The sequence below is a fragment of the Xenia sp. Carnegie-2017 genome, unplaced genomic scaffold, assembly GCF_021976095.1.
Source record: "Xenia sp. Carnegie-2017 unplaced genomic scaffold, XeniaSp_v1 HiC_scaffold_24, whole genome shotgun sequence".
Lineage (NCBI taxonomy): Eukaryota > Metazoa > Cnidaria > Anthozoa > Malacalcyonacea > Xeniidae > Xenia > Xenia sp. Carnegie-2017.
In genome coordinates this window covers 15,539,544-15,668,362 of record NW_025813487.1, presented here as the reverse complement: position 1 = coordinate 15,668,362, position 128,819 = coordinate 15,539,544, and the positions used below count along the sequence as shown (strand labels likewise).

The window sequence follows — 128,819 nt, the reverse complement described above, 5'->3', positions numbered from 1 at the left end:
CCGTATACCAAACAAGTTTGCAGCATGTTTTAAAGATAAAATTTCTAAAAGTTTTTGTGTTTGGCATTGATATTTTATATAATCGCAATTGTGGTTGTCAAATCCGGGTGGGCGAAAAAAATGTCATTTCATGAGCCCGCGTCTTTCCGCTGACTTTGACAACCAAAATCCGCCATGTTTTTGACCACGCGGCCGCGCGATAATAATTTATAGTAATTTGGTTGACGTTTCCCCTCCAGGTCTTATAGAACTCAATGGTTCCGCCATATTTATAAAGTATAGAGCCCACTTCATGTAATATGGAAATATAGGGTTTATGAGGTAAGAATTACAGGGAATTGTGGGCTATGGCACTCATAGCATATGATTGATTCAGTTTATTTTTGGAAAACTGAACTGATTTGGAGAAAAAGCCAAACTTAAACAAAACAAAACTGAAACAAAACTATAATTGAACTGTTAAAAAAATAATTAAACAAAACAAGACTGAAACAAAACTATAATTGAACTGTTAAAAAAATAATTAAACAAAACAAAACTGAAACAAAACTATAATTGAACTGTTAAAAAAAATAATTAAACAAAACAAAACTGAAACAAAACTATAATTGTAAAATAATAGAAATGAAATAAGACCAATAATGGAGTGGAAACACTAGAAATTACTATGGCACTCATAGGCCACCATAGATATCCTATCAAACAAGAGTTACATATAGGGATTGTTGTAAAAACTATGAAATAAAACTGTTGAATGTGCCACTAAAAGAAAATACAGTCTGTTGTAAGCGCTTAAAGTGTCCAAATTAAAATTCTCCAATATCGTTTTTCTGACCTTTTGCATAGTTCAATATTTTGACAATGAATTTGCCAGGCGGAAAGCAAATTCATAGTATAAATATAATTGCCCATCATAAAACTTTTAAAATGGCCATGGGTATATAATTTTATTAACAATAACGTTTCGTCTTTAGCTTAAGACATCTTCAGATTACAATACATACATGTAGAAAGTTAGAAAACATATATACTAATTATACATTATTTACAGGGTGTTAATTTACAAGGTATAGTGATGACAGTGTTGTGTGATTTTTATGTTAAAGGACAGAGTGGTGTTGAATGGAATTAGATAAGATTTAGTGGGATGGAACTGCCTTGGACAATAAGAGATAGTTTAAGCTTGAAGTCTATTGCTATTTTAAATATTTTAGGTTGGGCAATTATATTTATACTAATTGACTTTGCCACTGCGTACCAGCTATGTCTTTTTTATGACAAATTTACATTAGGATTAAATGACTATCGAATTGTTATTAATGTGAAAAAACGTAAACATCAAGCATGAAAAAAAGTTGGAAAACACTAATTAACTGAATGGATTTCTTAATTCGACAACGCCACCTTGTTCACATACGTGGTCTGGAATGGAGGAGGTTGAGCGCCATAACCATACCCAGGGACCTGGGACGGCATTGGCTGCACTACATAACCTGGTTGGATTGAAGATTGATTGGACGTCACGACTACAGCGCCCGCGTCCTGAACAGGTACACCAGGGGTCACGACCACTACAGGATCCTATAGCAAACATATCAAAGTGATTGAGGAGAGGAGTTGGCAAATAAATTTTGGGAATAACTAAAAATAAAAGTGCTTAATTTTATCGTCGTGACATATCCTAATCGAGAAGTAGTAATTATATAGCGAGTTTATATTTTTATATGCATGTGCTAATTTTTCAATTTTGTTGAAAACGATTATTATTACAAATTTCAAAATACATGAATATGGATCCAACAATAACCGAGGCTAGCTATGTACGCCATTAATACATAATCTTCTGCTGATTTGAATACTGTAGCGTTGTTAAACGCACAAAGTTTATATAGAACTTGCCAGTTGATGTTTGTCATTAAAAAACGGTCTTTGGACACTGTTACAAGACGCGTTTGACTGTAGACAAGACCCTAGTCAAAGTATCATATAAACCTCGAGGACTTCATATTACACAGCACAACTTGCACTTCACGCACTGCACTTCCTCGACGAGAGCGCATTCTCTAGTAGTGCTCACGTGACTGATTAAGTGGCTAAGCCATGACGTCAAAGTTAAAAACACTTACACGTGGTGCGCAACAAGTTCCCATACATCCAATTATGGACGCGATGAAAGTAATTATAGTGAGAATGATGTAGATGACAAGAATATCGTCGCACTTCATGTTCCCTGAAAGAGAAAATATAAAAACTAACAAACGTACAACAGACTAGAACATTAATTAGAACATTAATTAGAACTTAGGCTTAACTAGAACATTAATTGGGTGGGTGTATATTCATATATTCAGTTGTGCTCTACTGATTTTTCTTTTGAAAGTGAATTGAATTTTTCAGCAAGAAGTTTAATACAGGTTAAACGATGCGCAATAAAAAATGTGTAAAAGCGACAAAAAGCCTGGGAATGTGACAACACTTACCATTAAACTATTTCACTCAGCTAGAAACGGCTCCGAAGTCTGAACCTGTTTTAATAAAAATCCTTTATAGTTTTATCGTTCTGAATACAGTGAGGTCTTCGCGCGCAAAGCAAGAAATACATTTTAGAGATAATGAAGTCTTAATTTGTAAATTTTACGGAGATAGTTTTCCAGTTTTCACCGGCGCCATAAGTTGAAATGGCAAAGCCTTAAACTGAGGCCAAGCTAAGTCTGATCTTCTTCTATAGTGAAGAACGCTCAATGTTAAAATAACAAAACACGCCTTACATCTTACTATTGTATAAAGAAAACTTGTACCATAACAATAACACTGATCACCCACATCTGTGCAACGATAATGGGATGACCTCACTTTGTTCACAGCGATTGTTACGACCATTAGAATAACACTACATTGCTATCCATTCCACTTTTCTTCATTAATACAAGGTACTACGTCAAATTTCACTGATCAGGACAAAATTTTTTTGGTTTTGTAGAAGCTGCACTAAATATTAAAGTTCTTGCTCACTTACTTCTAACCGAAGATCTTGTCTCTATTACATACCAATGTCCCAAAACCATCTTTAGTTGCTGTTTCCATGCATTGATTATATAAAGAATGACTTCAAAATAATTCAAATATTCTTTATTTTAAATTAACATTATAAACTTTTATCAAAGGACACAGAGTAAATTAGTAAATTAGTATGTATAGATCAAAATCATAACTACATTTCTTGTTGAGAAATATATATACAGGATCACTTTTTCAATCAATGTGCCAGAACTTTTCACTCTCCTTTTCATGGTATGACAAAGACAACTTTTATCTATGAAAGTCCTTGCTAATCAATTTACAATAAAACAAAGTTTGAACCCAAGCAAAAACCCCAGCGTTCTGGCTTCTGAAATGGCTCACTGAAAAATATTCTTTCTTGAACTGTAAAACAAGATCTTGAGCATAAAGCCTTAACTGAAGATTAACAATCATCACAACCTATGAAAGAGATTGTTGAAAAATACAAAAGTTTACCACTTCTGACATATTGTAAACAAATGTTGTATATAATGTTGAGTTCTAGCTTGGTGTTTTGAGATTTTATAACTTCTTTTTGCAAAATATCTCTCAGTTGTATACAGAATGCAATAAGAATGACTTTAGCAATATTTACACTAACTCTTAGCAATGGAAGTTTATGGAACTTACAGCCTTCTTCATTTCTGTAACACCAATGATTTCACTAGTTTTCTTTTGTTACAATGATAATAAGTGAAAGAATTGTATACTGTAATCAATACTTTTAAAATTATCCTTAAGGATGTGACAGCATAGTTCTTTTTATGGAAAGGGGAAAAAACAGCATGGAACATTCTTCTACATAACCACAAATATTTAAACTCATTTAGTTTCTTAGGAAGTGCATTTCCCTCGCGAGAAGAAATTGTATTTCACCTAAATTGATTCGTTTGTTACGGTGAAAAGAATTTTGAGGCTTCAACAAAAGTTAGTTCTCATTGTTCAAGACAGGAAAGTGTTCAGATGAGCAACTACTACCAACGTGTGACAGTTTGCTTTAACATATTCGTTGGTCAAACTACCAAGCTGCACTTTGGCCTTTCTTTTTACAACCACAAATGGATATTACTCCTCCAGATGAAAATGGGTGGCAAACGAGTGACGGGAAACTGAAAGTCTGAAGTCGTATGGATGACCATTCCCCTAGCGCCGGATTCCCTACTTGATAACGTTCATTGTGGTTGTAAGACTGGCTGCAACGTGGCTGTAACTCCCAACGTTGTTTATGTAACAAAGCTGGAGTGAAGTACACAGATGTATGGTCGTTTACTGCATGCAGGAATGTAGATATTGATAACGACAATGATGTTGAATAACAAAGTGTTGTTAATTCAGTAAATTTGTAGCAATCTTCCATAAACGTCATTGCAGTTGAAATTTTGGTAGCAGTAGTAGGATTCTGTAATATTTCTACATTATTTAAGAACCAGCAGCATCATATAATCTCCAGTTTGTTTTAAAACAATGCAGGTCGACCTTGTACCATCTCAATTTTCTGCCATTATAAAGCCAAGAAGACGAACTTGTTAGGATTAAATATCTTTGCCGGTTGTTCTGTCCCTTTCACAAAAATTTTGCTCTAATCAAAAGTTTGTAGAACGAATAAAAACGCAAAAACTGTGATTTTATAATACAAAAGTATACTTCAATTATCTTAGTATATTTTATACATGATGCGTTATCCAGTGAAATATTCATATCAGTGATTGTAAGTGATACTTTCCAACTTCCTTGAAAACAGCTTCCTACACTCCGGAAAGTAAAATAAGAAAAGAAAAACAAACAGAAAGAGCAAGTTATTCCAGTTCAAAGAGAACTTACAAGAAGTGTTATTGCGAAATTAAAACAAGCTTTTTCGTGCTACATTATGACACTATTTCTACGTATTTTACGTAAACGTATTTAAGTTTGAACGACGTGTTTTGTAGTTAAATTGATAGACTATTCACAAATCACCTGTCAGCTCTCTTGTAGTAGACTATTTTAACTAACAAATAGTTCAGACATAGCCATCTGGGGTAAATTGACTATTTTGAACTTCAAAATGATTATTAATCACTAATTAAACGTAAACATCAAGCATGAAAAGGAGTAGCAAAGTACTGATTAACTGAATGAATTTCTTAATTCGCCAAGAGCACCTTGTTCTCATACGTAGTATAGAATGGAGGAGTTTGATCGCCATAACCATACACTGGGGCCTGGGACGGCATTGGCTGCGCGACATTGCCATGGGCATAACCTTGTTGGATTGAAGATTGGTTGGACGTCACGACTACGGCGCCTGCGTTATGAACGGGTACACCAGTGGTCATGACCACGACAGGATCCTACAGTAAAAATATCAAGTGTGATTGGCGAGAGAAGGACAATAAATTTTGGCGAATCACAGTAAATTTAAAATACATGAATATGGATACAACAATAACCGAGGCTAGCTATGTTAGCCATTAATACATTATCTCCCGCTGTTTTCATTACTTTAGCGTTGTTAAACGGACAAAGTTTATATAGAACTTGCCAGTTGATGTTTTTCATTAAAAAACGGTCTTTGAAAAGTGGAAACGGTTACACGATGTGTTTAACTTTAAACGTAATCAAACTATCATGGCGGTAAACGGCAAGGACTTCATGTTACACAACACGACTTGCACTTCACGCTCAAATATGCACTGGAAGCTGGAAGACCTGAGAACTAGCGGAGCACCACATTTTCCAATCCGTGAATCAAAATACAGATACAGTGAATCTACTTTTTTACTGAGAGCACATTCTCCAGGAGTCCTCACGTGACTCAGGTGGTGGTTAAGCTATGACGTCACAGATTAAAATACTCACACGTGGTGCGCAGCATGTTCCCATACATCCAAATATGGACGCAGTGAATGTAACAATAGTGAGAATGATGTAGACGACAAGAACAGCAACAAAAACAGAGTAAACCGTGTCAATATCTTCGCACTTCATGTTCCCTGAAACAAAATATGTAATGTCAACGACTGTCAGAATCATTAAAAGGCGAAGTTTGTACATCTTTTGATTATGTTATCCTTCGATGACCCAAATTGTCCTTTACCAGGCAATAATTTCAGAAAATGTAACATTCATGTAAAATGGGGTGATTATCAATGGCAACATATAAATTAAAAATTTTTGAGCTTCCATTACACGTAATTTTATAAGCAAATGTCAGCAAAGTTTTGAAAACGCAAAAACAAAATAGAAAATCACGTAAAGCAAAGTTTTGGAAACGCAAAAACGAAACAGAAAATCACGAACAAATGCGAGATGATGGAAAAATACTCGGAAAGTGGGTTTTGTTATCTGGAGGAACATAGTATCAAATGATTTATTTCTTACTGAAAAAAATAGAGAATTGAAACTCTTTGCCAAACACCGAGAATGAATGAATCAATGAATGAAAATCTTTACTTAAAAAGGGTCGCTCTGTCATGTGCTAAATTCACTTGTTATCAATAGGGAAAAAGAAAGAAATATTTGAGTTCAGGTTAATTACAGCGTATAATAAACCTTTCATTAACCAAGCTTGCTCGGCCTTTAAAAATAAATATCGCACCTCTGTCTCTAAGTACTAACCTCGCCCTATGGCCTCGATATGTACAAAAACACCTCGGTACCATATTTTACCGTGAAGACCTCAAGCTTGGTTAATAGAAGGGCTAAGCAACACTCGCCTTTGCTCTACATAGCATTAAGTTTTCTTCCATACCGAAGAACGTTCAATGTTAAATATGAAAGCAACAAAACACGCCTTACATCTTACTGAATTATAATCAGAGTAGATAGATGTTGATGTACAATAACACTGATCACCCTGGTCGCTGCAACTATAATGTCCGGATGACCTCACTTCGTTCATAAGGACTACTATTATTATCAGAATAACACTTGCTACACTGGAAACAATAACGGCGATGATGTTGAAGAAAAGGGCAAACGCCATCTGAAAACACAAAAATGAGCTTTTGAATAAAAAAATGAACCCAAGTTACATGCAGCTTTCTGAATTATCTGCTTTTGCAAGTTATGTCTCGTGAAATTGTTTTCTCCATTCTTTGGGTTGCATTCCTCAAGCGTCGATAAACTGACCTATATATCAATCAACTGGATGTAGCATGTCACACGTCACGTCCAAATCACTAGAGTTAAAAATTACTGCGTAATACAAAACCCTAATAATTTTTTGAAGCCGTGATTTTACCCCAGACACGCGTGTGTAGTAAATCAATTATTACTCCGCGAGAGAATCACGAAACACTACACGCGTGTCTTGGGTAAATCTCGCGTGTCTGATATAAGATTTGGCTTCAATTATTTGCTTTAGGTAGCGTTCCATTTTTGAGGAATCAATTAAGACTTTTCAAACACCCTCATACGAAATATGTTTGAAATGTTGAGATTGTTAAGCATTTAGGATTCAAAACAATTATTGTGGTTATAAGAAAAAGGTTTTCCATCGAAATTCTCTATACTTTTGTTTGAGAAACGCTTACAAAGATGTACCCCACATATCCCACATGACAAACATACCCCACATATCCCACATGACAAACATACCCCACACGTCTTGCATACCAAACATATTCCACATACCCTTTACTACATTCAATCGTAAAAAATCCACGACTAAAGACGCAAATCAAATTGAAATGTTGTGCAATGTCATGTATTGTTTTCGAAAGCATTTTTAAAGAATGGAGAAATCAATCATCTTTGAAAGCAACTATTTTATTAATTTTTTTTCGTCATTTTGAAAAGTGCTGTGCATGCGATAGTCTTCTACTACCTGACAAAGTATCTCCGACAGTCGACTAAATCTATCCGATGTTTACACCGAACTCCGGTTAGCCAAACTTACCACAAGGCTATTTTTCTTAACTCCCGCCAAAATACTCAAGACTCCAGGCACGACAAACTAACAAAACGAAAATGAGCATTGTAAGATATTTGTTGATATGGATCGTCCACGTTAGAGCAGCACTGATAAGGACGGTTGGTGTTGATTTTGGTGTTGATGTGAAGATGACTACCTGTAAGGATGTCGAAACATCAGTCAACACCCACACCAACTGTCCCTCTCAAAATGGAAAAAGAAGTACTAAGCAATTTTCTGATGGTGTAAAAAGACAAAATAAAAAACAATTAAGATGATCATAAAAATCAAAAAAGTAATGTTTGTCATAAAATGTAAACATGTATTCTTCGTTAGCAAGCTACGTCATAGCAGCCATGTTGGATGATTTAACAAAGTATTTTCCTTATTTAAAATGCAAATTTCATCGAACATGGCGAGCATTCCATTCTTCTCTTACTCCCAGGGGGATGGTTGCAACCCACCAATCGGCAAACGTGTAATCGGTGTCGGTAACACAATGGTGTCATACCGGACTGGACGTAAAATCTCCGTCGATACTCTGAAATTAACTCATTATTCAAACATGCACAAACACTCATTGTACTTATTTTCCGCATTTTTAATAATAATATCCTTGTTACACAGCAGCTCCTTTTTCTACCTGAAATACATCTACAGGTAAAGTATTTCTTCATTCATGCAGTTAAGAATTGTCGTTTATCTGAAAAAGTGTTACTTTACAACTTTACAACATCAGTTAACTAAACTTTCAATATACGCAGAAACTATACCAAAACGTTTCGTCATTAATTCAATTGAAGTATTTTATACAAACGTTTGCATTAATTAAAACTTTGACAATACGCTGGAGGCCTTATGCAGAATTTCCACATACTTGACTTTTAATATCCCATGGATTATTACTGATTTTGATATCAAGCACGCTGTAATTTACAAAAGAACACTCTTTGGCTCTCATTTCGCGAGCAAGAATTATTGAAAAATTATAGTTATTCATTTCCGACACTTTTTAGAAGAGTAAATCAAATTGTGATGACACAGCAAGCACACCGTGTCCCTTGGTTTCAATCAATAATTGATTTGAGGATAATGAAACAAAAAGTCCAAAATTTCATGATAACTTCGTCGCTCTAAAGTGATTTTCATTCCCTAAGTCTTTCTATTTTCATAAGTTTTAAGGTTTTCCGCGTGGAGAGGCCTAGTCTTTCATGCTTAGCTCTACGTTGAAAAGTTTCAAACTGTAGCTACGAGGAAATAACACAAACTTGACACGTAGGGCGTCACTGTACAAAGAAAGCCTATCTTATTGTGTGTAGATAGAAACAAAGCAACCTAGCCACATTTCAACGAACGAAAGCAAATTTTGCGATGGTAAGAGACAATTGAATGCATTTAAGTGCAAGAATAACCATAAAAGTGCTCACTTATCTTACTTTTAAAATACACTTACGCGACCATAGGCCAGGCGCTCTTCCGGACAGTTTACTGGCCGAAGGCCACCACAAATAATAGCAATGATAGCAAAACCAAGCATAATCGATCCTGTCACAATGGATCCAATCGCAGTACTTCTTGTCATCACCATTTTCGCCAATGATTTAGGTTTTGGTAGAAACGATGAAGCAACAAAACCTTTAGATTTTCTTCGAACTTCCTCAATGCAAGTGGTCTTGACTCTGTAGCGAAGAAAGCGCAGCTCAAAATATTTTAAGACGTGTGATTTTAATTTTTAAATACCTTTACTGCATTGCCATTGGTTGTGAAAATTACCCCAAATTGAATTTTACCAATCACATTGTCCATGGGGAACTTTTTCTATGTAAATGTTTTCAAGAACGTGCTCTGAAATTCTCAAATCCGTTGAATGACGCAAATCCGTTTTAAAAAGTGCGTGTTTGTTTTGGCCATAGACCAGTATTCGCTGCAGCTCTTCCAGACAGTTTACTGGCTGAAATCGCACCACAAATAATAGCAATGATAGCAAAACCAAGTATAATCGACCCTGTCACAATGGACTCAATCGCAGTGCTTCTTGTCAACACCATTTTCGCAAATGATTTAGGTTTTGGTAGAGACGGTGAACAAGCAACAAAAACCTTTGATTTCTTTGAACTTCCTCAATGTAAGTGGTCTTAACTCTGAAGCGGAGAAAGCGCAACTCGAAATATTTTAAGACGTGTAATTTTAATATTTAAATACCTTTACTGCATTGCTATTGGTTGTGAAAATTACCGAAAATTGAATTTTACCAATCACATTGTCCATGGGGAATTTTTTCTACGTAAATGTCTTCAAGAACGTGATGTGAAATCCTCAAATCCGTTTTAAAATTGCGGGGGTGGGGTGGGGTGGGGTGTGTGTGGGAGAGTGATTTATCCTGATTTTAGCATTTTTTATGAGGAGATAAATTTAGCAAATTCAGCGAGAAAGTATATCAATGTTTAAAGAAGATTCTTCACAATTTCAAAAAATATCCTATCAAATAAGAGTTACATATGGGGATTGTTGTAAAAACTATGAAATAAAACTGTTCAATGTGCCAACAAAATAAAATACAGTCTGTTGTAAGCGCTTAAAGTGTCCAAATTAAAATTCTCCAATATCTTTTTTCTGACCTTTTGCATAGTTCAATATTTTGACTATGAATTTTCCAGGCGGAAAGCGAATTCATAGTATAAATATAATTGCCCAACATAAAACTTTTAAAATGGCCATGGGTATATAATTTTATTAACAATAACGTTTCGTCTTTAGCTTAAGACATTTTCAGATTACAATACATACATTAGTTAGAAAACATATATACTAGTTATACATTATTTACATGGTGTTAATTTACAAGGTATAGTGATGACATTGTTGTGTGATTTTTGTGTTAAAGGACAGAGTGCTGTTAGATAGAGAATGGAATTAGATAAGATTTAGTGGGATGGAACTGCCTTGGACGTTAAGAGATGGTTAAGCTTAAATATTTTAGGTTTGGGCAATTATATTTATACTAATTGACTTTGCCACTGCGTACCAGCTATGTCTTTTTTATGACAAATTTACATTAGGATTTAATGAATATCGAATTGTTATTAATATCAAAAAATGTAAACATCAAGCATGAAAAAAAGTTGGAAAACACTGATTAACTGAATGGATTTCCTAATTCGACAACGCCACCTTGTTCACATACGTGGTCTGGAATGGAGGAGGTTGAGCGCCATAACCATACCCAGGGACCTGGTACGGCATTGGCTGCACAACATAACCTGGTTGGATTGAAGATTGATTGGACGTCACGACTACAGCGCCTGCGTCCTGAACAGGTACACCAAGGGTCACGACCACTACAGGATCCTACAGCAAACATATCAAAGTGATTAAGGAGAGGAGTTGGCAAATAAATTTTGGGAATAACTAAAAATAAAAGTGCTTAATTTTATCTTCGTGACATATCCTAAACGAGAAGTAGTAATTATATAGCGAGTTTATATTTTTATATGCATGTGTTAATTTTTAAATTTTGTTTAAAACGATTATTAGTACAAATTTCAAAATACATGAATATGGATCCAATAATAACCGAGGCTACCTATGTACGCCATTAATACATAATCTTCTGCTGATTTGAATTTTGTAGCGTTGTTAAACGCACAAAGTTTTATATAGAACTTGCCAGTTGATGTTTTCATTAAAAACGGTCTTTGGACACTGTTACAAGACGCGTTTGACTGTAGACAAGACCCTAGTCAAAGTATCATATAAACCTCGAGGACTTCATATTACACAGCACAACTTGCACTTCACGCACTGCACTTCCTCGACGAGAGCGCATTCTCTAGTAGTGCTCACGTGACTGATTAAGTGGCTAAGCCATGACGTCAAAGATAAAAACACTTACACGTGGTGCGCAACAAGTTCCCATACATCCAATTATGGACGCGATGAAAGTAATTATAGTTAGAATGATGTAGATAACAAGAACAGAGACAAAAACAGAGTAAACTGTGTCTATATCGTCGCACTTCATGTTCCCTGAAAGAGAAAATTAAAGACTAACAAATGTATAACAGACTAGAACATTAATTAGAACATTAATTAGAACATTAATTAGAACTTAGGCTTAACTAGAACATTAATTGGGTGGGTGTATATTCATATATTCAGTTGTGCTCTACTGATTTCTTTTGAAAGTGAATTGAATTTTTTAGCAAGAAGTTTAATACAGGCTAAACGATAGGCAATAAAAAAATGTGTAAAAGCGACAAAAAGCCTGGGAATGTGACAACACTTAACATTAAACTATGTCACACAACTAGAAACGGCTCCGAAATCTGAACCAGTTCTAATAAAAATCCTTTATAGTTTTATCCTTCTGAATACAGTGAAGTCTTCGCGCGCATAGCAAGAAATACATTTTAGAGATAATGAAGTCTTAATTTGTAAATTTTACGGAAATAGTTTTCCAGTTTTCAGAGGCGCCATAAGTTGAAATGGCAAAGCCTTAAACTGAGGCCAAGCGGAGTCTGATCTTCTTCTATAGTGAAGAACGCTCAATGTTAAAATAACAAAACACGCCTTACATCTTACTGTTGTATAACGAAAACTTGTACCATAACAATAACACTGATCACCCACATCTGTGCAACGATAATGGGTTGACCTCACTTTGTTCACAGCGATTGTTACGACCATTAGAATAACACTAATACATTGCTATCCATTCCACTTTTCTTCATTAATACAAGGTACTACGTCAAATTTCACTGATCAGGACAACATTTTTTTGGTTTTGTAGAAGCTGCACTAAACATTAAAGTGCTTGCTCACTTACTTCTAACAGAGGATCTTGTCTCTATTACATACCAATGTCCCCAAACCATCTTTAGTTGCTGTTTCCATGCATTGATTATATGAAGAATGACTTCAAAAATAATTCAGATTTTAAATTAACATTATAAACTTTTATCAAAGGACACAGAGTAAATTAGTAAATTAGTATGTATAGAGCAGAATCATAACTACATTTCTTGTTGAGAAATATATATACAGGATCACTTTTTAAATCAATGTGCCAGAACTCTTTCACTCTCCTTTTCATGGTATGACAAGGACAACTTTTATCTATGAAAGTCCTTGCTAATCAAATTTACAATAAAACAAAGTTTCAACCAAAGCAAAAAACCCCAGCTTTCTGGCTTCTGAAATGGCTCACTGAAAAATATTCTTTCTTGAACTGTAAAACATGATCTTGAGCATAAAGCTTTAACTGAAGATTAACAATCATCACAACCTATGAAAGAGATTGTTGAAAAATACAAAAGTTTACCACTTCTGACATATTGTAAACAAATAGTAGCTAAGTTTGTTCTAAGAATCATATAATGTTGAATTCTAGCTTGGTGTTTTGAGATTTTATAACTTCTTTTTGCAAAATACCTCTCAGTTGTATACAGAATGCAATAAGAATGACTTTAGCAATATTTACACTAACTCTTGATTAGCAATGGACGTTTATGGAACTTACAGCCTTCTTCATTTCTGTAACACCAATGATTTCACTAGTTTTCTTTTGTTACAATGATAATAAGTGAAAGAATAGTATACTATAATCAATACTTTTAAAATTATCCTTAAGGATGTGACAGCATCAGTTCTTTTTATGGAAAGGGGAAAAAAACAGCATGGAACATTCTTCTACATAACCACAAATATTTAAACTCATTTTGTTTCTTAGGAAGTGCATTTCCCCCGTCAGAAGAAACTATGTTTCATCTAAATTGATTCGTTTGTTTACGGTGAAAAGAATTTTGAGGCTTCAACAAATGTTAGTTCTCATTGTTCATGCCAGGAGAGTGTTCAGATGAGCAACTACCACCAACGTGTGACAGTTTGCTTTAACATATTCGTTGGTCAAACTACCAAGCTGCGCTTTGGCCTTTCTGTTTACAACCACAAATGGATATTCCTCCTCCAGACGAAAATGGGTGGCAAACGAGTGACGGGAAACTGAAAGTCTGAAGTCCTATGGATGACCATTCCCCCAGCGCCGGATTCCCTACTTGATAACGTTCATTGTGGTTGTAAGACTGGCTGCAACGTGGCTGTAACTCCCAACGTTGTTTATGTAACAAAGCTGGAGTGAAGTACACAGATGTATGGTCGTGTACTGCATGCACGAATGTAGATATTGATGACGACAATGATGTTGAGGAAGAGGAGTTTCTAGATGATGACATTGACGACGAATTCGAGGCAGACCTTTAAAAACAGCGCGCCTTGTCTTGCACAATATGATTATAACTTTCAAAATATTATCTTCGCAACAATTGCTAAAATCCAACCTAATGCACGAGTGAAATATGTATTTCTTTTAGGCATTTTATTTATGTTGCCAGTATTATCCATTGAGCTCTATAAAACCTGGAGGGGCAAAGGGGCCTGGACCCCGTGGTCAAAAACATGGCGGTAATGGCGGATTTTGGTGGTCAAAACTTCCACTTTAAAAATTTTTTTCAATATTCACTCCCTGATTTCTAATACTGTTTGTATGAACGAAAACAAGTGAGAAAAAACAATTACGATACCGACAGCATATCATGTGAAAATAATGCTTCAGCATTGCGTGAAAAACACAGTACAGACACACATCAAAATAAAGAAGATCGACGGTAGAGAAACGCATATATTTTGATGTAACATTTAAGTTATTTTATGACATTTTAGCCTTTTAAAAGTGAAAATCAAACGGCATTCTTTACTAGACCTGTCAATCTCGTCAAACTTATACATTATTTCATGCTTTTGTGTGTTTGACTGTTTGTAGACAGTTTGGTGCACCTATTTTTCTTGCTTCAAATGGATAAATCTGTGTAAAAATGCTCCTAAGGAAGCGAGAAAATGTTTGCTTCAGTCCTACGACATAAGTCAACAGAAAGTTTACCATGGATAAGTATCATAAGTGTATTGTCATTACCTGATAAATCTACTGAAAACTCATAAAGAAAGTATGTTGAACTAGAAGAGCTACAAAAAAGAAAAAAATTCAAAACACCATGACACTGTTGCTTGGTAATTTGTATTTTGTAAACAGCTTGGCAGAATCTTGGATCTATTACTGAACAGAACTACATTAATTTTCCATTGAAATTACAAACTTGGAAACTAAAGTGCATTGGTTTCTCTGACAAAACACTGTCTATTGCTGCATGAAGGCAAAATAGTTATTTGACAGTGTAGGTGAAGAAATTTATCAAGTTCTATAGATATTATTGTGCATTACTTACAGTTTTTGGAATTGTGTAATATATGTCATGAACAAGATATAATTTTTCAAAATGCTAACCCTTCGAGCACTACTACTCTTCTGTTTTGCTTAAACAACTTACAGCTACCAATACTAATTATTTATATGTACAAACTAACATTTGGGAATTAAATGATAAACAACTTGTTAAATCTTTGTATTTTACATCAAGCCTTTGAATTAGTTCCTTTTATCTCTTGGTAAAAAAATATTAATGAAAGACTTACAAATCAAGTTTCTCGAAAGTAGTATTTTGTACAAAGAAACTAAATAATTGGAAAGGTCACATGTTGACGACAGACTTTGCTTCTTTGACTAGGTTGCTTGACCATGAGCAAATTTAAATTTGTTTGCAATTTGTTTAGAGAATTCTTTTTATTGATTTCTACTAATTCTTCATAAGACACAAAGAATTTCTTCGCCATCTATTTTTGCTTCTTCTACATTCAACTTCATTGTAACCAATGCATCCGATGTGAATTTGTGGATCACCTGGAATCATACCAAGTATGGATTTGATGAGATGAGACAATAATATGTTTAATTTTTCATGCATATTAATGATATAATCATAAGCTACTGTTGAACAAAAATTTCAAGGTAGAAACAAATCTTAGCACATTATTCAACACACTACTTTTATCTTGGTTTTGAAGTAGTAACCTGTTTACTATAACAATAAATACTTCATTTACAGAAACGCTAAGTAGTACTTTAATACTGTTTGCATAAATCCAACTTTCCAATCACATTATAATTGTCTACACTATACAGTCAGTCAAATTGAGCAGGCAAACAGTTTAATAGTTATTTTTATTATACAACATATACCATAGTTCTCATTAATTTTGCATGGCATTGCATTCAATTTCAACACAACTCTGTTGTAAACCTTTCCTTCATCTTTTCAAAAAAAAACATGAACAAATTATGCCCCATTTTTGGGAGGTAAACTCAATTCAAATCAGGAGAGTTTAGCTTGATGCCTTGATCATGATACAAGATGGATGCAAAACTCGATAAAAATTGACAGCTTCGCCACGTCTGGCGAGCGATTAAGTGAAGAACAAACAAGACTGGACCAAAATAACTTTAAATTAAAACTTAGTAGTAGAAACACTCTTCAAGTATCGTGTTAAAACAAAATAGTAAAACTAATACTGTGCTACTTACCGGAGTCAAGAAATGTTCCTTTTCTTTCGCTATTTCAGCATCCGCAAACCAAAAGTTGGCAGTTTAATAAATAAAGTTTTAAAAAAGTGTTTATGTTAGGAAAATAAATAGTTTTGATATTTTCTATACTCGCTATCGTGGTGGTCAAATCAGGGTGGGCGACAAAAACTTTATTTCATGAGCCCGCGTCTCTCCGCTGACTTTGACCACCAAAATCCGCCATGTTTTTGACCACGCGGCCGCGCGCTAATAATTTATACTAATTTTGTTGACGTTTCCCCTCCAGTTATTATAGAACTCAATGGTATTATCGTGCGGAATAGCTCTCTATTAGGTCTGGCACTAACACACAAAATATAAATAACATGACGTGTTGAGGGAAAAATGGCGGATTCCGAAATTGCAATGAGCCACAAATTTTAAAATTTCAATGTAATATAGCAATAAAACTGCAGCTTTTTGGAGATGACAAGAAGTAAAACTGCGTTAAGCATGTAAAAGTCTTTTTGTCTTGAATTTTTCACGACCTCTCTGGAGGTGTCCAACGGGAATGAAAGAAAATCGGTCACAGATCACGGACTATATGTAGAGGAAAACCGGTAGAGAGTTTTAACCCTGAAGCTCTGATTTTTTGGCTTTGTAACGACTGAAAAATAAGATGGCAAGTTGCATTGAAATTTGAAAGTTGAAGGTGACGAGGACAATTTCAGTTTTGTGAGGCATTTTTAGAAGGTGAATACTGAAATTACAAATTTACAACAACATAAGAACAAAGATATTCATATCTTCAACATATTCATCGATATTGAAGTTGTTCACATAGGAACTGGTTGAAAACTTTGCTTCGCTTAATGACAACAGAGGTACTTTACTTCGCATATTTTGATGCAACTTACTATTGTTCATCAAAATGTCTTTCTGATTATTTTTCTATGTCGATTTGTTTTGTTTCTTCACTGATATAATAAAGACGTAATTTGAAATTATTATGATATTAGCGATGTGAATAACAAAGTGTTATTAATTCAGTAAATTTGTAGCAATCTTCCATAAACGTCATTGCAGTTGAAATTTTGGTGGCAGTAGTAGGATTCTGTAATATTTCTACATTATTTAAGAAGCAGCAGCATCATATAATCTCCAGTTTGTTTTAAAACAATGCAGGTCGACCTTGTACCATCTCAATTTTCTGCCATTATAAAGCTAAGAAGACGAACTTTTTAGGATTAAATATCTTTGCCGGTTGTTCTGTCCCTTTCACAAAAATTTTGCTCGAATCAAAAGTTTGTAGAACGAATAAAAACGCAAAAACTGTAATTTTGTAATACAAAAGTATTCTTCAATTATCTTACTATATTTTATACATGGGATGCGTTATCCAGTGAAATATACATATCAGTGATTGTAAGTGATACTTTCCAACTTCCTTGAATACAGCTTCCTACACTCCGGAAAGTAAAATCAGAAAAGAAAAACAAAGAGAAAAGAGCAAGTTATTCCAGTTCAAAGAGAACTTACAAAAAGTGTTATTGTGCACTTTAAAACAAGCTTTTTCGTGCTAAATTATGACACTATTTCTACGTATTTTACGTAAACGTATTTAAGTTTGAGCGACGTGTTTTGTAGTTAAATAGATAGACTATTCACAAATCACCTGTGACCTCTCTTGTAGTAGACTATTTTAACTAACAAGTAGTTCAGACAAAGCCATCTGGGGTAAATTGATTAGTTTGAACTTTAAAATGATTATTAATTACTAATTAAACGTAAACATCAAGCATGAAAAGGAGTAGCAAAATAATGATTAACTGAATGGATTTCTTAATTCGCCAAGGCCACCTTGTTCTCATGCGTAGCATAGACTGGAGGTGGTTGAGCGCCATAACCATACCCTGGGGCCTGGGACGGCATTGGCTGCGCGACATAGCCATGGGCATAACCTTGTTGGATTGAAGATTGGTTGGACGTCACGACTACGGCGCCTGCGTTATGAACGGGTACACCAGTGGTCATGACCACGACAGGATCCTACAGTAAAAATATCAAGTGTGATTGGCGAGAGAAGGACAATAAATTTTTGCGAATCAGAGTAAATTTAAAATACATTAAAATGGATCCAACAATAACCGAAGCTAGCTATGTATGCCACTAATAAATCTAATCTCCCGCTGTTTTGAATACTTTAGCGTTGTTAAACGCACAAAGTTTATATAGAACTTGCCAGTTGATGTTTTTCATTAAAAAACGGTCTTTGGGAAGTGGAAACGACTACACGATGTGTTTAACTTTAAACGTAATCAAACTATCATGGCGGAAAACTGCAAGGACTTCATGTTACACAACACGATTTGCACTTTACGCTCAAATATGAACTGGAAGCTGGAAGATCTGAGAACAAGCGGAGCACCACATTCTCCTAGAGTCCTCACGTGACTCATGTGGTGGCTAAGCTATGAAGTCACAGAGTAAAATACTTACACGTGGTGCGCAACATGTTCCCATACATCCAAATATGGACGCAGTGAATGTAACAATAGTGAGAATGATGTAGACGACAAGAACAGCGACAAAAACAGAGTAAACCGTGTCAATATCGTCGCACTTCATGTTCCCTGAAACAAAATATGTAAATAATAACAAATGTCAACGACTGTCAGAATCATTAAAAGGCGAAGTTTATACATCTTTTGATTATGTTATCCTTCGATGACCAAATTGTCCTTTACCAGGCAATAATTTCAGAAAATATAACATTCATGTAAAATGCAGTGATTATCAATGGCAACATATGAATTAAAAATTTTTGAGCTTCCATTACACGTAATTTTATAAGCAAATGTCAGCAAAGTTTTGAAAACGCAAAAACAAAACAGAAAATCACGTAAAGCAAAGTTTTGAAAACGCAAAAACGAAACAGAAAATCACGTAAGCAAAGTTTTGAAAACGCAAAAACAAAACAGAAAATCACGTACAAACGCGAGATGATGGAAGAACACTCGGAAAGCGGGTTTTGTTATCTGTAGGGACATAGTATCAAATGATTTATTTTATACTGAAAAAAATAGAGAAATGAAACTCTTTGCCAAACACCGAGAATGAATGAATCAATGAATGGAAATCTTTATTTAAAAAGGGTCGCTCTGTCATGTGCTAAATGCACTTGTTATCAATAGGGAAAAAAGAAAGAAATATTTGAGTTCAGGTTAATTAAAGCCGTATAATAAACCTTTCATTAACCTCGCTTGCTCTGCCTTTAAAAATAAATATCGCACCTCTGTCTCTAAGTACTAACCTCGCCCTATGGCCTCGATATGTACAAAAACACCTCGGTGCCATATTTCTCCGTTAAGACCTCAAGTTTGGTTAATAGAAGGGCTTAGCAACGCACGCCTTAGCTCTACATAGCATTAAGTTTTCTTCCATACCGAAGAACGTTCAATGTTAAATATGAAAGCAACAAAACACGCCTTACATCTTACTGAATTATAATCAGAGTAGATAGATGTTGATGTACAATAACACTGATCACCCACGTCGCTGCAACTATAATCTCCGGATGACCTCACTTCGTTCATAAGGATTACTATTATTATCAGAATAACACTGGCTACGCTGGAAACAATAACGGCGATGATGTTGAAGAAAAGGGCAAACGCCATCTGAAAACACAAAAATGAGTTTTGAATAAAAACAAATGAACCCAAGTTACATGCAGCTCTGAATTATCTGCTTTTGCAAGTTATGTCTCGTGAAATTGTTTTCTCCATTCTTTGGGTTGCATTCCCCAAGCGTCGATAAACTGACCTATATATCAATCAATGGATGTAGCATGTCACACGTCACGTCCAAATCACTAGAGTTCAAAATACTGCGTAATACAAACCCTAATAATTTTTGAAGCCGTGATTTTACCCCAGACACGCATGTAGTAAATCAATTATTACCCGCGAGAGAATCACAAACACTACACACACGTGTCTTGGGTAAATCTCGCGTGTCTGATATAAGATTTGGCTTCAATTATTTGCTTGTGGTAAGCGTTCAATTTTTTGAAAAATTATTAAGACTTTTCAAAATATATGAAATATGTTTGAAATGTTGATTGTTAAGCATTTAGGATTCAAAACAATCATTGTGGTTATAAGAAAAGGTTTTCCATCGAAATTTCTATAGTTTGTTTGCATTAAAAAGGAGAACATGACAGACATATCCCACATATCCCACATCATAAACATATCCTTCATATCCCACAGCACAACTTGCACTTCACATATCCCACATGACAAACATTCCTACATATCCTACATATCTAACATGACAAAGATACCCCACACGTCTTGCATACCAAACATATTATGGACGCCTTTACTACATTCAATCGTAAAAACACGACAAAACGACAAATCAAATTGAAATGTGTCAATGTCATGTCATGTTCCCGAAGAGCATTTTAAAAATGGAGAAATCAAACATAATTAGAAATTAACTAGAACATTAATTTTCTTAGTCATTTTGAAAGTGTGCATGCATAGTCTTCTACTGCTCTACAATTTATTTTGAAAGTGAATTAAATTTATCAAGAAGTTTAATACACTAAACTGCGGTTAAAACTTAACAAGAGCTATTTTTCAACTGTGCCACAATACTATTCCACTCACTAGAAACTAACAAAACGAAAACTGAGCTAATAAAATCCTTTATAGTTTTATCCTTCTGAATACAGTGAAGTCTTCGCGCGCAGCAAGAAATACATTTTAGAGATAATGAAGTCTTAATTTGTAAATTTTACGGAGATAGTTTTCCAGTTTTCACCGGCGCCATAAGTTGAAATGGCAAAGCCTTAAACTGAGGCCAAGCTAAGTCTGATCTTCTTCTATAGTGAAGAACGCTCAATGTTAAAATAACAAAACACGCCTTACATCTTACTATTGTATAAAGAAAACTTGTACCATAACAATAACACTGATCACCCACATCTGTGCAACGATAATGGGATGACCTCACTTTGTTCACAGCGATTGTTACGACCATTAGAATAACACTACATTGCTATCCATTCCACTTTTCTTCATTAATACAAGGTACTACGTCAAATTTCACTGATCAGGACAAAATTTTTTTGGTTTTGTAGAAGCTGCACTAAATATTAAAGTTCTTGCTCACTTACTTCTAACCGAAGATCTTGTCTCTATTACATACCAATGTCCCAAAACCATCTTTAGTTGCTGTTTCCATGCATTGATTATATAAAGAATGACTTCAAAAATAATTCAAATATTCTTTATTTTAAATTAACATTATAAACTTTTATCAAAGGACACAGAGTAAATTAGTAAATTAGTATGTATAGATCAGAATCATAACTACATTTCTTGTTGAGAAATATATATACAGGATCACTTTTTCAATCAATGTGCCAGAACTTTTCACTCTCCTTTTCATGGTATGACAAAGACAACTTTTATCTATGAAAGTCCTTGCTAATCCAATTTACAATAAAACAAAGTTTGAACCCAAGCAAAAAACCCCAGCGTTCTGGCTTCTGAAATGGCTCACTGAAAAATATTCTTTCTTGAACTGTAAAACAAGATCTTGAGCATAAAGCCTTAACTGAAGATTAACAATCATCACAACCTATGAAAGAGATTGTTGAAAAATACAAAAGTTTACCACTTCTGACATATTGTAAACAAATGTTGTATATAATGTTGAGTTCTAGCTTGGTGTTTTGAGATTTTATAACTTCTTTTTGCAAAATATCTCTCAGTTGTATACAGAATGCAATAAGAATGACTTTAGCAATATTTACACTAACTCTTAGCAATGGAAGTTTATGGAACTTACAGCCTTCTTCATTTCTGTAACACCAATGATTTCACTAGTTTTCTTTTGTTACAATGATAATAAGTGAAAGAATTGTATACTGTAATCAATACTTTTAAAATTATCCTTAAGGATGTGACAGCATAAGTTCTTTTTATGGAAAGGGGAAAAAACAGCATGGAACATTCTTCTACATAACCACAAATATTTAAACTCATTTAGTTTCTTAGGAAGTGCATTTCCCTCGCGAGAAGAAATTGTATTTCACCTAAATTGATTCGTTTGTTATGGTGAAAAGAATTTTGAGGCTTCAACAAAAGTTAGTTCTCATTGTTCAAGACAGGAAAGTGTTCAGATGAGCAACTACTACCAACGTGTGACAGTTTGCTTCAACATATTCGTTGGTCAAACTACCAAGCTGCACTTTGGCCTTTCTTTTTACAACCACAAATGGATATTACTCCTCCAGATGAAAATGGGTGGCAAACGAGTGACGGGAAACTGAAAGTCTGAAGTCGTATGGATGACCATTCCCTAGCGCCGGATTCCTACTTGATAACGTTCATTGTGGTTGTAAGACTGGCTGCAACGTGGCTGTAACTCCCAACGTTGTTTATGTAACAAAGCCGGAGTGAAGTACACAGATGTATGGTCGTTTACTGCATGCAGGAATGTAGATATTGATAACGACAATGATGTTGAATAACAAAGTGTTGTTAATTCAGTAAATTTGTAGCAATCTTCCATAAACGTCATTGCAGTTGAAATTTTGGTAGCAGTAGTAGGATTCTGTAATATTTCTACATTATTTAAGAACCAGCAGCATCATATAATCTCCAGTTTGTTTTAAAACAATGCAGGTCGACCTTGTACCATCTCAATTTTCTGCCATTATAAAGCCAAGAAGACAAACTTTTTAGGATTAAATATCTTTGCCGGTTGTTCTGTCCCTTTCACAAAAATTTTGCTCGAATCAAAAGTTTGTAGAACGAATAAAAACGCATAAACTGTGATTTTGTAATACAAAAGTATACTTCAATTATCTTACTATATTTTATACATGATGCGTTATCCAGTGAAATATACATATCAGTGATTGTAAGTGATACTTTCCAACTTCCTTGAAAACAGCTTCCTACACTCGGGAAAGTAAAATAAGAAAAGAAAAACAAAGAGAAAGAGCAAGTTATTCCAGTTCAAAGAGAACTTACAAGAAGTGTTATTGCGACTTTAAAACAAGCTTTTCGTGCTACATTATGACACTATTTCTACGTATTTTACGTAAACGTATTTAAGTTTGAGCGACGTGTTTTGTAGTTAAATTGATAGACTATTCACAAATCACCTGTCAGCTCTCTTGTAGTAGACTATTTTAACTAACAAGTAGTTCAGACAAAGCCATCTGGGGTAAATTGATTAGTTTGAACTTTAAAATGATTATTAATTACTAATTAAACGTAAACATCAAGCATGAAAAAGGAGTAGCAAAATACTGATTAACTGAATGGATTTCTTAATTCGCCAAGAGCACCTTGTTCTCATACGTAGTATAGAATGGAGGAGTTTGATCGCCATAACCATACACTGGGGCCTGGGACGGCATTGGCTGCGCGACATAGCCATGGGCATAACCTTGTTGGATTGAAGATTGGTTGGACGTCACGACTACGGCGCCTGCGTTATGAACGGGTACACCAGTGGTCATGACCACGACAGGATCCTACAGTAAAAATATCAAGTGTGATTGGCGAGAGAAGGACAATAAATTTTGGCGAATCACAGTAAATTTAAAATACATGAATATGGATCCAACAATAACCGAGGCTAGCTATGTACGCCATTAATAAACAATCTCCCGCTGTTTTCATTACTTTAGCGTTGTTAAACGGACAAAGTTTATATAGAACTTGCCAGTTGATGTTTTTCATTAAAAAACGGTCTTTGAAAAGTGGAAACGGTTACACGATGTGTTTAACTTTAAACGTAATCAAACTATCATGGCGGTAAACGGCAAAGACTTCATGTTACACAACACGACTTGCACTTCACGCTCAAATATGCACTGGAAGCTGGAAGACCTGAGAACTAGCGGAGCACCACATTTTCCAATCCGTGCATCAAAATACAGATACAGTGAATCTACTTTTTTACTAAGAGCACATTCTCCAGGAGTCCTCACGTGACTCAGGTGGTGGTTAAGCTATGACGTCACAGATTAAAATACTCACACGTGGTGCGCAGCATGTTCCCATACATCCAAATATGGACGCAGTGAATGTAACAATAGTGAGAATGATGTAGACGACAAGAACAGCAACAAAAACAGAGTAAACCGTGTCAATATCTTCGCACTTCATGTTCCCTGAAACAAAATATGTAATGTCAACGACTGTCAGAATCATTAAAAGGCGAAGTTTGTACATCTTTTGATTATGTTATCCTTCGATGACCCAAATTGTCCTTTACCAGGCAATAATTTCAGAAAATATAACATTGATGTAAAATGCAGTGATTATCAATGGCAACATATAAATTAAAAATTTTTGAGCTTCCATTACACGTAATTTTATAAGCAAATGTCAGCAAAGTTTTGAAAACGCAAAAACAAAATAGAAAATCACGTAAAGCAAAGTTTTGGAAACGCAAAAACGAAACAGAAAATCACGAACAAATGCGAGATGATGGAAAAATACTCGGAAAGTGGGTTTTGTTATCTGGAGGAACATAGTATCAAATGATTTATTTCCTACTGAAAAAATAGAGAAATGAAACTCTTTGCCAAACACTGAGAATGAATGAATCAATCAATGAAAATCTTTACTTAAAAAGGGTCGCTCTGTCATGTGCTAAATTCACTTGTTATCAATAGGGAAAAAGAAAGAAATATTTGAGTTCAGGTTAATTACAGCGTATAATAAACCTTTCATTAACCAAGCTTGCTCGGCCTTTAAAAATAAATATCGCACCTCTGTCTCTAAGTACTAACCTCGCCCTATGGCCTCGATATGTACAAAACACCTCGGTGCCATATTTTACCGTGAAGACCTCAAGCTTGGTTAATAGAAGGGCTAAGCAACACTCGCCTTTGCTCTACATAGCATTAAGTTTTCTTCCATACCGAAGAACGTTCAATGTTAAATATGAAAGCAACAAAACACGCCTTACATCTTACTGAATTATAATCAGAGTAGATAGATGTTGATGTACAATAACACTGATCACCCTGGTCGCTGCAACTATAATGTCCGGATGACCTCACTTCGTTCATAAGGACTACTATTATTATCAGAATAACACTTGCTACACTGGAAACAATAACGGCGATGATGTTGAAGAAAAGGGCAAACGCCATCTGAAAAACACAAAAAATGAGCTTTTGAATAAAAAAAAATGAACCCAAGTTACATGCAGCTTTCTGAATTATCTGCTTTTGCAAGTTATGTCTCGTGAAATTGTTTTCTCCATTCTTTGGGTTGCATTCCTCAAGCGTCGATAAACTGACCTATATATCAATCAACTGGATGTAGCATGTCACACGTCACGTCCAAATCACTAGAGTTAAAAATTACTGCGTAATACAAAACCCTAATAATTTTTTGAAGCCGTGATTTTACCCCAGACACGCGTGTGTAGTAAATCAATTATTACTCCGCGAGAGAATCACGAAACACTACACACGCGTGTCTTGGGTAAATCTCGCGTGTCTGATATAAGATTTGGCTTCAATTATTTGCTTTAGGTAGCGTTCCATTTTTGAGGAATCAATTAAGACTTTTCAAACACCCTCATACGAAATATGTTTGAAATGTTGAGATTGTTAAGCATTTAGGATTCAAAACAATTATTGTGGTTATAAGAAAAAGGTTTTCCATCGAAATTCTCTATACTTTTGTTTGAGAAACGCTTACAAAGATGTACCCCACATATCCCACATGACAAACATACCCCACATATCCCACATGACAAACATACCCCACACGTCTTGCATACCAAACATATTCCACATACCCTTTACTACATTCAATCGTAAAAAATCCACGACTAAAGACGCAAATCAAATTGAAATGTTGTGCAATGTCATGTATTGTTTTCGAAAGCATTTTTAAAGAATGGAGAAATCAATCATCTTTGAAAGCAACTATTTTATTAATTTTTTTTCGTCATTTTGAAAAGTGCTGTGCATGCGATAGTCTTCTACTACCTGACAAAGTATCTCCGACAGTCGACTAAATCTATCCGATGTTTACACCGAACTCCGGTTAGCCAAACTTACCACAAGGCTATTTTTCTTAACTCCCGCCAAAATACTCAAGACTCCAGGCACGACAAACTAACAAAACGAAAATGAGCATTGTAAGATATTTGTTGATATGGATCGTCCACGTTAGAGCAGCACTGATAAGGACGGTTGGTGTTAGTGTTGGTGTTGATGTGAAGATAACTACCTGTAAGGATGTCGAAACATCAGTCAACACCCACACCAACTGTCCCTCTCAAAATGGAAAAAGAAGTACTAAGCAATTTTCTGATGGTGTAAAAAGACAAAATAAAAACAATTACGATGATCATAAAATCAAAAAGTAATGTTTGTCATAAAATGTAAACATGTATTCTTCGTTAGCAAGCTACTTCATAGCAGCCATGTTGGATGATTTAACAAAGTATTTTCCTTATTTAAAATGCAAATTTCATCGAACATGGCGAACATTCCATTCTTCTCTTACTTCCAGGGGGATGGTTGCAACCCACCAATCGGCAAACGTGTAATCGGTGTCGGTAACACAATGGTGTCATACCGGACTGGACGTAAAATCTCCGTCGATACTCTGAAATTAACTCATTATTCAAACATGCACAAACACTCATTGTACTTATTTTCCGCATTTTTAATAATAATATCCTTGTTACACAGCAGCTCCTTTTTCTACGTGAAATACATCTACAGGTAAAGTATTTCTTCATTCATGCAGTTAAGAATTGTCATTTATTTGGAAAAGTGTTACTTTACAACTTTACAACATCAGTTAACTAAACTTTCAATATACGCAGAAACTATACCAAAACGTTTCGTCGTTAATTCAATTGAAGTATTTTATACAAACGTTTGCATTAATTAAAACTTTGACAATACGCTGGAGGCCTTATGCAGAATTTCCACATACTTGACTTTTAATATCCCATGGATTATTACTGATTTTGATATCAAGCACGCTGTAATTTACAAAAGAACACTCTTTGGCTCTCATTTCGCGAGCAAGAATTATTGAAAAATTATAGTTATTCATTTCCGACACTTTTTAGAAGAGTAAATCAAATTGTGATGACAGCAATTAGCAAGCACACCGTGTCCCTTGGTTTCAATCAATAATTGATTTGAGGATAATGAAACAAAAAAGTCCAAAATTTCATGATAACTTCGTCGCTCTAAAGTAATTTTCATTCCCTAAGTCTTTCTATTTTCATAAGTTTTTAAGGTTTTTCCGCGTGGAGAGGCCTAGTCTTTCATGCTTAGCTCTACGTTGAAAAAGTTTCAAACTGTAGCTACGAGGAAATAACACAAACTTGACACGTAGGGCGTCACTGTACAAAGAAAGCCTATCTTATTGTGTGTAGATAGAAACAAAGCAACCTAGCCACATTTCAACGAACGAAAGCAAATTTTGCGATGGTAAGAGACAATTGAATGCATTTAAGTGCAAGAATAACCATAAAAGTGCTCACTTATCTTACTTTTAAAATACACTTACGCAAAGCGACCATAGGCCAGCGTTCGCTGCGGCTCTTCCGGACAGTTTACTGGCCGAAATCGCACCACAAATAATAGCAATGATAGCAAAACCAAGCATAATCGATCCTGTCACAATGGATCCAATCGCAGTACTTCTTGTCATCACCATTTTCGCCAATGATTTAGGTTTTGGTAGAAACGATGAATAAGCAACAAAAACCTTTAGATTTTCTTCGAACTTCCTCAATGCAAGTGGTCTTAACTCTGTAGCGGAGAAAGCGCAGCTCAAAATATTTTAAGACGTGTGATTTTAATATTTAAATACCTTTACTGCATTGCCATTGGTTGTGAAAATTACCCCAAATTGAATTTTACCAATCACATTGTCCATGGGGAACTTTTTCTATGTAAATGTTTTCAAGAACGTGCTGTGAAATTCTCAAATCCGTTGAATGACGCAAATCCGTTTTAAAAAGTGCGTGTTTGTTTCGGCCATAGACCAGTATTCGCTGCGGCTCTTCCAGACAGTTTACTGGCCGAAATTGCACCACAAATAATAGCAATGATAGCAAAACCAAGTATAATCGATCCTGTCACAATGGACTCAATCGCAGTGCTTCTTGTCATCACCATTTTCGCAAATGATTTAGGTTTTGGTAGAGACGATGAACAAGCAACAAAAACCTTTGATTTCTTTGAACTTCCTCAATGTAAGTGGTCTTAACTCTGAAGCGGAGAAAGCGCAGCTCAAAATATTTTAAGACGTGTAATTTTAATATTTAAATACCTTTACTGCATTGCTATTGGTTGTGAAAATTACCGAAAATTGAATTTTACCAATCACATTGTCCATGGGGAATTTTTTCTACGTAAATGTCTTCAAGAACGTGCTGTGAAATCCTCAAATCCGTTTTAAAAGTGGGGTGGGGTGGTGTGGGAGAGTGATTTATCCTGATTTTAGCATTTTTATGAGGAGATAAATTCAGCAAATTCAGCAAGAAAGTATATCAATGTTTAAAGAAGATTTTTCACAATTTCAAAAAATATCCTATCAAATAAGAGTTACATATGGGGATTGTTGTAAAAACTATGAAATAAAACTGTTCAATGTGCCAACAAAATAAAATACAGTCTGTTGTAAGCGCTTAAAGTGTCCAAATTAAAATTCTCCAATATCTTTTTTCTGACCTTTTGCATAGTTCAATATTTTGACTATGAATTTTCCAGGCGGAAAGCGAATTCATAGTATAAATATAATTGCCCAACATAAAACTTTTAAAATGGCCATGGGTATATAATTTTATTAACAATAACGTTTCGTCTTTAGCTTAAGACATTTTCAGATTACAATACATACATTAGTTAGAAAACATATATACTAGTTATACATTATTTACATGGTGTTAATTTACAAGGTATAGTGATGACATTGTTGTGTGATTTTTGAGTTAAAGGACAGAGTGCTGTTGAATGGAATTAGATAAGATTTAGTGGGATGGAACTGCCTTGGACGTTAAGAGATGGTTAAGCTTAAATATTTTAGGTTGGGCAATTATATTTATACTAATTGACTTTGCCACTGCGTACCAGCTATGTCTTTTATGACAAATTTACATTAGGATTTAATGAATATCGAATTGTTATTAATGTAAAAATGTAAACATCAAGCATGAAAAAAAGTTGGAAAACACTGATTAACTGAATGGATTTCCTAATTCGACAACGCCACCTTGTTCCCATACGTGGTCTGGAATGGAGGAGGTTGAGCGCCATAACCATACCCAGGGACCTGGTACGGCATTGGCTGCACAACATAACCTGGTTGGATTGAAGATTGATTGGACGTCACGACTACAGCGCCTGCGTCCTGAACAGGTACACCAGGGGTCACGACCACTACAGGATCCTACAGCAAACATATCAAAGTGATTGAGGAGAGGAGTTGGCAAATAAATTTTGGGAATAACTAAAAATAAAAGTGCTTAATTTTATCTTCGTGACATATCCTAAACGAGAAGTAGTAATTATATAGCGAGTTTATATTTTTATATGCATGTGTTAATTTTTAAATTTTGTTTAAAACGATTATTAGTACAAATTTCAAAATACATGAATATGGATCCAACAATAACCGAGGCTACCTATGTACGCCATTAATACATAATCTTCTGCTGATTTGAATTTTGTAGCGTTGTTAAACGCACAAAGTTTTATATAGAACTTGCCAGTTGATGTTTTTCATTAAAAAACGGTCTTTGGACACTGTTACAAGATGCGTTTGACTGTAGACAAGACCCTAGTCAAAGTATCATATAAGCCTCGAGGACTTCATATTACACAGCACAACTTGCACTTCACGCACTGCACTTCCTCGACGAGAGCGCATTCTCTAGTAGTGCTCACGTGACTGATTAAGTGGCTAAGCCATGACGTCAAAGATAAAAACACTTACACGTGGTGCGCAACAAGTTCCCATACATCCAATTATGGACGCGATGAAAGTAATTATAGTTAGAATGATGTAGATAACAAGAACAGAGACAAAAACAGAGTAAACTGTGTCTATATCGTCGCACTTCATGTTCCCTGAAAGAGAAAATATAAAGACTAACAAATGTATAACAGACTAGAACATTAATTAGAACATTAATTAGAACATTAATTAGAACTTAGGCTTAACTAGAACATTAATTGGGTGGGTGTATATTCATATATTCAGTTGTGCTCTACTGATTTCTTTTGAAAGTGAATTGAATTTTTTAGCAAGAAGTTTAATACAGGCTAAACGATGCGCAATAAAAAATGTGTAAAAGCGACAAAAAGCCTGGGAATGTGACAACACTTACCATTAAACTATTTCACTCAACTAGAAACGGCTCCGAAATCTGAACCTGTTCTAATAGAAATCCTTTATAGTTTTATCCTTCTGAATACAGTGAAGTCTTCGCGCGCAAAGCAAGAAATACATTTTAGAGATAATGAAGTCATAATTTGTAATTTTTACGGAGATAGTTTTCCAGTTTCAGAGGCGCCATAAGTTGAAATGGCAAAGCCTTAAACTGAGGCCAAGCGGAGTCTGATCTTCTTCCACAATGAAGAACGCTCAATGTTAAAACAACAAAACACGCCTTACATCTTACTGTTGTATAACGAAAACTTGTACCATAATAATAACACTGATCACCCACATCTGTGCAACGATAATGGGATGACCTCACTTTGTTCACAGCGATTGTCACGATCATTAGAATAACACTAATACATTGCTATCCATTCCACTTTTCTTCATTAATACAAGGTACTACGTCAAATTTCACTGATCAGGACAACATTTTTTTGGTTTTGTAGAAGCTGCACTAAACATTAAAGTGCTTGCTCACTTACTTCTAACAGAGGATCTTGTCTCTATTACATACCAATGTCCCCAAACCATCTTTAGTTGCTGTTTCCATGCATTGATTATATGAAGAATGACTTCAAAAATAATTCAGATTTTAAATTAACATTATAAACTTTTATCAAAGGACGCAGAGTAAATTAGTAAATTAGTATGTATAGATCAGAATCATAACTACATTTCTTGTTGAGAAATATATATACAGGATCACTTTTTCAATCAATGTGCCAGAACTCTTTCACTCTCCTTTTCATGGTATGACAAGGACAACTTTTATCTATGAAAGTCCTTGCTAATCAAATTTACAATAAAACAAAGTTTCAACCCAAGCAAAAAACCCCAGCTTTCTGGCTTCTGAAATGGCTCACTGAAAAATATTCTTTCTTGAACTGTAAAACATGATCTTGAGCATAAAGCCTTAACTGAATATTAACAATCATCACAACCTATGAAAGAGATTGTTGAAAAATACAAAAGTTTACCACTTCTGACATATTGTAAACAAATAGCAGCTAAGTTTGTTCTAAGAATCATATAATGTTGAGTTCTAGCTTGGTGTTTTGAGATTTTATAACTTCTTTTTGCAAAATACCTCTCAGTTGTATACAGAATGCAATAAGAATGACTTTAGCAATATTTACACTAACTCTTGATTAGCAATGGACGTTTATGGAACTTACAGCCTTCTTCATTTCTGTAACACCAATATTTTCACTAGTTTTCTTTTGTTACAATAATAATAAGTGAAAGAATAGTATACTATAATCAATACTTTTAAAATTATCCTTAAGGATGTGACAGCATCAGTTCTTTTTATGGAAAGGGGAAAAAAACAGCATGGAGCATTCTTCTACATAACCACAAATATTTAAACTCATTTAGTTTCTTAGGAAGTGCATTTCCCCGTCAGAAGAAATTGTGTTTCACCTAAATTGATTCGTTTGTTTACAGTGAAAAGAATTTTGAGGCTTCAACAAATGTTAGTTCTCATTGTTCATGCCAGGAGAGTGTTCAAATGAGCAACTACCACCAACGTGTGACAGTTTGCTTTAACATATTCGTTGGTCAAACTACCAAGCTGCGCTTTGGCCTTTCTGTTTACAACCACAAATGGATATTCCTCCTCCAGATGAAAATGGGTGGCAAACGAGTGACGGGAAACTGCAAGTCTGAAGTCCTATGGATGACCATTCCCCCAGCGCCGGATTCCCTACTTGATAACGTTCATTGTGGTTGTAAGACTGGCTGCAACGTGGCTGTAACTCCCAACGTTGTTCATGTAACAAAGCCGGAGTGAAGTACACAGATGTATGGTCGTGTACTGCATGCACGAATGTAGATATTGATGACGACAGTGATGTTGAGGAAGAGGAGTTTCTAGATGATGACATTGACGACGAATTCGAGGCAGACCTTTAAAAACAGCGCGCCTTGTCTTGCACAATATGATTATGACTTTCAAAATATTATCTTCGCAAGAAACACCTCTCTGGAGGTGTCCAACGGGAATGAAAGAAAATCGGTCACAGATCACGGACTATATGTAGAGGAAAACTGGTAGAGAGTTTTAACCCTGAAGCTCTGATTTTTTGGCTTTGTAACGACTGAAAAATAAGATGGCAAGTTGCATTGAAATTTGAAAGTTGAAGGTGACGAGGACAATTTCAGTTTTGTGAGGCATTTTTAGAAGGTGAATACTGAAATTACAAATTTACAACAACATAAGAACAAAGATATTCATATCTTCAACATATTCATCGATATTGAAGTTGTTCACATAGGAACTGGTTGAAAACTTTGCTTCGCTTAATGACGACAGAGGTACTTTACTTTGCATATTTTGATGCAACTTACTATTGTTCATCAAAATGTCTTTCTATTATTTTTCTATGTCGATTTGTTTTGTTTCTTTACTGATATAATAAAGACGTAATTTGAAATTATTATGATATTAGCGATGTGAATAACAAAGTGTTATTAATTCAGTAAATTTGTAGCAATCTTCCATAAACGTCATTGCAGTTGAAATTTTGGTAGCAGTAGTAGGATTCTGTAATATTTCTACATTATTTAAGAAGCAGCAGCATCATATAATCTCCAGTTTGTTTTAAAACAATGCAGGTCGACCTTGTACCATCTCAATTTTCTGCCATTATAAAGCTAAGAAGACGAACTTTTTAGGATTAAATATCTTTGCCGGTTGTTCTGTCCCTTTCACAAAAATTTTGCTCGAATCAAAAGTTTGTAGAACGAATAAAAACGCAAAAACTGTGATTTTGTAATACAAAAGTATACTTCAATTATCTTACTATATTTTATACATGGGATGCGTTATCCAGTGAAATATACATATCAGTGATTGTAAGTGATACTTTCCAACTTCCTTGAAAACAGCTTCCTACACTCCGGAAAGAAAAACAAAGAGAAAGAGCAAGTTATTCCAGTTCAAAGAGAACTTACAAGAAGTGTTATTGTGCACTTTAAAACAAGCTTTTTCGTGCTAAATTATGACACTATTTCTACGTATTTTACGTAAACGTATTTAAGTTTGAGCGACATGTTTTGTAGTTAAATAGATAGACTATTCACAAATCACCTGTCAGCTCTCTTGTAGTAGACTATTTTAACTAACAAGTAGTTCAGACATAGCCATCTGGGGTAAATTGATTAGTTTGAACTTTAAAATGATTATTAATTACTAATTAAACGTAAACATCAAGCATGAAAAAGGAGTAGCAAAATACTGATTAACTGAATGCATTTCTTAATTCGCCAAGAGCACCTTGTTCTCATACGTAGTATAGACTGGAGGTGGTTGATTGCCATAACCATACCCTGGGGCCTGGGACGGCATTGGCTGCGCGACATAGCCATGGGCATAACCTTGTTGGATTTAAGATTGGTTGGACGTCACGACTACGGCGCCTGCGTTATGAACGGGTACACCAGTGGTCATGACCACGACAGGATCCTACAGTAAAAATATCAAGTGTGATTGGCGAGAGAAGGACAATAAATTTTGGCGAATCACAGTAAATTTAAAATACATGAATATGGATCCAACAGTAACCCAGGCTAGCTATGTACGCCATTAATAAATAATCTCCCGCTGTTTTGAATACTTTAGCGTTGTTAAACGCACAAAGTTTATATAGAACTTGCCAGTTGATGTTTTTCATTAAAAAACGGTCTTTCGAAAGTGGAAACGGTTACACGACGTGTTTAACTTTAAACGTAATCAAACTATCATGGCGGTAAACTGCAAGGACTTCATGTTACACAACACGATTTGCACTTCACGCTCAAATATGCACTGGAAGCAGGAAGCTCTGAGAACTAGCGGAGCGTCACATTTTCCAATCCGTGCATCAAAATACAGATATAGTAAATCTACTTTTTCACTGAGAGCACATTCTCCAGGGATCCTCACGTGACTCATGTGGTAGCTAAGCTATGACGTCACAGATTAAAATACTCACATGTGGTGCGCAACATGTTCCCATACATCCAAATATGGACGCAGTGAATGTAACAATAGTGAGAATGATGTAGACGACAAGAACAGCGACAAAAACAGAGTAAACCGTGTCAATATCGTCGCACTTCATGTACCCTGAAACAAAATATGTAAATAATAACAAATGTCAACGACTGTCAGATTCATTAAAAGGCGAAGTTTATACATCTTTTGATTATGTTATCCTTCGATAACCCATATTGTCTTTTACCAGCCAACAATTTCGGAAAATATAGCATTCATGTAAAGTGCAGTGATTATCAATGCCGACGTATGAATTAAAAATTTTTGAGCTCTTTTACACGTAATTTTATAAACAAATGTCAGCAAAGTTTTGAAAGCGCAAAAACAAAGCAGAAAATCACGTAAAGCAAAGTTTTGAAAACGCAAAAAAACGAAACAGAAAATCACGTAAGCAAAGTTTTGAAAACGCAAAAACGAAACAGAAAATCACGTAAGCAAAGTTTTGAAAACGCAAAAACGAAACAGAAAATCACGTACAAATGCGAGATGATGGAAAAACACTCGGAAAGTGGGTTTTGTTATCTGTAGGGACATAGTATCAAATGATTTATTTTCTACTGAAAAAAAATAGAGAAATGAAACTCTTTGCCAAACACCGAGAATGAATGAATCAATGAATGGAAATCTTTATTTAAAAAGGGTCGCTCTGTCAGGTGCTAAATGTACTTGTTATCAATAGGGAAAAATGAAAGAAATATTTGAGTTGATATGTTAAATATGAAAGCAACAAAACACGCCTTACATCTTACTGAATTATATTCAGAGGAGATAGATGTTGATGTACATATACACTGATCACCCACGTCGAGGCAACTATAATGTCCGGATGACCTAACTTCGTTCATAAGGATTACTATTATTATCAGAACAACACTGGCTACGCTGGAAACAATAACGGCGATGATGTTGAAGAAAAGGGCAAACGCCATCTGAAAAACACAAAAAATGAGCTTTTGAATAAAAAACAAATGAACCCAGGTTAAATGCAGCTTTGTGAATTATCTGCTTTTGCAAGTTATTTCTTGTGAAATTGTTTTCTCCATTCTTTGAGTTGCATTCCCCAAGCGTCGATAAACTGACCTATATATCAATCACCTGGATGTAGCATGACACACGTCACGTCCAAATCACTAGAGTTCAAAATTACTGCGTAATACAAAACCCTAATAATTTTTGAAGCCGTGATTTTACCCCAGACACGCGTGTGTAGTAAATCAATTATTACTCCGCGAGAGAATCACAAAACACTACACACGCGTGTCTTGGGTAAATCTCGCGTGTCTGATATAAGATTGAGATTTTTAATCATTTAGGATTCAAAACAATCATTATGGTAATAAGAAAAAGGTTTTCCATTCGAAATTTTCTGTACTTTTGTTTGGGAAACGCTTACAAAGGCATATCACACATGACAAACATATCCCACACGTCTTGCATACCAAACATATTCCACATACCCTTTACTACATTCAGTTAATCGTAAAAAATCCACGACTAAATACACAAAACAAATTGAAATGTTGTGCAATGTCATGTATTGTTTTCGAAAGCATTTTTAAAGAATGGAGAAATCAATCATCTTTGAAAGCAACTATTTCATTAATATTTCTTCGTCATTTTGAAAAGTGCTGTGCATGCGCTCCCTGACAAAGTATCTCCGACAGTCGACTAAATCTATCCGATGTTTTACACCCAACTTCGATTAGATCAAACTTACCACAGAGCTATTTTTCTTAACTCCTGCCACAATACTCAAGATTCCAGGCACGGCAAGCTAACAAAACGAAAATGAGCATTGTAAGATATTTGTTGAAATGGATCGTCCAAGTTAGAGCAGCACTGATAAGGACGGTTGGTGTTAATGATGGTGTTCATGTGAAGATAACTCTCTGTAAGGATGTCGAAACATCAGTCAACACCCACACCAACTGTCCCTCTCAAAATGGAAAAAGAAGTACTAAGCGATTTTCTAATGGTGTAACAAGACAAAATGAAAAACAATTACGATGATCATAAAAATCAAAAAAGTAATATTCGTCATAAAATGTAAACATGTATTCTTGGTTAGCAAGCTACGTCATAGCCGCCATGTTGGATGATTTAACAAAGTATTTTCCTTATTTAAAATGCAAATTTCATCGAACATGGCGAACATTCCATTCTTCTCTTACTTCCAGGGGGATGGTTGCAACCCACCAATCGGCAAACGTGTATGTTAGCTACGATATGAAAGTGATCTACTGATTATTTACACGTGATCTACTGTAGTATAGTAATTAATTTATAGAGAATTAGTATAAGAAATGTAGTAAAATAGTTAGAGCATGATAAAAAGTTTAATGAGTATTATTAAGTAAATAATTGTTTCAGAATAATATGTTTCACGTAGGAAAATTGTATAATTAGATATGGACATGAGCATAAAAAGACACAGAACTTAGAAAAGACGAGTTTACATCTGCAGCTTCGATTATGGAAATAGATAACAAAATTTAGAAATAAATTCTGTTATCTATTATCATAATATCATAATGGTGTCATACCGGACTGGACCTATAATCCCCGTCGATACTCTGAAAATAACTCATTATTCAAACATGCACAAACACTCGTTGTAATTATTTTCCGCTTTTTTAATAATAATATCCTTGTTGCACAGCAGGTCCTTTTTCTACGTGAAATACATCTACAGGTAAAGTATTTCTTCATTCACACAGTTAAGAATTGTCATTTATCTGGAAAAAGTTTTCAACTTTACAACATCAGTTAACTAAACTTTCAATATTCGCAGAAACTATACCAAAACGTTTCGTCGTTAATTTAATTGAAGTATTTTATACAAACGTTTGCATTAATTAAAACGTTGACAATACGCAGGAGGCCCTATGCAGATTTTCCACATACTTGACTTTTAATATCCCCATGGAAACACAACCACAAATGCCATAAATAAAATTAATCTCTTTAGAATATAAGATCACTTTCACAATAACTATTGTCGTTTTTTTAAAACTATTTCAAAATTAACAATTAAACTCGACGGGATCAATCGCCGCCATTCCTTTAGAAAATATGCAGAGAATCTTCTTTAGTCGAGATTATTACTGATTTTGACATCAAGCACGCTGTAATTTACAAAAGAACACTCTTTGGCGCTCATTTCGCGAGCAAGAATTATTGAAAAATTATAGTTATTCATTTCCGACACTTTTTAGAAGAGTAAATCAAATTGTGATGACAGCAATTAGCAAGCACACTGTGTCCCTTGGTTTCAATCAATAATTGATTTGAGGATAATGAAACAAAAAAGTCTTACTTTTAAAATACACTTACGTAAAGCGACCATAGGCCAGTATTCGCTGCAGCTCTTCCGGACAGTTTACTGGCCGAAATCGCACCACAAATAACAGCGATGATAGCAAAACCAAGCAAAATCGATCCTGTCACAATGGACCCAATCGCAGTACTTCTTGTCATCACCATTTTCGCTAATGATTTAGGTTTTGGTAGAGACGATGAACAAGCAACAAAAACCTTTGATTTCTTTGAACTTCCTCAATGCAAGTGGTCTTAACTCTATAGCGGGGAAAGCGCAACTCAAAATATTTTAAGACGTGTGATTTTAATATTTAAATACTTTTACTGCACTGCTATTGGTTGTGAAAAATACCGAAAATTGAATTTTACCAATCACATTGTCCATGAGGAATTTTTTCCTTATAAATGTCTTCAAGAACGTGCTGTGAAATCCTCAAATCCGTTTTAAAAGTGCGGGGGTGGGTGGGAGAGTGATTTATCCTGACTTTTGCATTTTTTATGAGGAGATAAATTCAGCAAATTCAGCAAGAAAGTATATCAATGTTTAAAGAAGATTCCTCACAATTTCAACAGATATCCCGATTAAACAAGAGTTACATATGGGGATTGTTGTAAAAACTATGAAATAAAACTGTTCAATGTGTCACTAAAAGAAAATACAGTCTGTTGTAAACGCTTAAAGTGTCCAAATTAAAATTCTCCAATATCGTTTTTCTGACCTTTTGCATAGTTCAATATTTTGACAATGAATTTGCCAGGCGGAAAGCGAATTCATAGTATAAATATAATTGCCCAAAAATAAAACTTTTAAAATGGCCCTGGGTATATAATTTTATTAACAATAACGTTTCGTCTATAGCTTAAAACATTTTCAGATTACATTACATACATGTAGGAAGTTAGAAAACATATATACTAGTTATACATTATATTCAGGGTGATAATTTACAAGGTATAGTGATGACAGTGTTGTGTGATTTTTGTGTTAAGGGATAGAGTGGTGTTGAATGGAATTAGATAAGATTTAGTGGGATGGAACTGCCTTGGACAATAAGAGATGGTTTCAGCTTGATGTCTATGGCCATTTTAAATATTTTAGGTTGGGCAATTATATTTATGCTAATTGACTTTGCCACTGCGTACCAGCTATGTCTTTTTTATGACAAATTTACATTAGGATTAAATGACTATCGAATTGTTATTAATGTGAAAAAATGTAAACATCAAGCATGAAAAAAAGTTGGAAAACACTGATTAACTGAATGGATTTCCTAATTCGACAACGCCACCTTGTTCACATACGTGGTCTGTAATGGAGGAGGTTGAACGCCATAACCATACCCAGGGACCTGGGACGGCATTGGCTGCACTACATAACCTGGTTGGATTGAAGATTGATTGGACGTCACGACCACAGCGCCTGCGTCCTGAACAGGTACACCAGGGGTCACGACCACTACAGGATCCTACAGCAAACATATCAAAGTGATTGAAGAGAGGAGTTGGCAAATAAATTTTGGGAATAACTAAAAATAAAAGTGCTTAATTTTATCTTCGTGACATATCCTAAACGAGAAGTAGTAATTATATATAGCGAGTTTGTATTTTTATATGCATGTGCTAATTTTTCAATTTTGTTGAAAACGATTATTATTACAAATTTCAAAATACATGAATATGGATCCAACAATAACTGAGGCTAGCTACGCCATTAATAAATAATCTCCCGCTGATTTGAATACTGTAGCGTTGTTAAACGCACAAAGAACGGTCTTTGGACACTGTTACAAGACGCGTTTGACTGTAAACCCTAGTCAAAGTATCATAAAAACCTCGAGGACTTCATATTACACAGCACAACTTGCACTTCACGCACTGCACTTCCTCGACGAGAGCGCATTCTCTAGTAATGCTCACGTGACTGATTAAGTGGCTAAGCCATGACGTCAAAGATAAAAACACTTACACGTGGTGCGCAACAAGTTCCCATACATCCAATTATGGACGCGATGAAAGTAATTATAGTTAGAATGATGTAGATAACAAGAACAGCGACAAAAACAGAATAAACTGTGTCAATATCGTCGCACTTCATGTTCCCTGAAAGAGAAAATATAAAAACTAACAAATGTAAAACAGACTAGAACATTAATTAGAACATTAATTAGAACATTAATTAGAACTTAGGCTTAACTAGAACATTAATTGGGTGGGTGTATATTCATGCATTCCGTTGTGCTCTACTGATTTCTTTGGAAAGTGAATTGAATTTTTTGGCAAGAAGTTTAATACAAGCTAAAAGATGCGAAATAAAAAATGCGTAAAAGCAACAAAAAGCCTGGTAATGTGACAACACTTAACATTAAACTATTTCACTCAGCTAGAAACGGCTCCGATATCTGAACCTGTTCTAGTAAAAATCCTTTATAGTTTTATCCTTCTGAATACAGTGAAGTCTTCGCGCGCAAAGCAAGAAATACATTTTAGAGATAATGAAGTCTTAATTTGTAAATTTTACAGGGATAGTTTTCCAGTTTTCACCGGCACAATAAGTTGAAATGGCAAAGCCTTAAACTGAGGCCAAGCGGAGTCTGATCTTCTTCCATAGTGAAGAACGCTCAATGTTAAAAAAGCAAAACACGCCTTACATCTTACTGTTGTATAACGAAAACTTGTACCATAACAATAACACTGATCACCCACATCTGTGCAATGATAATGGGATGACCTCACTTTTTTCATAGCGATTGTTACGACCATTAGAATAACACTTGCTACGCTGGAAACAATAACGGCAACGACATCGAAGAACAGGGCAAACGCCATCTAAAAAACACACAAAAAAAGGGCTTTGGAATAAAAAACAAACGAACTAGAGTCACATCAGTTTTCTGAATTATCTGCTTTCGCAAATAGTATCTCGTGAAATTGTCTTCTTTCTTCTGTAGGATGCGATAAACTGACCTATATATCAATCACCTGGATGTAGCATGTTGCGTCTTGTCCTGACCATCATTTAAATCTATTCAATAATTCACCCCTCACTACGAGTTATAAGCTCAAACTTACCACAATGGTTTTTTTATTAACTCCTGCCACAATACTCAAGATTCCAGGCACGGCAAACTAACAAAAAGAAAACGAGTGTCGTTATATGTTTGTTGATATGGATCGTTCACGTTAGAACAGAGCTGAGAAAGACTGAAGAATGAACATGGCGTTTATTTAATGCGCTTTAAACTTTACAACGTTGAGTTAATCAACTTTCATTACTTGCAGAAACTCTATGGAAATATTTCGTCGTTATAAACTGTTGCTTTGAGGATGTTAAGTTAATCTAACACATAAGGCGTCAATATGAAGAAAGCCTAGTATAGAAACAAACCAGCCTTGCTATCTGAAGTTCAAAAGAGGAAAACTAAGTTTGCAATGTTAACATAAAACTGCTCACTGATCTTACTTTAAAAATACACTTACGTAAAGCGACCATAGACCAGTATTGGCTGCAGTTCTTCCAGACAGTTTGCTGGACGAAATCGCGCCACAAATAACAGCGATGATAGCAAAACCAAGCATAATCAATCCTGTCACAATGGACCCAATCGCAGTACTTTTTGTCATCACCATTTTTGCCAATGATTTAGGTTTTGGTCGAAACAATGAACAGGCAACAAAAACCTTTGATTTCTTTCAAACTTCCTCAATGCAAGCGGTCTTATTTCTGCAGCAGAGAACTGCAGCTCAAAATTATTTAAAGCATGTCAATTTGATATTTAAATACCTTTAGTTAGTGCATCGCTATTGGTTGGGGATACTACCAAGAATTTTTTATGGTAAATGTCTTCAAGAACGTACATAATGCAAATTCAAAGAATCATAAGCGTGCATAAATATCCACCCCACCGAATTATCGTTCTGGCTCAAATCATTTCTTTGTATTTTAGTTCAATATTCGCGCTATACGTGTAGAAGAAACTTCAACTTGCTTATGAATTTTCTCAACTATTTGAGAAACGAATTTGATCAGACGGTAATGATTAGCGATTATCAAATTTATTAAAAAATATATTTGTTTTGTTACGTCAGCCATAGGTTTGCTTGTTTGTGTATGTATTCACACGACTGAAATGAGCATAAGCACAAGCTAAGATAATAGATTAATCAAAAACAATGAACGAAGCATGCGACATAAGCAGGGGCATAAACGACAAAGAAAAGAGTTAAGCTTATGTCTTTTCTTTGTAAAAATCTAGAGCAAGACACAAAAGCCTTGTCCTTCACGCTCATTTTACTCCTTTGAACCAGGCAGTACTGTTTGAATTTTTTTTCCGACGGCTAAGGTGAGTGACTGATTAAAATTTTCAAAAAGTCAACTCTAGCTTTTTCCGATTAAGCAAACTCACTGAACAAATAATAATCTGTTTAATTACCATGAAATCGGTATGTTGAATGTTGCCTTGACACGTAGGAGTTTCTTCTCGCCAATACGCTACTGTCTTTTAGCTTTGCCACACTTGGAAAAAAAGGCCGTAAAATATCAATCGTCTATTGCTAACACCATGTTTTCACGAATATAATTTAAATAAAACGGTTATATTTTTGAATAAAATAACTGCACACCATCCAATCAAATTCGGTAACGTTTTGGATATCAAAAGACGCACAGGAACGCTTTTTCCTTACGTTCATATCGTCAAAAGTATTCATATTTAAATGCAAGTTAAAAAAAACATTTCATCAAACTCATCAATCTCATCAAACATTTCATTGACCAAAGAAGCACATTTTAGTTGTACATGCAGCCAGTTTTGCCACCTTTCAAGATGGCGACTTGCCTCACTCAAAGGATTTCGGCAGAGTCGGATAACTAGTAGACTGGGTTCTACGTTAAAACAGTACTGTCAAAAACAGAGTCAAGAGAAAACACTACATTTATACAACATCACGTTACAAACGACAACAATACAGATGTATTAATGTGGTACATCAGTGCTAAGCAAACTTCTCCCTAAGTCCTAAAGTACAATGTTGTTTATCAAAGCTTTTTCGTCATCTGTAACACAGGGAGTTTGAAACCCGAATGCTTGCACCGGCACACCTGTGTAAGCCTGCGTTATCGAACCATTGACATTCTGTGGAGTCATAGGATGATAACTTTGCGAGTGTTGACTGCAAGTTTGTGAAGTGACAATTATGGTGGATGTTTGAGCTGGCACGGAGGTAATAATCACGGGAGTCTGAAAGAAAAACATGTTGAAAAAACCATAGGAATATTGGACATGCGCACTTCATACTAAAATAACATTAAAATTGTTTACATAATAAAGATAACATATTCAAGACATGTGAATAATTTGATTTGACCAACCGACCATGCTGCAAAGTTCATAAAAATGATTACACGAAAGTGGGCGACTGATTAGCAGCTTATTACATTAAAGCCCATTGACTCATTTATTTATTTATGAATTAAACTTTGCTATGCAGCAGGAAAATCACAACAGCTCGCTCCTATTGCAGCGATTCCAAGTTTCTCAAGGATGAGATGAAAAATATTCGTGGCAGTTGAAAAATCTGAATGAAACAAGTGTAATTTGATGATATGGACAAGATATCGCGTGTTTTAGTATTTGCCAAAGCAGATAGTGTAGCAAGAAATATCTTTTAAAGTAAAGTCATTTAACACTTGAAAAGAACTCGAATATTCATCAAAAACTAGATGAAAAGAACAAGACTCAAGCCTGATTTTGGGGTCCGACGTGCCCGTTTGGAAGGCCAACAATAAGCGCAATGCAGGCTGGTCATACCCATTATTAAACTTCCTCTCATTCTATAACCACTACTGATATATATAAGGACTGGGTAACGCAACATAATTCTGGTGCCTAGAAAATTTTGAAGCCAACTTTTGACTTCTATACGAAATTTAGCAAACAGGAGTTTTTGCCCAAAACCGTTCTATTGCAGTCTTGTCATTATAATAATTCTTTCTTGTCCCAAGAGTAAAACATATGATCCAAAATAAATGCGAGAGTAGCAGTTTGTTGCATAAAACCCATATAAAAATTGAAAAAGTGGATAGTCCAATATGGCCACCACCCGACTTCAAGTAAAGCACTAAGTTGTGTTATCCAGTTTTATACATATACGTGTTTACCACAAGATTCACACATGTTGCTCTGCATCATCCGTGAGTCAAAAAACCAATAAAAATTGTTTATATCAGACATCTTCAGGTGCAGCAATCACAGTCAATAAAAGAAACATACAACAAATTATTATATCATATAATCTCACTGTGTTAATGCAACATGTGGCAAAGCAGCCAATAATACAACCGATGAAGCTGGTGCTAGCCAAGATGATCATCATAACTGCCAGGATAACAACGATTGCGTATACTTTATGGTGCACAGCGCAGTCGAAACCGTCTGAAAAAAATTGTGGTCATAACATTCAAACTGGCATATACACAACTGACATTTACCGATCAAGGGTTAAGTTAAGTACGTTAAAACGAGTGCTCTGATTGGTCTATGAGTTTTCTTAAGCCTGTGTAAACTGATCCGAGGTGGATCAATTAAATCAATCAAAGAAAATTTGGAAATCAATCGCGAATGCCTGCTAGAATAAAAACTAAAATATTTGTTCTAGACAATGGTTCTAAATTTATTTGTTTTGTATTTTTGTTATCCTTAAAAAAAACATAAAAAGTCTTTGTCGTGTTTGCAAATGTCAGAGGACTTTATCGGATTTCAAAACATCCTTGAAATTACTAACCAATTACTTATGCCATTTCTCTAAAAAATTCTCTTTTCATACACATGATTCCACAATAAAACATTTTTCTATTTATCACTTAAGACCAAAAAGAAATTTTAGTGAAAGCCAGTGTGCATGCACGACATTGTATGAGTGAACTCTACATTTAAAATTTTCAGTTACATAATACGGTAATTGAACGGCTTAAGCCAACTTACATTGGACATGATTACACCCAGAACCAACAAGTATTGTCCAAAACGAGAAAAGAAGCAATGCAGCCACGGACGATACAACTGTGCCGACAATATTGAAGAACAAGGCGAAGGAGAACTGTTTTGAAAAATAGAAATCTTCACGAGTAAGTGTCGAAGTGGTGCACCAATACATGGCAGTATTGAGAACGTAAATTCAGGGGGAGGGGAGGGTGTTCATGCATGTATTCAGTTGTGCACAACTGATTTCAATTGAACGTAAATTGCTTAGTTCCTTCAGTGAATTGCTTTAAAAAGAAATCATTAGGGCACAACTGAATATATGAATACCCCCCCTCCCCCAGTTAACGTTCAAGCGACGGCCTTATTATTGTTCTAAACTTTACAAGTAAACACCTGACGTTTACATGAGCTGATAAGAAGGATTTTGAAATGAACGAAAAGCTGTTTCAACAACAATTTTTAAATAGAGAAAAAAATGACACTTACGACAGCAATATTCTTTGTTCTACCGGCGATAATGGACAGCGTACCCGGGATTAGACACTAAAAGAAAAGTTTGTATCGATTTGCTGTGTGATCGCTTCACAATTCGGTCAAGTAACATTGCACTAAGCAAATCTTCTTTTCTCGTGTCTATGCCATGCAAGGGAAACTCATAAGTACATAAGAAGTGTTATTCAAAACATTTCATGAGTTAAAGTTCAATGAAAACGCAACACATATATTATAACTAGAAGATTCGTCGTACACATACTTCCAATACCCAAATGCCAGCGGATGAAGATGAGTGCCCGGAGTATGTAGACATAGCAAAAATACCGACTACAACACTAACACTCGCCGCAACCAGTTCGATAACACCAACAACGACAGATCCGTTGGCAATGCTACGTGAAATGCTCGTTGTCATGTTTCCCGTTTTTGTTCTCGTTAAAGTCACTTGTTTTCCAAAGCAACAAACCCGTTTCAATCTGCTCACAAAATAAGCGTCTCAAAGTAATTATAGAAAACGATTTCAATCGTCGACTATTTGCATATCAGATGTTGACGGCAAAGAGCTGGCAAATAAACGTCACAGCCTCGTGGCATGTCAGCTGTTCCTCAACAACAAATGAATGTTTTCGTAATGAGACAGTAGAAAATTGACCTTATAATCTCGTTCAAGAATACAGATAGTACTCAAACGATGACGGCAAATTTTTACCCAACACGCACTCAGCTAGAACGACCTTTCGTTTGAAATCTACTAAAATGAAAGTTACAAAAATGAAATACTAAAGAAAGCTATTGTTCTTAATTTACGTTAAATCGGTATCCAACAAACTCTAGCCAAGTGCTTTTATCGAGTTCAGATTGCAGACTGTGATAAAATGTGACATGTGCGTAGTTCTTTTGCATATTTCCTCTTCGTCGTACGTGTACAAAAAAAATCAGACCAAAGCATTAGTATATAGTAGTGGTACATCCTATAGTACAAGAAAAAATTGACATAATGAACGCAACAAAACGAACAAAACGAATGCAACAAAATCAACAATAATAATTTGTTTTTTTCCACGCCAAACTTGTTTGGCAGAAAGACTTGTCAGTCAAACGACTTGTCACTATATAGTAGTACATCATATAGTACAAGAAAAAATTGACATAATGAACGCAACAAAACGAACAAAACGAATGCAACAACATCAACAATAATAATTTGTTTTTTTCCACGCCAAACTTGTTTGGCAGAAAGACTTGTCAGTCAAACGACTTGTCACTATATAGTAGTACATCATATAGTACAAGAAAAAATTGACATAATGAACGCAACAAAACGAACAAAACGAATGCAACAACATCAACAATAATAATTTGTTTTTTTCCACGCCAAACTTGTTTGGCAGAAAGACTTGTCAGTCAAACGACTTGTCACTATATAGTAGTACATCATATAGTACAAGAAAAAATTGACATAATGAACGCAACAAAACGAACAAAACGAATGCAACAACATCAACAATAATAATTTGTTTTTTTCCACGCCAAACTTGTTTGGCAGAAAGACTTGTCAGTCAAACGACTTGTCACTATATAGTAGTACATCATATAGTACAAGAAAAAATTGACATAATGAACGCAACAAAACGAACAAAACGAATGCAACAACATCAACAATATTAATTTGTTTCTTTCATGTTGACGTAACTTTCCATGCCAAACTTGTTTCGCAGAAAGACTTGTTGACGTAGTTAATGCAATAAAGTATTTCAATAGCGCAACTCGTTTACTACGAAATGAAATACAGTCAACTTTCGGCATTATTCGGTCAGATTTGTTTAAGAAATCAAATTGTGATTGGTCAACTACCTGCAGATAATTCTCTATATCTGCAATTATGACGTCATACCTACAGATAATAGTTTCTACAAATATGGACGCCGTTCAAAGGTTTTGGAAAAATCAAAAACAACGATGTTCACAACAGTTTCTAAGAAAGATAAGCCAAAGCTTTTGAGCAGAAAAGAAGTGGAGAACACTAAAAAAGCGACGAAGCTGGTTTTGAACATATTTACAGCTGTTTATTATCATATTCATTAATATAGTATAAAATAACATTTTCTAGATTCTAAACGAAAGCCCATTAAAAAACTGAATTTAGCGAAATAGAACAAAACACATATTATTCATAGGGAAATAATCATCCCCAACGTTTTTTTAAAAAGGCATGGAGCAGTTTCTTAGAATGTACACCACAGAAGTTTCCTGTGAATGGCGAACTTGAAAAACAGTAATAAGTGCCTGAGTGAAGTAACACACAATGATAACAAGGATAAATGAATTAGCCAGAACGTGTCTGCGCCAACATTGTGCCCAAACCTGCGCAATGGGAACGTTGAACCAATATAGAAAAATAGATACAGATATTGTATTGAAAACAAACTCTATGGATAGTCCAATGGCGAGTCTTTTAATCGATTCTTCCAAAATATTCCACTCAGATACTTGGAAACTTGTCATCGTGTATAGAATCAAGTATGCTTGACTGATGATTAAGGTGTTGTTCTCAAAAAGAATATTTTGTATTTCAATATCGGCTTTCAGTCGTCTTGAGTTCGGTGTATCTTGAGGCAGGCGACGTAATCTTGGCCAGCAAGTTTTCTGTAATTTTTTAATAATAAATGCCCAAAACTTGTTGCGCAACCGCTGCGTTGATACTCTCAATACGTTAACACAAGATGAGAACAACGACAAGCCGATAAACAGCGGAAGGCTGCCAAAATCAGCTTGCATGATACGAAATAAAATTATACTACCACCTCGCATAAAATAAACCAAAACAAAGCCTCGCCCAGGCTCTATAATTTCTGAGCTTTGACGCAACACCAAGTAGCGACAAATTGCTACAGGTAACACAGCAAGAATGGGAGTAAGAATGGCTATAATGAACTTGGTCGTCTCGTTGTGGAGAGAGTTAAACCATGGTACTGCTACGTATCTGTAATACATAGAAAGCGTAAAACTACTCAGGAATTCAAGGGACACAACGGCAAAAACTTGACGATTAGTGTATGAAAGGTGTTGGAGTCTCTGTCGTGTTTTACGCACAACGATTATGCAGCAAACAATAAGATTACCAACAAACAACAGGTTGCAGGGTACACGACTATAGGGATGCTGGTCATATTCATTGTACAACAACAGAAATGCTAAGAACAATGTCGCCGTCACGCCAGTGAGAAGTGAAAGAACTATCGTAGACGAGTAATACCGTCTAAAAATATTCCAACCAAACAATAATATCAAACTCCCAGGCAACCACATTTCCAAAATAATCGTCTGTATGCCATCTCCGATAAGCTTCGCACGCATTACGGAGAATGGTATTGTATTATTGCCATGATTTTTCCACTCAAAACATAGATCGTAAGATCGAAGATCGAACCATACAAACAGTATTCCAATCGAGGCTGACAAGAATATTGCTCCGAGTATGTAGAAATTTGTTTTCAAACTTTTAACAAGAGATTCACGTAAGGTATATGTATCTTCATCGTTTCTCGTGGCGGAGTCGACGTCACGGCGTTGTGAACCCAAAAGATTGGCTTTATCGTTCAAACCATCGTACTTCACCAAACGTGAATTTTCATAGTTACCGTTGTTCTCGCGCCCATTGCTTCGCGTGCCTGTTTCGCTTCCTGAAACGCTAGGAAAGTCAGTGGTAAACGCTGAACATAGCGACAAAAGAAATGCGATAATCTCGTCTATCATGTTTTCAAGAGTGAAATGTTTTGCGATAGAGCTCACTAAAAATTACAGAAGCTTAAATTCCGAATACATCCACACGTAACAAAATTAAACACGCCCGTGTTACAGCAAGTACTCCTTCCGCACTGGATATTTACAAATGAAATTTGAATGTAACAATTAACAATAATTGAGCATTGTTCAAGACTTGAGTGAGCTGTGAGAAAATGAAAGTGAAAGGAAATTTGATCTTGGGTCAGTGAACTGTACAAAATTTGATCATACTTGTACAAGATCTGATTGTTGGTCAGAAGATCAGAAGATTGTCAGAAGATTGTTGGTCACAAGATCAGATCATTGGTGAATCCTGAACAAGATCTGATCGTTGTTGTTGTTCAAATCAACGTCCTCCTGGGGGCAGAACTATAAGAGTACGAATGACACCCTCTATTTCTGTATCCATCAAACGTTGTGCTAGATTAAGACATCGTTTTGTCGTAAAAATCAAATGCGACAAAATTTTAGCAACAATTTGATGCCTTCGATAATTAAAGTGAAACAATGAAAGATGTATTTCATTAAAAGACTGGTCTATAGCCACGTGTTTCTCAGTAAAACTCAGGTTACGTCCCTGACGATCTCGTATTTCCCATGGCGCAATTTGGGAGGGTGGGGCGGGTTTTATTTGTGAAGTATGCAACAAAGTCGGCCCATGAGCTGAAAGAAGACGATAAAAGTTGGTCCAGCTGAAATTTTGAGTTTTTCCTTCAAATATACATTACAAAATAGGTCCCAGACCACACAATGTAAGACCTGTTTTTTTTGGGGTGCTCTCCCAATTCCCGCATATTTCTTGTTGATATACTCTTGCACATGATACTCATTTTCAGTACGTGCCCTAACAGGTTTACTTTCTTTGCATAGAAGAAATCCGGAGCTTTGGTAAATACAAACATAAAATGAATGCGATTATCTCATGTAATGTTGCAATAAAGAATTACATTACATCGTCTCCCAAAGCATTCACTTTGAAATGTAAACAAAGTCCTCTTATATGAACAATTTTCATGAACAGGATTGTCAAATGGTTGCAAGTTAAGTTCGTCCTAAGATTTCGTATATACGTAAACTTATACTGAGATCATATTCTGATATTCAATGTTGACAAAAGAAACAATTACTTTGCTTGACCCTTGGGTTAATTTACCAAAGTGAAACAAGTTCATGATCTTTATTTAGCTCTTACATAACTTAGTCACGAGTGCGAAAATGAAGTGACAATCGCATATAAAGAAAAGCGGAAACGGAAAGGAACGCGTGTGTAAATGAGTGAAATATAAAATGTTATCAGATTTTAAGTGTCTGTAAGTTAAAGAAGTTCCATAGCGAGGCATTTCCCTTTTGGATATATGTTCGAGGAAATTATTGCATTTCTTTTGTCGTTGTTTTCAGCCTTTACTGCAGACCTTCCTAATGTTTCAAGAGGCAAAGCAGGTACACGAAGCAATGGGTATTACGAGGGCAACGATAACAATAAAAACTTACGTTGCATAAAGTATGGTAGTACAGACAATGTTTTTGGTTCGCAACGCGGCGACGTTCCAACCGTTGCAAGAAACGATCAAAATACATCTACCTTAGGAAGATCTCTGTTTCAAAGTTTGAAGACAAATTTCTACATAATCAGTGCAATATTCTTGTCAGCCTCGATTGCTATACTGTTTGTATGGTTTGATCTTCGAACCAACGATTTATGTTTTGAATGGAAAAATCATGGCAATAACACAATACCATTTTCCGTTTTGCGAGTGAAACTTATCGGAAATGGCATACAGACGATTATTTTGGCGATGTGGTTTCCTGGAAGTATGATATTATTGTTTGGTTGGCACAATTTCAGACGGTATTACTCGTCTACGATAGTTGTTTCACTTTTAACGGGCTTGACCAAAACATTGTATTTAGCATTTATGTTGTTGTACAATAAATATGACAAGCATCCTGTTTATGTTGTACCCTGCAACCTGTTATCTGCCAGTAATCTAGCGGTTTGTTGCATAATTGTTGTACGTAAAACACGAAAGAGGTTCCCACATCTTTCGTACTCTGATCGCCATGTTTTTTCTGTTGTGTCATTTGAGTTCCTCAGTAGTTTGGTCATGGCGTTTTATTACAGATACGCAGCAGTACCATGGTTTAACTCCCTCCACAACGAGACGACGAAGTTCATTATAGCCATTCTTACTCCCATTCTTGCTGTGTTACCTGTAGCAATTTGTCGCTACTTGGTGTTGCGTCAAAGCTCAGAAATTATAGAGCCTGGGCGAGGCTTTATTTTGGTTTACATCATACGAGGTGGTAGTATTCTTTTGTATCGCCTCATGCAAGCTGATTTCAGCAGCCTTTCGTTGTTTATCATCTTGTCGTTGCTTTCATCTTTAGCTAATGTATTCAGAGTATCAACGCAACGTTTGCGCAACAAGTTTTGGGCATTTGTTATTGATAAATTACAAAAAATATGTTGCGCAAACTTACGTCGCTTACCCCAAGATACACAGAACTCAAGACGTTTGAAAGCAGATGTTGAAATACAAAATATTCTTTTTGAGAACAACACCTTAATCATCAGTCAAGCATACTTGATTTTATACACGATGACAAGTTTCCAAGTATCTGAGTGGAATATTTTGGAAGAATCGATTAAACGACTCGCCATTGGATTATCCATAGAGTTTGTTTTCAATACAATATCCGTATTTATTTTTCTACATTGGTTCAACGTTCCCATTGCGCAGGTTTGGGCACAATGTTGGCGCAGACACGTTCTGGCTAATTCATTTATCCTTGTTATCATTGTGTGCAATTTTACTGAATTACTCGTTGCAGTTTTTCAAGTTCGTTTTCACCATTCCCACGAGACTTTTGTGGTGTACAATCTAAGAAACTGTTCTCTGCCTTTGTAAAGGCTCTTTTCCACTCGTCGCAAAATGCTCTCGCTGCGAGCTTGCGAGTCTGTTCGCGCGATCAAAAAATTTTGTTCAATTAATTTAACTATGCTGCAAGTCATGGTAAGCTCGCTGCGAGTAACTCGCAGGCACTCGCAGCGAGCTTGCGAGTACGTTTTGCGATGAGTGAAAAAGAGCCTTAAGAAACTGTTCTCCGCCTTTGTAACACATTGGTGATATACCCATATGATCTTAGAAGCCCGATGAAATATTTAAAAAAAGGACAATATTTTTCAGTTTTATGTTTTTAATCACAAACATGTTTCGACTTCACTAGAAGCCATCTTTAGGGCGAATAAATACGTGATTTACAATATTTTACATTGTATTATAGTTAACCGCAAACCACGATAAACTTTTTATGCTGTTAAGTATGATTGCCAGTTTTAAATTAGCACGTTTATAGATAGAAGTATATGCTTAATTTTCAACTCCATATCTCTTTGTTTTTGGCATGATAAATTTTATAGACTACATAGAGTTTGACAACTTTCCAGAAAAAGCACTTATGAAAAATTAGTCAGGTAAACTTCCGATTTGATATGCAAACAATTTACGGTGACGTTAGAAACATTTTGCTGCCTTGGTAAGGGAGGCGGGGAGAGGGGCATAAACTTAACTTGAAAAATTTCCGGGTAGAACACAAAGATGTCCTCCACTTTATGAAGGAAAACAAAGTAAGAGTGAACAGGTGACCCAATTTCAATTGCTGTGTTCAAAGACACATTTTTGTGGTGCTGGAGCTCCCTCTATTACTTTACGACGACACTGTTGATATAAGTATTGCCTTTTTATATCAAAAGACAAAATTACAGACAATTGCGTATTAACAGAATTCTGCAATATAACAAAAAATCATTTTAAGCCATTTAGTCAACTATTTGCATATCAGATATTGAATAGAAAGAGCTCGTAAAAAACGTTATAGCCCTAAACATGTTAGCTCTGCTGTGCTTTACATTGAACTAAGATACATGGAACGCTACCTAAAGCAAATAATTGAAGCCAAATCTTACACCCAGACACGCGAGATTACACCCAGACACGCGTGTTTGGGGTTTTAACATTCTGAAAATTGATTGACTACATACGCTTGTCTGTACGGTGGCTCACAAGGGACACCACACAAAATAATAAGAATTATACAAAATAAAGATATTAATAAATACACAAAATACATCACACACACACAAAATAAAAATACACACACAAAATAAAAATACACACACAAAATATGATCGCGGGCGCTTGCAGTGTCGGATAGCTGACTACTATCAGTTTATTATAAGGTTGTAATCAGATATGTGTAACTGTGATTTTAACATGTGGCCGACTAGTACTTGTCGTCGTATTTAACAGTTTTAACTGTGAAATATTTTAAATGACATTTTGAAAGGAATCGAAAGCAAGGTCTTGCGATACTGAAGTGAAGAATCAATAAGAGAAATAATAAGCAATTATTGGATGAGGTTGACCATGATATCAAGAATTATTCAGACCGAGGTCAATGTAACAATGTTATCGGCCGAAGCGAAGCTTAATTGAGATTAATTAAGAATTAATATAAGCACGCGTACTCAACTCCACCAACTCTCCAAGTTCATGCTCATGGCAACGACCAACTGTATGTATCAGTACTGATTATAGAGTAATCAGCTCACTCGGTCACAAATTTTCAGATAAATCCTCCACACATGCGCAGTCTGCTTCAGCATGCACAGTCGAATTGACCAGATGCCAAAGTTCATGGTCATCGCAATGACCAACTGCATCTACTAGCACCAATTTCGAAGTAAATAGCATGTTTAGTAACAATTTAATAGAAAAATCATCTGCGCATGCACTCGAGCATGCGCATTTCACTCGACTAATTGTTCATAGTCATGGCAACGACTAACTATATGTACTTGCTTTACATTTGTGGCAATTAGCTCACTTAGTCGCAAATTATCAAAGAAATCATCTGGGCATGCGCAGTATGACTTTAATAATACCACAACTTTCGTAAGCCTTTGTCTTTATGTATATACATATATATAAAGCTAAAACTTCATATAGTAGATGTCAACTAGCAGGGGAAGCTGGGTGCGATATAGTATGCAGTGGCTTAGGGGCCCAGACTTCGGTCGTGACCGCACTCTCCCTGCGTACCCCGAGCAAAGCCTATCGCAGGTGATCTCGGGGTCTGATGGGCGGAAGCTTGCTATTGGCATCTCCCAAGTAGGATAGCGTGGAGGGGCCGAAATCTCCTACCGAAACGTTAACATGCGGCGTTCTAGTGCCTTGCGCTTAAGAAGTTATCGGGAACTTCTTCTGACAGTGTGCCTTTTTCTCACACTTATTATTTAAGGTGATTGAACTCTCTCATTTACTGTTTCTCGTGTATCACGAGCAAACCATCCATGGGCTTCATGGCAAACAAGGATTATCTTGTTCACTTGATTAACATGCGACGCTCTAGTGCTAAACTATCTCGGGGGTATCGGGATGCATGGACCGAAAACGCGATATTTTGTTTTCAAAATTTATCGTTTTTCTTTACAAGAATTGTTCTCATAAAAGAAACTACAATATCCAAGGATACTGCAAAGGTTCGAACAACTTCTGCCTTTTTGACTTATAATTCAAACCAACTCTAAGCATGTTTATAAGTTTTTTACTTGTTACGTTTTACAATGTAATTTTCTCATGACTCTCTCGTGATGAACGAGAGCCTCCTTATACAATATAACTCTCTCATCATGAACGAAAGCATCCGAGGGCTTCATAGAAAAAAGGGATTATCTACTTTTTTTATAATAGTTTCTGCAAAGATAACATTTAATAAGCCAAGCAATTTTCATCGTCTAAATTGAACCTCGCTTTCAACCCTTATGTTATAAAATTTTGATTCATTTTGGATAGTAAATTTCTTTTTACCTTACAATAGTTTCATGATTCAGTCTGGAAAGTAACTTCCCTTCTCGAGTAATTTTGCGATTAAGCAGCATACTTTTCGGATTAAAAGGAATTCTTTTGATCGCATAGAGACAGCCGTCCAATTTATTACGTACCTAAGCGTGTATAAGCATTTCCAAATAACGTACAAAATTTCCTTCACGTGATCAATTTACCGTCTATTTAAACAATGTATGTAATAAAAAGTTACCTCGACAACTGAAGAAAACCCTCCTTTTTCCAAGCGTTTGCAACACCTCAAATTCATTGTGAAACTCTTGAATTTCTCGCAGCGCAGCCGAAAAGATTATGCATACAGTTTCCAAATACAACAATCGAAAGTTTCTACCAGCAAATGAACGGGAACTAATCCTTCTACAATCTCACGGAGAAGCGGCCACATTCTCTGCTAGTCCTTGTACTATCCCTCGTTAACAACATTCCTTGCAGTACTCTTCTCACAATATTCCATTTATATACACAAAGTTTGCAGATTACACTTTGAATCTTCTTGAATCTCTTGTGGTGATTGCTTCCTCTTTACTTTCGAAATCAACATAATCGTCCTAAAGGAAAGACGCTATACTCAAACGATGACCGCAATTTTTACCCAACACGCACTCAGCTAGAACGACCTTTTGTTTGAAATCTACTAAAATAAAAGATACAAAAATGAAATACTAAAGAAAGCAATTTCTCTTAATTTGAGTTAAATTGGTATCCAACAAACTCTAGCCAAGTGCTTTTATCGAGTTCAGATTGCAGAATGTGATAAAATGACATGTGCGTAGTTTTTTTGCATATTTCCTCTTCGTCGTACATGTACAAAAAAAGTCAGACCAAAGCACTAGTATATAGTAGTGGTACATCCTATAGTACAAGAAAAAATTGACATAATGAACGCAACAAAACGAACAAAACGAATGCAACAACATCAACAATATTAATTTGTTTCTTTCATGCTGACGTAGCTTTCCATGCCAAACTTGTTTCGCAGAAAGGGTTGTGACGTAGTAAATGCAATAATGTATTTCAATAGTGCAACTTGTTTACTACGAAATGAAATACAGTCAACTTTCTGCATTATTCGATCAGATTTGTTTAAGAAATCAAATTGTGATTGGTCAACTACCTGCAGATAATTCTCTATATCTGCAATTATGACGTCATACCTACAGATAATAGTTTCTACAAATATGTACGCAGTTCAATGCAGGTTTTGAAAAAATCAAAACAACGATTTTTACCACAGTTTCTAAGGACGATAAGGAAAAGCTTTGAGCAAAAAAGAAGTGGAAAACACTAAAAAAGCGACGAAGCTGGTTTTGAACATATTTACAGCTGCTTATTATCATATTCATTAATATAGTAAAAAATAACATTTTCTACATTCTAAACGAAAGCCCATTAAAAAACTGAATTTAGCGAAATAGAACAAAACATATCTTATTCATAGGGCAATAATCATCACCAACGTTTTTTTAAAAAGGCATGGAGCAGTTTCTTAGAATGTACACCACAGAAGTTTCCTGTAAATGGCGAACTTGAAAAACAGTAACAAGTGCCTGAGTGAAGTAACACACAATGATAACAAGGATAAATGAATTAGCCAGAACGTGTCTGCGCCAACATTGTGCCCAAACCTGCGCAATGGGAACGTTGAACCAATATAGAAAAATAGATACAGATATTGTATTGAAAACAAACTCTATGGATAGTCCAATGGCGAGTCTTTTAATCGATTCTTCCAAAATATTCCACTCAGATACTTGGAAACTTGTCATCGTGTATAGAATCAAGTATGCTTGACTGATGATTAAGGTGTTGTTCTCAAAAAGAATATTTTGTATTTCAATATCGGCTTTCAGTCGTCTTGAGTTCGGTGTATCTTGAGGCAGGCGACGTAATCTTGGCCAGCAAGTTTTCTGTAATTTATTAATAATAAATGCCCAAAACTTGTTGCGCAACCGCTGCGTTGATACTCTCAATACGTTAACACAAGATGAGAACAACGACAAGCTGATAAACAGCGGAAGGCTGCCAAAATCAGCTTGCATGATACGAAATAAAATTATACTACCACCTCGCATAAAATAAACCAAAACAAAGCCTCGCCCAGGCTCTATAATTTCTGAGCTTTGACGCAACACCAAGTAGCGACAAATTGCTACAGGTAACACAGCAAGAATGGGAGTAAGAATGGCTATAATGAACTTGGTCGTCTCGTTGTGGAGAGAGTTAAACCATGGTACTGCTACGTATCTGTAATACATAGAAAGCGTAAAACTACTCAGGAATTCAAGGGACACAACAGCAAAAACTTGACGATTAGTGTATAAAAGGTGTTGGAGTCTCTGTCGTGTTTTACACACAACGATTATGCAGCAAACAATAAGATTACCAACAAACAACAGGTTGCAGGGTACACGACTATAGGGATGCTGGTCATATTCATTGTACAACAACAGAAATGCTAAGAACAATGTCGCCGTCACGCCAGTGAGAAGTGAAAGAACTATCGTAGACGAGTAATACCGTCTAAAAATGTTCCAACCAAACAATAATATCAAACTCCCAGGCAACCACATTTCCAAAATAATCGTCTGTATGCCATCTCCGATAAGCTTCGCACGCATTACGGAGAATGGTATTGTATTATTGCTATGATTTTTCCACTCAAAACATAGATCGTAAGATTGGAGATCAAACCATACAAACAGTATTCCAGTCGAGGCTGACAAGAATATTGCTCCGATTATGTAGAAATTTGTTTTCAAACTTTTAACCAGAGATCCACGTAAGGTAGATGTATTTTCTTCGTTTCCCGTGGCGGAGTAGACGTCACTGTGTTGTGAACCCAAAAGATTGGCATTATCGTTCAAACCATTGTACTTCACCAAACGTGAATTTTCATTGTCACCGTTGTTCTCGCGCCCATTGCTTCGCGTGCCTGTTTCGCTTCCTGAAACGCTAGGAAAGTCTATAGTAAACGCTGAACATAGCGACAAAAGAAATGCGATAATCTCCTCAAACATGTTTCCAAACGTGAAATTGTCTTGTGATAGTACTTCTTATTAGCTACAGAAACTTGACTTCCGACAATGCTCGACAAGTAACGCAATTGTAAACGACCGTATGGCACTAAATCTAGTTCCTCCGCACTTGATTCTAATTTATAATAACTATCTATAGGCGTGTGAATTAATTTCGGACTTATGACCTCATGATCAAAATATCATCCACATGTTTACGTTTTCATAGTATGACGCAAGAGTCATGTAAACAAAATAATTGTTGCTATTTTGTCGACAAGATGCAAGTTGATTTCAATGGCTGCTGTGCTACAGAAAATATGCTTTGCAAACTTGCGTCGCTTTCCCAAAGATAGGCAGAACCCCGGACGGCTGAAAGCGGTTATTGAAATACAAAAGATTCTTTTTGAGAACAACACTTTGATCATCAGTCAAGTATACTTGATTCTACACAAGATGACAAGTTTCCAAGTATCTGAGTGGAATATTATTGAAAAAATCAATAAAAGACTTTCCATTGGACTATCCATAGAGTTCGTTTTCAATACAATATCCGTATTTAATTTTTTACGTTAGTTCAACGTTTTGGGCAGTAGGCACAATGTTGGCGAAGCTCTGAGCAAAATTTTGACACAGGCACGTTCAATTTATCCTTGTCATCATTGTGTGTAATAGTACTTAATTACTCGTTACAGTTTGATTAGTGAAACGCTTCATTTATTGCCTCGCCACGTTTCTTTCGAGTTAACCGCAAACCGAAATAAATCTTTGCATCCTGTCAAGTATGATCGTCAATTTTAAATTATTATGTTTTTATGCAGAAGTGTTTGCTTCGTTCTTCGACTTTAAAGACTTTGACAATATTCCACAACTGGTCAAATTAACTACTGATTTATTATGCAGCTAATTACACAGTTACAAATTAGGGTGTGACATCACCAGGACTTTCCTGCATGAAGGGAAAGGGGGGAGAGGTAGGAGCACAAGCTTAAACTTGAAAAATTTTTGAGTAGGACACTATAAATGAAGGAATACAAAATAAAAGTAAAAGATGACTCAATTTCAAAGACACATTTTTGTGGTGCTAGAACTCCCCCCCCCCGTCGACTTTGAGACGGCATTGATCATATCCGTATTGCTTTGAATAAAAATACCTAAATTGGAGACATGTTTATTAACAGAATTAGGCAATTTAAAAAAATTTTTCTCTTATCCAGTCTTAAAACAAAGAACAATTTCTGAGAACGTACTTGATCGAACTGTCTCCAGATGTTTTAAAATGGGTTCGAAAAACAGTGATCAAGTCTGCACTAAAATAAGCGATTACCATTAACCCGACCATTACATTAGCGAGCAAATGTCTTTTCCAGTATTTTCTCCAAACGCAACTTATAGGAACATTATAGCAATACATTTGCACTTGATTTGAGAGACAGTTGAAGATGAAGTCGATTCCAAAGCTAATTGCGACCCTTTTCAGGAATTCTAGCAGCAGAGGTTCCATGGAAATTTCAAAACTTTGAAGGTAAAAAATGAAGTAGGCTTGACTAAAAACTAGTGTGCTGTATTCAAATATAATATCTTGTATATCTAAGTCAGCTCTCAACCGCCTTGCATGAGCAGTGTTCCATGGTAAAACACGCAGTCTATGAAAACAGTGCATATTATTCAATGTTGCAATTATTCGTTTCCATATATTGAAGCGAATTTGTTGGGTTGCCTTTTTTACAAAGTTTAAAACTGCTGAAAACAACGACAGGCCAATAAAAAGCCAAATGCTTTTAAAGTTTGCCTGCAATGTTCTGTATAGGAATATAGCACCACCTCGGATAATGTATACAAGGATAAAAGAGCGACTAGGGTCAATAATATCGGAACTTTTTCTTTGTGCAAAATACTTACAAATTACGTTGAGAACAAGCCCAATCACCGGAGACGTTGCAGCAAGAAAAAATTTGAGGATTCCTTCTTGAACGCCAATGAAAGCGGGAATAACCGTGAATCGGATGACATAGCAAGAAATGGCGGAGACGACAAACTCAAATAGAACGATAGTAATTATATGGCAATTGGAATAGGCCACCTCTTGTTCACCAGAACGAATGTTATCAAGGATTAGGAAGCTTGAACATAGCAACGAGACACAGAATAAAATACTTGGTGGTACTCTGTAATAGCTATGTGCATCGTAAACATTGAACTGAAATGAAATCAAGTGATACATGACGGCCAACTCTCCGAATATGACACCAACATAAACCGTTGACAAAAACTTTGCTTTGAACTCTCTCCATCCAAATAATATCATCATTGTAAATGGAAACCATAAATATAATAATGAAGTTTCAAAGCAACTACCAAAAACGTGAGCACGTTTCACAGATAACGGTAATGTGTTGTTGTTGTGATTCTGCCATTCCAGACAACTGTTAAAGATATTTACGCTCACGTAGAGAAATACTGTGACAACAAGAGTTGGAAAAATGGTGGCTAAAGTCAAACTTGAAGTTGCCCAAAAACTTTTACACATGGAATTGGAAAAGGATCTCGATTGTTGAGAGTGAGAAAACCATTTTGTTTGCGGACTTTGATCTTTGTTGTCATTCAAATCATCCTCTTCGTATTCTTTGTTGATATACCACTCGCTCTGCACATCAATCCCAATATCTCTCACTTCAACACATGTGTGTTCGGAATTATTTTCCTCCAGAAAAGACACACGCGCCGTTTCGGTGAAAAGCGACAAAACAGATAAAATAAAAGCGATTAACTCCTCCAGCATTGTAAATTAGAGATTACTTCACTTCCACGACGAAAACATCTTATCATTAACTGAAAGTATAACGACAACATACCAATGGTATTTCCATGCTTTCATCAAACAAAAAAACTCCAAAGATATTTTCCGGCACTAATGCTTTCATCAATGCAGTGAAATAATGAAACACTTGCGGTGAAGGCGATTTTGTAAACCAATTTAAAAAAGAAAACGTCGCCATGTGACACTTGACTATGGAAAAACAGAACACTTGAGCTTGTAAAGAGCATTGTTCGCAGTTACACGATCGTATTTCATCATTTTCATAATTTCAAACGATTGCAGGTCAAGTTATTTACATATAAGTTGTTTGCACATAAACATGCGTAAAAATGATCATAAAGCAATGATAGCATGTTGACTGGACAAATCAATATGTACAACGTAAGAAATATATATGTGTCATTTGTACTAAACATTCCAAAGCAACTCGGCAACATACAAAGAGACATTCCTCACGAGCCGCTGATCTTCAGTTAGAAAAAGGAACAATTCTTGACGACGTACATAGAACTCTCTCCAGATTTTTGAAAATGTGAACGAAACACGGCCATGAAATCATCGTTAAAATATGCAATATTAGTCAACAAGAGAATTGTATTGGCCAACACGTGTCGTTTCCAGTTTTTTCTCCAGACGCGGCCAATGGGAAAGTTGTAGTAATACATTTCTATACAATTGGATAAGCAATGAAAGATAAAGTCAATACCAAAGGCAATTGCGATCCTTTTGAGAAATTCCAATGAAAGGGTCTCCGTGGCGATTTCAAAATTTTGAAACTGATAAAAAATGAAGAAGGCTTGACTCAAAACAAGAGAGCTGTATTCGGACATCATATGCTGGATGGCTAAATCAGCTCTTAACCGCCTTCCATGAGCAGTGTTCCATGGAAAAACATGCAATCTTCTACAACAATGGAAACAAGAAAAAGCCCGAAATACTCGACTCCAAAAGCTGTAGCGAATCTGTAGGGTTACCCGTCTTAAAAAGTTGAAAATCGCTGAAATCAACGAAAGGCTGACGAAAACCCAAGTACTTTTAAAGTCGGACTGCATTGTTCTGAATAAAAATATAACGCTACCGGGAATAATGTACACCAGGACAAAACTACGACCGGGATGAATGACCTCGGAACTTCTCAATAACGCAATATACCAACATACTAAATTGAGGAAAACACCAATAACTGGAGACGTGATAGCAATTAAAGATTTATACTCGTCTTCACGCACTTTGTCAAAAGCTGGGATGATCAAATACTTGTAGATGTATGAATAGAAACCACCAAAGAGAAAGTTTACGAGAAACAAAAACATGATATGTGCATTGGAATAGGAAATAACACGCCTGCCGGTACGCAAGGTTTTAAGCAACATTGAACACGCATAAAACAACGAAGCAAAGAACAAGATGTATGTGGGGATTCTGTAGTAATGTTTTGGACCATCGTTAACACTGAATTGAAAACAAATCAGTTGATAAATAACAAGTAATTCTCCAGATATAAGATATATATAAACAATCGAGAAAAACTTAGTCGTGAACTCCTTCCAACCAAGTAGCATCATCAAAGTAAGTGGGACCCATATATAAATTTCAAATGATTCCACGCAATCTCCCAAAACGCGGACGCGCTTTACAGATGATGGTAGCGTGTTGTTGTTGTTGCCGCGTTTCTGCCATTCCCAACAACTGTAGGTTGTATTCATGTTGACGTAGAGAAATACCATGGCAACAGATGTCTGTACGATGCTCGCCAAAGTGATCTTTAAGGTTGTCAAAATACTATTCATAAAAGAATCACAGAATTTTCTGCGAGTCATTTGCATGTTATCGATGACGGTTGCATTTTGAGATCTTAAACTGGACAATAGAACACTTGTTTCACTATAGTTGTCTTCAACACCGAGGTACTCATATTCTTTGTTCATGTACCAATTTTGAGCATTATTAGACTCAAAGTCCACATCAGTGATTTTTAGATTTTCGGTTTCCTCATCAAAAGACACTTGAGGTGTTTTGAAGAGTGAAAACACAGATAAAATAAATGTAACTATCTCCTCTAGCATTGAAATGACGATCGAATGAAGCTTTTTCACATATTCCACGTATAAAAAGCTGAATTATTGAACAGCAGGTAGAAAGATAACCAGAAGAAAGACTCAAACGAAATTTAATGTTTCGCAAAGCTTTTCCGTAGTTCTTAGCATCAAAACAAAAAAAGCCCGTCGGCATATGCAAATCTCATGATAATAAAATCACGAACTTTTTAACATATCACGACAGCATTCTAACGCTATTTCATTGGTCTTCATTACACACGTGACTCAACTTAATGTAAACATGAACCTTGGATAACACGTGCTTACCTTAAGACATATCACAACAAAGATTTCAATCTTTACAGTTTACTGAACACTTTGATAGAACTATGTCCACATGAAGTACCAACCATGTTTATCCAACAAGGAATATTACTCTAAAAAGGAAAGAGAACAAAAATAAACAAATATCTAACAACCGAAATTTGCAGCTTAATATACGTCACGGGAATATGATGTTGTGGTGGCGAGAGCTGAAAAAAAAGGGGGGAGGGGGTAAACATATTGAAGCTCATTCAAAGTCATTTTCACGTAACACTTATTTGATTGATGTTGCTAGCTCCAAGCGTGGATAAGTATTAAAAGTATTTACAATTAATTAACATATGTTTAAAATATTATTTCGAGTATTGATAAGAAACTAAAAGGAGTAAGACTATCTGATAAAGATATGTGAAATTAAATCAATTATAATTGCGTGGGTAAATGCTGATGGACGTCATGTTGCGTCGAGTACAATGAATTAAGAACACAACTATAGGAATTAACAATGAGAAGAAACTTTCAACACTTTCGATACATAAATAACATGCAAATATGTTCATATTTACAGAGATGCAATCGTACAAATGCCAAAGGTTTATTTCTTGATAGTATTTGATGTCGACTATTCGCTGAGTTGTTAGAAAAATGAACAATTTCTGATTGGGTATTTTACAGAATCTTCTCTCATCTCGTGAAAACGTGCTTCAAATACGGAATTAAAATCTCGGCTGAAGTATGCGATAATAGTCAAATTAACAACTACATTAGCAAACAAATGTCGTTTCCAGTATTTCTTACACACGCGGCCAATAGGAATGTTATAATAATGCATTTGCACAAAGTTAGACAGACAGTTAAAGATGAAGTCTATCCCAAGGCCAATCGAAATTCTTTTAACAAACTCCAATAACAAAGGTCTAACATCGATTTCGAAACTTTCAAGCTGGTAAAAGATCAGATAGGCTTGGCTTAAAACAATAGTATTGTATTCAAAAGTATATCTTGAATTTCAAGGTCAGCTTTAACCGTCTTGTAGGTGCAGTGTTCCATGGTAAAACTTGTAGTCGTTGAAAACAGCCTAAACCCTGCAATTTTGAATTATTTGTTTCCAAACGTTGTAGCAGATTTGCTGAGTGGCTTTTTCAAAAATTCAAAACCGCTGAAAACAATGAAAGACCAATAAAAGCGAAATACTTTTGAAGTCGGACTGCATTGTTCTGAAGATAAATATGGCAGCTCCTCGTATAACATATACCAAAATGAAACTACGACCTGGATGAACGATTTCATCACTTCTTCTCAAAGCCATATGCTTACATAAAATCGCAGGAATAATAGTGAGTGCTGGAGAGGTTATCGCCACGAGAAATTTATATAGCTCTTTGCGAAAGCCATTAAACGCAGGAATAAGTTCGTACCGGTTAGCGTAAGAGATGAAAGCGCAAAATATAAATTCCATCAGAAGAAGCGCTATGATATGACAATTAGAGTAAGTGACCTGCTGATCACAAGCACGAATATTGTAAAGGATCACAAAGCCGGAACAAAATAAAGAGACAAAAAAAAATACTTGGAGGGATTCTGTAGTAACTATGTATATCGTAAAATTGAACTGAAATGAAATCAAGTGATAAATAACGACCAACTCTCCGAATATGACACAAACATAAAGCGCAGATGTGAACTTTTCTTTAAATTCTTTCCATCCGAATAACATCATCATTGATAATGGAAACCATAAATATAACACAAACGACTGCACGCAATCACCAAAGACGTGAACACGTTTCACAGATAATGGTAATGTCTTGTTTTTATGATTTCGCCATGCCAAGCAGCTGTAGGTGGTATTCGTGTCAACATACACCAATGTCAAAGCAAAAAGAGTTGGCAAGATGGTAGCAAACGTGAGATTGATACTTGTTGATAAACTTTTCCACAAAGATGATGTAAAGTTTCTGGAATGTTGCATGTTACTGCAGCATGTTTCAAGTTGACTTCCATCATCCATGAAGATTTCACTTTCGTCGTTCAAATCAGACTGGTCATATTCTTTGTTTATATATCTACTTCTGGAATCATCTTCCATTAGTCTATAATGTATATTTCCATCAGTACTCGAGTTCTCTTGCTCATGTTGGGCAGATAAAGACACTCTCGGCGTTTCGGTTACGAAAAGTGAAAAAATCGATAAACTAAACCCAATTATTTCCTCTAGCATGGCGATAAAGATCGAACGTGAATAAGAAAAATCATAAAATCAGAAAACTTTACTGTTTAAATATAAACGTCTTTGAAATATGAACTCTTTCGCTAAAAGGAAATCCTTTTAAGATGTAAATTTTTTCGAGAAACCTGTTCTGTTGATTTAGCGTCTTTTGAAAGCCATTGTCAATTCATAACAAAATACAATTTATTCTTACCGCAATAATCAATAACTGACGTGTTTAAAAAGGTAGTGAACAGATTCTTAGAACGTACACCATGAAAGTTTTCTGTAAATATCGAACTAGAAAAACAGTAATAAGTGCCTGAGTGAAGTAACACACAACGAAAGCAAGGTAAACGAATTGCCAAGAAAGTGTCTGCTCCAACATTGTGCCCAAATCTGCGCAATGGGAACGGTGAACCAATATAGAAAAATAAATACGGATATTATATTGAAAACAAACTCTATTGATAGTCCAATGGCGAGTCTTTTAATCAATTCTTCCAAAATATTCCACTCAGATACTTGGAAACTTGTCATCGTGTATAAAATCAAGGATATTTGACTGATTGATTAAGGTGTGTCCTCAAAAAGAATATTTTGTATTTCAACATTCGCTTGCAGCCGTCTTGAGTTCTGTTATGATGCTCAAGTCTTATCACCCAAATACGAATTTTTTTATTAATATTGTTATTCTCGTTCGCATTGCTTGGTCTAACTGATTTGTCTCGTAAAATATTAGGAATGTCTGCAGTAAACGCTGAAAACCGTGACGAAAGAAATGCAATAATTACCTTAAACAGTTTTCAAAAGTGAAATATACTTGTGTGATAGTACTTCCTATTAACTTCACAAACTTGCCTTCCGAGAATCCTTTACATGCAACGCAATTATACACGTCCGGAGCACTTTGAGACAGCGGTGATCAATAATAATGACGTAGAATTGGGTGTATTGTATAATCCGTATTTATTTGATCTAAATCTCATACAATTACCAATTTAGATCACATAATACAACAAAACAATAAACTTTAACATTAACAAACTTACGTCTATGGCACCTTTATTCTACGACTGGTTAGCTAATTCAAGTTCATAAATGTTATTCTTTTGACTTCACCTTGAGACTGACCTGTAACTTTAGTTAAGCACTTGACGCATTTACATTACTTATTTACATAAATAATCACCGAAACAACGTCTCTAAAAAACCAAATCTACTTCCTCCGTCATGGTTCTCTTCTACATGTAATTGAGTGGCCGTATATCTCTTTCACTTCGCACACTGTGACTTAGTTATGTGAACTAAATATGGATAATCACGTGGTTTCGCTTTCGTAATATAACCTAAGGGTCGAAGAAAGTAATTGCTTCTTTTGTTAACAAGATGCAAGTTGATTTTTATCAATTTGTGGTTACTTTTCATCTTCAGCTATCATATTCAGAGTATCAACGCAGTCTTTGCACGACAAGTTTTGAGCATTCGTTACTAATATATTGCAGAAAAGATGCAGTGCAAACTTACGTCAACTGACTTCCCTTAATGTCAAGCATACACGAGCATTTATTCTATATACGATAAAGAGTTTCCAAATAACTCAGTGGAATATTCAGAAGCAACTGACCAAATGACTCACAATTGAACTATCCGTAGAGCTTGTTTTCAATACAATATCCGTATTCATTTACTTCAACGTTCCCATTGCTCAGGTTTGGGAAAAATGTTGGCAGAGATGGTTTGGCTAATTTATTTATCCTTGTTATAATTGTGTGTAACTTTTAGTCATAGTGGAGTTTTTCTTTGGAACAGCTTGCCAGAATTTTTAAGGGATTGTTCCAGGCAGCAAAAGGCAAGCTCAATTAAAAGAACGATTTAAAGACAAACGTCATTTGAATAAAATATCACATTCAATTTAACATGAGTTCATGAAATTCAAAATTGGAGCATATTGGTAAAATGCAAGTGTGATGGATGTTGACATGCTGCCTAAATTTGGCCAAATTCTTCTGGGTAGAAAAACGCAAGCGAGTTTCGACTGACAAAGCAGTGGGTGTTACCACGAAGTGCTTCAGTCAAAAAGTGTCTGGCGTTTCTTTTCATGATGCTTGTCCAGAGAAAATATTCAGTGTGAATAACGAATGTGTTTATTTAGACCATCCAAACAAACGTGCATGCAACTGGTTCTAAAGTTCTAAGCAACACTGAACACGAATAAAACAACGAAGCAAAGTACAAGATGTATATGGGGATTCTCTAGTAATGTTTTGGACCATCTTTAACATTGAATTGAAAACAAATCAGTATATATAACAAGTAATTCTCCAGATATAAGATATATATAAACAATGGAGAAAAACTTTGTCGTGAACTCCTTTAAACCAAGTAGTATCATCAAAGTGAGTGGGACCCACATATAAATTTCAAATGATTCCACGTCATCTCCCAAAACGCGGACGCGCTTTACAGATGATGGTAGCGTGTTGTTGTTGTTGCCGCGTTTCTGCCATTCCCAACAAATGTAGGTTGTATTCATGTTGACGTAAAGAAATACCATGGCTTTGTTGTTGTTGTGATTCTGCCATTCTTGACAAACTTCGGTTGAATTCATGTTAACCTAGCGAAATACAATGGCAACAGATGCCTGTACGATGCTCGCCAAAGTGATATTTAATGTTGTCAATATACTATTCCGAAACGAATCACAGAATTTTCTGCGAGTCATTTGCATGTTATCGACGACGGTTGCATTTTGAGATCTTAAACTGGACAATAGAACACTTGTTTCACTATAGTTGTCTTCAACACCGAGGTACTCATATTCTTTGTTTATGTACCAATTTTGAGCATTATCAGACTCAAAGTCAACATCAGTGATTTCTAGATTTTCGGTTTCCTCATCAGAAGACACTTGAGGTGTTTTGAAGAGTGAAAACACAGATAAAATAAATGTAACTATCTCCTCTAGCATTGAAACGACGATCGAATAAAGTTTTTTCTTATATTCCACGTATAAAAAAGGACGATTAATAAACAGCACCTAGATAGATAAACCAGGTAAAGTCCAGTGCTTTAGAAGGGGCGCTTGGGGAGGAGCCCCTTCTACCTTTAAAATGGGTAATTTTTCATAATTTCATGGCTTCAGCTTCGTCAAGAGAGCCCCATCCTGAAAAATTTAGTTATACAGCACTGAGGTAGACATACGGAATTTAATGTTTTGAAAAGCTTTCCCGTAGTTCTTAGCACGAAAACAACAAAAGTCCGTCAGCACATGCTAATCTCATGATAATAAAATCATGAACTCTTTAACATTTCACGACAACATTTTAACGCTATTTCATAGGTCTTCATTACACACGTGACTCAACTTAATGTTTACACAAACCTTGGACAGCACGTGCTTACCTTAAGACATATCACGACAAAGATTCCAAACTTTACAGTTTACTGAACACTTTTATAGAACTATGTCCACATGAAGTACCAACCATGTTTATCCAACAAGGAATATTACTCTAAAAAGGAAAGAGAACAAAAATAAACAAAAATCTGACAACCGAAATTTGCAGTTTAATATACGTCACGGGAATATGATGTTGTGGCGGCGAGAGCTGGAAAAAAAGGGGGGGTTAACATATTAAAGCTCATTCAAAGTCATTTACACGTAACACTTATTTGATTGATGTTGCTAGAAATTTATAAAGCTTTTTTCGAAAGCCATTAAACGCAGGAATAAGTTCGTACTGGTTAGCGTAAGAAATAAAAGCACAAAATACATTTTCCATTAGAAGAAGCGCTGAAATATGACAATTAGAGTAAGTGACGTGGCGATCACAAGCACGAACATTGTAAAGGATCACAAAGCCGGAACAAAATAAACAGACACAAAATAAAATACTTGGAGGGATTCTGTAGTAGCTATGTGCATCGTAAACATTAAACTGAAATGAAATCAAGTGGTAAATAACGACCAACTCTCCGAATATGACACAAACATAAAGCGCAGATGTGAACTTTTCTTTAAATTCTTTCCATCCAAATAACATCATCATTGACAATGGAAACCATAAATATAACACAAAAGACTGCACGCAATCACCAAAGACGTGAATACGTTTCACAGATAATGATAATGTCTTGTTTTTGTGATTTCGCCTTGCCAAACAGCTGTAGGTGGTATTCGTGTCAACATACACCAATGTCAAAGCAAAAAGAGTTGGCAACATGGTAGCAAACGTGAGATTGATACTTGTTGATAAACTTTTCCACAAAGATGATTTAAAGTTTCTCGAATGTTGCATGTTACTGCAGTATGTTTCAAGTTGACTTCCATCAGCCATGAAGATTTCACTTTCGTCGTTCAAATCTGACAGGTCATATTCTTTGTTTATATATCTACTTCTGGAATCATTTTCCATTAGTCTAAAATGTATATTTCCATCAGTACTCGCGTCCTCTTGCTCATGTTGGGCAGGTAAAGACACTCTCGGCGTTTCGGTTACGAAAAGTGAAAAAATCGATAAACTAAACCCAATTATTTCCTTCAGCATAGCGATAACGATCGAACGTGAATAAGAAGAATTATGAAATGAGAAAACTTTACTATTTAAAGCGAGTCGAATTAATGCAGGAATGCAGCAACGCTTTACTTTGTGCTCTAATGTCCCTATAGTACTGTACTCTTGTGCAAATGTTCTCACGGAAATCGTCTTTGAAATGTTAATCATGCAAGGAATCCATTTTGATGTAAATTTTTTTGAAAGACTTTCTTTGTTGATTTAGCGTCTTTCGAAGCCTTATCAATTTAATTTTGTACGAGCAATTTAGAACGGGAAGTATTGAATAAATAGGTATACTTATTCAACCTGCAAAGTTTGTTGTCATTCGCAATCTGTTGCGAAATGAGATGTTTGTTCGTGATATGTGTTTGTGTGATGTCAATAATAATATAGGGGATGTAAAAATTGTCAGTATAAAATAGTGTATGAGAAAATAAATAATAAAAACAAGGTAAGCATCTTTCTCTTGCTGTAAGCAAAAGCATTACTAAAGACGTAACAGGATGGTAAAACGGGAACTATTTACGTTAAACTATACGCACATGCATGCATTTGGCATGGGAAGTTCGAAACACTCAGTTGCCGAGGAAGACCTTGTTTCCAATCGTGGGAAAGAGGAAACTTTGTAATTTTATTACGCATTTCGGATTTTGTTGAACGTATTAACGCATTGTGGCGCTTTGAGAGACCCTTCAAGTGATGTATTTGATATTAATATTCGTGGTAACGAACCAACGTTTGTCGTCAAAAGTCGCGACAGTGTAAATATCCTATATCGTTGTCAATATATATTCGAATTAAATACAGTTCCATTGAATCGTGATCCAGCATCCCGCACAACAGAATGTTTAGGCTGTGCGACCCAATGAATGTACAATATTCAGGGACTCGCGCAGCAGCGCAGGGCACTTAGATAAATGTGTGTTTCTATTAGGGGGTGGGGGAGGGGGTGGAACACACAGTTTTCTGCATCTTCCAGAATTGATAAATATCAGATCACGATTTTTTCGACAAGAAACGTGGACTTGAAGGCTTCAATCTTTAATGATTGGTCATCTGACAACAACTTAAAAAGTTAAAAATACAGACACAATAAACAGGTATGTTCAACTTTGACTAAAAGAACGAACAGTTCCTGATAACAAACTTTACAGAACTCTCCTCAGACTGTTTAATATGTGATCGAAACACGGACTCCAGGTCTCTACTAAATTCAGCAATAATGATGAACACAACAAATATATTAGCCAATAAATGTCGTTTCCAGTACTTCTTCCACACGCGGCTAATTGGAATGTTGTAATAATACATTTGCACGAAATTCGACAAACAGTTGAAAATGAAATCTATTAAAACACCAATTCCAATTCTTTTCAGAAACTCATACAACAATGGTTCAAAGGCGACGTCAAAACTTTGAATCTGATATGAAATGAAGTAGCCTTGACTCAAAACAAGGGTGTTGTATTCGAAAAGCATATCTTGAATTTCTAAGTCAGCTCTTAACCGTCTCGCATGTGCAGTATTCCATGGTAAAACCTGGAGTCTTTGAAAACAACGTATATTGTTTAAAGCTGAAATTATTCGTTTCCATATTTTATAACGAAGTTGTTGGGTTGCCTTTTTTAAGAAATTAAGAACCGCTGAAAACAATGACAGACCAATGAAAAGCCAAATACTTTTAAAGTTTGTCTGCATCGTTCTATAAAGGAATATAACACCACCTCGGATCATGTACACCAGGACAAAGCTACGACCAGGATGAACGACTTCTGAACTTCTTCTCAACGCCATATGCCCACACAACACTGTAGGAATGAGCGCTAAGAATGGTGACGAGGTGGCAATCAAGAATTTATACAAGTTTAGACGAACTTTATTGAATCCAGGGATGATTATAAAAATGTTAAGATAAGAAAGTATTGTACTAAAGATAAATTCAATCAGAACAAGCGCTATAACGTGACCTTTAGAATACGAAATGGAAGGTGCTCTAACTCGGATGTTGTAAATGACTACCAGTGCGCAGCATAATATCGAGAGACAAAATATTGCACTTGCAGCGTATTTGTAGAAGGTATATTTATCATAAACATTGAACTGAAATGAAATTAAATGATAAATAGAGACCAACTCTCCGAATATGACACCAACATATATCGTGGATAAAAACTTTGCTTTAAATTCTTTCCATCCAAATAGTATTATCAATGTCAATGGCAACCATAAATATACTATTATCGACTCCACGCAACGACCAAAAACGTGAGCACGTTTTACAGATAACGGTAATGTGTTGTTGTTGTGATTCTGCCATTCCAAACAATTGTAGGCGGTATTCATTGACACGTATACAAGCGTTATGAAAAATGCAATAGGAATGATGGAGGCTGCAATGATGTTTAAGCTCGTCCACAAACATTTCCATAAAGTCTTCCAAACTTTTCCTTTATTTTCACAGTCCTCAAAACTTATTACATGTTGATTTGAGAGACAAGCGAAATTTTTCGTAAATATTTCATCACGAATATCGTCGTCGTATTCTTTGTTGATGAAAGTGTTTGGTGTATCCTTTTCAATTCTTTCAAATTCGAAATTCACGTTTTCGAGTGCAGATTCACGGTTAGAACTAACTCTCGGTGTATCTGTAGTAAAAAGCGAGCAAAGCGACAAGGAAAACGCGATTATCTCCTCAAGCATTTTAAATTTGTTCAAGTGATGACTAAATTGAAATTGAGATGAATTAACACATTGTTTTTTGATGCAGTTCGCCAGTTCAGGTATGTTGTATGGCAACACTGGAGAGAAAGACATGGCCTCCTTGTTCCCTGAGGGTTATTTGAAGGGTGAACTAAGCACTTCGTACATGGTTGTAGCAATATCTAATACATTTTTCTCAATAATTGTTATGTTTTACGCACAATTAATGGGACTCGTTGATTTGTGACAGATAAGGCAGAAATCATGGGAACAAGTGCAAATAAACATATAATGTTCAGTTTATATTCCATTCAACGCTGCAATAAGTTAATTAAAATTATAAATTTCCTACTTAAACGTGGTTCGCCTATCTGAATTGGATTTTGTTCGTAGGCATTGACTGTATAGACATCCTCTTTACTACAATTTTAAAAAAGTTCAAAAGACGATGCGCCCATTCAGTTTAAAGTAAGAGTGACCTCATTCTTCCCATGGTAAAGTTACTAATTACTATGTAAGTCTCATTACAGTTGCGCTGTTTTATCTGGGATTCATAATTTAGAATAATATTTTTCGCGGAAATTTTTTATTTTGCGTTGTGTTAATATTTTGTACATGTAGCCAAAACCTATTACCAATTAACAAAAGTACGTCAGAAGTCCTTCTAGAAACTCCTGCTAAAGATTATTGACTTTGTCAATCCCAAAAAGTTGAAGACGTGAATAGACGGATTTTGAATTCAAAGAACTCGCAAATGAATTATTTATATCGTAGTTATTTTAACAAAGAATACGACGATGACATGGATATAAATGACAACAATGATAAAATTTTAATTTCGGAGATTACGAATGAAGGACTTCAGAACACAGCAAACTTGCAAAATGCTAGAAACATTTGCATATTTCTTCTAAAAAGTACGTGCATGACGATTCACAACCTCCTAGAGGTTATTCTTTTAACTGTTATGGACATGGCCCTGATCTTAAACATCAACATTATTTACAGATGTCTACAATGGCGAAATTATTTCAACAGTCTACTGTTGTTTGTTGCCAAGTTGTCGTCTTTTGAAGTTTATGTGCGTACAATATTTCGAAAACATGTGATATTTATTGACGTATTAAAAGCTCATATGCAGGGGCGGATCTAGAGTATGTCAAATCCGTCGCGCGACTGATGTTTGAAATTCAAAAATTACGTATTCATATTAATTAAAAACATTAATTATTCTTACTTTAGTATCGCATTTACTTCGTGATAAAAATCCAGCTTTATTTATTATTGAAAACTAATGACTAATGCAATGAATATCTCGTTGGTAACCAGATCAGTTGAATTTTAATTGACCTGGAATAACCCACTGGAAAGCGGAGTGGCTTGACTGGCTCGACTGATAAAGGAGTCCATGAACGCCAAAAACGCTTATTTCATTGGTCAATAGCCAGATCAGTGGATGATCTGGAATAATCTCGACCGATAAGCGGGGTGGCCGGACCTATAAGGGAGTCCACTTGCTATCGTGTAATTGGTTCGTTTAAATTTTTGTCTTACTGTGATTGGTTTGACCGATTTCGACTGATAGCCAACTGAACTAACATAGTCAAGCTCACTGTCTGAATTGAATGTTTGATCGTTTCATAGTAATTTTCTAAAGCATGATAGAAACTAAACTACAATCAGATGGAATTTATGGAAATCTTTTACAAATTCATATATTGACATGAATGCTGCTTTCCAAACTGGGAATTTTTTCAAGAGGGCGAAAAATTTATGGATGAATTGTAAATGCTTGGAAAAGACGATCTCACGAGCGACATTTCAGTCATTGATGTTCAAAAGCAAGCCAACATTGTTTTGAGTTTTATCAGCAGAAATTTACATCGAAAATCGTAAGTAAAGGACAAGTGAAGTGTATGCATGAATGTAATATATCAAAGTCAATTTATGCGAGTGTGTGATGCGATTTATGTTAATATGGCGTATGGTAAGCAGATTGGTGCTTCTAAAATTGTTGTTGACGAAGAACTTTTAGCTATGATTTCTTTAGTGCTTGGGGAATCGTGACCGTTATATGGCAGCGAAATCCTACATTCCTGCAAATATATTTCAATGGACAAAAATCTGTAGCCATAAGGCGCCATACTTATATTTACTTTATCATAAACAAATGTTTGGGGCTTTTCAGTTTATAATCATTGATCATTCAATCATTAGACAGTTATACTACATATTGTTTAAGATTTGAGAAAACTAACATTGATTACATGAGAAGCTGTTTACTATAACCTGTGATTTTGAGTCTTCTGATCCATGAAGCTTTTTATTTTGACAATTTGACTGAAATGGTATTAAACCTAAGTATTTCACATACATGAAATGTTGTCCCATGTCACATATTGTCCCCTTTTCTAACTGAACACCTCATGTAGAGATGTAAAGGTGTGTTAATCTACGGTCATACCAGATTGTTTGCCATAAATTCCAAAAGGCTATTGATGTATGAAAAGCATTTTCTATAAAGTAAAAATGTCTTCCTTTGTATGCAGATAATCCTTGCAATTTGGCAAAACAGCAAAGTATTTTTCATGATCAATAGGTAATTTTTCTGATGATCATTATAATTTCTAAACTAAATTATTTCAGATTTACATTTAAACGAGCTTTGATCATATGAAAAGATATTTATCATAACCAGTAAGCATGACACATGAACCAATTTTAACATTCATGTAATTATATAATTAAAGACATGTTGGTTACATTCTGTTTGTATTTGCAAATACAATGCTACTAGTGATTGCTATATAGCACACCTTGCAGAAGATAATAGTCAAGTGAAATGCCTAATAAACATTTATGGCATTAAGCTGTCCTTAACTGCAAATTTTAACTCTGATAATTTTTGCTTAATCTTTGGCAGAAAAAAATTTTGAGTTTTTTCTTAAAAGGTGAATTTGCTGGCACTGATGTGGAGATGGGTAAAGGGTTACAATAGACTTGCATGGTTTGAAGTCTGAGTTTCTCTATATCTATGAACTGTCACTTGTAGTACCAAATTTCTAACTTAACTCATTACATAGAGGTTTGAATGGGGGTCTCTAGGGGGGTCTATGCCTGACAACTTGGTAGAAATTTATAGACTATATCTGTTTTTGAATAGCATTTTTGTAAAATAAATTTTACGTTCCTAGACATGATAATGAGCCATATATTTGGCATGATAATGAGCCCAGATATTTGGCAAAACATTCAAGTATTGTTCACTTCATTTTTTTCTTGAAAAAAACGTAAGCAAAATGTGTTGTTTTTACGCAAAAACGATGACCACAAAATGCATTTTGTAATGCTCTAAAACGCTGAAAATGGCATTTTTAAGGCTCTGAAATTCAAAATTTCGCAGGGGAGAATGCCTCAGACCCCCCCAGGTGCGGAGCGCCTCCGACGTTTTATGACTGATGTTTGAAAAATCCTAGATCCGCCCCTGCTCATATGTGCCATGATCATCTATTAAAACAACGAACAATTTCTAATAACGTACTTTAGAGACGTCTTTCCAATCTCTTAAAAATGCGATCGAGAAACGACTTCGAAATCTCTGCTAAAATTGGCGATAATCATAAAAACAGTAACTGTATTGGTCAATAACTGTCGTATCCAGTACTTCTTGCACGCGGCCAACGGGAATGTTGTAATAATACATTTGCATAAAGTTATACATACAGTTAAAGATGAAATCTATTAAAACACCAATCACAATTCGTTTCAGGGGCTCATAAAACAATGGTTCAATGGCGAAGTTAAAAGTTTGTGAAGCTGATATGAAATGAAGAAAGTTTGACTCAAAATAAAGGTGTTATATTCAAAAAGTATATCTTGAATTTCTAGGTCGCCTTAACCGTCTTACATAAGCAGTGTTCCACTGTAAAACTTGTAGTCTTTGAAAACATTGTAAACTGTTTAAAGCTGATGAAATTATACGTTTCGACATATTGGAACAAAGTTGCTGGGTTGCCCTTCGGATGAAAACAATGGACGAAAAAAATGAAAGCCCAATGAAAAGCCAATAACTTTTAAAGTCTGACTGCATTGTTCCGTATAAGATAACGCCACGTCGAATAATGTACACCAGAACAAAACTAAGACCAGGATGAACGACCTCGGAGCTTTTTCTCACAGCAATATGACTACATATTGTAATAGGAAACGCCGTCCACAGTGGGCATGACGTGGCAATCAAGAACTTATACATGGTTTGACAAACTTTAATGAGCCCAGGAATGATTGTAAACTTGCATACTTATGAAATTACAGTACCAAAGAATTTACGATAATATGATGTTGTGGTGGGGAGAGTGGTGGGAAAAAGGGCGTCTGCTTTAGTTACGTAATTTTGATTTTCGACCATATTTACCATATTGAAGCTCATTCAAAGTCATTTTCATAACACTAGGACAAAACTACAAGAAACAATGCTGAATTTGTATTTGATTAATGTCTACAGCTCCAAGAGTGGTAATAATTGTAGAGTTTCGATTAAGAAATAAAAGATGTTTATTGTGTTTACACAGGCTTATGCAAACCGAGGAGACCTTTGAGAGAACTCACGAAAAACATCTCTTATTTCTTTTACAAAATAAAATAATGCTAAAAAGACAAACATTTTAATTTTAACTCCGCCTCGTAACCCTAATAACACAAATTTAGTCGTACATGAAAATTTATTGCTACAAAAAACAACAACAACACAAAACAAACAGTATCTTTTGGTCTGATTATGTTTATGTGAAAACAAAATGTACGTTTTGATCAAATACATTTTGTTTATTTTTAAAACGGCTTTGTTTAAAATATCATTCTTGGTATTGATTAGAAACTGAAACGAGCAAATAAGACTATCCTATTAAGGGGCTGATTACATGAGCCCGATAGCCTGGATTCAGCCAAGCGTTAAATGATTTTGGCAAATGGAAACGATTCTATACTTATCATCAGATAAATCCTCTCAAGCAATTTCACAATATTCTGATTTAACACTTCTCAAAACATTAAAAATTGAAGCAATCAATTTGCCCTAATTTGAGAGTTATAACCGGAGTGATTTGTGGGGCTTAGCAAGCAGTTGTAATTTTTAACCTAGAAGTTTTGCCTTCTTTCAATCCCCTTCAAATTTTCGGGCTAGCTCGCTATCTGGGCCAGCTCGCCTCCATGTAATCAGGCCCTAAGATGAGTGAAATTAAGTCGATTATATTTGCATGGATGAATGCCGTACATGGAAGCAACACGACTATAGACAATAGTAACAATAAGAAGAAACTTTTCACAACTTTCGATATACAAATAAAATGTAAATATCTTCTTATTTGCTTGATAGCATTTAACGAAAAATATTGTTCTGAATTGTTAAAAAAGTGAACAGTTTCTAATTGGATATTCCACAGAATCTTCTCTCATCTCGTTAAAATGTGCTTTGAATACGGAAGTAAAATCTAAACTATAGTATGCAATAATATTCAAAGTAACAACAATATTAGCAAACAAATGTCGTTTCCAGTATTTCTTCCACACGCGGCCAATGGGAATGTTGTAATAATGCATTTGCACAAAGTTAGACAGACAGTTAAAGATGAAGTCTATCCCAAGGCCAATCGCAATTCTTTTAACAAACTCCAATAACAAAGGTCTTACATTGATTTCGAAACTTTCAAGCTGGTAAAAGATCAGATAGGCTTGGCTTAAAACAATAGTATTGTATTCAAAAAGTATATCTTGAATTTCAAGATCAGCTCTTAACCGTCTTTCAGGTGCAGTGTTCCATGGTAAAACTTGTAGTCGTTGAAAACCGCCTAAGCCTTGCAATTTTAGAATTATTCGTTTCCAAACGTTGTAGCGAATTTGCTGAGTGGCTTTTTTCAAAAAATTCAAAACCGCTGAAAACAATGAAAGACCAATAAAAAGTGAAATAGTTTTGAAGTTGGACTGCATTGTTCTGAAGATAAATATGACCGCTCCACGTATAAAATATACCAAAATGAAACTACGACCTGGATGAATGATTTCGTCACTTCTTCTCAAAGCCATATGCTTACACAAAATCGCAGGAATAATGGTGAGTGCTGGACAGGTTAACGCCACGAGAAATTTATACAGCTTTTTTCGAAAGCCATTAAATGCAGGAATAAGTTTGTACCGGTTAGCGTAAGAAATAAAAGCACAAAATACATATTCCATCAGAAGAAGCGCTGTAATATGACAATTAGAGTATGTGACGTGGCGATCACAAGCACGAATATTGTAAAGAATCACAAAGCCGGAACAAAATAAACAGACACAAAATAAAATACTTGCAGGGATTCTGTAGTAACTATGTATATCGTAAAAGTTGAACTGAAATGAAATCAAGTGATAAATAACGACCAACTCTCCGAATATGACACAAACATAAAGCGCAGATGTGAACTTTTCTTTAAACTCTTTCCATCCAAATAACATCATCATTGACAATGGAAACCATAAATATAACACAAATGACTCCACGCAATCACCAAAGACGTGAACGCGTTTCACAGATAATGGTAATGTCTTGTTTTTGTGATTCCGCCATTCCAGACAACTGTAGGTGGTATTCGTGTTAATATACACCAATGTCAAAGCAAAAAGAGTTGGCAAGATGGTAGCAAACGTGAGATTGATATTTGTCGACAAACTTTTCCACAAAGATGATGTAAAGTTTCTGGAATGTTGCATGTTACTGCAGTATGTTTCAAGTTGACTTCCATCATCCATGAAGATTTCACTTTCGTCGTTCAAATCTGACTGGTCATATTCTTTGTTTATATATCTACTTCTGGAATCATTTTCCATTAGTCTAAAATGTATATTTCCATCAGTACTCGCGTTCTCTTGCTCATGTTGGGCAGGTAAAGACACTCTCGGCGTTTCGGTTACGAAAAGTGAAAAAATCGATAAACTAAACCCAATTATTTCCTCTAGCATAGCGATAACGATCGAACGTGAATAAGAAGAATTATGAAATCAGAAAACTTTACTATCTAAAGCGAGTCGAATTGATGCAGGAATGCAGCAACGCTTTACTTTGTGCTTTAATGTCCCTCTAGTACTGTACTCTTGTGCTAATGTTCTCACGCGAATCGTCTTTGAAATGTTAATTACGGATCCATTTTGATGTAAATTTTTCTGAAAGACTTTCTTTGTTGATTTAGCGTCTTTCGACACTCCCTTATCAATTTAATTTCGTACGAGCAATTTAGAACGGGAAGTATTAAATAAATAGGTATACTTATTTAACCTTCAAAGTTGAATAAGCTGAATAAGTATTCCTATTTGTATTATTCAACCTTCAAAGTTGAATAATACAAATAAACAGCATAGCAGCGAGGCACAGAATAAAACATCTGACAACAAACTGTAGTCCCTATTCGCATCGTAAATATCAAGCTGAAGTAAAATGAAATAATAAACAGACATCAACTCGACGAATATTACACATACAAAGACGGTGGATGAAAATTTTGCTTTAAAATCTTTCCAACCGAATAGTATGTGAATGGAAACCATAAATATGTCATAATTGTCTGTACACAATCACCAAAGACGTGACTACGTACCACAGATAATGGTAATGTCTTGCTGTTGTGATTCTTCCATTTCATACAACTGTAGGTGGTATTCCTTACCTCATAAGCAATCGTTGTAAAAAATACAATAGGAATGATTGAGGCCACAATGATATTTAAGCTCGTCCACAAACATTTACACAATGTCTTCAAAATTATTCCATTATTTTTACAGTCCTCAAAAATTTTGGCTAAATACTTCACTACGATGATCGTCGTCCGTATTCTTTGCTGATAAAAGTGTTTGGTGTATTATTCTCAATTTCTCTGAATTCGAAGTTTGTACTTTCGATTAAATTTTCTGTCTTTGAATTCACTCTCGGTGTATCTTCAGCAAAAAGTGAACAAATCAACAAGGCAACCGGAATGATTATCTCCTTAAGCATTTTAAATCTGTTCAAGCGACGATGAATTAAAAGAAATTGTGATAAATGAATTTATTTTCCGCACGGCTTCTCGCCATTTTTCTATGACAACAATCAATTTGGATGTATAAACGATGAAGTGAACACTGCCTGCATGGTTGATAAATGATAAATTAATCTATTATAAAATAACCTTTTGAAAACACGGGTGCTGATTGGTCAATGCTCAAAAAACCGTGTTGATATAACTCTATAATGCACGAGACTTCAGTCTCGCAAGTATCTCGCAGGTAACGTGGTTCTTATAACCAGAAAAACCGAATGGTAAAACCTATCATGGCGATTTGTTCTTGCAGGTTACGTGGTTCTTATAACCAGAAAAACCTAGTGGTAAAACCTATCATGGCGATTTGTGCTACACTAATGTATGTATATCGTTGTTAAAATAAGATGACGGAATTTTTAAAATCTTGCAAAAACTACTTTAAATTTGAAGAAAAGATGGCGGCGAGGTTACCTTTCAAGATCCATTCACTTAATTGCAGTATAATCCTTAACTAAGACAACGAACAACTTCTTCTAAAGAACTTTGCAGAGCTCGCTCCAGACACTTCAAAATGCGATCGAAACACAGATTCGAAACTTCGGTTGAAATTAGCAATAATCACCAACGAGGCCATTACATTGGCTTACAAATGTCGTTTCCAGTATTTTTTCCACACGCGGCCAATGGGAATGTTGTAATAATATATTTGCACGAAGTTGTACAAATTGTTAAAGATGAACTCTATTAAAACGCCAATCACAGTTCTTTTCAGAAACTCATACAACAATGGTTCAGTGGCGATGTTAAAGCTTTGTAGCTGATAAGAGATGAAGTAGGTTTGACTTAAAACAAGAGTATTGTATTCAAAAAGCATGTCTTGAATTTCAAGGTCAGCTCTTAACCGTCTTACATGAGCTGTGTTACATGGTAAGACTTGTAGTCCTTGAATACAACGTAAATTGTTTAAAGCTGAAATTATTCGTTTCCACAATTTGAAACGAATTTTTTGTGGCCCTTTTTAAAAAAATTAAATCTGATAACAAATTTGAAAGGCCAATAAAAAGCCAAAGTTTCTGAAGTTTGTCTGCATTGTTCGGTAAACAAATATAACGCCACCTCGGATAATGTACACCAGGATAAAACTGCGACCGGGATGAACGACCTCTGAACTTCTTCCACCGCCATATGCCTGAGCAATGACCTAGAACCCAATCTACTAGTTATCTGACTCCACCAATATTGTATAAATACGAGTGAGGCAAGCCGCCATCTTGAAAGTTGGCAAAAACTGATGATATTTACGACTAATATCTGTTTTTCCTGAGTTGATACAGAGTTGCAAAGTTGATAGTCTAGGTTTGATTATTAAAATGTTTGATAGTATGGGTTTTTTAAACTTTGTTTTAACTCACTTTTTATCTTGCGTTTTGCTTTTTGCCACCTTTCAAGATTGCGTCCTTGCCTTACATTGACGCGGTAGTTACACATCTAGAAGACTGGATTCTAAATCATTGGGCCAAAATATCGCTCATTATTGCAGTTACGGTGATCTGCTTTCATAAGGATGTCATAACTCATGTTATCCCTGTTTTAAATGTCACCCACTTATTTGGAGATGGCGTTATCATTTCATGTCTTATAATTTATTCATTACAAATAGAAGTAGATTATTTAGTTTTCATTAAAGTGGGCATGGAGCCTAACGAGAAGGATGGAAAAACATTCTAAAAATTACGTTTGGAACGAGGTGTTGGCGGTTTAGCCTGGAATTTAAGAAAAGACGAAAGACAACTAGAACAACAAACATATCAAAGGCGATATAAAATAAACAAAATATCAACCAACAAGGCGGACAGTCCTCATTACAGTACTGACTATAGACAACGGCTTACATTTGAAAGTTGGTATACCAACTTGGAACAAACCCCCCTGAACAGATCACAGCAATTACCGGCACCTTACAAACGACTTATTCACAATACAAACAAACGATCAACTAAAAACATTAAACTTCAAACTAATTCACAATGACAATACACAATTGACACCCACACATTACAACTAAAAACGTCACACCTAAATCACACATCACAACTAAAAATAAAATATTCACTTCACACTAATCCACAATGACAATACACATTTCCTGTACACACAATACAATGACGTAAGAACCAGATAACAAATACGGCTAACCTGACGTTTACTCCTCATTTGACTCTGAAGATGACTACCGCTAAGAATGTCGAAACGTCAGTCAACAACAACAAAAACAGTCCTTCTCAGGACTTTATTAACCTGGACGATCATCATTTACAAACATATAACGATACTCCCGGGTTCAAACCATCTACATTTAATTTAAGTCCTCATTCATGCTGTCACTAATAAAGAATAAAGAGATGCAATTTGTCCAGCCTGTAATAAACTGCAGAGCATAGAGCAATACAAAAATTAACAATAGCTCCAGAAATGGAAACAGTCGCACCAACAATGAAATGTGCCAGTGTCAAAAAGTGTAGGATGGCAAAGGCAAAAACCATTGGGAAATACAAAGACTAGGAAATATTTCATCATAAGAACGCAACAGTAGCATGAATCTCGTTTACCTCAAATCCAATTCGTACAAGTCGACAAAAAAGAGGTGTATAATATTACCAAAACATGAAGTATTAAATGACGCAATTATGACGTGCTATAATCTAAACTAAAACAACGAACAGTTCCTAATCACGTATTTTACAGAACTCTCTCCAGTTTCTTCAAAACGTGAGCGAAACACGGATTCTAAGCCTCGACCAAAATAAGCGATAACTACAAACACGATAATTAGATTGGCAGACAAATGTCGTTTCCAGTACTTCTTCCACACGCGGCTAATTGGAATGTTGTAATAATACATTTGCACAAAGTTGGTCAGACAGTTAAAGATGAAATCTATTAAAATCCCAATCGCAATTCTTTTCAGGAACTCGTAGAGTAATGGTTCTGTGGAGATGTCAAAACTTTGAAGCTGATATGAAATGAAGTACGCCTGACTCAAAACAAGAGTGTTGTATTCAAAAAGAATATCTTGAATTTCTAGGTCAGCTCTTAATCGTCTGGAATGGGGTGTACCTCTAGGTAAAATTTGTAGTCTTTGACAACATTGTAATTTGTTCAAAGCTGAAACTATTCGTTTCCACATTTTGAAACGAATTTGTTTTGTTGCCTTTTTTAAAAAGTTTAAAACCGATGAAAACAATGAAAGACCAATAAAAATCCAAATATTTTTAAAGTCTGTCTGCATTGTTCTATAAACGAATATAACGCCACCTCGGATCATAGAAACCATGATAAAACTACGCCCTGGATGAACAACTTCGGAACTTCTTCTCAACGCCATATGCCTACACAGTGCTGTAGGAATAAACGCTACCAGAGGTGAGGAGGTTGCAATCAGGAATTTATATAAATTTTGACGAACTCTATTAAACCCAGGGATAATTAGAGACATGTTGAGATATGCCAGTAAAGCACAAAAGATAAATTCCACAAGAACAAGCGCTGCAATGTGACAATTGGAATAAGGGATGAATGGTTTACCAATACGGATGTTGCTAAGAATCACGAACGTGCAGCATAATGACGAAACACAAAATAAGACACTTGTAGGATATCTGTAGAAACTATGTGAATAGTAAACATTGAACTGAAATGAAATCAAGTGATACATGACGGCCAACTCTCCGAATATGACACCAACATAAGCCGTTGATAAAAACTTTGCTTTGAACTCTCTCCATCCAAAGAATATCATCATTGTGAATGGAAACCATAAATATAACACGATCGCCTCCACGCAGACACCAAAGACTTCAGCACGTTTTACAGATAACGGTAATGTCTTGTTGTTGTTATGATTCTGCCATTCCAGACAACTATAGGCGGTATTCATTGCCACGTAAACAAGCACTATGCAAAACGAAACAGGAATGATGGAGGCAACAACGATATTTAAATTTGTCCACAAACATTTCCATAATGTCTTCCAAACTTTTCCACTTTCTCTCAAATTATCATCATAGCATGTTGTATTCTGGCTTGAGAAATTGACGACAAGATCTTCTCTTGATAATTCATCATTATAATTATCGTCGTCAAACTCTTTGTTTATAAAAGTTGCCTGTGCATCATTCTCAGATTCTCTGTGCTCGAAATTTGTATAATCGGATAAAGTTTCGTTGCGAGAACTCACTTTGGGTATGTCCGCGGCAAAAAGTGAACAAATCGACAAGGCAAGTCCGATTACCTCTTCCAGCATTTTTTAAATTATTTTAACCGGTGAACAATGAAAAGCACGAATAATAAATTTCCTGCCTTTGTACTCATTTATCATCGTGTTAATAAAGTCAATTATGTATTAATGCAAATAGAAAGGGTTATCGGCATGGCTCAAATCTGTTATGTTTCAAACTTCATGCTAAGCGGCAAAGCTCTCACAAATCTCCTTCAAACAAAAGGAGATAAGTAGGAATTGAGCCCCTCTTCAGGCTCTTCTACTTCCAAAGTTGACATTTTGGCGCTGGCGTTTTTCCAAATAATTTGACTACCCATACAGTAAAAACCCACATGATATTTATGATTGAATTTCTTTACCTTCGTGGATTCTTTCTTCGGGTAGATTCAGTTCTGTAGCACTTCTTGATATCATGGAAAATGAAACCTAATATATAAAACACAATATATTAAATTAACGAAAAAATTCAGATGGACAGTAAGTAAAAATTTATTCATGCATTTTAAACATGCTACTCTAAAATTATCAACGCCACTATTGAAGAATATCAGAACAATACAAAATGCATAATCTGAGTTAAAAGTTTGACATATAATAAACAAACAATAGTCTGACAGATACTTTCTAGATTCATTCACTTTTATGCATTTAAGGACAACGATTCCAGTCGTGCTCATCGATTTTTAATATCATTGCGTAAAATTAGATTAAATACAAAAGTAATTTAATAAGTCATGACTCAACAATTATTCCATAGCAAGCAATTTACAACACTGTCACACGGAACTAATTCTTTATTCATGTAATAATTTTAGATAACACGAGGTTTTTCTCTCAAAGACGTAAAAAGATGAGTTCTACTTTCAAATAACTTGAAAACAAATAGTTTCTATAACATATTAACAAAGAATACGACACGATATGGATATAAATGACAATAATGGTCAAATTTTAACTACAGCGGCCACCGATGAAGATCTTCAGATTACAACAAAATTTGCAAAATGATGAAACATTTGCAAATCTCTTCTGAAAAGTACATGGAGGAAGATCAAAGCCAGTCCACCATTGTTTGTAAGATATGTACAATATTACCAAAACATGACGTATTAATTGATGAATGCATGTGGTATAATCATTGACTAAAGCAAAGAACAGTTCCTAATCGTATACTTTACAGAACTTTCTCCAGACTTTTTAAAATGCGATCGAAATACAGATTCCAAGCTTCAGCTAAAATAAGCAATAATTGTAAACACAAGGACTATGTTGATCAATAAATGTTGTTTCCAGTACTTTTTCCAAACGCGGCCAATGGCAATGTTGTAGTAATACATTTGCACAAAGTTGGTTAGACAGTTAAAGATGAAATCTATTAAAATCCCAATCGCAATTCTTTTCAGGAACTCATAGAGTAATGGTTCTGTGGAGATGTCAAAACTTTGAATCTGATAAGAAATGAAGAAGGCTTGACTCAAAACAAGAGTGTTATAATGAAAAAGTATATCTTGAATTTATAAGTCAGCTCTTAACCGCCTTGCATGTGCAGTGTTCCGTGGTAAAACTTGGAGTCTTTGAAAACACCGTAAATTGTTTAAAAATGAAATTATTCGTTTCCACAATTTGAAGAGAATTTGTTGGGTTGCTCTTTTCAAGAAATTAAAAACTGACGAAAACAATGACAGACCAATGAAAAGCCAAATATTTTTGAAGTTTGTCTGCATTGTTCTATAAAGGAATATAAAGCCACCTCGGATCATAGAAACCACGATAAACTACGACCTGGATGAACAACTTTGGAACTTCTTCTCACAGCCCTATGCCCACACAGCACTATAGGAATGAGCGCTATTAGTGGCGAGGAGGTTGAAATTAGGAATTTATATCAATTTTGTCGAACTCTAATGAACCCAGGATAATTAAAAACATGTATAAATACGCCAATTAAGTACCAAAGCTAAGTATTAGCGCTGTAATGTGACAGTTGGAATAAGAAACGAAAGATTACCTAGTTCGAATGTTGTGAAGTATCACAAAAGTGCAGCATAATAACGAGACACAGAATAAGACCTGATGTGGGTATTGGTAGAAGTTATAATTAGGACGAAAAAGATTGAATTGAAATGAAATCAAGTGACAAACGACGACCAACTGGCAAAATATGACACCAATATAAAGCGTTGACGAAAACTTTGATTTAAACTCTTTCCATCCAAATAATATCATCAATGTCAATGTAAACCTTATAAAAATCACTATCGTCTGCACGCATTCACCAAAGACATGAGCACGTTTCACAGATAACGGTAATGTCTTGTTGTGATTCTGCCATTCCAGACAGCTGTAGGTGGTGTTCATTGATACGTAAGCAATCGCTATGCAAAATGCAATTGGAATTATAATACTCAAAATTACATTTAAATTCATCCACAAACATTTCCAAAACGAGTTCCAAAGTTCTCTTCTGTTTCGACAATTATCATAGTTTGTTAGATAAGGCCTTGAGATATAGTAGAAATAATGTTCGCTTGATATTTCATAATTACCGTCGTCGTATTCTTTGTTGATATAAGTTACACGAGCATCTCTGAATTCGAAATTCGTATTTTCGGGTGAAGTCTCGATGTTAGATCTCACTCTTGGTACATCTGCAGCAAAAAGTGAACAAATAGATAAGGAAATACCGACTATCTCCTCCAGCATTTTTGCTGTGTTCAACCAGCCACTACATGGAAATTATGAGGAATGAATCGACTGAGCGTAGATCAGCAATACGATGACGTACAGTTTCTTTGCAGATTTAAAAAACGCTAACGATTCAACACCAACACACACATGGTTGTTCCAATATATCAAAGACATTATTAATAATACACAGGGATTATGAAAAGGAAATAAAGCATTACATGAAGATGTAGTGAAATTCAAGATGAGCGTGGGAAAGTGCAAATAAACGTAGGAAGTTCAGTAAATAATTCATCTAACTGACAAATTAATGAATTGTAATTAGAGAATATTAAACTTCCCACTCAATCCTAATTCACCTCTGCCATTAGTTGCTCAATGCACAGTTTAATAAAAAGGGACAAATGCATCGACAACACTTCCTCGGCAACTCGGCAGATGATGATAAATACAATAAATATAGCATCTTTTTTAAAGTATTTCAATTACCAGTTGAGTAATAAGGAACGGATGGGAGGTTTGTTGTTGGAGGCAAAGGCGCAAATATGCTTAGAAAAGTGGGTGGGCTAGATATCTCAGGTTGTAATAATGGTTTTTTTACATGTTTGTAAATGTAGATCGACCAGGTTGGTATAGTCCTGAGAAGGACTTTCTTTGTTGTTGTTGACTGACGTTTCGACAACCTTAACGGTAGTCATCTTCAGAGTCAAATGAAGATGCATGGATGGGTCGATGCATTTGACTCTGAATATGACTACCGCTAAGGTTGTCGAAACGTCAGCCAACAACAACAAAAACAGTCCTTCTCAGGACTATACCAACCTGGATGATCTACATTTACAAACATGTAACGATACTCCCGGGTTAAAACTATTTACTTTAATAGTTTTTTTCATATGAAATCATTGATTTTTGAAAAAGTAGAAGGGACATAACCCTCACATGTTCCGGCCTTTCATAATGTAGCAAACAAGGGTTCAATTATTCAATGCCTATGTAAGGAAATTTCTAGATCACTCAGGTGATTAGAAGCACTGTGAAGATTACCATCCATTGAAAAACCTTGTTGGCTTGTTGATTTGGAAGACTGGACTGATAATTATCGAGGTGTTTATTGACGTGCATGTGTGATAACAGTGAGTGATCTTATAGTGAATAGTCAATATTTGTAATGCAAAACTTTGCACATAATTCAAGCGTGGAGAGTTTCCGGAATATACAAGAACCACAAAAGAAAACACTGCAACATACCTCTCTACGAATAAAATCTTATTATGAGGCTTATTACGTTTGCACAGGATAACGAAAATTGGAGATTTCGTGAAGAAATGATTTTGACAGGAAATAAAGAAAAGACGAATGATGGATACAACAAAACGGATATAGAAAAGCTGCTATTAAATGGATATAAAAAGAATTATCAACCAACAACGCTAAAAGTTCAAACGTAGCAAGCCCAACAAGTCAGCCCAGTCCTCATCCATGCTGTCACTCATATAGATATATAAATACATACAAATATGTATATAACCTTTACATAACACTACAGCAGTGACTAAAACAACAATTAGCAATAGCATCACGAAATGTGAACATTAACACAGACGATGAAATGTTCTTGTATTAAAAATGTGTGACGGCAAAGGCAAAAGCTACTAGCAAATATTTCACCACAACAGCTGCATAAATGAAATGCACGTTGATGTCAGATTCAAGTCATTCAAGTCGACAGAAAAGAGGTGTATAATATTACCAAAACATGACACATTAAATGACGCATGTATATGATGAAGTATAATCTAATTTAAAACAACGAACAGTTCCTAATCACGTACTTTACAGAACTCTCTCCAGTTTCTTTAAAATGTGAGCGAAACACGGATTCAAAACCTCGGCTAAAATAAAAGATAAGTACCAACACGATAACTATGTTGGCAAACAAATGTCGTTTCCAGTACTTTTTCCAAACGCGGCTAATAGGAACGTTGTAATAATACATTTGCACAAAGTTAGAGAGACAAGTTAAAGATTAAATCTATAAAAATCCCAATCGCAATTCTTTTGAGGAACTCTAAGAACAATGGTTTAATGGCGATTTTAAAACTTTGAAGCTGATATGAAATGAAGTAAGCTTGGCTCAAAACAAGGGTGTTTTATTCAAAAAGTATATCTTGAATTTCTAGATCAGCTCTAAACCGTCTTGCATGAGCAGTGTTCCATGGTAAAACTTCTAGTCTTTGAAAACATTGTAACTTGTTCAAAGCTGAAACAATTCGTTTCCACATTTTGAAAAGTATTAGTTGAGTTGCCTTTTCAAAAAATTTATAACCGCTGAAAACAATGACAGGCCAATGAAAAGCCAAATACTTTTGAAGTTTGTCTGCATCGTTCTATAAAGGAATATAACGCCACCTCGGATCATAGAGACCATGATAAAACTACGACCGGGATGAACAACTTCGGAACTTCTTCTCAACGCCATATGCCCGCACAAAACACTAGGAATGAGCGCTATTAGTGGTGAAGAGGTTGCGATCAAAAATTTATATAAATTTTGACGAGCTCTATTAAACCCAGGGATAATTAGACACACGTTGAGATATGCCAAAAAAGCACTAAAGATAAATTCCACAAGAACGAGCGCCGCTACGTGGCAGTTTGAATAAGGGATGAAAGGCTTATCAATACGGATGTTCTCAAGTATCACAAAGGTCGAGCAAAATATCGAAACACAGAATATTGCACTTGGAGGGATTCTGTAGTAACTATGTATATCGTAAAAGTTGAACTGAAATGAAATCAAGTGATAAATAACGACCAACTCTCCGAATATGACACAAACATAAAGCGCAGATGTGAAGTTTTCTTTAAATTCTTTCCATCCAAATAACATCATCATTGTAAATGGAAACCATAAATATAACACAAACGACTCCACGCAATCACCAAAGACGTGAACACGTTTCACAGATAATGATAATGTCTTGTTTTTGTGATTCCGCCATGCCAAACAACTGTAGGTGGTATTCGTGTCAACATACACCAATGTCAAAGCAAAAAGAGTTGGCAAGATGGTAGCAAACGTGAGATTGATACTTGTTGATAAACTTTTCCACAAAGAGAATTTAAAGTTTCTCGAATGTTGCATGTTTCTGCAGTTTGTTTCAAGTTGATTTCCATCAGCCATGAAGACATCACTCTCGTCGTTCAAATCAGAATGGTCATATTCTTTGTTTATATATCTACTTCTGGAATCATTTTCCATTGGCCTACAATGTATATTTCCATCAGTACTCGCGTCCTCTTGCTCATGTTGGGCAGATAAAGACACTCTCGGCGTTTCGGTTACGAAAAGTGAAAAAATCGATAAACTAAACCCAATTATTTCCTGTAGCATAGCAATAACGATCGAACGTGAATAAGAAAAATCATAAAATCAGAAAACTTTATTGTTTAAAATATGAACGTCTTTGAGATGTGAACTCTCACTAAAAGGAAATCCTTTTAAGATGTAAATTTTCTGTTCTGTTGATATACCATCATTTGAGCGCATTGTCAATTCATAACGAAATACAATTAATTCTTACCGCAATAATCAATGACTGACGTGTTTAAAAAGGTAGTGAACAGATTCTTAGAACGTACACCACGAAAGTTTCCTGTAAATGGCGAACTAGAAAAACATTAATAAGTGCCTGAGTGAAGTAACACACAACGAAAGCAAGGTAAATGAATTGCCCAGAACGTGCCTGAGTCAACATTGGGGCCAAAATCTGCGCAATGGGAACGTTGAACCAATGTAGAAAAATAAATAGGGATATTGTATTGAAAACAAACTCTATGGATAGTCCAATGGCGAGTCTTTTAATCGATTCATCCAAAATATTCCACTCAGATACTTGGAAACTTGTCATCGTGTATAAAATCAAGTATACTTGACTGATGATTAAAGTGTTGTTCTCAAAAAGAATATTTTGTATTTCAATATCGGCTTTCGGTCGTCTTGAGTTCTGTTATGATACTCAAGTCTTATCACCCACATACGAATTTCTTTATTGTTATTCGTTTGCATTGCTTCGTAAAACTGATTTGTCTCGTGAAACGTTAGAATGTCTGCAGTAAACGCTGAAAAGACGAAAGAAATGCAATTACCTCAAACAGTTTTCAAAAGTGAAATGTACTTGTGTGATAGTACTTCCTATTAACTTCACAAACTTGTCTTCCGAGAATCCTTTACATGCAAAATAATTATACACGTTCGGAGCACTGTGAGACAGCGAGTGATCAATAATAATGACGTAGAATTGGGCGTATTGTATGATCCTTATTTATTTGATCTAAAGATCACATATTACAACAAAACAGTAAACTTTAACATTAACAAACTTACGTCTATGGCACCTTAATTCTACCACTGGTTAGCTAATTCAAGTTCATAAATGTTATTCTTTTGACTTCACCTTGAGATTGACCTGTAACTTTAGTTAAGCACTTGACGCATTTACATTACTTATTTACATAACTAATCACCGAAACAACGTCTCTATAAAACCAAATCTACTTCCTCCGTCGTGGTTCTCTTCTATATGTAATTGAGTGGCCGTATATCTCTTTCACTTCGCACACTGTGACTTAGTTATGTGAACTAAATATGGATAATCAAGTTTGGTTTCGCTGTAAAATAACCGAAGGGTCGAAGAAAGTAATTGCTTCTTTTGTTAACAAGAGGCAAGTTGGTTTTTATCAATTTGTGGTTACTTTTCATCTTCAGCTATCGTATTCAGAGTATTAACGCAGTATTTGCGCAACAAGTTTTGAGCATTCGTTACTAATATATTGCGGAAAAGATGCAGTGCAAACTTACGTCAACTGACTTCCCATAATGTCAAGCATACTTTATTCGATACACGATAAAGAGTTTCCAAATATCTCAGTGGAATATTGAAACAACTGACCAAATGACTCACAATTGAACTATCCGTAGAGCTTGTTTTCAATACAATATCCGTATTCATTTTCTTCAACGTTCCATTGCGCAGGTTTGGGCACAATGTTGACAGAGATGGTTTGGCTAATTCATTTATCCCTGTTATCATTGTGTGTAACTTTTAGTCATAGTGGAGCTTTTCTTTGGAACAGCTTCCAGAATTTTTAAGGATTCTTTCAGCAAAAGGCAAGCTCAATTTAAAACAGCGATTTAAATACAAACGTCATTTGAATAAAATATCACATTCAATTCAACATGAGTTCATGAAATTCAAATTTGGAGCATATTGGTAAAATGCAAGCCTGAAGGATGTTGACACGCTGCCTAAATTTGGCCAAATTCTTCTGGGTAGAAAACGCGGTTTCGACTGACAAAGCAGGTGGTGTTACCACAACGTATTTTAGTCATAAAGTGGCGGCGTTGCTTGCCACGATGCTTGTCAACAGAAAATATCCAGAATGAATAATGAATGTGTTTATTTAGACCATCCAAACAAACGTGGTATGCAGCTGGTTCTAAAGTTCCAAGCAACACTGAGCACGCATAAAACGTTGCTTGCCAAGATGCTTTTCACAGAAAATATCCAGGGTGAATAACGAGTGTGTTTATTTAGACCATCCAAACAAAAGTGGCATGCAACTGGTTCTAAAGTTCTAAGCTACACTGAGCACGCATAAAACAACGAAGCAAAGTACAAGATGTAAATGGGGATTCTGTAGTAATGTTTTGGACCATCTTTAACATTGAATTGAAAACAAATCGGTTGATATATAACAAGTGATTCTCCAGATATAAGATATATATAAACAATGGAGAAAAACTTTGTCGTGAACTCCTTCAAACCAAGTAGTATCATCAGAGTAAGTGGAAAGCATATATAAATTTCAAATAATTCTACGCAATCTCCCAAAACGCGGACGCGCTTTACAGATGATGGTAGCGTGTTGTTGTTGCCACGTTTCTACCATTCCCAACAAATGAAGGTTGTATTCATGTTGACGTAAAGAAATACCATGGCAACATATGTCTGTACGATGCTCACCAAAGTGATATTTAATGTTGTCAAAATACTATTCCGAAAGGAATCACAGAATTTTCTGCGAGTCATTTGCATGTTATCGACGACGGTTGCATTTTGAGATCTTAAACTGGACAATAGAACACTTGTTTCACTATAGTTGTCTTCAACACCGAGGTACTCATATTCTTTGTTCATGTACGAATTTTGAGCATTATCAGACTCAAAGTCCACATCAGTGGTTTTTAGATTTTTGGTTTCCTCATCAAAAGACACTTGAGGTGTTTTGAAGAGTGAAAACACAGATAAAATAAATGTAACTATCTCCTCTAGCATTGAAATGACGATCGAATGAAGCTTTTTCACATATTCCACGTATAAAAAGCTGAATTATTGAACAGCAGGTAGAAAGATAACCAGCAGAAAGACTCAAACGCAATTTAATGTTTCGCAAAGCTTTTCCGTAGTTCTTAGCATCAAAACAAAAGTCCGCCGGCATATGCAAATCTGATGATAATAAAATCACGAACTTTTTAACATATCACGACAGCATTCTAACGCTATTTCATTAGTCTTCATTACACACGTGACTCAACTTAATGTAAACATGAACCTTGGATAGCACGTGCTTACCTTAAGACATGTCACGACATGATTCCAAACTTTACAGTTTACTGAACACTTTGATAGAACTATGTCCACATGAAGTACCAACCATGTTTATCCAACAAGGAATATTACTCTAAAAAGGAAAGAGAACAAAAATAAACAAAAATCTAACAACCGAAATGATGTTGTGGCGGCGAGAGTTGGGAAAAAAGGGGGTTAACATATTGAAGCTCATTCAAAGTCATTATCAAGTAATACTTATTTGATTAATGTAGCTAATGTATATATATACTAAATATTTCTAAGGCTATCCTCATCTCCATTAAATGTAAGTCGTTTATCTCCATTTTTATATTTAAGTATCACATTTTTTAACATATTCATTTACACTGATAATGGCATAAGTTTGCCGAAAGATGTCTGTAATAAAAAAGTTTGTTTTTTATATTCAATCTATCACATTTTTGTTTATTTTTAAAACGGCTTTGTCTATAATATTATTTCGAGTATTGATAAGAAACTAAAAGGAGTAAGACTATCTGATAAAGATGTGTGAAATTAAATCAATTATATTTGCGTGGGTAAATGCTGATGGACGTCATGTTGCGTCGAGTACAATGAATTAACAACACAACTATAGGAACTAACAATGAGAAGAATCTTTCAACACTTTCGATACATAAATAACATGCAAATATGTTCATATTGACATAGATGCAATCGTACAAATGCCAAAGTTTTATTGCTTGATAGTATTTGACGATGACTATTCGCTGAGTTGTTAGAAAAATGAACAATTTCTGATTCGGTATTTCACAGAATCTTCTCTCATCTCGTGAAAATGTGCTTCAAATACTGAATTAAAATCTTGGCTGTAGTATGCGATAATAGTCAAAGTAACAACTACATTAGCAAACAAATGTCGTTTCCAGTATTTCTTCCACACGCGGCCAATAGGAATGTTGTAATAATGCATTTGCACAAAGTTAGACAGACAGTTAAAGATGAATTCTATCCCAAGGCCAATCGCAATTCTTTCAACAAACTCCAATAACAAAGGTCTTACATTGATTTCGAAACTTTCAAGCTGGTAAAAGATCAGATAGGCTTGGCTTAAAACAATAGTGTTGTATTCAAAAATTATATCTTGAATTTCAAGGTCAGCTTTTAACCGTCTTTCAGGTGCAGTGTTCCATGGTAAAACTTGTAGTCGTTGAAAACAGCCTGAACCCTGCAATTTTAGAATTATTTGTTTCCAAACGTTGTAGCGGATTTTCTGAGTCGCTTTTTTCAAAAAATTCAAAACCGCTGAAAACAACGAAAGACCAATAAAAAGCGAAATACTTTTGAAGTCGGACTGCATTGTTCTGAAGATAAATATGGCAGCTCCTCGTATAACATATACCAAAATGAAACTACGACCTGGATGAACGATTTCATCACTTCTTCTCAAAGCCATATGCTTACATAAAATCGCAGGAATAATAGTGAGTGCTGGAGAAGTTATCGCCACGAGAAATTTATATAGCTCTTTACGAAAGCCATTAAACGCAGGAATAAGTTCGTACCGGTTAGCGTAAGAGATGAAAGCGCAAAATATAAATTCCATCAGAAGAAGCGCTATGATATGACAATTAGAGTAAGTGACCTGCTGATCACAAGCACGATATTGTAAAGGATCACAAAGCCGGAACAAAATAAAGAGACAAAATAAAATACTTGGAGGGATTCTGTAGTAACTATGTATATCGTAAAAGTTGAACTGAAATGAAATCAAGTGATAAATAACGACCATTTCCCCGAATATGACACAAACATAAAGCGCAGATGTGAACTTTTCTTTAAATTCTTTCCATCCGAATAACATCATCATTGACAATGGAAACCATAAATATAACACAAACGACTCCACGCAATCACCAAAGACGTGAACACGTTTCACAGATAATGGTAATGTCTTGTTTTGTAATTCCGCCATGCCAAACAACTGTAGGTGGTATTCGTGTCAACATACACCAATGTCAAAGCAAAAGAGTTGGCAAGATGGTAGCAAACGTGAGATTGATACTTGTCGATAAACTTTTCCACAAAGATGATTTAAAGTTTCTGGAATTTTGCATGTTATTGCAGTATGTTTCAAGTTGATTTCCATCAGCCATGAAGATTTCACTTTCGTCGTTCAAATCAGACTGGTCATATTCTTTGTTTATATATCTACTTCTGGAATCATTTTTCATTAGTCTAAAATGTATATTACCATCAGTACTCGCGTCCTTTTGCTCATGTTGGGCAGATAAAGACACTCTCGGCGTTTCGGTTACGAAAAGTGAAAAAATCGATAAACTAAACCCAATTATTTCCTCTAGCATAGCGATAACAATCAATGTGAATAAGAAAAATCATAAAATCAGAAAACTTTGTTGTTTAAAATATGAACGTCTTTGAGATATAAACTCTTTCACTAAAAGGAAATCCTTTTAAGATGTAAATTTTCTGTTCTGTTGATTTACCATCATTTGAAACCCATTGTCAATTCATAACAAAATACAAATTATTCTTACCGCAATAATTATTAACTGACGTGTTTAAAAAGGTAGTTAACAGATTCTTAGAACGTACACCACGAAAGTTTCCTGTAAATGGCGAACTAGAAAAACATTAATAAGTGCCTGAGTGAAGTAACACACAACGAAAGCAAGGTAAATGAATTACCCAGAACGTGCCTGAGCCAGCATTGGGGCCCAAATCTGCGCAATGGGAACGTTGAACCAATGTAGAAAAATAATACGGATATTGTATTAAAACTAACTCTATGGATAGTCCAATGGCGAGTCTTTTAATCGATTTATCCAAAATATTCCACTCAGATACTTGGAAACTTGTCATCGTGTATAAAATCAAGTATACTTGACTGATGATTAAAGTGTTGTTCTCAAAAAGAATATTTTGTATTTCAATATCGGCTTTCGGTCGTCTTGAGTTCTGTTATGATACTCAAGTCTTATCACCCACATACGAATTTCTTTATTAATATTGTTGTTCTCGTTTGCATTGCTTCGTCTAACTGATTTGTCTCGTGAAACGTTAGGAATGTCTTCAGTAAACGCTGAAAACCGTGACGAAAGAAATGCAATAATTACCTCAAAACAGTTTTCAAAAGTGAAATATACTTGTGTGATAGTACTTCCTATTAACTTCACAAACTTGTCTTCCGAGAATCCTTTACATGCAAAATAATTATACACGTCCGGAGCACTGTGAGACAGCGAGTGATCAATAATAATGACGTAGAATTGGGCGTATTGTATGATCCTTATTTATTTGATCTAAAGATCACATATTACAACAAAACAATAAACTTTAACATTAACAAACTTACGTCTATGGCACCTTAATTCTACCACTGGTTAGCTAATTCAAGTTCATAAATGTTATTCTTTTGACTTCACCTTGAGACTGACCTGTAACTTTAGTTAAGCACTTGACGCATTTACATTACTATTTACATAACTAATCACCGAAACAACGTCTCTATAAAACCAAATCTACTTCCTCCGTCGTGGTTCTCTTCTATATGTAATTGAGTGGCCGTATATCTCTTTCACTTCGCACACTGTGACTTAGTTATGTGAACTAAATATGGATAATCAAGTGGTTTCGCTTTCGTAAAGTAACCTAATGGTCGAAGAAAGTAATTGCTTCTTTTGTTAACAAGAGGCAAGTTGATTTTTATCAATTTGTGGTTACTTTTCATCTTCAGCTATCGTATTCAGAGTATTAACGCAGTATTTGCGCAACAAGTTTTGAGCATTCGTTACTAATATATTGCGGAAAAGATGCAGTGCAAACTTACGTCAAGTGACAAGCATAATGTCAAGCATACTTTATTCGATACACGATAAAGAGTTTCCACATATCTCAGTGGAATATTGAGAAACAACTGACCAAATGACTCACAATTGAACTATCCGTAGAGCTTGTTTTCAATACAATATCCGTATTCATTTTCTTCAACGTTCCTATTGCGCAGGTTTGGGTACAATGTTGACAGAGATGGTTTGGCTAATTCATTTATCCTTGTTATCATTGTGTGTACCTTTTAGTCATAGTGGAGCTTTTCTTTGGAACAGCTTGCCAGAATTTTTAAGGGATTCTTCCAGGCAGCAAAAGGCAAGCTCAATTTAAAACAGCGATTTAAATACAAACGTCATTTGAATAAAATATCACATTCAATTCAACATGAGTTCATGAAATTCAAATTTGGAGCATATTGGTAAAATGCAAGCCTGAAGGATGTTGACACGCTGCCTAAATTTGGCCAAATTCTTCTGGGTAGAAAAACTCAAGCGAGTTTCGACTGACAAAGCAGGTGGTGTTACCACAACGTGTTTTAGTCATAAAGTGGCGGCGTTGCTTGCCACGATGCTTGTCAACAGAAAATATCCAGAATGAATAATGAATGTGTTTATTTAGACCATCCAAACAAACGTGGTATGCAGCTGGTTCTAAAGTTCTAAGCAACACTGAGCACGCATAAAACGTTGCTTGCCAAGATGCTTGTCCACAGAAAATATCCAGGGTGAATAACGCGTGTGTTTATTAAGACCATCCAAACAAACGTGGCATGCAACTGGTTCTAAAGTTCTAAGCAACACTGAGCACGCATAAAACAATGTTGGTTGCCAAGATGCTTGTCCACAGAAAATATCCAGGGTGAATAACGAGGGTTTATTTAAACAAAAGTGGCATGCAACTGGTTCTAAAGTTCTAAGCAACACTGAGCACGCATAAAACAACGTTGCTTGCCACGATGCTTGTCCACAGAAAATATCCAGGGTGAATAACGAGTGTGTTTATTTAGACCATCCAAACAAAAGTGGCATGCAACTGGTTCTAAAGTTCTAAGCAACACTGAGCACGCATAAAACAACGAAGCAAAGTACAAGATGAATATGGGGATTCTGTAGTAATGTTTTTGACCATCTTTAACATTGAATTGAAAACAAATCAGTTGATATATAACAAGTAATTCTCCAGATATAAGATATATATAAACAATGGAGAAAAACTTTCTCGTGAACTCCTTCAAACCAAGTAGTATCATCATAGTGAGTGGGACACATGTATAAATTTCAAATGATTCCACGCAATCTCCCAAAACGCGGACACGCTCTAGAGATGATGACAACGTTTTGTTATTGTTGTGATTCTGCCATTCTTGACAAATGTCGGTTGAATTCATGTTAACCTAGCGAAATACCATGGCAACAGATGTCTGTACGATGCTCGCCAAAGTGATATTTAATGTTGTCATTATATTTCGAATGAATCACAGAATTTTCTGCGAGTCATTTGCATGTTATCGACGACGGTTGCATTTTGAGATCTTAAACTGGACAATAGAACACTTGTTTCACTATAGTTGTCTTCAACACCGAGGTACTATATTCTTTGTTCATGTACCAATTTTGAGCATTATCAGACTCAAAGTCCACATCAGTGGTTTTAGATTTTGGTTTCCTCATCAAAGACACTTGAGGTGTTTTGAAGAGTGAAAACACAAATAAAATAAATGTAACTATCTCCTCTAGCATCGAAATGACGATCGAATGAAGCTTTTTCACATATTCCACGTATAAAAAGCTGAATTATTGAACAGCAGGTAGAAAGATAACCAGCAGAAAGACTCAAACGCAATTTAATGTTTTGCAAAGCTTTTCCGTAGTTCTTAGCATCAAAACAAAAAAAGCCCGTCGGCATATGCAAATCTGATGATAATAAAATCACGAACTTTTTACATATCACGACAGCATTCTAACGCTATTTCATTGGTCTTCATTACACACGTGACTCAACTTAATGTAAACATGAACCTTGGATAACACGTGCTTACCTTAAGACATGTCACGACAAAGATTTCAATCTTTACAGTTTACTGAACACTTTGATAGAACTATGTCCACATGAAGTACCAACCATGTTTATCCAACAAGGAATATTACACTAAAAAGGAAAGAGAACAAAAATAAACAAATATCTAACAACCGAACTTTGCAGTTCAATTTACGCCAGGGTGCATTCCGTGCACAAAAATTCAGAGATCTTCGGCGTGGAGAAATTATCTTATGAAAGAATGTTGTATGCAGTGCGGTGTTTGAAATTAAAAGAAGATATGATCTTCGCACTTTGCACTTTAACTTCATTTAAGAAATTATTATCTTGGCATAAAGGGCGAAATTAGTTATTACTATTCATTATTCACATTTGTTGTAATGGTTAAACTAAACATGAATACTTGAGTTTATATTATTTCTTAATTCGGCTTATATTGGGTTGGCGTGAAACTTCAACATTTTGGCGTAAAAAAAGTTATTTTGAAACCTTCGGCGTGGTGTTTACACGGAATACACACTGGAATTTACGTCACGGTAATAATATGTTGTGGCGGGGAGAGTGGGGAAAAAAGGGCGTCTGTTTTAGTTACGTAATTTTGATTTTCGACCATATTTACATATTGAAGCTCATTCAAAGTCATTTTCTAACACTTGGACAAAACTACAAGAAACAATGCTGACTGTGCATTTGATTAACGTTTACAGCTCCAAGAGTAGTAATAATTGTAGAGTTTCAATTAAGAAATAAAAGATGTTTATTGTGTTCACACAGGCTTATGCAAACCGAGGAAACCTTTGGGAGAACTTACGAAAAACACCTTTTATTTCTTTTATAAAATAAAATACTGCGAAAAAGACAAACATTTTAATTTTTCCTCTAAAATGTATTCATGGACGATTTGCAAATTCTCTTTGACTGATTGATTGTTTTGATTGATTTGATTGGTTGAGCTCAGATGTGTTTTGCACCGGCTGATGCAAACACAGCTCTAGACCAATAACTGCACGCGTTTCATTGTGTTAATTCTATAACATGTATTACTAAGTTGAAGACCTAATTATAAAAAGGAAAAGTTAGTTAACTGAGAGAAATTTGAGAACTACAATGAACAATTCACAATATTCTGATTTAATAACTTCTCAAAACATTAAAAATTGAAACAATCAATTTTCCCTAATTTGAGAGTTACAACCGGAGTGACTTGTGGTGCTTCGAAACAGTTGTAATTTTTAACCTAGAAGTTTTGCCTTCTTTCAATTCCCTTAAAATTATCGGGCTAGCTCGCTATCCGGGCCAGCTCACCTCCATGTAATCAGGCTCTAAGATGTGTAAAATTTAGTCGATTATATTTGCATGGATGAATGCCGTACATGGAAGCAACACGACTATAGACAATAATAACAATAAGAAGAAACTTTTCACAACTTTCGCTACATAAATAAAATGCAAATATTTTCTTATTTGCTTGATAGCATTTGACGAAAAATATTTTTCTGAATTGTTAAAAAAGTGAACAGTTTCTGATTGGATATTTCACAGAATCTTCTCTCATCTCGTGAAAATGTGCTTTAAATACGGAATTAAAATCTAAACTATAGTATGCAATAATATTTAAAGTAACAACAATATTGGCTAACAAATGTCGTTTCCAGTATTTCTTCCAAACGCGGCCAATAGGAATGTTGAAATAATGCATTTGCACAAAGTTAGACAGACAGTTAAAGATGAAGTCTATCCCAAGGCCAATCGAAATTCTTTTGACAAACTCCAATAACAAAGGTCTAACATCGATTTTGAAACTTTCAAGCTGGTAAAAGATCAGATAGGCTTGGCTTAAAACAAGAGTATTATATTCAAAAAGTATATCTTGAATTTCAAGGTCAGCTTTTAACAGTCTTGCAGGTGCAGTGTTCCATGGTAAAATTTGTAGTCGTTGAAAACAGCCTAAACCCTGCAATTTCGTTATTATTCGTTTCCAAACGTTGTAGCAGATTTGCTGAGTGGCTTTTTTCAGAAAATTCAAAACCGCTGAAAACAATGAAAGACCAATAAAAAGCGAAATACTTTTGAAGTCGGACTGCATTGTTCTGAAGATAAATATGGCAGCTCCTCGTATAACATATACCAAAATGAAACTACGACCTGGATGAACGATTTCGTCACTTCTTCTCAAAGCCATATGCTTACATAAAATCGCAGGAATAATAGTGAGTGCTGGAGAGGTTAACGCCACGAGAAATTTATACAGCTCTTTGCGAAAGCCATTAAACGCAGGAATAAGTTCGTACCGGTTAGCGTAAGAGATGAAAGCGCAAAATATAAATTCCATCAGAAGAAGCGCTATGATATGACAATTAGAGTAAGTGACCTGCTGATCACAAGCACGAATATTGTAAAGGATCACAAAGCCGGAACAAAATAAAGAGACACAAAATAAAATACTTGGAGGGATTCTGTAGTAACTATGTATATCGTAAAAGTTGAACTGAAATGAAATCAAGTGATAAATAACGACCATTTCCCCGAATATGACACAAACATAAAGCGCAGATGTGAACTTTTCTTTAAATTCTTTCCATCCGAATAACATCATCATTGACAATGGAAACCATAAATATAACACAAACGACTCCACGCAATCACCAAAGACGTGAACACGTTTCACAGATAATGGTAATGTCTTGTTTTTGTAATTCCGCCATGCCAAACAACTGTAGGTGGTATTCGTGTCAATATACACCAATGTCAAAGCAAAAAGAGTTGGCAAGATGGTAGCAAACGTGAGATTGATACTTGTCGATAAACTTTTCCACAATGATGATTTAAAGTTTCTGGAATTTTGCATGTTATTGCAGTATGTTTCAAGTTGATTTCCATCAGCCATGAAGATTTCACTTTCGTCGTTCAAATCAGACTGGTCATATTCTTTGTTTATAAATCTACTTCTGGAATCATTTTCCATTAGTCTAAAATGTATATTACCATCAGTACTCGCGTCCTCTTGCTCATGTTGGGCAGATAAAGACACTCTCGGCGTTTCGGTTACGAAAAGTGAAAAAATCGATAAACTAAACCCAATTATTTCCTCTAGCATAGCGATAACGATCGATGTGAATAAGAAAAATCATAAAATCAGAAAACTTTGTTCTTTAAAATATGAACGTCTTTGAGATATGAACTCTTTCACTAAAAGGAAATCCTTTTAAGATGTAAATTTTCTGTTCTGTTGATTTACCATCATTTGAAACCCATTGTCAATTCATAACAAAATTCAATTTACTCTTACCGCAATAATTATTAACTGACGTGTTTAAAAAGGTAGTTAACAGATTCTTAGAACGTACACCACGAAAGTTTCCTGTAAACGGCGAACAAGAAAAACATTAATAAGTGCCTGAGTGAAGTAACACACAACGAAAGCAAGGTAAATGAATTGCCCAGAACGTGCCTGAGCCAGCATTGGGGCCCAAATTTGCGCAATGGGAACGTTGAACCAATGTAGAAAAATAATACGGATATTGTATTAAAAACTAACTCTATGGATAGTCCAATGGCTAGTCTTTTAATCGATTCATCCAAAATATTCCACTGATACTTGGAATCTTGTCATCGTGTATAAAATCATGTATGCTTGACTGATTAAGGTGTTGTTCTCAAAAAGAATATTTTGTATTTCAATATCGGCTTTCGGTCGTCTTGAGTTCTGTTATGATACTCAAGTCTTATCACCCACATACGAATTTCTTTATTAATATTGTTGTTCTCGTTTGCATTGCTTCGTCTAACTGATTCGTCTCGTGAAACGTTAGGAATGTCTTCAGTAAACGCTGAAAACCGTGACGAAAGAAATGCAATAATTACCTCAAAACAGTTTTCAAAAGTGAAATATACTTGTGTGATAGTACTTCCTATTAACTTCACAAACTTGTCCTCCGAGAATCCTTTACATGCAAAATAATTATACATGTCCGGAGCACTGTGAGACAGCGAGTGATCAATAATAATGAGGTAGAATTGGGCGTATTGTATGATCCTTATTTATTTGATCTAAAGATCACATATTACAACAAAACAATAAACTTTAACATTAACAAACTTACGTCTATGGCACCTTAATTCTGCGACTGGTTAGCCAATTCAAGTTCATAAATGTTATTCTTTTGACTTCACCTTGAGACTGACCTGTAACTTTAGTTAAGCACTTGACGCATTTACATTACTTATTTACATAACTAATCACCGAAACAACGTCTCTATAAAACCAAATCTACTTCCCCCGTCATAGGTCTCTTCTATATGTAATTGAGTGGCCGTATATCTCTTTCACTTCGCACACTGTGACTTAGTTCTGTGAACTAAATATGGATAATCAAGTGGTTTCGCTTTCGTAAAATAACCTAAGGGTCGAAGAAAGTAATTGCTTCTTTTGTTAACAAGATGCAAGTTGATTTTTATCAATTTGTCGTTACTTTTCATCTTCAGCTATCATATTCAGAGTATCAACGCAGTCTTTGCGCAACAAGTTTTGAGCATTTGTTACTAATATATTGCGGAAAAGAAGCAGTGCAAACTTACGTCAACTAACTTCCCTTGATGTCAAGCATACACGAGCATTTATTCTATATAAGATAAAGAGTTTCCAAATATCTCAGTGAAATATTCAGAAACAACTGACGAAATGACTCACAATTGAACTATCCGTAGAGCTTGTTTTCAATACAATATCCGTATTCATTTACTTCAACGTCCCCATTGCGCAGGTTTGGGTACAAGGTTGGCAGAGATGGTTTGGCTAATTCATTTGTCCTTGTTATCATTGTGTGATTGTGTGTAACTTTTAGTCATAGTGGAGTTTTCCTTTGGAACAGCTTGCCAGAATTGTTAAGGGATTCTTCCAGGCAGCAAAAGGCAAGCTCAATTTAAAACAGCGATTTAAATACAAACGTCATTTGAATAAAAATGAGTTCATGAAATTTAAAATTGGAGCATATTGGTAAAATGCAAGCCTGAAGGATGTTGACACGCTGCCTAAATTTGGCCAAATTCTTCTGGGTAGAAAATTCAAGCGAGTTTCGACTGACAAAGCAGGGGGTGTTACCACAAAGTGTTTGAGTCATAAAGTGTCGGGCGTTGCTTGCCACGATGCATGTCCACAGAAAATATCCAGGGTAAATAACGAGTGTGTTTATTTAGACCATCCAAACAAACGTGGCATGCAACTGGTTCTAAAGTTTTTAAGCAACACTGAGCACGCATAAAACAACGTTGATTGCCACGATGCTTGTCCACAGAAAATATACAGGGTGAATAACGAGTGTGTTTATTTAGACCACCCAAACAAACGTGACATGCAACTGGTTCTAATGATACTTCTGGAATCATTTTCCATTCGTCAAAATGTATATTACCATCAGTACCAGCGTTCTCTTGCTCATGTTGGGCAGATAAAGACACTCTCGGCGTTTCGGTTACGAAAAGTGAAAAAATCGATAAACTAAATCCAATTATTTCCTTTAGCATAGCGATAACGATCGAACGTGAATAAGAAGAATTATGAAATCAGAAAACTTTACTATTTAAAGCGAGTCGAATTAATGCAGGAATGCAGCAACGCTTTACTTTGTGCTTTAATGTCCCTCTAGTACTGTACTCTTGTGCAAATGTTCTCACAGTACTCGTCTTTGAAATGCTAATCATGCAAGGAATCCATTTTGATGTAAACTTTTTTGAAAGAATTTCTTTGTTGATTTAGCGTCTTTCGAAACCTTATCAATTTAATTTTGTACGAGCAATTGAGAACGGGAAGTATTGAATAAAAAGGTATGCTTATTCAACCTGCAAAGTTTGTTGTCATTCGCAATCTGTTGTGAAATGAAATGTTTGTTCGTGATATGTGTTTGTGTGATGTCAATAATAATATAGGGGATGTAAAAATTGTCAGTATAAAATAGTGTATGAGAAGATAAACAATAAAAACAAGAGAAGCATCTTTCTCAATATTCAAATTAAATACAGTTCCATCGTGTCTTGAATCGTGATCCAGCATCCCGCACAACAGAACGTTTAGGCTGTGCGACCCAATGAATGTACAATACTCAGGGACTCGCGCAGCGGCGCAGGGCACTTGGATAAATGTGTGTCCCTATTAGGGGGGGACCCATAGTTTTCTATATCTGCCAGAATTGATAAATATCAGATCACGATTTTTTCCACAAGAAACGTGGACTTAAAGGCTTCAATCTTTAATGATTGGTCATCTGACAACAAATTAAAAAGTTAAAAATATAGACACAATAAACAGGTATATTCAACTTTGACTAAAAGAACGAACAGTTCTTGACAACAAACTTTACAGAACTCTCCTCAGACTGTTTAATATGTGATCGAAACACGGACTCCAGTTCTCTACTAAATTCAGCAATAATGATGAACACAACAAATATATTAGCCAATAAATGTCGTTTCCAGTACTTCTTCCACACGCGGCTAATTGGAATGTTGTAATAATACATTTGCACGAAATTCGACAAACAGTTGAAAATGAAATCTATTAAAACACCAATTCCAATTCTTTTCAGAAACTCATACAACAATGGTTCAAAGGCGACGTCAAAACTTTGAATCTGATATGAAATGAAGTAGGCCTGACTCAAAACAAGGGTGTTGTATTCAAAAAGTATATCTTGAATTTCTAAGTCAGCTCTTAACCGTCTCGCATGTGCAGTATTCCATGGTAAAACTTGCAGTCTTTGAAAACAACGTAAATTATTTAAAGCTGAAATTATTCGTTTCCATATTTTATAACGAAGTTGTTGGGTTGCCCTTTTTAAGAAATTGAGAACGGCTGAGAACAATGAGAGACCAAAAAGCCAAATACTTTTAAAGTTTGTCTGCATCGTTCTATAAAGGAATATAACACCACCTCGGATCATGTACACCAGGACAAAGCTACGACCAGGATTGACGACTTCTGAACTTCTTCTCAACGCCATATGCCCACACAACACTGTAGGAATGAGCGCTAAGAATGGTGACGAGGTGGCAATCAAAAATTTATATAAGTTTAGACGAACTTTATTGAATGCAGGGATGATTAAAAAAATGTAAAGATAAGTAAGTATTGTACCAAAGATAAATTCAATCAGAACAAGCGCAATAACGTGACCTTTAGAATATGAAATGGAAGGTGCGCTAACTCGGATGTGGTAAATGACTACCAGTGCGCAGCATAATATCGAGAGACAAAATATTGCACTTGGAGGTATTCTGTAGTAACTATGTGCATCGTAAACATTGAACTGAAATGAAATCAAGTGATAAATCACGACCAACTCTCCGAATATGACACCAACATAAACCGCTGATAAAAACTTTGTTTTGAATTCTTTCCATCCAAATAATATAATCATTGTCAATGGAAACCATAAATATAATACAAACGACTCCACGCAACGACCAAAAACGTGAGCACGTTTTACAGATAACGGTAATGTGTTGTTGTTGTGACTTTGCCATTCCAAACAAGTGTAGGCGGTATTCATTGACACGTATACAAGCGTTATGAAGAATACAATAGGAATGAAGGAGGCTGCAATGATATTTAAGCACGTCCACAAACATTTCCATAAAGTCTTCCAAACTTTTCCTTTATTTCCACAGTCCTCAAAACTTATTACATGTTGATTTGAGAGACAAGCGAAATTTTGCGTAAATATTTCATCACGAATATCGTCGTCGTATTCTTTGTTGATGAAAGTGTTTGGTGTATCATTTTCAATTCTTTCAAATTCGAAATTCACGTTTTCGAGTGCAGATTCACGGTTAGAACTAACCCTCGGTGAATCTGCAGTAAAAAGCGAGCAAAGCGACAAGGAAAACGCGATTATCTCCTCAAGCATTTTAAATTTGTTCAAGTGATGACTAAATTGAAATTGAGATGAATTAACCCATTGTTTATTGATGCGGTTCACCAGTTCAGGTACTTTGTTTGGCAACACTGGAGAAAAAGATATGGCCTCCTCGTTCCCTGAGGGTTATTTGAAGGGTGAACTAAACACTTCGTACATGGTTGTAGCAATATCTAAACATTTTCGCAATAATTGTTATGTTTTACGCACAATCAATGTGACTCGTTGATTTGTGACAGATAAGGCAGAAATCATGGGAACAAGTACAATTAAACATATAATGTTCAGTTTATATTCTATTCAACGCTGCAATAAGTTAATTAAAATTATAAATTTCCTATTTAAACGTGGTTTGCCTATCTGAATTAGCACTTGTTCGTAGGCATTGACTATATAGACTTCCTCTTTACTAGTATTTAAAAAAAAGTTCAAAAGACGATGCGCCCATCCAGTCTAAAGTAAGAGTGACCTCATTCTTCTTATCGTAAAGTTACTAATCACTATGCAAGTCTCATTACTGTTGTGCTGTTTTATCTGGGATTCATAATTTAGAATAATATTTTTCGCGGAAATTTTTTATTTTGTGTTGTGTTAATATTTTGTACATGCAGCCAAAACTTTTTACCAATTAACAAAAGTACGTCAGAAGTCCTTCTAGAAACTCCTGCTAAAGATTATTGACTTTGTCAATCCCAAAAGTTGAAGACATGAATAGACGGATTTTGAATTCAAAGAACTCAAATAAATTATTTACATCGTAGCTATATTAACAAAGAATACGACGATGACATGGATATAAATGAATACAATGATCAAATTTTAACTTCGGAGATCACGAATGAAGGACTTCAGAACACAGCAAACTTGCAAAATGCTAGAAACATTTGCATATTTCTTCCAAAAAGTACGTGCATGACGATTCACAACCTCCTAGAGGTCATTCTTTTAACTGTTATGGACATGGCTCTGATCTTAAACATCAACATTATTTACAGATGTCTACAATGGCGAAATTATTTCAACAGTCTACTGTTGTTTGTTGCCAAGTTGTCGTCTTTTGAAGTTTACGTGGTTACGTAAACTTCAGTGAAGTTCTTCAGTGAATTCTGTAGCTGAGGGTGGAATTTTACGACACCTCAGTGACTGTGGTCCGGACTCCGTAATCATTTTGCTAAACACTTGGGCGAAGGGATGATTTTTTTTTGTTTTGTTGTGTTTGACAAAAGGAATTATTAGCTGTTTTTTTTTACTCTATTAATCTATTTTAAGTGAGTTTCAAGTATCCCGATATAAAATGAACAGCCGTGTTTTGATTGTTTTCGTTGCTACCATAATTTTTGTGCCTGAAAAATGGCATTTCTTTAATCTAGAGTGGCATACATTCAACAAACGACTAGTAACCCGTGAAGTTTCGCAGGTTACGTTGTTCTTATAACCAGAAAAACCGAGTGGTAAAACTTATCATGGCGATTTGTGCTCGCAGGTTACCTGGTTCTTATAACCAGAAGAACTGAGTTGTAAAACCTATCATGGCGATTTGCGCTACTTTATTGTATATCGTTGTTAAAATGAATTTTTAAAATCTTACAAAAACTACTTTCATTATTAAGAAAAGATGGCGGCGAGGTTGCCTTTCTAGATTCATTCACATATCAAACAGTAAAATTGCAGTATAATCCTTAACTAAAACAACAAACAACTTCTCCTAAAGAACTTTGCAAAGCTCGCTCCAGAATCATCAAAATGCGATCGAAACACAGATTAGAAACTTCGGTTGAAATTAGCAATAATCACCAACGAGGCCATTACATTGGCTAACAAATAACGTTTCCAATACTTCCTCCACACGCGACCAATGGGAATGTTGTAAAAATATATTTGCACGAAGTTGGACATACAGTTGAAGACGAAATCTATTAAAACGCCAATAGCGGTTCATTTCATGAACTCATACAACAAAGGTTTGATGGCGATGTTAAAGCTTTGTAGCTGATAAGAGATGAAGTAGGTTCGACTTAAAACAAGAGTATTGTATTCAAAAAGTATATCTTGAATTTCAAGGTCAGCTCTTAACCGTCTTGCAGGTGCAGTGTTCCATGGTAAGACATGCAGTCCTTGAATACAACGTAAATTGTTCAAGCTGAAATTATTCGTTTCCACAATTTGAAAAGAATTTTTTTGTGGCCCTTTTTAAAAAATTTAAATCTGATAACAAATTTGAAAGGCCAATAAAAGCCAATGTTTTGAAGTTTGTCTGTATTGTTCGGTAAACAAATATAACGCCACCTCGGATAATACACACCAGAATGAAACTACGACCGGGATGAACGACCTCGGAACTTCTTCTCAACGCTATATGCCTGAGCAATGACCTAGAACCCAATCTACTAGATATCTGACTCCACCAATATTGTATGAATACGAGTGAGGCAAGCCGCTATCTTGAAAGTTGGCAAAACTGATGATATTTACGACTAATATCTGTTTTTGCTGAGTTGATACAGAATTGCAAGTTGATATTCTAGGTTTAATTATTAAAATGTTTGATAGTATAGGTTTTTTGAACTTTGTTTTAACTCACTTTTCATCTTGCGTTTTGCTTTTTGCCACCTTTCAAGATTGCTTCCTTGCCTCACCTTGACGCGGTATTTACACATCTAGAAGACTAGGTTCTAAATCATTGGGCCAAAATGTCGCTCATTATTGGAGTTACGGTGATCTCCTTTCATAAGGATGTCATAACTCATGTTATCCCTGTTTTAAATGTCACCTACTCGTTTGGAGATGACGTTATCCTTTGATGTCTTATAATTTATTCATTATAAATAGAAGTAGATTATTTAGTTTTCATTAAAGTGGGCATGGAGACTGATGAGAAAGATGGAAAAACATTCTAAAAATTACGTTTGGAACGAGGTGTTGGTGGTTTAGCATGGAATTTAAGAAAGACGAAAGACAAGTAAAACAACAAACATATCAAAGAAGATATCAAAAACAAACAAAATATCAACCAACAAGGCAGACAGTCCTTAGTCATGCTTTCACTAATAAAGAATAAAGAGATGCAATTTGTGCAGCCTGTAATTAACTGCAGAGCATAGAGCAATACAAAAATTAACAATAGCTCCAGAAATGGAAACAGTCGCAACAACAATGAAATGTGCCAGTGTCAAAACGTGTAGGATGGCAAAAGCAAAAACCATTAGGAAATACAAAGACTAGCAAATATTTCATCATAAGAGCGCAACAGTAGCATGAATCATGTTTACCTCAAATCCAATTCGTACAAGTCGACAAAAAACAGGTGTAAAATATTACCAAAACATTACGTATTAAATGACGCATGTATGACGTGGTATAATCTAAACTAAAACAACGAACAGTTCCTAATCACGTATTTTACAGAACTCTCTCCAGTTTCTTCAAAACGTGAGCGAAACACGGATTCTAAACCTTGACCAAAATAAGCAATTAATACAAAAATTGTAACTATGTTGGCAGACAAATGTCGTTTCCAGTACTTCTTCCACACGCAGCTAATGGGAATGTTGTAATAATACATTTGCACAAAGTTGGTCAGACAGTTAAAGATGAAATCTATTAAAATCCCAATCGCAATTCTTTTCAGGAACTCATACAGCAATGGTTCCGTGGAGATGTCAAAACTTTGAAGCTGATATGAAATGAAGTACGCCTGACTTAAAACAAGAGTGTTGTATTCAAAAAGTATATCTTGAATTTCTAGGTCAGCTCTTAATCGTCTGGAATGGGGTGTACCTCTAGGTAAAATTTGTAGTCTTTGACAACATTGTAATTTGTTCAAAGCTGAAACTATTCGTTTCCACATTTTGAAACGAATTTGTTTTGTTGCCTTTTTTAAAAAGTTTAAAACCGATGAAAACAATGAAAGACCAATAAAAATCCAAATATTTTTAAAGTCTGTCTGCATTGTTCTATAAACGAATATAACGCCACCTCGTATCAGAGAGATCATGATAAAACTACGATCTGGATGAACAACTTCGGAACTTCTTCTCAACGCCATATGCCTACACAGTGCAGTAGGAATAAACGCTACCAGAGGTGAGGAGGTTGCAATCAGGAATTTATATAAATTTTGACGAACTCCATTAAACCCAGGGATGATTATAGACTTGTTGAGATTTGCCAGTAAAGCACAAAAGATAAATTGCATAAGAATAAGCGCTGCAATGTGACAATTGGAATAAGGGATGAAAGGTTTACCAATACGGATGTTGCTAAGAATCACGAACGTGCAGCATAATGACGACACCCAAAATAAAACAATAGTAGGATATCTGTAGAAACTATGTGAATAGTAAACATTGAACTGAAATGAAATCAAGTGATACATGACGGCCAACTCTCCAAATATGACACTAATGTAAACCGCGGATAAAAATTTTTCTTTAAATTCTTTCCATCCAAATAAAATCATCATTGTGAATGGAAACCATAAATATATCACGATCGTCTCTACGCAGACACCAAAGACTTGAGCACGTTTTACAGATAACGGTAATGTGTTGTTATGATTCTGCCATTCCAGACAACTGTAGGCGGTATTCATTGCCACGTAAACAAGCGTTATACAAAATGCAACAGGAATGATGGAGGCCACAATGATGTTTAAATTTGTCCACAAACATTTCCATAATGTCTTCCAAACTTTTCCACTTTCTTTCAAATTATCATCATAGCATGTTGTATTCTGGCTTGAGAAATTGACGACAAGATCTTCTCTTGATAATTCATCATTATAATTATCGTCGTCAAACTCTTTGTTTATAAAAGTTGCCTGTGCATCATTCTCAGATTCTCTGTTATCGAAATTTGTATAATCGGATAAAGTTTCGTTGCGAGAACTCACTTTGGGTATGTCCGCGGCAAAAAGTGAACAAATCGACAAGGCAAGTCCGATTATCTCCTCCAGCATTTTTATTTATTTTAACCGGTGAACAGTGAAAACCACGAATAATAAATTTTCTCCTTTGCACTCATGAATGATCATCGTGTTAATAAAGACAATTATATATTAATGCAAATAGAAAGGGTTAACGGCATGGCTCAAATTGGTTACGTTTCAAACTTCATGGTCAGCGGCAATGCTCTCACACATCTCCTTCAAGCAAAAGGAGATGAATAGGACTTGAGCCCCTCTTCAGGCTCTTCTACTTCCAAAGTTGACATTTTGGCGCTGGCATTTTTCCAAATAATTTGACTATTCATACAGTAAAAACCCACATGATATTAACGATTTAATTTCTTTACCTTCGTGGATTCTTTCTTCGGGTAAATTCAGTTCTGTAGCACTTCTTGATATTATGGAAAATGAAACCCAATATATAAAACACAATATATTAACTTAACAAAAAAATTCAGGTGGACAGTAAGTAAAAATCTATTCATGCATTTTAAACATGCTACTCTAAAATTATCAACGCCAGCTATTGCAGAATATCAGAACAATACAAAATGCATAATCTGGGTTAAAAGTTTGACATATAATAAACAAACAATAGTCTGACAGATACTAAGACATATGATACATCATTGTGTAACATTTGAATGAATGAAAGAATCAAATAAAATATTTCTAGATTCATTCACTTTTATGCATTTAAGGACAACGATTCCAGTCTTGTTCATCGATTTTTAATATCATTGCGTAACATTAGATTAAATACAAAAGTAATTTAATATGTCATGACTCAACAATTATTCCATAGCAAGCAATTTACAACACTGTCACACGGAACTAATTCTTTATTCATGTAATAATTTTAGATAACACGAGGTGTTTCTCTCAAAGACGTAAAAAGATGAGTTTTACTTTCAAATAACTTGAAAACAAACAGTTTCTATAACATATTAACAAAGAATACGACACGACATGTATATAAATGACAATAATGGTCAAATTTTAACTACAGCGACCACCGATGAAGATCTTCAGATTACAACAAAATTTGCAAAATGATGAAACATTTGCAAATCTCTTCGGAAAAGTACATGGATGAAGATCAAAGCCAGTCCACCATTGTTTGTAAGATAAGTACAGTATTACCAAAACATGACGTATTAATTGATGGATACATATGGTATAATCTTTGACTAAAGCAAAGAACAGTTCCTAATCGTATACTTTACAGAACTTTCTCCAGACTTTTTAAAATGCGATCGAAATACGGATTTCAAGCTTCAGCTAAAATAAGCAATAATTGTAAACACAAGGACTATGTTGATCAATAAATGTTGTTTCAAGTACTTTTTCCAAACGCGGCCAATGGGAATGTTGTAGTAATACATTTGCACAAAGTTGCACATACAGTTAAAGATGATATCTATTAAAACACCAATCACAATTCATTTCAGGGACTTATACAACAATGGTTCAAAGGACGTCAAAACTTTGAATCAGACGTCAAAACTTTGAATCTGATATGAAATGAAGAAAGCTTGACTCAAAACAAGTGAGTTGTAATCAAAGTATATTTTGAATTTCTAAGTCAGCTCTTAACCGACTCGCATGGGCAGTATTCCATGGTAAAACTTGTTTCCACTTATTGAAGCGAATTTGTTGGTTGCTCTTTTCAAGAAATTAAAAACCGATGAACACAATGAAAGACCATTGAAAAGCCAAATATTTTTAAGTTTGTCTGCATCGTTCTATAAAGGAATAAAAAGCTACCTCCAATCATAAAGACCAGAACAAAACTACGACCAGGATGAACGACCTCGGAACTTCTTCTCAACGCCATATGCCCACACAACACTGTAGGAATGAGCGCTATTAGTCGTGAAGAGGTTGAAATTAGGAATTTATATCAATTTTGTCGAGCTCAAATGAACCCAGGGATAATTACAAACGTGTATAAATATGCCAATAAAGTACCAAAGGTAATTTCCATAAGTATTAGCGCTGTAATGTGACAGTTGGAATAAGAAACGAAAGGTTGCCTAGTACGAATGTTGTGAAGTATCACAAAAGTGCAACATAATAACGAGACACAAAATAAGACCATATGTGGATATTGGTAGAAGTTATAATTAGGACGAAAAACATTGAATTGAAATACAATCAAGTGATAAAACGACTACCAACTGGCAAAATGTGACATCAATATAAAGCGTTGATGAGAACTTTGATTTAAACTCTTTCCATCCAAATAATATCATCATTGTCAATGGAAATCTTATAAAAATCACTATCGTCTGCACGCATCCACCAAAGACATGAGCACGTTTTACAGATAACGGTAATGTGTTGTTGTGATTCTGCCATTCCAGACAGCTGTAGGTGGTGTTCATTGATACGTAAACAACCGCTATGCAAAACGCAATTGGAATTATAATACTCAAAATTACATTTAAATTCATCCACAAACATTTCCAAAACGAGTTCCAAAGTTTTCTTCTGTTTCGAAAATTATCATAGCTTGTTAGATAAGGCCTTGAGCTATCGTAGAAATAATGTTCGCTTGATATTTCATAATTGTCGTCGTCGTATTCTTTGTTGATATAAGTTACACGAGCATCTCTGAATTCGAAATTCGTATTTTCGGGTGAAGTCTCGATGTTAGATCTCACTCTTGGTACATCTGCAGCAAAAAGTGAACAAATAGATCAGGAAATACCGACTATCTCCTCCAGCATTTTTGCTGTGTTCAACCAACCACTACATGGAAATTATGAGGAATGAATCGACTGAGCGTAGATCAGCAATACGATGACGTACAGTTTCTTTGCAGATTTAAAAAACCCAGGGTGTCTCAGGGTGTAATAATGGTTTTTTTCATATGAAATCATTGATTTTTGAAAAAGTAGAAGGGACATGACCCTCACATGTTCCGGGTTCATTATTCAATGCCTATGTAAGGAAATTTCTATATCACACAGTTGATTAGAAGCACTGTGAAGCTTACCATCCATGGAAAAACCTTGTTGACCTGTCGATTTGGAAGACTGGATTGAGAATTATCGAGGTGTTTATTGACGTGCATGTGTGATAACAGTGAGTGATCTTATAGTGAATAGTCAATATTTGTAATGCAAAACTTTGCACATAATTCAAGCGTGGAGAGTTTCCGGAATATACAAGAACCACAAAAGAAAACACTGCAACATAACTCTCTACGAATAAAATCTTATTATCAGGCTTATTACGTTTGCACAGGATAACGAACATTGAAGATTTCGCTTAAAAATGATTTTGACAGGATATAAAGGAAAGACGAAAGATGGCTACTACAAAACGGATATAGTAAAGCTGCTATTAAACGAATATAAAAAGAATTATCAACTAACAACGCTAAAAGTTCAAACGTAGCAAGCCCAACAAGACAGCCCAGTCCTCATTCATGCTGTTACTCATATAGATATATAAATACATACAAATATGTATATAACCTTTACATAACACTACAGCAGTGACTAAAATAGCAATTAGCAATAGCATCACGAAATGTGAACATTAACACAGACGATGAAATGTTCTTGTATAAAAACTGTGCGACGGCAAAGGCAAAATCTACTAGCAAATATTTCACTACAACAGCTGCATAAATGAAATGCACGTTGATGTCAGATTCAAGTCATTCTAGTCGACAAAAAAGAGGTGTATAATATTACCAAAACATGACACATTAAATGACGCATGTATATGATGAAGTATAATCTAAATTAAAACAACGAACAGTTCCTAATCACGTACTTTACAGAACTCTCTCCAGTTTCTTTAAAATGTGAGCGAAACACGGATTCAAAACCTCGGCTAAAATAAGAGATGACTACCAACACGATAACTATGTTGGCCAACAAATGTCGTTTCCAGTACTTTTTCCACACGCGGCTAATAGGAATGTTGTAATAATACATTTGCACAAAGTTGGACAAACAATTGAAGATTAAATCTATTAAAATCCCAATCGCACTTCTTTTGAGGAACTCTAAGAACAATGGTTTAATGGCGATGTTAAAACTTTGAAGCTGATATGAAATGAAGTAAGCTTGGCTCAAAACAAGGGTGTTGTATTCAAAAAGTATATCTTGAATTTCTAGATCAGCTCTAAACCGTCTTGCATGAGCAGTGTTCCATGGTAAAACTTCTAGTCTTTGAAAACATTGTAACTTGTTCAAAGCTGAAACAATTCGTTTCCACATTTTGAAACGTATTTGTTGAGTTGCCTTTTTCAAAAAATTTATAACCGCTGAAAACAATGACAGGCCAATGAAAAGCCAAATACTTTTGAAGTTTGTCTGCATCGTTCTATAAAGGAATATAACGCCACCTCGGATCATAGAGACCATGATAAAACTACGACCGGGATGAACGACTCGGAACTCCTTCTCAACGCCATATGCCCGCACAAAACACTAGGAATGAGCGCTATTAGTGGGGAAGAGGTTGCGATCAAAAATTTATATAAATTTTGACGAGCTCTATTAATTAGAGACACGTTGAGATATGCCAAAAAAGCACTAAAGATAAATTCCACAAGAACGAGCGCCGCAACGTGACAATTGGAATAAGGGATGAAAGGCTTACCAATACGGATGTTGTCAAGTATCACAAAGGTCGAGCAAAATATCGAGACACAGAATATTGCACTTGGAGGTATTCGGTAGTAGCTATGTGCATCGTAAACATTGAACTGCAATGAAATCAAGTGATAAATTACGACCAACTCTCCGAATATCACACCAACATAAGCCGTTGATAAAAACTTTGTTTCGCATTCTTTCCATCCAAATAATATAATTATTGCAAATGGAAACCATAAATATAACACAAACGACTCCACACAATCACCAAAGACGTGAACACATTTTACAGATAATGGTAATGTCTTGTTTTTGTAATTCCGCCATTCCAGACAACTGTAGGTGGTATTCGTGTCAACATACACCAATGTCAAAGCAAAAAGAGTTGGCCAGATGGTAGCAAACGTGAGATTGATACTTGTCGATAAACTCTCCACAAAGATAATTTAAAGTTTCTGGAATGTTGCATGTTTCTGCAGTTTGTTTCAAGTTGATTTCCATCAGCCATGAAGACTTCACTCTCGTCGTTCAAATCAGACTGGTCATATTCTTTGTTTATATATCTACTTCTGGAATCATTTTTTCATTGGCCTACAATGTATATTTCCATCAGTAATCGCGTCCTCCTGCTCATGTTGGGCAGATGAAGACACTCTCGGCGTTTCGGTTACGAAAAGTGAAAAAATCGATAAACTAAACCCAATTATTTCCTCTAGCATAGCGATAACGATCGAACGTGAATGAGAAAAATTCATAAAATCAGAAAACTTTACTGTTTAAATATAAACGTCTTTGAAATATGAACTCTTTTACTAAAAGGAAATCGTTTTAAGATGTAAATTTTTTCGACACACAACGAAAGCAAGGTAAATGAATTGCCCAGAACGTGCCTGAGTCAACATTGGGGCTCAAATCTGCGCAATGGGAACGTTGAACCAATGTAGAAAAATAAATAGGGATATTGTATTGAAAACAAACTCTATGGATAGTCCAATGGCGAGTCTTTTAATACTTGGAAACTTGTCATCGTGTATAAAATCAAGTATGCTTGACTGATGATTAAGGATTTGTTCTCAAAAAGAATATTTTGTATTTCAATATCGGCTTTCAGTCGTCTTGAGTTCTGTTATGATACTCAAGTCTTATCACCCACATACGAATTTTTTTATTAATATTGTTATTCTCGTAAAACGCTAGGAATGTCTGCAGTAAACGCTGAAAACCGTGACGAAAGAAATGCAATAATTACCTCAAACAGTTTTCAAAGGTGAAATATAATTGTGTGAAAGTACTTCCTTAACTTCACAAACTTGCCTTCCGAGAATCCTTTACATGCAACGCAATTATACACGTCCGGAGCACTGTGAGAAAGCGAGTGATCAATAATAATGACGTAGAATTGAGTGTATTGTATAATCCGTATTTATTTGATCTAAATCTCATACAATTACCAATTTAGATCACATAATAAAAAAAACAATAAACTTTAACATTAACAAACTTACGTCTATGGCACCTTTATTCTACGACCTTGATTTCACCTTGAGACTGACCTGTAACTTTAGTTAAGCACTTGACGCATTTACATTACTTATTGACACAACTATTCCCCGAAACAACGTCTCTATAAAACCAAATCTACTTCCCCCGTGATGGTTCTCTTCTATATGTAATTGAGTGGTCGTATATCTCTTTCACTTCGCACACTGTGATTTAGTTCTGTGAACTAAATATGGATAATCAAGTGGTTTCGCTTTCGTAAAATAACCGAAGGGTCGAAGAAAGTAATTGCTTCTTTTGTTAACAAGAGGCAAGTTGGTTTTTATCAATTTGTCGTTACTTTTCATCTTCAGCTATCGTATTCAGAGTATTAACGCAGTATTTCCACGACAAGATTTGAGCATTTGTTACTAATATATTGCGGAAAAGATGCAGTGCAAACTTACGTCAACTGACTTCCCTTAATGTCAAGCATACTTTATTCTATACACGATAAAGCGTTTCCAAATATCTCAGTGGAATATTCAGAAACAACTGACCAAATGACTCACAATTGAACTATCCATAGAGCTTGTTTTCAATACAATATCCGTATTCATTTTCTTCAACGTTCCCATTGCGCAGGTTTGGGCAAAATGTTGGAAGAGAGAGTTTGGCTAATTCATTTATCCCTGTTATCATTGTGTGTAACTTTTAGTCATAGTGGAGCTTTTCTTTGGAACAGCTCTCCAGAATTTTTAAGGGATTCTTCCAGGCAGCAAAGGCAAGCTCAATTTAAAACAGCGATTTAAATACAAACGTCATTTGAATAAAATGAGTTCATGAAATTTAAAATTGGAGCATATTGGTAAAATGCAAGCCTGAAGGATGTTGACACGCTGCCTAAATTTGGCCAAATTCTTCTGGGTAGAAAACTCAAGCGAGTTTCGACTGACAAAGCAGGGGGTGTTACCACGAAGTGCTTCAGTCAAAAAGTGTCTGGCGTTGCTTGCCCAAGATGCTTGTCCACAGAAAATATCCAGGGTGAATAACGAGTGTGTTTATTTAGACCACCCAAAGAAGCATGGCATGCAACTGGTTCTAAAGTTCTAAGCAACACTGAGCACGCATAAAACAATGTTGCTTGCCAAGATGCTTTCACAGAAAATATCCAGGGTGAATAACGAGTATGTTTATTTAGACCACCCAAACAAACATGGCATGAAACTGGTTCTAAAGTTCTAAGCAACACTGAGCACGCATAAAACAATGTTGCTTGCCAAGATGCTTTCACAGAAAATATCCAGGGTGAATAACGAGTATGTTTATTTAGACCACCCAAACAAACATGGCATGAAGAAACTGGATCTAAAGTTCTAAGCAACACTGAGCACGCATAAAATAACGAAGCAAAGTACAAGATGTATGTGGGGATTCTGTAGTAATGTTTTGGACCATCTTTAACATTGAATTGAAAACAAATCAGTTGATATATAACAAGTAATTCTCCAGATATAAGATATATATAAACAATGGAGAAAAACTTTGTCGTAAACTCCTTCAAACCAAGTAGTATCATCAGAGTAAGTGGAACCCATATATAAATTTCAAATGATTCTACGCAATCTCCAAAACGCGGACGCGCTTTACAGATGATGGTAGCGTGTTGTTGTTGTTGCCGCGTTTCTGCCATTCCCAACAACTGTAGGTTGTATTCATGTTGACGTAGAGAAATACCATGGCAACAGATGTCTGTACGATGCTCGCCAAAGTGATATTTAATGTTGTCATTATACTATTCCGAAATGAATCACAGAATTTTCTGCGAGTCATTTGCATGATATCGACGACGGTTGCATTATGAGATCTTAAACTGGACAATAGAACACTTGTTTCACTATAGTTGTCTTCAACACCGAGGTACTATTTTCTTTGTTCATGTACCAATTTTGAGCATTATCAGACTCAAAGTCCACATCAGTGGTTTTAGATTTTCGGTTTCTTCATCAAAAGACACTTGAGGTGTTTTGAAGAGTGAAAACACAAATAAAACAAATGTAACTATCTCTCTAGCATTGAAATGACGATCGAATAAAGCCTTTTCACATATTCCGCATATAAAAAGGACGATTAATAAACAGCATGTAGATACATAAACCAGGTAGAGTCCAGTGCTGTAGAAGTGGGGCGGAGCGCTTGATGGAGGAGCCCCTTCTACCTTTGAAATGGGTAATTTGTCATAATGTTATGGGTTCAGCTTCGTCAAGAGAGCCCCAATCTGATAAATTTAGTTATACAGCACTGAGGTAGACATACGCAATTTAATGTTTTGCGAAGCTTTCCGTAGTTCTTAGCATGAAAACAACAAAAGCCCGTCAGCATATGCAAATCTCATGATAATAAAATCACGAACTTCTTAACATATCACGACAGCATTCTAACGCTATTTCATTGGTCTTCATAACACACGTGACTCAACTTAATGTAAACATGAACCTTGGATAGCACGTGCTTACCTTAAGACATGTCACGACAAAGATTTCAATCTTTACAATTTACTGAACACTTTCATAGAACTATGTCCACATGAAGTACCAAACATGTTTATCCAGCGAAAGAATATTACTCTAAAAAGGAAAGAGAACAAAAAGAAACAAATATCTAACAATCGAAATTTGCAGTTTAATATACGTCACGGGAATATGATGTTGTGGCGGCGAGAGCTGGAAAAAGGGGGTTAACATATTAAAGCTCATTCAAAGTCATTTTCACGTAACACTTATTTGATTGATAGCTCAAGCGTGGTTAAGTATTAAAATATTTACATTTATATAACATATGGAAACACATTTAACAGATTGTATGGAAGTGCATTATCATCGTCTAACTTCCATATGTAAATATATTGCAAATATTTGTAATTCTGTCCTCGTCTCCATTAACTGTAAGTCGTTTATCCCTATTTATATATTTAAGTATCACATTCTGTAACATATTCATTTACACTGATGATGGCATGAGCTTGCCGAAACATGTCTGTAATAAAAAAGTTTGTTTTATATGTTCAATCTATAACATTTTGTTTATTTTAAAACGGCCTTGTTTATAATATTATTTCGAGTATTGATAAGAAACTAAAAGGAGTAAGACTATCTGATAAAGATCTGTGAAATTAAATCAATTATATTTGCGTGGGTAAATGCTGATGGACGTCATGTTGCGTCGAGTACAATGAATTAAGAACACAACTATAGGAATTAACAATGAGAAGAAACTTTCAAAACTTTCGATACATAAATAACATGCAAATATGTTCATATTTACAGAGATGCAATCGTACAAATGCCAAAGTTTTATTGCTTGATAGTATTTGACGATGACTATTCGCTGAGTTGTTAGAAAAATGAACAATTTCTAATTAGGTATTTCACAGAATCTTCTCTAATCTCGTGAAAACGTGCTTCAAATACGGAATTAAAATCTTGGCTGAAGTATGCGATAATAGTCAAAGTAACAACTACATTAGCAAACAAATGTCGTTTCCAGTATTTCTTCCACACGCGGCCAATAGGAATGTTGTAATAATGCATTTGCACAAAGTTAGACAGACAGTTAAAGATGAATTCTATCCCAAGGCCAATCGCAATTCTTTCAACAAACTCAAATAACAAAGGTCTTACATTGATTTCGAAACTTTGAAGCTGGTAAAAGATCAGATAGGCTTGGCTTAAAACAATAGTGTTGTATTCAAAAATTATATCTTGAATTTCAAGGTCAGCTCTTAACCGTCTTGTAGGTGCAGTGTTCCATGGTAAAACTTGTAGTCGTTGAAAACAGCCTAAACCCTGCAATTTTAGAATTATTTGTTTCCAAACGTTGTAGCGGATTTGCTGAGTGGCTTTTTCAAAAATTCAAAACCGCTGAAAACAATGAAAGACCAATAAAAGCGAAATACTTTTGAAGTCGGACTGCATTGTTCTGAAGATAAATATGGCAGCTCCTCGTATAACATATACCAAAATGAAACTACGACCTGGATGAACGATTTCATCACTTCTTCTCAAAGCCATATGCTTACATAAAATCGCAGGAATAATAGTGAGTGCTGGAGAGGTTATCGCCACGAGAAATTTATATAGCTCTTTGCGAAAGCCATTAAACGCAGGAATAAGTTCGTACCGGTTAGCGTAAGAGATGAAAGCGCAAAATATAAATTCCATCAGAAGAAGCGCTATGATATGACAATTAGAGTAAGTGACCTGCTGATCACAAGCACGAATATTGTAAAGGATCACAAAGCCGGAACAAAATAAAGAGACACAAAAAAAATACTTGGAGGAATTCTGTAGTAACTATGTATATCGTAAAAGTTGAACTGAAATGAAATCAAGTGATAAATAACGACCATTTCCCCGAATATGACACAAACATAAAGCGCAGATGTGAACTTTTCTTTAAACTCTTTCCATCCAAATAACATCATCATTGACAATGGAAACCATAAATATAACACAAACGACTCCACGCAATCACCAAAGACGTGAACACGTTTCACAGATAATGGTAATGTCTTGTTTTGTAATTCCGCCATGCCAAACAGCTGTAGGTGGTATTCGTGTCAACATACACCAATGTCAAAGCAAAAGATTTGGCAAGATGGTAGCAAACGTGAGATTGATACTTGTCGATAAACTTTCCACAAAGATGATTTAAAGTTGGAATGTTGCATGTTATTGCAGTATGTTTCAAGTTGATTTCCATCAGCCATGAAGATTTCACTTTCGTCGTTCAAATCAGACTGGTCATATTCTTTGTTTATATATCTACTTCTGGAATCATTTTCCATTAGTCTAAAATGTATATTTCCATCAGTACTCGAGTTCTCTTGCTCATGTTGGGCAGATAAAGACACTCTCGGCGTTTCGGTTACGAAAAGTGAAAAAATCGATAAACTAAACCCAATTATTTCCTCTAGCATGGCGATAAAGATCGAACGTGAATAAGAAAAATCATAAAATCAGAAAACTTTATTGTTTAAAATATGAACGTCTTTGAGATATGAACTCTTTCACTGAAAGGAAATCCTTTTAAGATGTAAATTTTCTGTTCTGTTGATTTACAGTCATTTGACACCCATTGTCAATTCATAACAAAATACAATTTACTCTTACCGCAACAATTATTAACTGACGTGTTTAAAAAAGTAGTGAACAGATTCTTAGAACGTACACCACGAATGTTTCCTGTAAACGGCGAACTAGAAAACAGTAATAAGTGCCTGAGTGAAGTAACACACAACGAAAGCAAGGTAAATGAATTGCCTAGAACGTGCCTGCGCCAGCATTGGGGCTCAAATCTGCGCAATGGGAACGTTGAACCAATGTAGAAAAATAAATAGGATATTGTATTGAAAACAAACTCTATGGATAGTCCAATGGCGAGTCTTTTAATCGATTCTTCCAAAATATTCCACTCAGATACTTGGAAACTTGTCATCGTGTATAAAATCAAGTATGCTTGACTGATGATTAAGGATTTGTTCTCAAAAAGAATATTTTGTATTTCAATATCGGCTTTCAGTCGTCTTGAGTTCTGTTATGATGCTCAAGTCTTATCACCCACATACGAATTTTTTTATTAATATTGTCATTCTCGTAAAACGCTAGGAATGTCTGCAGTAAACGCTGAAAACCGTGACGAAAGAAATGCAATAATTACCTCAAACAGGTTTCAAAGGTGAAATATAATTGTGTGAAAGTACTTCCTATTAACTTCACAAACTTGCCTTCCGAGAATCCTTTACATGCAACGCAAATATACACGTCCGGAGCACTGTGAGACAGCGAGTGATCAATAATAATGACGTAGAATTGGGTGTATTGTATAATCCGTATTTATTTATCTAAATCTCATACAATTACCAATTTAGATCACATAATACAACAAAACAATAAACTTTATCATTAACAAACTTACGTCTATGGCACCTTTATTCTACGACTGGTTAGCTAATTCAAGTTCATAAATGTTATTCTTTTGACTTCACCTTGAGACTGACCTGTAACTTTAGTTAAGCACTTGACGCATTTACATTACTTATTGACACAACTATTCCCCGAAACAACGTCTCTATAAAACCAAATCTACTTCCCCGTCATGGTTCTCTTCTATATGTAATTGAGTGGCCGTATATCTCTTTCACTTCGCACACTGTGACTTAGTTCTGTGAACTAAATATGGATAATCAAGTGGTTTCGCTTTCGTAAAATAACCTAAGGGTCGAAGAAAGTAATTGCTTCTTTGTTAACAAGATGCAAGTTGATTTTATCAATTTGTGGTTACTTTTCATCTTCAGCTATCGTATTCAGAGTATCAACGCAGTATTTGCGCAACAAGTTTTGAGCATTCGTTACTAATATATTGCGGAAAAGATGCAGTGCAAACTTACGTCAACTGACTTCCTTAATGTCAAGCATACTTTATTCTATACACGATAAAGAGTTTCCAAATATCTCAGTGGAATATTCAAAACAACTGACCAAATGACTCACAATTGAACTATCCGTAGAGCTTGTTTTCAATACAATATCCGTATTCATTTACTTCAACGTTCCCATTGCGCAGGTTTGGGCACAATTTTGGCAGAGAGAGTTTGGCTAATTTATTTATCCCTGTTATCATTGTGTGTAACTTTTAGTCATAGTGGAGCTTTTCTTTGGAACAGCTCTCCAGAATTTTAAGGGATTCTTCCAGGCAGCCAAAGGCAAGCTCAATTTAAAACAGCGATTTAAATACAAACGTCATTTGAATAAAATATCACATTCAATTCAACATGAGTTCATGAAATTTAAAATTGGAGCATATTGGTAAAATGCAAGCCTGAAGGATGTTGACACGCTGCCTAAATTTGGCCAAATTCTTCTGGGTAGAAAAACTCAAGCGAGTTTCGACTGACAAAGCAGGGGGTGTTACCACGAAGTGCTTCAGTCAAAAAGTGTCTGGCGTTGCTTGCCCAAGATGCTTGTCCACAGAAAATATCCAGGGTAAATAACGAGTGTGTTTATTTAGACCATCCAAACAAACGTGGCATGCAACTGGTTCTAAAGTTTTTAAGCAACACTGAGCTCGCCTAAAATAACGTTGCTTGCCACGATGCTTGTCCACCCAAACAAGCATGGCATGAAACTGGTTCTAAAGTTCTAAGCAGCACTGAGCACGCATAAAACAACGTTGCTTGCCAAGATGCGTTTCACAGAAAATATTCAGGGTGAATAACGAGTGTGTTTATTAAGACCATCCAAACAAACGTAGCATGCAACTGGTTCTAAAGTTTTTAAGCAACACTGAACACGCCTAAAATAACGTTGCTTGCCATGATGCTTGTCCACAGAAAATATCCAGGGTGAATAACGAGTGTGTTTATTTAGACCACCCAAACAAGCATGGCATGAAACTGGTTCTAAAGTTCTAAGCAACACTGAGCACGCATAAAACAACGTTGCTTGCCACGATGCTTGTCCAGAGAAAATATTCAGGGTGAATAACGAATGTGTTTATTTAGACCACCCAAACAAACATGGCATGAAACTGGTTCTAAAGTTCTAAGCTACACTGAGCACGCATAAAACAACGAAGCAAAGTACAAGATGTAAATGGGGATTCTCTAGTAATGTTTTGGACCATCTTTAACATTGAATTGAAAACAAATCAGTTGATATATAAGAAGTAATTCTCCAGATATAAGATTTATATAAACAATGGAGAAAAACTTTGTCGTGAACTCCTTTAAACCAAATAGTATCATCAGAGTAAGTGGAACCCATATATAAATTTCAAATGATTCCACGCAATCTCCCAAAACGCGGACGCGCTTTACTTTACAGATGATGGTAGCGTGTTGTTGTTGTTGCTGCGTTTCTGCCATTCCCAACAACTGTAGGTTGTATTCATGTTGACGTAAAGAAATACCATGGCAACAGATGTCTGTACGATGCTCGCCAAAGTGATATTTAATGTTGTCATTATACTATTCCGAAATGAATCACAGAATTTTCTGCGAGTCATTTGCATGATATCGACGACGGTTGCATTATGAGATCTTAAACTGGACAATAGAACACTTGTTTCACTATAGTTGTCTTCAACACCGAGGTACGTATTTTCTTTGTTCATGTACCAATTTTGAGCATTATCACACTCAAAGTCCACATCAGTGGTTTTTTAGATTTTCGGTTTCTTCATCAAAAGACACTTGAGGTGTTTTGAAGAGTGAAAACACAAATAAAACAAATGTAACTATCTCTTCTAGCATTGAAATGACGATCGAATAAAGCCTTTTTCACATATTCCGCATATAAAAAAGGACGATTAATAAACAGCATGTAGATACATAAACCAGGTAGAGTCCAGTGCTGTAGAAGTGGGGGCGGAGCGCTTGATGGAGGAGCCCCCCTTCTACCTTTGAAATGGGTAATTTGTCATAATGTTATGGGTTCAGCTTCGTCAAGAGAGCCCCCAATCTGATAAATTTAGTTATACAGCACTGAGGTAGACATACGCAATTTAATGTTTTGCGAAGCTTTCCCGTAGTTCTTAGCATGAAAACAACAAAAGCCCGTCAGCATATGCAAATCTCATGATAATAAAATCACGAACTTCTTAACATATCACGACAGCATTCTAACGCTATTTCATTGGTCTTCATAACACACGTGACTCAACTTAATGTAAACATGAACCTTGGATAGCACGTGCTTACCTTGTCACGACATGTCACGACAAAGATTTCAATCTTTACAATTTACTGAACACTTTCATAGAACTATGTCCACATGAAGTACCAAACATGTTTATCCAACGAAAGAATATTATTCTAAAAAGGAAAGAGAACAAAAATAAACAAATATCTAACAACCGAAATTTGCAGTTTAATACACGTCACGGGAATATGATGTTGTGGCGGCGAGAGCTGGAAAAAAGGGGGGGGTTAACATATTGAAGCTCATTCAAAGTCATTTTCACGTAACACTTATTTGATTCAGGGCGAAATTTAAGGGTATGGGGACTAACCCCCAAATGTTAACGTTGCAGGGCAACGATTGAATTTGCAGGGCTAATTACAAAACTAAACACTAGGATACGTGCGAACAGTTATCCACATAATTTGAAAATATAGTTCAGTTTTAATTTAAGCTGGATTTGCACTTCATGGGTAAGAACATAAAACGGTAAACGGTAAACGGTAAACGGTACGCATCAAGGAAACTTTCCGCTTATAAATTTCC

At 35.4% G+C, this 128,819-nt stretch overlaps 12 protein-coding genes and 1 long non-coding RNA gene across 20 annotated transcripts; all 13 read right to left on the bottom strand.

Moving 5' to 3' along the window:
- Window positions 1–2,207: 2,207 nt before the first annotated feature.
- On the bottom strand, window positions 2,208–12,546 carry LOC124450237. 3 transcript variants are annotated; one of them, XM_047000839.1, is made up of 5 exons: window positions 12,529–12,546; window positions 7,940–7,996; window positions 6,838–7,024; window positions 5,899–6,032; window positions 4,689–5,390 (listed from the first exon to the last, which is right to left on the bottom strand). In XM_047000839.1, exons 3-5 carry the CDS (start codon window positions 7,022–7,024, stop codon window positions 5,184–5,186), a joined length of 528 nt encoding a protein of 175 aa, XP_046856795.1. In that variant the 5' UTR covers window positions 7,940–7,996; window positions 12,529–12,546; the 3' UTR covers window positions 4,689–5,183. The 3 variants fall into 3 exon arrangements, 1 of the variants encoding a protein (XP_046856795.1); XR_006949917.1 differs by lacking the exons at window positions 4,689–5,390; window positions 5,899–6,032; window positions 12,529–12,546 and adding an exon at window positions 2,208–2,230 and having other exon boundaries at window positions 7,940–8,166; XR_006949918.1 differs by lacking the exons at window positions 5,899–6,032; window positions 12,529–12,546 and having other exon boundaries at window positions 7,940–8,148.
- A 5,371-nt stretch (window positions 12,547–17,917) lies between these two features.
- Window positions 17,918–38,523, bottom strand: LOC124450627. Of its 5 annotated transcripts, XM_047001252.1 has the most exons (6): window positions 38,247–38,523; window positions 36,631–36,687; window positions 35,681–35,842; window positions 19,966–19,975; window positions 18,903–19,036; window positions 17,918–18,452 (listed from the first exon to the last, which is right to left on the bottom strand). In XM_047001252.1, the coding sequence occupies exons 1-6, from the start codon at window positions 38,394–38,396 to the stop codon at window positions 18,246–18,248; spliced, it is 720 nt and encodes a 239-aa protein (XP_046857208.1). In that variant the 5' UTR covers window positions 38,397–38,523; the 3' UTR covers window positions 17,918–18,245. The 5 variants fall into 5 exon arrangements, with proteins under 5 accessions (XP_046857208.1, XP_046857204.1, XP_046857207.1 ...); XM_047001248.1 differs by lacking the exons at window positions 35,681–35,842; window positions 36,631–36,687; window positions 38,247–38,523 and adding exons at window positions 26,521–26,577; window positions 27,995–28,269 and having other exon boundaries at window positions 19,897–20,083; XM_047001251.1 differs by lacking the exons at window positions 35,681–35,842; window positions 36,631–36,687; window positions 38,247–38,523 and adding exons at window positions 26,521–26,577; window positions 27,995–28,269 and having other exon boundaries at window positions 19,906–20,083.
- A 564-nt stretch (window positions 38,524–39,087) lies between these two features.
- LOC124450630 lies at window positions 39,088–40,351 on the bottom strand. Its single transcript, XM_047001254.1, has 2 exons — window positions 40,198–40,351; window positions 39,088–39,697 (listed from the first exon to the last, which is right to left on the bottom strand). The coding sequence occupies exons 1-2, from the start codon at window positions 40,324–40,326 to the stop codon at window positions 39,503–39,505; spliced, it is 324 nt and encodes a 107-aa protein (XP_046857210.1). The 5' UTR covers window positions 40,327–40,351; the 3' UTR covers window positions 39,088–39,502.
- Window positions 40,352–42,977: 2,626 nt separating this feature from the next.
- LOC124450628 lies at window positions 42,978–46,225 on the bottom strand. The gene is made up of 5 exons (XM_047001253.1): window positions 45,966–46,225; window positions 45,698–45,754; window positions 45,212–45,326; window positions 44,529–44,662; window positions 42,978–43,468 (listed from the first exon to the last, which is right to left on the bottom strand). The coding sequence occupies exons 1-5, from the start codon at window positions 46,119–46,121 to the stop codon at window positions 43,247–43,249; spliced, it is 684 nt and encodes a 227-aa protein (XP_046857209.1). The 5' UTR covers window positions 46,122–46,225; the 3' UTR covers window positions 42,978–43,246.
- A 10,478-nt stretch (window positions 46,226–56,703) lies between these two features.
- Window positions 56,704–58,415, bottom strand: LOC124450631. The gene has a single exon (XM_047001255.1). The coding sequence runs from the start codon at window positions 58,413–58,415 to the stop codon at window positions 56,862–56,864; it is 1,554 nt and encodes a 517-aa protein (XP_046857211.1). The 3' UTR covers window positions 56,704–56,861.
- A 927-nt stretch (window positions 58,416–59,342) lies between these two features.
- On the bottom strand, window positions 59,343–61,277 carry LOC124451037. The gene has a single exon (XM_047001667.1). It carries the CDS (start codon window positions 61,192–61,194, stop codon window positions 59,632–59,634), a length of 1,563 nt encoding a protein of 520 aa, XP_046857623.1. The 5' UTR covers window positions 61,195–61,277; the 3' UTR covers window positions 59,343–59,631.
- Window positions 61,278–61,480: 203 nt separating this feature from the next.
- LOC124450827 lies at window positions 61,481–63,278 on the bottom strand. Its single transcript, XM_047001489.1, has one exon. It carries the CDS (start codon window positions 63,159–63,161, stop codon window positions 61,707–61,709), a length of 1,455 nt encoding a protein of 484 aa, XP_046857445.1. The 5' UTR covers window positions 63,162–63,278; the 3' UTR covers window positions 61,481–61,706.
- A 4,415-nt stretch (window positions 63,279–67,693) lies between these two features.
- Window positions 67,694–70,470, bottom strand: LOC124450918. Its single transcript, XR_006950264.1, has 2 exons — window positions 69,211–70,470; window positions 67,694–68,845 (listed from the first exon to the last, which is right to left on the bottom strand). It is a non-coding gene; the product is annotated as an uncharacterized LOC124450918 (long non-coding RNA).
- Window positions 70,471–71,480: 1,010 nt separating this feature from the next.
- On the bottom strand, window positions 71,481–73,122 carry LOC124452240. The gene has a single exon (XM_047002823.1). The coding sequence runs from the start codon at window positions 73,062–73,064 to the stop codon at window positions 71,481–71,483; it is 1,584 nt and encodes a 527-aa protein (XP_046858779.1). The 5' UTR covers window positions 73,065–73,122.
- Window positions 73,123–78,364: 5,242 nt separating this feature from the next.
- On the bottom strand, window positions 78,365–80,135 carry LOC124451030. The gene has a single exon (XM_047001662.1). The coding sequence runs from the start codon at window positions 80,058–80,060 to the stop codon at window positions 78,468–78,470; it is 1,593 nt and encodes a 530-aa protein (XP_046857618.1). The 5' UTR covers window positions 80,061–80,135; the 3' UTR covers window positions 78,365–78,467.
- A 3,607-nt stretch (window positions 80,136–83,742) lies between these two features.
- LOC124451614 lies at window positions 83,743–85,427 on the bottom strand. 2 transcript variants are annotated; one of them, XM_047002230.1, is made up of 2 exons: window positions 83,938–85,427; window positions 83,743–83,895 (listed from the first exon to the last, which is right to left on the bottom strand). In XM_047002230.1, exons 1-2 carry the CDS (start codon window positions 85,413–85,415, stop codon window positions 83,820–83,822), a joined length of 1,554 nt encoding a protein of 517 aa, XP_046858186.1. In that variant the 5' UTR covers window positions 85,416–85,427; the 3' UTR covers window positions 83,743–83,819. The 2 variants fall into 2 exon arrangements, with proteins under 2 accessions (XP_046858186.1, XP_046858185.1); XM_047002229.1 differs by having other exon boundaries at window positions 83,743–85,427.
- A 16,556-nt stretch (window positions 85,428–101,983) lies between these two features.
- Window positions 101,984–103,938, bottom strand: LOC124451044. The gene has a single exon (XM_047001678.1). It carries the CDS (start codon window positions 103,677–103,679, stop codon window positions 102,087–102,089), a length of 1,593 nt encoding a protein of 530 aa, XP_046857634.1. The 5' UTR covers window positions 103,680–103,938; the 3' UTR covers window positions 101,984–102,086.
- Window positions 103,939–106,902: 2,964 nt separating this feature from the next.
- LOC124452239 lies at window positions 106,903–108,564 on the bottom strand. Its single transcript, XM_047002822.1, has one exon. The coding sequence runs from the start codon at window positions 108,481–108,483 to the stop codon at window positions 106,903–106,905; it is 1,581 nt and encodes a 526-aa protein (XP_046858778.1). The 5' UTR covers window positions 108,484–108,564.
- Window positions 108,565–128,819: the final 20,255 nt, after the last annotated feature.

Coding starts and splice junctions, on each gene's coding strand:
- LOC124450827 (XM_047001489.1), bottom strand. CDS start 63,161: ATGAACAAAGAATATGAGTACCTCGGTGTTGAAGACAACTATAGTGAA.
- LOC124450627 (XM_047001249.1), bottom strand. CDS start 28,144: ATGGTGATGACAAGAAGTACTGCGATTGGATCCATTGTGACAGGATCG. Junction 24,610..25,412: donor TGATTATAATTCAGTAAGAT/GTAAGGCGTGTT, acceptor ATTTTGTTTCAG/GGAACATGAAGTGCGAAGAT. Junction 23,968..24,475: donor GAACATGCTGCGCACCACGT/GTGAGTATTTTA, acceptor TTTTTACTGTAG/GATCCTGTCGTGGTCATGAC.
- LOC124450631 (XM_047001255.1), bottom strand. CDS start 58,415: ATGTTTGAGGAGATTATCGCATTTCTTTTGTCGCTATGTTCAGCGTTT.
- LOC124450628 (XM_047001253.1), bottom strand. CDS start 46,121: ATGACAACGAGCATTTCACGTAGCATTGCCAACGGATCTGTCGTTGTT. Junction 44,663..45,211: donor TGGGTGTAATCATGTCCAAT/GTAAGTTGGCTT, acceptor AATTTTTTTCAG/ACGGTTTCGACTGCGCTGTG. Junction 43,469..44,528: donor CCACATGTTGCATTAACACA/GTGAGATTATAT, acceptor TTTTTCTTTCAG/ACTCCCGTGATTATTACCTC.
- LOC124451037 (XM_047001667.1), bottom strand. CDS start 61,194: ATGCTGGAGGAGTTAATCGCTTTTATTTTATCTGTTTTGTCGCTTTTC.
- LOC124452240 (XM_047002823.1), bottom strand. CDS start 73,064: ATGCTTGAGGAGATAATCGCGTTTTCCTTGTCGCTTTGCTCGCTTTTT.
- LOC124450630 (XM_047001254.1), bottom strand. CDS start 40,326: ATGAAGTGCGACGATATTGACACAGTTTATTCTGTTTTTGTCGCTGTT. Junction 39,698..40,197: donor GAACTTGTTGCGCACCACGT/GTAAGTGTTTTT, acceptor TGTTTGCTGTAG/GATCCTGTAGTGGTCGTGAC.
- LOC124451614 (XM_047002229.1), bottom strand. CDS start 85,415: ATGCTGGAAGAGGTAATCGGACTTGCCTTGTCGATTTGTTCACTTTTT.
- LOC124451030 (XM_047001662.1), bottom strand. CDS start 80,060: ATGCTAGAGGAAATAATTGGGTTTAGTTTATCGATTTTTTCACTTTTC.
- LOC124450237 (XM_047000839.1), bottom strand. CDS start 7,024: ATGGCGTTTGCCCTTTTCTTCAACATCATCGCCGTTATTGTTTCCAGT. Junction 6,033..6,837: donor TGATTATAATTCAGTAAGAT/GTAAGGCGTGTT, acceptor ATTTTGTTTCAG/GGAACATGAAGTGCGAAGAT. Junction 5,391..5,898: donor GAACATGCTGCGCACCACGT/GTGAGTATTTTA, acceptor TTTTTACTGTAG/GATCCTGTCGTGGTCATGAC.
- LOC124452239 (XM_047002822.1), bottom strand. CDS start 108,483: ATGCTTGAGGAGATAATCGCGTTTTCCTTGTCGCTTTGCTCGCTTTTT.
- LOC124451044 (XM_047001678.1), bottom strand. CDS start 103,679: ATGCTAGAGGAAATAATTGGGTTTAGTTTATCGATTTTTTCACTTTTC.